Here is a 114,617-nt window from a genome sequence, read left to right as displayed (position 1 = left end):
CTCCAGGTCACCAGGGTCAGGAGATGTATAGCTTCAATCTTGTAAATTCTTCATTTTGTCTCAGTTTCCTCATGGGACCATGATAACGTTATTCAGACAACAATGACTCCTCCTCTTTCCTAGTGACAGTGGTGTTTGTTGTCAATGCTAGACAATTCTTTTTACAAAGAACGATTTTGTCATCAAGTGTGACTCATATAGGATCTTGTTTTTTTTTTTTTTTTAAAGAATATTACATGTTCTTTCAAGCCGCATATGAGCACATGTTGAGATGACCTTTTCAAATCCAGTTGCTCTCTATGATTAGGAACATATTAGAACAAAACAGGTTATTCCATCAAGGCAAATGATGTTCGTTTACTGCCCTCTTACGGCCCGAGTGTGTAGTACACTTCGAATTACCACTCATCCAGACAGCCAATCTGTTCCATCCTGTTAAAAACAAAACAACACACACACACACACACACACACACACACACACACACACACACACACACACACACACACACACACACACACACACACACATTTTTCTGTTTTTCACGATATTGTTATTCAATTTAGGTGGAGTGTTTTTCTTCATTAGTTTCTTTAGCAACAATTAGAGCACACACAAAAATATTGACAGCAGTTTCTGTAGACTGTTAACAGGTGAGACATTAGTGTACGAACTGCAGTGAAGTAATGAAAGTATGACATTCAGGTTTCGAGGTTACGCAGCTGCTTATTCAACACAAACAGCAACAAGTAGGTGATCAACCTCCGGTTATGTTTACCAGCATTGAGACTTACTCACTTTACACTCACAATGTAAGTTTCAAGTCTATTTCGTGTTGTTTCCTCATGGAAATCGTGCCATAACTGCTCCAATACCCCAGAATCTTACTGGAAAACATTATCTATCACAGACCCCCCCCCCTCTCTCTCACTCTCTCTCTCTCCCTTTCTCTCTTCCTCCCTCTCCCCTTCTTCCTCTCCCCTGTCTTTCTCTCTCTGGACTGTCAGGGCGATAGTATTCAGCGGATGTCGCATCTGGTGCCACATTTTTATTCGCGGTGAAAAGGTGAAAACGAAATGGAAAGGAGTTCCTTCCTTTCAGGTAAGAAATTGTGCCTTTTGATAGTCAAACAAGTGCTAGTTTAGAGAAAATGCTGAGCAGTTTTTGCGACTATACAGATCTTGACAATCTATCCGACAACTAAGATGAAGCTTTTTGGCAGATGCTGCTGTGCCAGCCACAAAACCAGGGTGCAGAAATCTGTAACACGAAGTCTCCCCTCCTAGTTAACGGACAAGTGCAACGTTGTTAAGCTTTATGTAACTTGGTTATAGCCTCCAGTTTTCACAGATGTGGAAACGAAACACTCACATCATGGCAACTGAACAGTAATAAACTTTTCCTTTTAAACTGTATATATGTTTGTTGAATGAGATGGGGATCAATTTTATTTATTTATTTATTTATTTATTTATTTATTTATTTATTTATTTATTTATTTATTTATTTATTTATTTATCTATCTATCTATCTATCTATCTATCTCAACAGGGAGAGCATTGACAAATTGCCAAAGTGCTAAGATGATAGAATTTACTCTTCACTTCGGTTTTTATTGAAAAACAGGAAAACATGAATTAAAAGAGGGATCGTGAATCATTACAGTCAAACTCATGCAACTTGGTTTGTTTGAATCTCTGTTTTCACTGCTGTACTGAGTAATTTCTGAGTATACTCCATGTATAGCGTCGAGGCCACGTGGGGTCCTTCTGAATCATTATCGGTTGATTACCCTGTGGGCCAAGAGCAGATAATGATACAAGAAAAAAAATCTAGTGAAGGGGAAGAAATCTCTTTAGGTCTGTCTGAGGCCAGGGTAGGCAGCAATCATTACCTGAAGGGAAAAGGAATTCATTAAAGATGAGAAAATCGAGACTACATTTGCTGCAGTGAATATAAAAGAAGTGTGTGTCTGTCAGGTCGTTGATGAGGTTTAGGAGTTCAAAATGTCATGATGTGCTTGTATCAGCCTGTTAAAACTATTCTGTTTGTCCTTGTATATATTTAGGCTGGAGCTTCGCCAAGTATTAAATATTTTTTTAATATCTTCTTGAGGAATGAACCTGTCCTAAAGTTTAGGGAGTTTTTAGATTAACAAAGGACGGCTACCAATTTATTCTCTGAAGCATCTGATAAAAAAGCACAAGGCAGCTTGATTAGACAGTATTTTCTTTTCAGATGGCAAAGAGCCGGAGGCTAAAGCTGCATTGCCAGTCAATCTCAACACTTCGTATTTGTCTGTATTTTGAGTCGGAGCCTTTATACTCATACACAAGGAAAAACATGCTCACTGCTCCTAATTAAATGGTAATTTTAAAATGAGAGATCTTTGCTTAGATTAATGGTGCTCCTCAAAATGTAATGTTATTTCTTCATACTCATACTTGTCATTTACCACCCCCAGTCTTGTTTGCTTGTGTTTTCTCTTCTTGTCAAGTGCGCTGATTGTTCTGATTGAATAACACCACTGTCGTTGGAGAGGGTGTAAATTGGTTTTCATGGTGTATAAATTAGTGCATCCCTTTGTTAAAACCTGAACCTCCCGAACTCATTCTTATGGAAAACAAAGCACATGTTTGTTTGACCACCTACAGTTAGATGAAGGTTTGCTGTGACTCATCATTTACAGAAAAATCAGTCACATCTTTCACAGTTTCAATTCTGCCAATGTTTTCTAGCAAGGATAATTGACATATTTGTAGATTTTCCAGTTTCTGTGTGTCTGACTCTGTCAGTGTTATTAATGCTGTCTTCATAGGCACTCATTGAAAAATAAAGGTTAATTATACTTTAAAGTAACAAACATACAGATCAATATCTAGCGAGGAATGCCCTTGATCCAATCTGTTTGAGGTTCAAAATCATTTGAATAAATAATTAGTTCTCTAGGTTATAGAAAATATCTTTATGGCTGCATTGTTTCATATCTCAAGTCTTAGAAATGCAATAATAAAATACTAATTGTCACAGTATAAAGACAGTCATCTGAAGTACAAGATTATATTAATAATAGAAATTAGAAACATTTTACTCCACAAATCAGTACTATGGGTTTGTCATATCAGTCGGCTCTATAGGGTTGTTGAATTTGACTTCAAAACAGATATAAGTTTTGACTTGTCTGTAGTGACTATTTCATCAAAGCTTCTCTAACACTTCACTTTGAGCTTCAGAATAAATTTGCCAAATTGATGTGGTTTGTGAGTGACAATTTTGATATGTAATTTCAGCAAAACTCTGACAATATAAATGATCACACACTCAGATATTGATGACTTCTTAAGCTAATGGATTCAATCATTTATTAACTAAGTAGGCTCTTTCTCAGACCAGTTCCTGATGATGCCGTTCACTGCTGGTGAAATAGCCTCCATCCTTAGTCAAACATATCTTGTTGTTTTATATCCATGGTATACCAGGTTTGTGGTCAGGAGTATGAGGTAGCTGTTTTACTTCTACTAAATGACAAGACAATATTCTTCTTACATAGCAAATATTCTGGTAAAAAAGAATCTTTTTTAAATTCTTCGAATGTTTTTGCACTTATCCAATAGGTCATTTCTTTTAAATTTGAGCGAGGACTGCAACCGTTGTTTTCACTTGGAGGTTATTCACTTAGGTTTCTCTTAACATAGTTGCATTTTTGAAATATGGTATTTTTCACTCTGGCCTTGTGGACACTCTTCAGAAAGCTAATTTTAAAATCAAGAGAAAGAACAAGCTTGTCTCATTTTGTTGCCTTAAGCAGAGGAGCTGCAGCTAACTGAACACCAGTCTCCTTCCCTGAGTATAAAATGACCTACAGAAAGTTGTTCCACTCTCATGTTTGAAATGTGGGTTCCTCTGTAGAGAACTGTTAAAGGGTGTTGAAAAAGCATGAGGGGAAGTCATTTTTGTTTTTAGTCGATCCTACACTAATGACAGTATAGATATGAAAATTATATTCTGTCCTTTCCAATAGTTCTGTTATGATTCAGGACAGAGGACCTTTAAATGTCAATGAAAGTATTGCTGTGTGTTCCTGTTGACCAGCGTGCTCTGACCTGGTCATATGAAGCGTGCATGTTTTAGTTGTCTTTGTATACGAAAGATTTAGATGTTGATGTCTTAAATGTATGGGTCATTGTGAATCTCCTGCAGAGTCTGATGGTCATTTTGGATTCAAGTTTCATTGAGCAGAGGGACAATGAAAACATGTAATGTGGAATGGAGAAAACCTGGCTACACAGGGGACAAGGCATACAAATGTCCTCATATGGAGAAAGTTCAAAAAGCTCTAAATCTCTCAGTTTTGAGAAATTTCATGTCTTCATTACATACAGAGCACAATCATTTCATAGGCAAACCAACCTTAGTCTAACACACGCACGCACGCACACAGACAGACAAAACAGTATTGTCCGCAGAGACTATCACTATGACAAGCTACTATGAGTGAACAGGCGTATACACCTCGGACAGGTCACTAATTCATCACACGGTGAACACAGAGGGAAGCAACCACACACTCAAGTTCACACCTGTACTCAATGTAGAGTAGCAGAAAGCTACTGCTTGGATTTATATTGCTACAATTTGTCAAATTGCAGTTTAAGTGTCATCCAATGGTCCATTTTTGAGAAGTTAACAGTCACTTATAGGTTGGGGATTGTATTTCTGTATGATGACTTTAAACAGGAACACGATAATAGTGGTTTTCTAAGCAGCAGATGGAACCTCACTGGAGGCATTGGGGCCAGGATAATGCCTCATTTGGAAATTGTTGACACACAGGGAAGCAGAACGAGTAAGATGGTTGTTTTTAATTGTGCCGTGAGAATTACTTCATGTCCTATACAGTATAATTGGTTGATTTCAACTGCGCTCTCTAAAATGGTAAATTTTCCATATCTAACATTGAAATAGGAGAAATGTGTAACAACAAAGCTCTTACCCACGAGCAATCTTCACCTTCTAATTGCATGTTTGTGCTTTTCCTATTAGTCATATTGATTACAACTGATCTGAGGTGATAGTGCTACATAACGGTACTTTCCAGAAGGCTATCACTGCAACAAGATACCCGTGGGAATGTCTTATTATCAATTCAAAGGTGACATGTCACTTGGTATCTGCTTGCAATTTGAAGATGAAATGTTGTAGAAATAATGGAAAACATCTGGCGCATTGCATAAAATTAGAGTCTTAGTACTGTATTGTGTCTTTGTCAAACATACAGAGCTATTATAGATAATGAAAGTGAAACTAATTCACAAACAAGGTCACTGTATGTGTCACCAATGTCTTTGACTCAGGCTTTCAGCATTTTTATCCATTGAAACTCGGGTCCGTCTGTGTTTATGGAACAATAATTACATAAAGATTGTATGAAACTTTAATGAACCCTGTGGGGACATTACTTTTGCCATTATTGCACAGTCACATATAATAGTTGGGGAATACAGCAATGAATTGTGAAATCAAAATATATTCAAAGTGAATGGACGCGTGAAATGAATGGAAAGTACAGCACCATGCTGTACCCTCGGAGCAAATATTAAATAAAAGAAATCTGAAACTGGAAGTCTGATCAAAGTGTGCGCCCGAGCCACAAAATGTTATCAAGCAAACAAAAGCCCCTAAAAATCATGACAATCATCTAATGGGTGTAATATCTGGGGCGCTTTTGTGAGAAAAGCAGAGAAGGGACATTTTGAAGAAGGAGTGGGCAGCGTCTTTCAATTTAGAAAGGATATCTAATAAAAGAGCAATAGAAAGAGTGCAACTAAAATATACATGTCTTTATATTTATGTTTTTAAAATCCACGAAATGAACATGATCAAATAATGGAAAACAAATGAAATGTTTCACGTGTGTTGGTGGTACATGACTCACTATAGCTTTACAATTAAAAAGTCCTTACGAACACGCTCTACCACTGACAACAATCTTTTAAGTACGAAAGCACAGACCAGGCAGAGGGGTGTCCGCCTCAGTAGATCACACTGCAAAATGAGCAATTAAAGAAGAACTTGACAAAGGGAGTCGATGATCACACTCTAGTATTTGCACTGCTAAGTGTTGCAGTAGGTGTTACATCATGAGAAAATATGTAGGCTTTGTGAGAAACATTCTGCCATTAAACACATTTTTTTAACCTGCAAATGAATGAGCGCTATTAGGACAATAGAAGTCGATGGTTGGTGGGATAATTAATGTTAATTTGGCAAAGTTTTGCTTCCTTACTTCTTATCTTTGCATTACTGATAAACTGTGACTGCCTCAAAAGAAATGTACCGTCTGCATTAGCTGCACATATGAAACCAGTTTGATGGATGACTTCTGCCGATCACATTTGAAACATTTGCATATCTTAATGCCCCTGTGCGCTCACTAAACTGCACCACAGTGTGTTATTGGAAGTTGTAAATTCAATATGTAAATGCTGGCGCTGCCTAATGCACTCTGTGTAATTCAGAACAGTAATATGCAGTGACTGTATTTTAGAGAGAGTTAGAGGTTGAATGAGCCAGAGAAAATTAGACTTCATTGAGGGGATACTTAGACTTTCAAACTGTATGCTCCTGAGTTACACCACTATTTATATGTGTCAGGGCTTGTTACTCTTGACTGAGGTGTTTCATTCAACTGCTCTGTTTTTCTGTTTGCATGAAGCAAACATAGCAGTAAATACAGAAGGCTTTGTTTCTTAAAGTGATTGAAGATATGTTGTGAGCATAGCTTAGTCTTTTGTGTCACAGGTTGTATTTTACATTTACTGTTTTTTCGCTGCATTGTAATGATGGGATTTTTTTTTTGTTCTGAAGGAATTTGTTTGAGTTGTATTGCTTTGTTCTTGTTCTTAACACACTATATGGACTGGACTTTTTTTGTGCAGTGCAATCTTAATCACAACCAACACCTTGACAAAATCAACAAGTTTCTTTATCCTCAAACTGTATGTTTCCACCTTCATTTGTAGTCTGCAACCTGTAACACTGGAGTTCCTGAGTTGAGCTGATCTGTATTTGCTCCCTGAAGCATTGACAAAATCACACGCCATTAAATTGTTAAATTGGCCACACAGTGCTCCATTGGTCGGGACTCTGACCCCACAGTGAGAATATTCCTGGTTCAAATGTCAACTTGGGTGCCTTTCTGTGTGGAGTTTGCATGTTCTCCCTGTGCAGGCATGCATTTTCCGCAGACATTCAAGTTTCTTTCCACTGTCCAAAATCATGCTTTGGAGATTAAATCGTGGCTGAATTGCATTTATGTGTACATGTGACTGTGTGAATGACTTTTAGTCAGCCACGATCTGTTTCAGCTGATGGGTAAAGTGGTATAGAAGATGGATGAACATATTATTATATTTTAAACTTGATAAGTATTCAGCTGGGGATCACTGAAGAGCACTATTTACTGCTCAGCAATATAGAAATGACATTGTAAACTGTAGTATCTTCCTTCTCAAACTTTAATATGTTTTGCTGCCTCCAAGCAATTATTTTTTTGTGAAACGGAAAGGAAGACTTCTTTCTTTCTTGCACATCTTGAAAATGCCTGATCTAATGGTATATTTGAATTTTGAACTTTAGCTGAATTATCTTAACAGCATATGTTCTCACAATCAGATAAAGAATACTTCAGTATCATCTGTCATTTTAGTGTGTTAATGGTACATCTTTAAACAAATGTAGGTAATAAATAAAAATCTCATTGCCTCTAAAACAAATGAGCAACAGAATCAACTTTAAAGCTTGGTCACACCTTTACAGCTGCAGGTGATGAAAATCATTTATTTCACATAGTGGCTGTAGCCCCCATGCTTTTTGACAAAACAAGAGTGACATTTTCAGTTGACTGAAATGCTACACCGGATTAAAAAGAAAAAAGAAAAAAAAGAAGCAGAGCCCATTAGTGTCAGGTGACACATAACACTTCCTGACACACGTTTGGCCTCTTACCAGGTTGACATCCAGGCTGAGGGAGAGGATGTGTAATGTGTTATCAGGCAGTTGTGTAGGATGTTGTGGGCAGCAGGTGTGAGAAGGTTCCTCGGCTGCGGCAGACTCTCCGTCACTCCTCATTATTAACCTCGAAAACATCGGCCTCTCCAGCACAGAGCCGAAAAAACTGTTTGATCCCAGGAATACTGTGATTCAGTTGCATTTGTGTCTCTCACTCCTTTTGTAGGTCATCACTGAATGACTGAGAAGTCGTCACAAACCTAGAAGCAGCATATTAGATGTTTATATGCAGACGGCAGTGAAAGCACAGTTACCACGGCTAATGAACAACAAGACTCCAAAAGCTAATTAGGAGAATTATAACGAACTGCAGACAGCTTTCTAAGGCTATATGGTTGTGATTATTGTGGATAGCCACAGCGGTTGAACGTGGAGGCAAGAAGCTGAGCCTTGATGTCTGAGTCTGTGCAGCACATTGTGGGTGTTTCTTTTACAGCTTTGTAGCTATGGTCTGTTGAGCTTGTGGTCAGTAATAATGGTTCTGGCAATCTTCACATATGTTAGGCAACATGAATGTTTTATGAAATTTCAACCTGAATTTATAATGAATGATACAAGTCTTTTCTTTCTTCTCCCTATCATTCCTATTAATATATGTCGCCTAGAATGTTTATGGCAATTTTAGATAGGAGAATCCACACATTTATATCAACACACTTATCTAGGTAGCGCCAGAGTATCTTGTTTAAAATACATCCAAACAATAATGACACTCCCCAGTTTTCTTGTTTTTGTGGGATGTAGCTGAAGGTCTGTATGTGTAAGGTAAAACTAAAACTATGATACAGTGGTAAGCTACTATACCTTGCCTTTTTTTTGTATTCTCTGTATGTGTATTTTTTTGTTTTGAATGGCAATATATACGTTTTTTTTCCAATGAAAGTATGGAAAATATCTATCCAGTTTGAATTCAACATTGTTTCCACCTAAAAGCTTATTTAACGTCAACAAAATATGATATGTTAGTTAGTCAGGAAATGGTATATTTACTAGTTGGGAAAGTCCCATTTTCAGGTTTATGTTCATGCAAATATAAGAAAATCAGGAAGCGGGGTTTTGAGCTGCTGTCAAAGTCCAGATAAAATGAGGACCAGGAGATAAAACTTATTTTCAGACTACAAATTTGCTGTACAGTTGTTACTTTTTGCTGTTGGCAAACTAATTAATTGTTACAACCATTACTTTAAACCTTTATATTCAGTAAAGTCCATCACACTGAAATGGTGAGTGTCCATACTGATGCCTGTTGGCAATCATTAGGGTGGTGAGCGAGTAACTTTGATCAAAACCACTGCCATGTTGACTGATGTCAGACACACACCTGGGAATTCTCTTTAACCTCCCAATGTCTAAGTGAGAAGTTTGACTGCATACAGATGCATTGTGTTGGGCTGAAGATCCATTGAACTCCTGCAAAAGTAGGACCTTTCCCACCTTCTACTTACTTAGATGCATCACATGCTCACTTTTGTGATGGTTGAATTACCTGAACACCAGGCTAATTGTTTCCATTTTCACTCTTTGTGCAGAGTGAAACTAACTAGCCAGCTGACTGGCAGCATCTACAGATGTAATGCTTTTGTAAGTTGAATTATCGATCTTTTATACGTCACCGTACACCACTGTGCAGCCTTTGTTATGTAAATTTGAATGTGAATATCTGTATTGTTTTGCAAAATGATTATATACGATTCCTTAAAGTGTGACCTCTGAATAATTTATCTCTTCATCAGATGATAAATGTCATGTTGTTGATGTGCTTGAGTACGAAAATGCACTGCAAGCTTCATTTATAGTGTCACAAAGAAACCGTATAGGATGGGGATCCATAGTGCCTTAAGATCACTTTTAAACAGAATGAGGAGCCATGTGCTTTCAGTGTTTACTAGGGATGGGAATTGATAAGATTTTTCCGATTCCGATTCCATTTTCGATTCTGTTTAACGATTCAATTCTTTATTGATTTTTTTTTTTCTAGCATTATTATTATTTTTTTTTTTAAAAAGGAGAATAAACAGGTAGATTACTACGGGTGGGAATTGATAAGAATTTATCAATTCTTCTAACAATTCCTGAGTATTGTTTTGAGGGGGAAAAAAGTAGTTGTACAGTCTTCTGCACCAAAAGGAACAATTTAATTTTTTCCTAAGATGAAACTTGAATTATAATTTTTTCCTTAAAAAAGAATAGTCAAATGTGTATTTGCCTTCATTGGATGCCCCCTGGAATTTACACTTTTTCAAATTTTGCACTGTTGACAAGATAGCCCTCTCTGGGAGGCAGAGACTGGAGAGGAATGAGGAAGTGAAGTAGCAGGAAGAAACGAGTTCTCTCGGTCTGCAGGGAATGCTGTTTTCATATTGAGTTGGTGCTTTTTGTGAAGTGATTTTCAACACTAAATAATCTAATACATAGACATACAGTAGTAGATCCCTACCAGATTGTGTATGTCTACACAGTAGACATATGTCTACACAATAGACATACTCTAGTAGAGCGTTTATTACTGTGACAACTAGGGGCTCACACGTATAGTGAAGATATACTAGCATATGTCTACGCTGTCGGCTCGTTGGAGCAGGCAATCACAACATGGTACAGATTGACGGCAGAGTTCATTTATTAAAAGTCCCTCATTAGTAGGAGAGAACACGGAGAGAACAGGAAAACTCCACACAGAAAGGCTCCTGCCGGGATTTGCACCGAGAGTTTTATTTTATTTTTTAACTGGTACATTGTGGCTGTGAGGCGAGAGGCTGTGGACTCTGTGGATTCAGGACGTGGTGAGTGGAACATGTATTAACGTATCCTATTATTTTGTAGTTTATCGTCTCCCACTTTAGACCTTCTTCCTCTCCATGTTTTCTCCTGGTTGAAGGAGGTCTGCGTCGCAGAGTGTGACGTCATGCAAAGTACCGCAACGCGACTTCCCGTCGTGCTGGGAAATGAATCGTTAAGATGAATCGAACACATATAAGGTGTACGCTTCCGATGGAATTGATCAATTGGAACCGGTTCTCAGACCGAACCGGTTTTCGATTCCCATCCCTAGTGTTTACTGATAAGAACGAGTAACTTAAAGGGTAGCTTTGTGTTCTAAAAATATGAAGTCAGTATTTATTATCATAAACTGTATTTCTAGTCAAAACTGGCATGTATGTACATGTAAACCTCCTCTTTTTTTGGAAGAGCTCCTGTCCCACAGCTCTTTACCATGATTGTGCAAAAATTGAGCTTCGAGCTGGTTTTTTGGTTGTTTTTTTTGTTGTTGTTTTGTTTTTCTTTCCCTGTCAAACATTTGGCCTGCAGGCCAAAACTGGTTCAATAAAAAATTCAATCTGTCCCCCTTGATTGCAATGCAAAGTCTATTCAAATGACAAAAAAAGAAAATAACAGGATTTTCTTTTTGCCATTGTGAAATTGGCCACTGTGAGTCAATGTTGTTTTACTAAGTGTTGCACACTTGTTCAGACACAAGTGAAGTCTGTGCATTTATTCAGTAATGTCCATTTTTATTCAATAACACAAAACACAGTACGGCAAAGCTCCTAATGCACATGCTATTGACATTTGTTCCACAGAAAAATGTGTACAAATATATCTGAATATATCCCATATTAACATATATTAACAATTTAAATTTGCACACGTTCACGGTCATACTCTTAAGCCAAGTTTAAGTTTAAGTTTATTTCGGACATGGGGGTACACAACAAAACAAAGATAAACTAACACAACAAAGCAACAAACATAACAAAGTAACAACTAGATAAATAATAAATAACAACATTGGCTACTTGTGGTTAACGTCCACTGGATTTCAGCATATGAGTCATGCAGTTGCAGGTTGCTTATACACATCTACACAAGTTGGTTATTGTTGGCATTTCACATATTGGCTAATCTCTCACAGAGACACACAAACGATCACCCTTACGTACTGTGACTTACACATTTTTTCCATTCATCTGTAAAACAAAACACAGTAACACTGCTTAACCTCTAATGCACATACTATTCGCCTTATGTCCACAGAATAATGTGAATCCCAAGGGCCCTGCAAGACCCTGGCAGGTGCTTTAGCTGCCCAAAATGCTCGGTTACTAAATCTGCCAAACAAAACCACAGTGCCCGTTCACATGTTCAGTGTTAAAGGTAAGATGCAAATATGAAACATTACATTTGAACTAGAAAGAATTACATTATTAATATCAAAGTATGGGGGTGTCTAGGGATTGACGTTAACATTACTGTGGCTCCCACATAAGGCCAGCAAGCATAACACAAACTAACAGTGAAACCTAGAATTACTAGAACAGCTGATTGAAGCACAATGTCACAGTGAGTGTGATATTGTGGAATTCCATCAACACTTAAATCAATACTGTGAGGGTGAAAACATGTGCAGTGAAGGCTTCAGAAGCACATGGCTTTTGCCAACATTTGTCTGAAGAGAAAGACAACGCAATAGAAATCCAGAGTCTGTTTTAAAAAAGCAATGTCATTTATTGTACCCTAGTCAACAGGTTTGACCTAAATGAGATCAAACAGGGTTGCATATGGCCACGAACCAACATGAGTTTTGACACCCCTGCCTCAGAGACTCATGCTCAGCTCCAGCTGTATGAATGCCATGATTTCTGGCCAATGTATCATCTGATTGTATTGGCATTCCAGTTAGTGAAAATGATTTGCAAAATGAATGCAGTCAGCATCAGATCAGTTGTGTTCTTCTGCCAATTCTCAGACAGACGTCACCCTGCCAGGAACCCCATAATGCATCCGTGTCATATTTATATGCATATTACAATGCTTGTTTTTTTTTTTTAAGAAAAATTTCAAGAATCTCAATATGGATTTTCATCCTCGGAAAGAAAGGGAAATGGTGGTACATGAGAACACCAGGTGTTTTCCGCTTATCAGAATGCCAACTCATTTACTTTAAGAAGCTACCCATTAAAGGCACTTTACCTATAACCCTATTATTTTCTAGGTTGTATGCTGAAGCTTGGTCATTATATATAATCAACCACCCCAGGGAGCAGGAAAATTGAAGTGCCTGATGTAATGGGCAGAGTCAATCAGGAAGAATAGAAACATCACTGATTATAAGGAAAAGCTGTGAAAATACGCTTTAAGAACTGATTTATATTTTATTGATTTCTGATTGTCACTTGTGCCAGTCAATAAAAAGCCAAACTGCACTAATTACTTTTTAGCTTTATTCATGTGCAGTTGCATTTTCCATTACAAAATAATAGTTTCTCCAACTGCTCCGAGTTTGTTTCATTTATTTATATTCAGGCCCACGAGAAGCAGCAAAAAAAAAAAAAAAAAAAAAGAATGAAAAGAAAAGAAAATTACAACTCAAAATTGTGTTTTGAAAATGATGGATTTACAACAAGTATTCAATTTATTTATATATTTTTTCATTTCAAGAGGGATCACCAGGTAAGAAGGCTGTAAACCCAAAATATTGTGTAGAAATTACTGAAAGAGAGTGTGATGTGGATGTTGATTGATGATATTTCTCAGGAGCAACATTTATGGGAGCAATGCCACCAGTTGGCCACCTTATGTTTGTGTATTGAGCGCCAGTCATTCTTGCCTGTAGAAAAGATACATGTTTAAAGATTAAGCTACATTATTTTTGCCACATTCAACCTTTTGCTTATTTCATCTTTCTTTTCGAAGCTTGTGGCTATTTTCAGGCTTTGGACGTCAATACTTTAAAATTGATGTAGAATTATTCGAGTACTTCTTGAACAAAGTCTGAAATTGAGTTTTAACACATCAGGTTTTGTTGTGTTACATCTCACCTTGAAGCCTCAGGTCAATTCAGTTAACATCAAGCTGAGTGCATATTTGAGTTTTGGAAAAAATCTCACACATTTCAGGAAAGCCTGATATTTTGTAGGAAAACACCACCACTATCACAACTATCCTCCACATCATGCCTGGTTAAGTCATCTGGTGGATTTCACTCATTGGTTTGGTTTTTACTTTGTCACCCTGCTAACTTTGTGCCGTATAACATTTTTTACTGCTCAATATCTTCCACTCACAAGTTATTCTGGACATTTTCCTCTCAGGGTGGCTGTAAAATTCGAAAATCTATCATTTGCCCACCTAAAGCATTAAGAGCTCAAGGCTGTTGAAGCCTCGCTGGAAGTAAGACTTATTGTGCACATCTCTTTCTTTGCACATACTCAAAACTAACCTGATGTCCTCCATGTTTCTTGCAAATAAATGAGAAGAGGGGTTGAGTGAATTACACTTCCCTCACAGCCTCTCTCCTAATTGAATCATTAAACATGGCAAGGCTGTGTTGCACTATATTATTATTTGCTTTAAGTGCTTAATTAAATCTTAGTTAATTGGTTGTGATACTCGGAAGATTGGTGATATTTTAAATTGATTGAAGACAGTTAAAGTAATCATTCATTGGCAAATTGTTTCTGTTAGCTCAACAAAATCACAATTTTGTCTGGCCTTTGACTGATGGATCTAATATGTGACACTCCAGTGGTGTTACAGAACCTGTATCAGCAGGAGGCAATGGTGTAGGTACATTAGGTATCTCGGGATGTGACACATGTCTGATTTTATTTGTTTTTTGAAGTTCCGCTTTTATTTGAATTAATAAGAAAATATCTGCATGTAATCTACATATCAGAAAATTACAACTCAGGTCAAAGTTACAGAAATATGTGCCACCAAAAGCGAGCTTTCTTCCCCACCATCCATATTCATATTTTGCCAAGGTATTAAGGACATAGCCTGTTTGGTTTCTCATTCAAGAGTTGCTTCTTAAGGACATCGGATAACAAGGTGTACCAAAACCCCTTTAAAAAATAAAAAAGGACTCCATATTCATCTCCTGCCTCTATTATTGCAATGTAGCAATGAGAAATGAACCTATGAATGAATAATTTGTTTTGCATTCATATTTTGTTTCTCTCCCTTTTCTTGTAGCTGTGTCTTATCTTCTCTTCTTTTCTTCCCACAGCACTATGCTGAGATCTCAGGCAGCCTTACCACCATGCTGGAACTGGGCTCCTCATCGGTCAGCTCTCAGTCTCTTACAGGGGACCACAATGCTTTGGGACTATCTGAAATCCCAGGAGGGTCAGAGAATCCGGTAGGTGGTTTGGGCGTGGGTATGGGGATGATGTGTGGTAGCAGCACCCCTAGGCACCACACCCTCCACCCATCTCCGGTGGACTGTGAGACATGGCAGAAGCACCGTGCAGGACTGGCTGGAGGGTCTAGTTTACATCCCCAGTCCCACTTCCTCTTGGAGCCCCAGAGTCTGTCAGCCAGTTACGACACCCTCTACTTGCCACAGATGTCACGCCATACACCCCCTCCACACCCAAATCGCCTTGGCCTCACTCTTGATGTAGCCTCGACTTTTGACATCGGTGTTGGAACGCTAGGAGTGGAAGGAGATTCAGCAGTAAGTCCTAATGTGATGAACAGACGACGGGGAGGCCTGATTGAACAACGGGACATTGTCAAAGCTCACCAAGCTCACAAGATACAGAGCACACCTCAAGCGCGACGCAAGGAGTGGGAGTAAGTACACAATTATACTGGGTATACTCCATAGTTCTCTCACTCTGTCTATCTTATCCAGTAAATATCCTTGGCTTGGACTCACTTGTTCCATTGGCAAAAGTTTTCTTAAGGATGATTTTCACAAATGATGTGCTTCTGTACTTCAATCCAAGTGCTCCACAGAAATGTGCTACATATAGGACAAAATTACTTGAACTTTTTACCATTTTAAAAAGCAGACCAGGTCACATTTACAAAAGAAGAAAAAAACAACAAAAAAAACAACAACACATAACTAAAACAAAAATGTATGACAGAAATGTTTTTTATTAATTAAATAAATAAATAAATAAATGTATTTTTAAATAATGAGTTTAAAAAAAGTAATTCATATTTTTAAATAATGAGTTTAAAAAAAATAATTTTTATTCTATTTCTATTTATTTGAGTGGCAGCTATATTTTGAAGAGTGTTTCCAGAGGGCTGCATAGTGTACAGGAGATGTCCACACTGGGTGGAGCCCAATACAGGTCTCCTTTTGTAATCAGGGTAGGAAGCTTCTTTTTTTTTTTCTTGTGTGCTCTCTCTCATCCTCACGATCCACTGCAGGTGCTTCCTGTTCTAAGCTAAGATGTATGTTCTACTTTTTATGAGTTCATTGGTAGAAGATCAAGTGCTCAGTATGTTTATAGACAAAACTGAAATGACATAGAAGCTTTAAAAAAATGCCGAAGATGACATTTTTTCTTGTTTAGTATTTGAAGTACATTTATACATTGGTTACCTATCTTCCACCAATCATCATAGAACCTGAGTCATCAGTACACATGGCACCATGTTTTAGTTTGTCAGAAGAGATAAATAAATATGTTCTAATATTAACAGCAAAGTAACAATGACATGGTTTGAACCTATAACTTTATCCGTGTTCTTCTTCAGGATAATGTTCAGGAAGAGGTGGTTAATAATAGATTACAAAAAGGTTGGCACATTGTATAAAATGTAAATAATTAAAGATGGAGGACATTTGTAATTTCCATAAATTCATGTTGTATTTACAAGAGCAAAGAAAGAAAGAAACGTTTTTTTTAAGAACAATAATTAATAAAATGTGGACGCTTTAATTATGAAAAGCCAACTTAAACCCACTTATTTCGTAATACTTTGTTAACTGAACCCCATTTATGTGTGTAAGTGACTGTGTGTACACATACAGTGTCCTTACTCACGTGTTCATACCGTATGCCTCTGTGTGTGCGTGTGTGTGTGTGTGTGTGTGTGTGTGTGTGTGTGTGTGTGTGTGTGTGTGTGTGTGTGTATTAACTGGTTTCCTGCCCTGTGGCGCTGTGGAATTTCTTGCTGATTATAGCCCTGAAACCCCCCTCTGTTACTCTGTTGAAGCTGGAGCTTCACCTGTAGTGGAGTTGGCCCCCTCTGCGCCCCCCATACCTTCTTCACCACAGGTACAGGATGCCACATCTTAACCTGAGCGATGTCTGTTTCTCTTAAAGAGAAAGTGGCTTGTGGAGCGTAATGGCAGAGAGAGAGTGGGGTGGAACCGTGCAGATGGAGAGGAGATGACGCACAATGAAAGCAGAGCACTAAATGTTAAGTAGCAAAAGGGAGCTGTTTTGAAAGAGAGCATTTGCATTTGATATTTAAGCCCATGTGACATGAGTGTGGAAGTGGATGATCATTCGATCATCAGGCCTGTGGAGAATTTCAGTCATGGACTGGGTAGCAATTCTCTGCCCTGCCAAATATAATTATTAGAAAGGTAATTGATAGTTATACTTGTAGTGCCGAGAGGAAGATGACCACAGTGAGTCAGGATGCATTACAACCGTAAACACCCACCTCTCAAGGCCACTTAAGGGTGAACCCTTTGCTAACTGACAGGAGGAAAATAAAATGCTGCACCTGAGCCAGTGCACCTGCTGTGCACCTGTCTTTGTTTTTCTGAGAAAATTTACTTCATTACAGACTAAAACATCGTAAACTGTTGTAAAAGAGTTTGTGCCCAAATGTGAATTTGTCCGCTCGTACTGATTCATTCTCTTTAAAATCTCAACTATAATTAGGTATTCACCATGACTGTCTCTAAAATTGAGGTGACCTTCTGACCAGTACATCATTGTCAATACAAGGTCAAAAGTTCACTTCAATCTATACTCTTTTTTTTCTAATGATGTTGTCTTAAAAGGGAATGGCCTGATTGCTGTGAAATTTGTTGAGGACATTCACGACTCCCAGAAGACAATTCTTAAAGTCATAATGATTGCCTATTTTCTGTTATGTCATCATCAGTTCAGACTTCTAACCACCAAATTGTGCGCGCTATTTGCAAGATACTAATGAGATAATGTTTGTAGTCAGGTTTGTACACCAGGCACACTAGTTGATGAGTCTAGATTTCACCCATGTGTTCAACCAAAATGAATCAAAATAGGACCTATAATTTGCCGCCATGCCTAATGTGTCGCAAATTGATGAGTCTCATTGTATTGACAGATGCTCCCACAGGGTTTTTCACCTGCTTCAAAATTATAATCATCAGCTGTCCAGGGGGTAGATGCTCTGTCTTTTGGTGACATTATGACCTTTACTCTTTCAGCCCTTTCACACTGAAGTTTCTACACTCCACATAGCCTGCAGTCGACGGGCTGCCATTAAGTCATTAAATGTGTTTGTGCACCACAGAACAACTTTAATGAATCAGCTGTTTCCATTAACCCATCTTTCATGACAGAAAAGGTCAAAATTTCATTCTGATGTCAAATTGCAGTTTTTGGAAGTCCAAACATGTGGCGTTTCAACCCAATGTTTGTGCCGTGACAGCTAACAGGCTGATCAACTTCTTAAGCCAGTGTCTTTGTCTTTTAAAATATCTTGGACTGCCAACAAGGGTCTTCTGAAAGGGCTTTGATCACAGTTGTTACAGTGTCAGCTTTTGCTTTTTCATTGGTGTTTTTGTTTGTTTGATTTTTTTCAGGAAGGAGGGCAAGTTTTACTGCAGTAGATCATCTTTCTATGGACAGAGCATAACTAATGATGTACCACCAATGTTCATTTTGCTTTGAAAACCAAAGTAAAAAAAACAAAAAAAAACAGTATAAGGATGGTTCAATTACCGTCTTATAATTTCCCATCATAACAAAAATGAAAATTTTCTTAGTGGAAGCTTTGGGAAGATGATATGCTGCTTAAAATGGAGTACAAGCTTCAGATCTCAATAGATATTATCCTGTGTTTCCCAGGATGTGGGAGTACATGTAGAGTGGGGAGCCCCAGTCTAAGCCCTCTCACTCCACTACCCCTGACATGGCCAGATATTTCCCTTCTGCCAGTCATCTCACAATATCTCTATTATGGTTTGGGGAAAGTAAAAAAGCATTGAGTGGATTTTGAAACATTTAAATGACATATTTTGAGAACTGAGCATAAATCAAATCTAACGAACACAAGTTAAAATAATAATACCCACGTTTGTTAAGCCTCTAACTAGCAATATTTCCTTAATGACTTGTATTGCCCGTGGATCTCTACAACAAAACATTTTAAACTGAAATTCATTAGTAGGTCCAACATCAGCCAAATTGTTGTGTGCGGTGAGTCATGTCGCTATGCAGCAGAGCACACGTGTTGCACCATGATGCAATGACCTAACGACACATATTATTGTGCCTCATTCCACATATTTGATGTTATAGTAGTACAGCAGTGAAATACTTAAAGTGAAAAACAGACATGATGATATTTTCTTAAAAAGGTCAGAAAGTGATGAAAGGATAATAATGAACATTTCTGCCAGTTATCTAAACCAGAATGCATCATCAATCTACAGATCTGTGAAACGCATAAAGCTTCAGTGGAGACTTAAGTTGAAACAGAAAAATCTGCTCTGTACAATCAAAAACAATGAGGTATCAAAATCACTTGTCAGGAAGTCTGCCTTGTTTTGTTTGTAGATCCATGAAAGTGTATAAATTTGTACCATTTGACGGATAACAACATCCTTTCGGAAGTGCTTGTTGAAATTGTAGTTCTCAGAGTCGGCATTAACATGGCTCTAATCGCAGTAATCAGACTGAATGTATTTGGCGAAATGCTGTATGTGGAGAGCTTGTCACAAATAGACAAGAGCACGAAAAATGTTTTAACTTTTATACTTAAGCCAATGCTGTGTTCATTTGATTTTTCAAATCATTATTGGATTTAGTTGGCGGAGTAGCATATAGATGTGAACATATTCCAGGAATATTTGTAATCTTTTATCAAGATCTGTTTCAGATGTAGTCAAATAGTAACTTAGCTTTTTTGGTCAAGACCCAGTCTCTCATGTTTGATGCTTCAGACTGGAGAGTACTTTGTGAAGCAATCTCACTGAAGTGGAGAGAGACAGTAAAAGAAGAGCTGCTGGCTATGTGGGAGTAACGTGGTTAATTTAAATGCGACAAGCCAGCGATCCAAGGCAGTTAATGCTGCTATACTAATTGCAGCATATGTTAAGTCTGTGAGTCAATAAGCTGGAAAATGAGCAGACTATTGAAAGAAGGGTGAGGTTCCAGATTTTCACTATTTTCAATGACACTCTAGATGATTGGTAACATGTTTTACCATCAATTGGACAGACATGTAGGGCTATGAATTTGATAATTTTATTTTTAGAATCTTTACTTTTTTAAACCAGCTTTCATTTTAATTCTGTTTTTTTCCAATGGTGTCCTAATATTTTAAATAGCTGTTTTGTTGTTTTTTTCCCATTCTGCTCTTCTTTAGATTTATCTTGTCTCCTCAGCTCAATGTCACATAGTTACACTAAAGCATTGTGGGATGAATGAGACTGAAGAGGCTTTGAGCAGGATGATACAATAGCAGTCCACTACAGACAGTCGATGACTGAACCATATTTACTGAAGTGCCATCCTAGCCATATTGAGTTTTTCAGCAAAATAGCACAAGTGGAGGTTTGTGCTTTTTTCAATTGTAATACAAAAGGTGAACAAGAAGAGTGAAGAGGAATATTCAAAAACACAATAGCAAAAGAAAATATAGGTTAAATAGGGTGTTATTTACAAAATTGAAGTAATTGGTTAAACTAGAATTATGATCAATATCAAATGGACTAAAATAATTTTTAATTCCAGAACACCAATTACAACATGGTCATTTCATGGCACATTATAGAGAGAGACAGAGAGAGACAGAGAGAGACAGAGAGAGACAGAGACAGAGACAGCGATTCATAATGTTAGACTGAAGAGTGAAGAGAAACTCAGTGCATTAAGTGTCTTTCTGTGCTGAGTTTGTAAGTTCTTTCCCATGTGTGCACAGATTTTCTCCAGATCCTCTGGTTTCTTTCCACAGTCCAAAAATATGCTTTTGAGGTGGATTGTTGACATAAAAATTTCCCAGAGGTGTGAATGTGAGAGTATGTGATTGTTTGTTTGTTTTTTTGTCTTTACCATGATGGACTGGTGACTTGTTCGAGGGGTACTCTGCCTTTGTCCAATGTGAGCTAGGATTGCCCATGATCAGAAGTTAGATCAAGCAATATAACAGTTGGATGTTCTGACACCGGAAGGCTCTCAATCACATAATATTGTTTGCCCAAGCTGCCGAACAGAACAAGGGTAAAAAATAAATAAATAAATAAATAAAATTAATAAAAGATGGATGGATGGATGGATGGATGGAACAGCTGATTTTTTGTATAAAGGATGAATAACATCATGCTGCTTTCACCTCTCACAGGCTGTAGAGGCTGTACAGTGGTGCGGTTATTAGGGCTCTTACGTCACAGTGAGAAGGTCATAGATTCAAATAGTGGCCTTTCTGTGTGGTTATCTATCTCTATGTGTTTGCCCCGTGATGGACTGGTAACCTGTTCACGGTGCTCAGTGCCCTCGCCATAGCTAGTTGAGACTGGCTCCAGCGCCATGATACCTTCAACACGATAAAGCGGTGTAGGAAATGGATGGATGATATGTTCAGAAAATACTAACACCCCATAACAAGTTTCCTTCTTTTTCCACGAGCCAACATATTGTCTGCGTGTTGTTGTGATTTCTTGAGTGCTGACCAGAAAAACACTTACATGCTCAGGAGACATGCAGAGGCGTGTCAAATCAACAATTCATGGAATACTTCACAGAAAATATATTCTAGAAATTCTGCAGTCCTTAGTGTTTACTGTTGAGAAGATGAAGATGCCAGCTCATCAGCAGCCCTGTGGCCACTATGTTTGTGGGATTGGGTGTCAGTAGAAGTATGTGCGTTAATCTCTGTGTGTACAGTGACTTATCAGTGGCTGTCTGTGCAGGGCTGTACATCACATCTTTGTTGGTGCTATTCCTGGCAAGGGTGTTTACAGACTTGAGTAAACTGTGTGATTCTAATTTTATGGATCACAGCCTGATTGGAGCACACTGACTCCAACCCTGGCCATAAAAGGTCCACCCAAATTCACTGCTCACAGCTGTAGTTGGAAAATTGCCTGTTTACAGAGGAGGCAGTGTTTGGTGCTGGCGAACTGACCCTCATTATTCGTCCACCAGCAGAAAAAAAATCAGGGGATTCGTTGGTTTTTGGCAGAGAGGTTTTAGGTTAAGGTCTTTCTGATGCCTTTTAAGGGTAAGAGCAAAATACATCTGATTTTAGCTGAGATTTTGGACAGAAATAATAGTCCTGAAGCTGTCACTCTGATAACATTTTTTTCATCGCAAGCTTTCAGTTAAATGTTTTAGCAATTTTGTATTTATTTTTTTTTATTGTGGTGACTTAATGCCATCACAACTTTCCAGTGCATGTGGTTCAGCCTTATATGGTTTTCCTCAGTATTCAATTGTTGTTTTGTTTATCCTTCATCATTTCCCTCTCCATTGGAATGTATATTGGCTGACATATAAGTGGGTTGCCTGTCAATTGGAAGGTTGCAGTTTCAAGTCCCCATCTTCCCATGCCCATTTGCTGAAGTATCCTTGAGCAAGACACTGAATGGCAAATTGCTTCCAGTGGATGAATTGAGTGCCTTGCATGGCAGCCGACTCCATTGGTGTGCGTGAATGGATGAATGTGATTAACAAGGTAAACCACTTTGGGTGCTTCTAAAGCAGTGGAAAAGCGCTATTTAACAGAAAACAATTAGACTTTAATACTAACTATATGCAGAGTATGATTGCAAATAGAGCAGATAAAAAAAACATTCAGTGCAAAACGAGACATTTTTCTCCATTAAAAAAAAAATGTCTGGACAATGTGGTATGAGAGAGTTGACTTACATTGTAGACTCATATCGTTGAAGTTGCAGGAAGGAGAGTCCAATTGCAGACATATCTCAGAACAAAAAGCATCTTATATCACTAAGATAAAATAATATCACAAAACTCACACCTGTGGCTCAAGTAGTAGAGCGGCTTATCATCTAGCCTGTCATAGTGAACTTCACTGGGAGAGAACCTTGGAGCCATCCGCAGTGTGTAAAAGTTGGTGACTGAAAGTGTAAAGCGTGGAGAAAGCTCAAATAGCTGCGATACAGGTGAACTCGCTTTCCTATTACAGAAAGGGAAAACAAAACACAAAGTCCACAATTATCAAAAGAAAACAACCAAATAAAGAATCTACTAAGGAAAGCAGTAACAAAAATGTCAACAGGTAACCCAGCAAGCAGTAGAAAAGAGTAAACCTGTTCATGTAGCTGGAAATCTGGATATGTACCAGTTGGGAAAACCACATTTCCAAGTTTACGGCATTCAATTGGTGATAAAACATATCAGCCCCCTCCAGCACTGCCGCTTTATTGTTGCAGGAAGAGTACAAAAAGAATCAAGCAAGCATAAATCTCATGAATCAACCATGAATGACATTAAATTCATCTTTTGAGGCACAATTTCTTTTCACTCAGCATATCTGCATGTTTTCTTTTGTTAAGATATCTAACAAGAAATTATAACCTTTGTGATTGAGTTTTGTAGTTGCAAAGGGCAAATACTTTTTTTAAGTGGCCAGAGGGAGTGTTGTAGTTCATGAAAAATAACATGAACAAAATACATTTGTGCATGCAAGTAGCTTACGGTTCATCAAACTACTTAAGCGCTGTCACCCTTGCTTCTGGAAACTTTCCCAAACCTCCAACTTTTTCAGTGGGAACCGTATTTTCAGATGTATTTTTTTCAACTGGAACATCAGACTTTTTCCGCTCATCAGTTCCTTGTGATGTCACCATTAGATAAACAGATAAACAAATTTTCTTTGCCTAACACACCAGGAACAATCAAGGCTGTGACTAATCAATATGAGAGGGGAGCACAGGACCACACACATTCTTCATTCTTATCAAAAACTTACATCGCAATTAGCAGGAATTTGATTCTGTTCATCTAAACACACTTGACCTGTTCAAATCGCATGCTTCATACAAACATTGAATTATATAAAATTTACAATTTATTATGTAAACCAAATTTAGATATAAATCAGTTTTCAGTTTGAAGCTGTGAAAGCATGTCAAAAAGTTTGCATGTTACTCATTAGCAACTTATAAAGTCAAAAGTAGCAAAGCCGACTACATAGTGTAACTTGTATCTAAGTATAAGTAAAATAACATTTCTGGAAGAAAAATGCTATAAAAGAGCAAGTACACCAAAGTAGTACTTAATTATAGTATCAGTAATTCATTACTTTCACCCTTTATTTGTCATAAATGTCCTTGATGTATTTTTTTCTTCAGGTGTAGATGTGGCTTATTTGAAAACCGTCACTGAAAGTAGAGTTTTGCTCTTCAGAGTGGGGAGACAATAATGTAGCCAAGGAAACACTGACACCACCTCTGGTTTCAATCTGTTTGTATCTCTGTGTTTGTCTGCCCACAATACATTCGCTCTGAAAGAGCGACTGCACTTTGCTGCCCTCATAGGCCCTCACGCGTCAGCTTTTTGTAAGGCACAGATTTAGAAATTCATTCAGGCGGCAGCTGTGTCTACAACTCAGTCTCCTGTTCATATGTGTATGTGATAGGTGTTTTAATTAGAGGCATAATAAAATTGCAAGCTTTGAGGTCTAAATATCACATAAGCAACTCATTGTGTTTATTCTCATACCGCTCTCAGATTTTACTTGTTCTTCATCGCTCTTGTAGCTACTGTAAATCACTTAGGCTCAACTCAAGGTCAGTGGTTGGTTTCTGTAAATGTCATCATGGCTCCGTCAATAAATGTTTGACTAGCAAAGGTCTGACACTTTATTAGGCCTGAATCTCTCTAATTGCATCAGCACACAACTGAGAGAGAAATTGTCGCTCCGTGTATCTGTCTCCTTCTCCTTCATTATTGTCTCCCTGTCAGTGTCAGACAGACACCCAGCGCAGTGTAAATGTCAAAGCTGTTTGTCAAAAGTGAATTATTAATGATGACATGCTGAAAAGCAGTTTCTTTGCCACAAAACCATATGTCTATCAAGCAACCAGCGGAACAGAGAATGCCATATTACTGAGATTATATCCTGGGCAGTGTTGTGGAAGATGTTTGCTCACTCGTTCTGCAGTAATGTTGTCATTTCATTCAAACTGGTCTGTTTGTTTCGTGACAAGGACAGACTCAACTGTGTTGCATGTTGAGTGCAGAGGATATTAAGTGATAAAATGATGCAAAAACTGCTGCAATAATTTAACAATTTCTCCCCACTATTCTGTCTATTTTCATGTTTTTGTCTGCTGACCCACCAGATGATTGTTACATCGACAGAGGAAGATCTTAAGTCCTAAAGATGTGTGATCTGTCAGTAGACAAGGAGTCTGACATTGATCGAATGTTGCTCTGGGGTGCAAAGCAAAGGCAGTGCAATGATGAGAAAGACTTTCAGGACTAGCGTGTGTGTCTATGTTTTTGTTACATTCAATGATATTAATTAATACAATTATTTTTCTCTGATTAATGTAGGGGGACTATTCTATATTATCTCCTATGTTATCTTCTTTATGTGATCTTTGTATCATCTGTCTGCCTCTTTCCTCCATGTACCTGCCTGACTCTGTTGACAATATATAAAACAAATACCAAATTTAAATAATCTGAAAGAAAAATTAAAGCCAGACAAATGTACTTTGCTTTGAGGTCATCATGACACAGACTTCGCAGTCCCAACATGTCGTGTTCAGCATGTTTATTAGCTGTGCTGGCATTAGAAAATATACCTGACGGAATGAAAATTATGAATTTTGATGTGACTTTTGATGTGTTGATGACTCCAGGTGAAAATGAAATTCTCAAATGTAGCACAGAAAATTATGCACATCACTTTCAAAACCACTAGTTTTTGACTCATGATACCACAAGCGGAAAAGTCCCACCGAAACCACAAGTTTATTTAGAAAAGGAAGATGTGATCTATATTTGGCATGTTATATGCAGTAAATATGGTAAAAGGTCTATAGAACTAATATTCTGAGAAACACTGAGTAACATAATAAGTTTCTGTAATAACAGGAACAAAAGTGGAGGCAATTCTCATTTTCTGGCTGATTTCAGAAACCAAGAGTGAAGACAACACCAATACAACTTCAAACTCAAAAAAATTGTAAATGTGTTGTCTGTTATTAGCTGTTTACAGACAAAAAGAGTAAATGGCAACAAAAAAGAAACAGCCCTTGTTATTATATTTGAAACAAACAAAGATCATTTTTCATAATTAGCTAAAATGTCATAATGCAACCATTTATATGGTGGACATTAAAAAAAAAAGTTTATGAGTTTATTGCTATTACAGCCTTTCTTCTTCTTCTTCTTCTTCTTCTTCTTCTTCTTCTTCTTCTTCTTCTTCTTCTTCTTCTTCTTCTTCTTCTTCTTCAACATTTTTCACATTATACCAACCTTTTTGGAACAGCAGTTGTGCATGGCCTACATACCCTGTAAGATTCATGTTTCCCCATTCTTTGTTACCTATTCTTCAGGTGCAACAGCCTTGAATGTTGCCCCCATACATCTTGGGGCTTATGCCCTCCTTTACACCACATCTCCTGAGGGAGCTCTCGGTGAAGTACGACTTCTGTTTTTTTTCATGCAGCACCACATGACTCTTCCATATTATCTCATTTACTATTTAACTTTCCGATGTGCTAGGACCATGGTTCACAGAAGCCAGTGTATAGCTACTTTAAATGCCAGGTTTTTTTTGTTATTATCACATTTAAGGAGCATCAATATACTGATTACTGATTTCTTTTATTTCAATCTTCACATTTTAAATGGGTTGTGTATATCTCACCTTCTTAAACTGTAGCTCTGTAAAATGAGTAGCATAGAAATACATCCAACTGATATAGAACTGCTTGAACAATGCTTGGAAAATGTATTATTTATTTTTCTAGGATGATTTCCTCTCCACATCTGTCAAAATACTGTAATTAAACTTATTAATTACTGCTCTGCCTATTTAAACTGATTTGAAAGCCCAAATCATCAGAGAAATGCCATTAATTTTTTCACAGCGTCTGGTCTGTTGCTGTTCTGTTGGGAAAAAAAAAACATCTTTACTGAGCTCCCCCACACTGACCTGTTTATTGAAACCATCAGCACAAGGAGCAGCATGACCTGCCAACCTGGTTCCACCAACTCATGCACACACACGTACAAACCCACACTCTAATGTACTGGTGTTTGTCTGGAGACATGACACCTTTTAACCCATATTTTGGTATCGAAATGGATTAGCACAAGAGAGAAAGTAGTTGTTGATGTTCAGATTATGAAATGTCAAATCACAAAAAGGAAACTCAAATCTATTAATTTATCCATTATCTAACTTTCTTCAGTACCTTCTTTGTCCAATTCAGGGTTGTTGAGAGCTTTTGCTGGGCCCAGCTGACACTGAGTGAAAGGTAGGGTCACCCTGGACAGGTTTGGGCAAGCATACAGAACAGAACAGAACAGAACAGAACAGAACAGAGCAGAGCAGAGCAGAGCAGAGCAGGTTGACATTGAACACCAGACTACAAGCCTCCAGACCTCCTCCATGTACAACATATTTCTTTTTTTCTTTCTGTTAAAATTTTCTTTGTTGAGATTTGCACAGAGCAAAACAGCAGGGTTGATAGATAGTCATAATAGAGAGCAGTTCTGTCGCAAAGCAATTTTTATTTTTTATCTTCACTACCACAGCCAGATGGTGAAGGGTTCAACTGCCAGGGCAAATAACAAAGGGCAAAGGGGGCAACCTTGACGGGTACCCCAATGGAAATGGAAGAAGCGTGACTTTATACGTCAGTAGTTACCGATGTTACTGGGGATGCATATTAAAGCTTGATCCATTTCACAAAACCTGGGCCAAGGCTGAATTTTTGCAGCGCAAAAAATAGATATATCCATTCTAAGCGATCGAATGCTTTTTTAGCATCCAGTGATAAAACAAATTCAGGAGAGTCACTAGGAAGGGAGGAAAGAATGTTGAAATAGCCTCTGGGTGTTAGACGATGAGTGCCTCACAGCGATGAAGCCAGTCTAATCTGAGCGGTACAATGTCTCTTAATGATGTTTGAGTGGTGAGAGGCAACATAGTCGTGTGTGTAAAGAGCATACAGGGGGAACCCATACTGAGTCTTCTGATGGACAAGGTGTTGGAGATCTGCTGAAGTACCCTTGTAGATTTTAAGCTGCTGTAGACTCACACCTGCCTTGTGTTGTTGTCAGCCAGCTGGTTCTCCACCTTCCTTTCATTATGATTATCAAACACCTTGACCTATTTGTCCATTGTGACATTCATCATGCTGTTCATAATACAGGATAATCTGTTTCCAAAACAGTCCTGCAGCTGGTTGGTCAGGCCAGGTTTTCCCAGTTCTCTTGGCTGGTCTGATCCTTTTCATGAGGCCTCTGTAGGTTGAGACACCAAACAACAACACATGGTCAAACTTGCCCACGTAGGGTAGAGATTTATTCGTATATGCCTCATTAAAAATTGTGGAGGGCCGGCCTAATATGTTTTCAGTCTTCAGACAACCTTCAGACAGGCCTGATTGGAATCCCCCGCCAGAATGAAGACACCTACAGGATGAGCTTTCTGCCACCTGCACGTCAACCATTGGACCCCACTATTGGAGCTTAACTAGAGCGGTGCCAATGGTAACTAACTTGCCAGATAAATAAAGTCGACACTTAACAGTCATTGTCATGCAGACAAAGAGGCAACCACACACACCAAGAGTCACTTTTGAAACAGATTCACCAACTGCATGTAAACTCAGAAACAGCATCACCTGGAAAAAGATTTTTTAAATCACAAGGACAACAAACAAATTCTTGACAGGAAGAGCTCAACCCCTCAAATAGAACCAAGGATATTCTCACTTTTAGAGTTCAAGCTGTTCAGATTTAATCCAATTAATTGAAAATGCTTTCTAAGGAATATCTTCATGTATATGTGGAAATGGTTTTCTTGTGCGTTTCATAGATGAGCTGTATTCACTTCTAGTTTAAATATTTATACAAATATGTGAGTATATTGATGAAGGTGGTTTGTTTGTGTTTTGAACATAAATGCTGAACCAGAGCTACCATGTGTATTTACATTAAAGTCCTGACACTCTAATGGGAAATGAATGTGAACGCTGGTGTAGACTTTGAATACACCCCTCATTCTTTCATTCAAAGCTCTGGATTTAAATATCAAAGGTGATTGTGCTTTTGCTCTGAGAGTTCAATGCTGTTAGCTTAGCTAATAATACCTTTGTAGTGCAACAGGATTTCTTTCAGGTATTGATGCTTTCAAGCCAATTGGATTTAGCAATGTTAGAGTTTTTAATCTCACATTTGGAGCACAAGGCTCAGTGTTGGGCCTTCTGCTTTTCTCTTTGTGCCTGCCCCTACTGCGTTCTCCACAAGCATGGGATTTCATTCCACTACTTTGCGGATGATTGCTAGATTTATGTGCCACTCGCAAAGAAGGATCCATGTTTGATCAAACTATTACTATTACTGCGTTGATAACCTATAGGCATGGATGGCACTGAACATTTTGAATTTTAACGAGCAAAATACACAAGTGATGGTTTTTCGGGACACCACTGGGACCCGTCCCATAGGTCTGGGTGGTTGGGCCCAGTTCTCAAAGTGAATAATCACCTATCTTGGGGTCAAAATGGATCCAGACCTAAAACTTGACACCCAGATCAGGGTTGTTGTAAAGTCTAGTTTCTTCCACCTGAGGCAGCTGGGCAAAACAAAAGGCATTGCTGTCAAGGCAACATGTTGAAACAACAGTCCATGCTTTTATTACCAATCAGCTGGACTACTGAAATGCTTTATATGTGGGGGTTAGTGCGGCTTCCATTGCCCGCCTTCAGATGGTGCAGAAAGCCGCTGCTCATCTTTGAACTGGGACACATAAATATGAGCACATCTCTTGCACTGGCTGTGTCAGGTTAGAAGGGAAAACACATCTTAAAACTCACCTGTTCTGTTTGGCGTTTCATTATATACGGTTTTACTCACCTCTTAATGTCTTTACTACCCATGTTTTATCCTTTATTTGTTTTAACTGTTTTGTTTTGTTTTACTTGCATGATCTGTATCTTAAATGTATTTTATAATGTGGGAATTGTGCACGGTGCATTTTTTCCACCGTATTTATTTTTATTGTAAAGCACTTTGGTCCACCGCGGTTAGTTTAAAGTGCTATATACATAAAGTTGCTTGGTCGCTATCAATGAGCCTTCGCTACTTCAAAATTATCTTTTTGGCCCCTAGTTTGAGATTACAATTCAATGATGGCTTGGGGTATATATGGTCAGCATCACTCTCCGCGCATTAGACTTTGTTTGAGACTAATATCCAAGAAAACAAGCCAAGAGACACACCTGAAGTGAATGTGAGAGAAATTCATCACCCCCTTTCCTCCCCAACCCAGAGGGAAGCCAAATGCTGCAGCTGCCTGACTTATGTTGCTTCAGGAGGAAGTGGTTCTGACAAATGTGGTGAAGGATGCTGGGTAAGCAAACTGAGTCATCATCAATACAAACCTAGCAGCAAACAGAGATTTCAGTGTTGTTTTTGTGACACCTGCTGGGTCTGCAGAGAACTGCTTCTTACACAGCCTCATTCATCAAACGAATGAATGGCATTTCTCCTGTGTCTTAAGCTTTTGTTATTAATGAGTAAATGCTAGTTGTTGAAGAACACATCTCATCCAGCTGGAATGAGTCCCGTTGGGGGAGGTCTAATTATTATGGCTATTTCACGGAGTAAAAAAAGGCAACACAAGCCTAATGGATTTTATTTTAATTATTGACACATTTAACTTGAAGTGAAACAAACATGAGAACATGCAAACTGTAGAGAAGGAATGAAAACACAAACATACATTCCTGGTTTGCAACATATGTACACATTTACCCATGGTTTTAGGGATAGATTTATGAAAGTGTCATTTAAAATAAAATAGGTACAAAGAGAAATGGTGGTCTTTACTATGATTGAACAGACCATGGAGAATGAATACACTTCATGTTAAATCAGGTTGTCATAGTTTGTTGTTTTATATGATTAGCACTTAATTCAGTCTTTTGACAAAAACTAATTTCAGTTATGTTTCTCCATGTTTGCTGTTTCATCTCCTCTCGTAGGTTTATTTTTTACTTTTTATTGTTTGCAGTCTCCGTCTGCTTTTTTGTTTTCTCTTTCTTGGGAGCTGTGAGAATATGCAGATATAATGATTTCGCATCCACCCAAGTGATCATGTACAATATATGACAGAGAGCAAAATGTATTCTTCCCTGGAAAGGCCACAATTTTCTGCAGTTGAAAAAGTTTCATGGTTTAGTTTCAATTGGTTACAGAGTCTCCAGCACGTTCGTATACTTTTAATTTACTTGTTCTTAATTTGGGAGGTGATGGGATATTGGCTCCCCCCCCCAATTAAATTCTCTCCATTGACCCATCCATTTTCTCTCCCAATTAGTCCACATGGAGTCACAGTGGCAGTAAGGTGCAAAGAAACCCAGACACCCATGTTAGCTGCAATATCTCCCAGCTCCTCTGGGGGAGCTCTCAGCGCTTTCAAATCAACAGAGAGAAATAATCTCTCCAGGGTTTGGAGGAGGCCCAATCTTGTACACCTTCATTGGGAGGTGATCGAGGGGATCCTACTCAGATGCTTGAACCATCTTGACTGGCTCCTCTCAATGTGTTCGAGTATACCCTCTACGCTGAGTCGCTCCTGGACGATCAAGCTCTTCACTCTACCTGGAAGATTTTTCCTTGATAAAAATTGTACTTGTTTTTTTTTTTTTCCTTTTTTTTTCCTTTCTAAGAGTTGCAGCTGACTGAGCCAACTTTCGTGACATGCAGTGACACCAACTGGAAAATGAGAGCTAATTAGGCATTACTCCACATCTATGATTTTGTGTGTGTGTGTGTGTGTGTGTGTGTGTGTGTGTGTGTGTGTGTGTGTGTGTGTGTGTGTGTGTGTGTGTGTGTGTGTGTGTGTGTGTGTGTGTGTGTGTGTGTGTGTGTGTTAAATTAGCAAAACGTGTCCCATTAGTGGATATTTCAAATTCCCTGTTTGGTGTTTTGATGCGTCTTCACTTGAGCTTGTCTGAACAGTATGTTTCCTGACAGAACATTTGCTGCTCATGAAGCCATTCGATATAATGATGTGGGGATGTACTGTCATATTGAATGATGAATTAAGTGCACTCATTCCGCAGCTTTTGTGAGACTTTCTGTAATCGCTGTGAGCTTGATTGCATGCTCACTCTTAGATACACTGGCATAACTACAAAAAGATTGTGTTGTTTCTGCGAAGAGTTTTGTGGTTTATTTCTAATGGGTGTGCACTCTGATGCAGCTGACTGACTCAAGAAGGAAAATACAGTCATAGTTAGATTGGATGCGAGGTGCCAAGAGGTTCATTCAGGCAATTTATCTTGTTTCCTCACCTCCGTGCAAAGCATGGCTTTCTGAAAGTTGGAGGTTCACCGCCATCTACCACCTTACCTGCCATCTGCTCATAACCAGCCAGTCTTCACACAGCCCCGTGGTAAATTTACAGCTGCCTGTTGACAGTATTGATCCGTGCAGCTGCCAAATTCATTATTAATGTTCCCTTTACTGTAATTTTGAGCCAGAAAGATATATGAAAGGATGGATGGTTTAATTTGATAAAATAAATGACTGCCACACTGAACTGATGAAAAATGTGTTTTTCATAGTTTTTTTTAGGCCACCGGATTAATTTTCATTGTATAGTATGCCAGTCGTCTACATTTTTCTGCAAGAATTGTGTAAAAAACAAAAACAAATCTTCTAAAACCACAACAACGCTCTTATACACTCATATGTCTCCATGCATGTTACTGACAAAGGCGCTCTCTCTCTCTCTCTCTCTCTCTCTCTCTCTCTCTCTCTCTCTCTCTCTCACACACACACACACACACACACACACACACACACACACACACACACACACACACACACACACACACACACACACACACACACACACACACACACACACACACACACACACACAATTTGGTTGAGCGTTTGCTTTATCCGACCCCTTAATATACTGTAGTACCTCTACTTGTCGCTAGATGGTACTAACTGCTCAGCATACGTGCGTCCCCACTCTGAGGGGGAGTTCTTCACTTCAATTGCTTATTGACAGCTTTATAGGACGAGAGTTGGGACCATAAAATAACATTTATTGTTGATGTTGAGGAAGGATAAGTTGCATATGAAACTTTGGTTGACTAAATTTGTACAAGGGATTTAGTGATGTCTGTGTGCCAAACACTGTTATCACTATACAAGTATTTTAGTGAGTTTCCATCCTTAAATGATTAAAAATGTTGCCATTGTTGCTTTTCAGATAATGAATAACTAGATATCTAGATAACGAGATAAATAAATGAATAAATGAATGAAACAGGCTCTGTAAGCAGTATTGAATTAATATAATTTGTTGGGGAGCTATACTTTCATTGTCAAGTTATGTCATAAGTGAACTTAGAATAGCTCACTTTAACAAAACTCTGAACACACACTTCTTCATTTCTCTCGATGAATTTAAACCATCAATGATTTAAACCAGCAGTGTAAATGCAGATCAGATTGTCCAACTGTTGCTTTAATACCTTGTTAGCTACATGATGGTCTACTGAGTTGCTTGTGTGGAAACAATGAACATAACTCACCTCCCTGCAGGCAGTTTTGACTTATTTAGGTTACACCATAAAATCTAGGGTTACAGTGACGACTTTGCAGGGCTGGGAATAGGGCCATGTCAATTCAGTTGCTAGGAAACAAGTAGGGGGAAGACAACAGTGGAAGGCAGAAATCTGGGTTGGGTAAGGAGACAGGGGAGAGAGGGTGAGACAGCTGGAGACATAGTAGAGGATGAGAGTGAGACTGAAAGGCAACAGAAAACATTGTGCTGCAGGGTAAATGTATTTCATCATGTTTCCTCTGGGCAATGATCAAGGCCAGGAGAGAAACTGACAGTGCTGCTATTTCCATACTGTGTTCATGCAGAGAGCCCAAACCCACGAGTAATTATTCCTGTTTCTATGATCAAAAACAGTCTCAGAGTAAAGCCCACAAATTCAAATGGTGGCTCCTGTACAGTGCGTCATTAACACACAGACACACAAGCGTCCTCTCATGTTCCAACCATTACCATCTCAATGAAGCTAAATATAGTCCGATCCCCCAGCCCCTTCATCTTGCAACATCAATACGTCTGGCTTTGTCGTCTGTCGGTCTTTCTGTGATTGACCCAAGCTTTTCTGTGTCAAGCTGAAATCTGGGCTCTGGCTCATGAAACTGGCCCAGCATCACAGTTATTCTGGGAGGAACTTTCATCAATCCAGCTTCTATTCCCTGCTGCAAGGACGACTGGGCAATAGGATAAAGATGCCCAGGACAGATTCTAAGATCAGATAGGACTTTTTTAAACCCACATGGGGAAATTCTGTAATTCTCTTGCCATATTAGGTTTAATATAGAGAATCCATGCACACAATCACACATACAGACAATTTAAAGCCAATTAACCTAAGAAGCATGCTTCTGGATTGTGGGAGATAAATGCAGTATCAGGAGAAAACACATCCACTCAAATAGAAACAAACAGAAAGGGATTGTTGGCTCGAGAGGCTCGAACTATTTTGCTATTTCGTTGCATTTTATTTCCACTTAAGGGGAAGCTTCATTTAGTTTTTGCTTTGTAGTGATTGGAGTGTAATTTCTTGCATAAACTCGTCATGTATCCAGTAGTTGTTATACATACAGTCATCTATGCGAAAATACATTCTTGTGGGTGTATAGGCAGAGTTTCCTAAATTAAATTTGACTATGTTTACTTCTTCTGTACATCCACTGTTCAGACTGACTGCATGGAGAGATTCTTTTTGTGGAAACACATTTACCATGATTATAGTGCTATTAGGAATATCAATGAAATTATATGTAACAGATGTGACTTCACTTCAGACATGAAGCTAATTTACCAAACTAAAAAAACAAAAACAAACAAACCCAACAGCAGACAAACAAACAAACACACAAAATGCACAATAAATGCAGTTTAAACATAAATTGACTGTAATCATCTCTGTGGAAGTGACGGCTGAATAAACAACAGCGCTGACTTATCCAGTATTTTCACACTTTCTGTTTCTGATTTATTTTGAAGGCACAGACAAACAGTCTGCATATAAGTTCAGCCTATAAGGTACTACATCTCCTCTTATTGCACATATATTATTGGAAAGCCCTGTCAGTAAACGCAGAGGAAGTACTCTTAATAGCTTATTTTGTTGGGTTTGCCTCTAAAGAGCAGGTGCAAATATATTCAGGTAAAAAGAGTGAGCCTGTGGTAGGGAAGAAAATATAATCAGGAAGTTTCCCTTCATGGGAGGCACAGAGAGAGAGAGACAGAAAGCAGTACTGAAAAGAAAGGAACACAAGCAGCCAGCAACTGATGGCTTTGTGGTATTTAGTCCTCGACTCGAAGTTGAATTTGATGTTTACCGAGCTGCTCCTTTGCTATTGCACTGACAAATAAACTCTTACAGTATAGAGCAAAAGCAGCTGTGGTGCACTACCTACCAAACCAATGTCAACAGGATGCTTTGCTTCACTCTACAGCAAACAACAAAACTTTATAATCAATACTTTGACAACAAAAAAAAAAGTGAGCTATTGCATCTAATGTATTATTTCACTTTCTCTTCAGAAACATTTTCATGGCTGCCTCTGGACAATTTGTGCACCCACTCTGCTGTCATTGGAGATGCTGTGGAATATATATTTTTTCTTCTCCTACACCCTTTCTCAATTACACACATTGTATATTTGAAACCATCTCTTGAAAAACTTAAAACAATAGGCCTAGTCCCCCATAGTAACACACAGGATGAGAGTGTCACTGAGCTTTTGGGCAAATAGAATCTGTTTTTGTCCAGCTATTGCATTTAATTTAGTCTCTTTGACTTGTGTGAATTTGTTATAGAAAATCCTGACGTGATGCATATATTTAATGATTTACTGAAGGGGAGTTTATCCTTATAAGGACTAATTAATGTTTTTGGCATCAGTATTGATTTTGTTTTCTTGATGCATCGTTTCCCTTGGCGATTGCTTACATTGAGTAGAGCACCTTTTCTGATATGAAGGCAAACCTTTCTCCATACCTGAAATGTTAATTGAGCGGAGAATAAATTTGTAAATAGAAATGAGGTTGATTTTAGGGATAGCCATTGTTTAGTTATGGCTAATGTTAGCTTTAGTGTTTGAGGTAAACTCCACAGTGACTAGAAATCAATGCATTGTCCCGACAAGGACAGCTGTGCAAACACATACACATTTCTAGACACGGTTGCTGCGTCTAGTATGGAGAAAAAAAAACCACAAGTTCTTGCTCACATCCCCGGCAGTGTGTGAAATCTTCACATTATGTCTCAGCAGATCCCTTGTTGCTATAGAGACAGTTCGGGTACCAGTCTGGTAGCAAACAGTTTGATGCAAGGTTTCACTGTCAAGACTCTCAAACATTTCCAAAGAAAGTTTTGCTCCAAAATGGATGGAACAGATCGATATAATTCACAAAATGGTTAATTTTCAAATCCTGTTCCATAAATTTTCTCATATCAAATATTGTTCTCCGGAGGTTACGCCAATTGCAAATCAAAACTGGCGTCTTAAACTGAAGTTAATAGTAAAAATGTGCACAGTTCATTAAATAAATGAATGAAATAATGAAATTTGCACTCTAACGGTGGTTATGAAACTCTTGTGACATGTTGACATGTGAGGATTGTATTGCCTGTGTGTGTTTTGATCACCTCCTTTATAGCTGCACAATGGAAAGCTCCTCCTATGGCTGTCATCCGCTGTGTTCTCCACGCTGATGAGAATGTGTTGACATCTCTCAGACACACTCTCAGATTCATTATCTGGCATCTCTTTTTTGTCTGTCTGTCAGTCTCACTACATGATGCAGATAATTTGTTATTCACTACATTAGCTGCCACCACTACAGCTACACTGACAGGACATGGGATTTAGTACGTGACTAATTGCTCATTTCTTTTTTTCGTCCTGCAGTTCTCCTCTCTGTGGGTATTTCAAACTAAAGGTAGCTTACATGCACAACAATTTGGAACAGTGCAGGAAAAAGACAGAAATACAATTTGATACATGTCATTCAATGTTAGCTACATTCAGAAATGATGGACTTTCAAGTCTTTATAATTTCAATATACAACATTTAAAAATACCTCCCATTTCCTTATATTGTGTATTTTTTTTTGATGATTAAACTGTTTACTATTTTTTAATTTATTTCTTCAATGTAGGATAGTATTTTTATTTTTATGTTCTCATATTAATGCTTTGGTCTTGTTACGTGAACCTCAGTTCTATTCTGTAGAGTATGTTGGTCCTGTTGTCGCTGCAGCGCATCAATAAACAATAGTTGCCGTACTATTTGTGAATTTTATATTAATAGAAAAGCACATATGGCGTCCTTGAGCAGCAAAATTGTCATGCCCTGTAAGTGTTTCATCCTCTCAGTTGTTTACTCCGCAGTGGTTCAGAAATGACACAATCTATCCAGAGTCACTCTGAGATGTTGAGTTGTGGATGAAAAATCTTGACAATCTGTTTGTTGTAGATCTGTCGTCATAATAATTTTGAAACTGACAGCCACTTTAAGGGTACCGAGGAACACAGAGAGCTGCTTGGTCCAAATGTCCTGCGTGATTTAAGTTGCACAGTTTATTTTTAGTGATAATACTGTAACTACCAACTTGGAGTTCAGTGAGATCAAACCACAAATATTGGGATTAGAAGATTACCTGCTCCCCAGCTGAACCACAAATGCTTATTAGCCTAAAACAATTAACCATGGTAGATAAGACACATTGAAACGTGACTTTATTTCTTTTCGACTTGATTTAATCATTAAAAGAAAAAGAAAACACACACAAATCTAATTACTCTGTATGCATCTTTCTTCAGAGATTATTATGGACACATTTGATGAATATTTCGTTCATACCCTCCCCCGTTACATTGAGGGGTACAATAATGACGGCGTCTCACATACTTGTATGCCAGGTATCTCCGTTCACATGCTCTATTTTTTTAACTTGAAAATTTGCTCACAGCTCAGTCCTTTGGCACCAGCTCTCATTACCAGAGCTGGAACAGTCAACCTGCTGTCAAGAGAGAAAGTAACCTTGTTAACCCTACATTCCTCTGCAAGATTTTTGCAAGCTTCACATCTTGTATAGCTCGAAGATACTTTAACATTGACAACATGTCTACAGGGCCATATCTGCCAAAGCTGTCAGATCTGCAGGACATTAATCTTTGATGACTTTGTTATAAAGTTAAGGACTGAACCTTTTTTTTTTTTTTTCTGAAGTGGTTAATAGAAAAAAAAACTACATATTGCCACCAAAACAAAAATCCCTGGTAGGAGTTTTAATAGTTTTGCATGTCTCTGAAAAATGTTTTATTCCCTAAATTCTGTTGAGAATTAACATCAGCAGTATGAATTATTTACCATATTTTGGCAGTGTGGCCTATTGCTCAGTATGAAGGAAGCTGAAGACATGATCCATAAAGCTTTATAGCTTAATAGATATGCATAATATTTAACTACCTGATATTTTGTGCTCTCTGTTTTATTTTTTGGGTTTCTGCAAATAATATATGTGGACATTGATTGGACATTGAGCTGTTTTACCAAAGCAGTGATACAAAAATAGTAAAACAAAATATAATGTTGGTTGAATATATCCGGTCAGTTATGTTCTTCTCTTCAACAGCTATACTTCCTCACTACATTTAGAAAACTAAATCAAGACACTAAAATGCTGCAAAACCAGAACTTTATTTTAACATTTGGATTTATCACATAATGTACCATTTATTTTAAGCTCAAATATGTATAGAAATATCCCTAAAGTGTGATCATGGACAAAAAAAAAAGTCTAGTCACACCCTTCCTGTTAGTATTACCTACATGTTTGAGTTTTGTTCAATTTTTCTCAAACAAAGCTATGTTTGGGGTCTACAAGGGTTATCCAATACGATTAAAGACAAATGGGCTCCCCACTTACACCAGGACATGTTTCCATTGACTGTGACACATCTTTGAAAAAATGATACATGGTGACATTTTATTTCCAAAATGTCAGAGATCAACTTATAAAAGAGTTTTTAAAAAAGTAGGTTTTGGGGTCTCTTTTCAACACCAATTTGGACCAAAATATTTAGATTAAGAGCTGTTTCGTTTTGTTTAGTTTTCAAAGTTCCAAAGCAGTCGGCTCATAGATTCCATGGGGAACAAAAACCTTTCATTTAATATTGTGAATATTCTGTGACATTTATAACTGCATATGAAAAAGTGCATAAGAAAAACTTTTGTTTTAACAGATTCCTAATATTACAAAAGCAAAACTCTTGTTTTGTTTGAATACCAAAAATAATTGGGAGTATTAATAATTCCTCTATTTACAATGACAAAGAGTGATGCCATACGTAACATCTAACAGAGTGTGTGTGGTTTAAGTTTATGTTTGTTCTAGTCTCATTAAACCTGAGGTCGCATATTCATCTCAGCCTGAAACAATTTGAATTCATCAACAAATCTCCAACAAAATAAATAAATAAATTCTTTTTTTTTTTCTCACCCCTGTTGCTAACACCTAATCACCATAACTCACCAGCCAGCTGCAAAGTCTGTCCCGGCAAAAACAACAAAAAACAAAACAATGAAAAAAATACTTACAAAATTACACTCCTTCGAACCGTAGATTAAAACTGAGAAAGAAAGTTAGATGTGTTTTGACTCCGTCGTTTTTCTTTCTAACTTGAGGAGTCTTTTAAAGGGGGATTTGTCGCTGTTTTCTCAGCAGTATTATAGGTGATGGCAGATTTTTGTTCTGTTTTTAGCGTTTTGGTGTACTAATGACTCGAAGGCCACACACCACTGATCACTGCGTTCGTCTTACCACCAAAATAAAACTCCCACCATTGCCTGTGTGGCAGTTATCTCTCCTCCAGTAACTCTTCTTTAGTTTGTTTGCTAATATACTTCCTCAATTCAATCTAATGATGTGATGATAGTTAATTGATATTATTTTACACTTAACTCTCACAAATATGCTATGTTGTTTGTCTTTTGTGGGTATTTGTTAATGTTATTCATCCATACTTCTTGACCCTTATTTTTTTAGGGCAATGGCTTTTCACATTTTATTTTTTCAATACGTAATTCATATAATGTGGTTGAAGTTAGTTGTTATTCTGTCAAAATTTAAGAAATCTTTTTTACGACAATACATTGTGGGAGATATACACCATTATTATGTTTTAATCGTGATTCCTTTTATTGCATGCTCTAATGCCGTACCTCTCATTAGAACACAAACATTTATCCCAGTCAACCTTTCCTAGTTTTCACTCCATAACTGTTAAAAAATAAAAAATAAAATCCCACACAGGAATGTATTTCAGTGCAGGGTTTTCAAGGATGACCCCCCCCCCCCCCCCCCCCTCACAGAGCTTACCCTATATTGCACTTTGCAATGTTTTTAAAATTAAATAAATATTGTTTCATGAGTTGGAAACCATAGGGAATAAAAACAGACTAACTTTCCTTGTATTAAAGAGATAATTATGATTTCTTCTTAAAAGAAAAGCTGGGAAAAGGGACCCCTTTGACCCCCAGCCTGTGCCCTCCAGGAGAGGACCACCCTGTTCTTTGAAATCCACCGGTGTCATCATTATGCGGCGCAATTACAGTGTTTGAACCCGGAGATTACTCAGAGATGCCAGTTCACATTGTCTTGAGTGTCTTGCTGGCGCTAGGTCTTTCACTTCTGTTTTCTCCCTTTCAGTTGTGAAGCGTGACCATCATTCATTTCTCTCTCGGTGCGGCGTGACCACGCAGATTGAAGCGCACAAGTCGATCATTACACCGTGGAACTTGTGGCTGTTCACCAGCCGCGCGTCAATACCTGGTGTGATCCTTCATAAAACCATCATAATTAAAAATAAATAAATAATGTGCACATTTACAGCAAGACTATGAAGCAAGTGCACGCTGTCAAATTAAAATTTTAATGTTGCTGTAAGATTGGGAAACGCATCTGTTTGCTTCATTCCATGGGGTATTCACTGATTAGAAGCGTGACTTTGTTTACCTGTTCTTTCTTATTGTTCCCTGTCAGTGCGCGGTTTGTTAACTCCGTGCACATGGTTGAACTGAGGTCAGGAGAGCCGCGTTGATCCTGTAGCATTTGGGGAAACTGTTGTGCTCTTTTCTCCTGCTCCACCGCAGGTACAGAGGAGACGCTTCCTACTTTATAATCCTGCCTCACAACGCAGACGCTGCTTTCTTTCTCCTTGCGTGACGCGCTGAAGACAGTTTTGCGCGGTTTTTTTTTTGTTCTTGATTTATTTTGCAAGAGGGGGGTGTGATAGTGAGAACAAAGCCCCCTGGACACACGCGCGCGCGCGCACAACTCACACACGTCGTGCTCTCACACGCGCAGTCAGTAGACGGTGTGCTCCTGATTGGTGATCAGCAGAGAAAGGGGAGAGAGCAGACAGGGCTGATGTGCTCTGAATGAGTCTGTGGACTGTTGGTAGATTACTTTAAGCCTCATGGATCGACCCTCCTGCTTTTCGCTCAGGGGACTGAGGATGGCTGAAGGCGGGACCTGTTGCAGCTTTTGTTTGAGATTTTAATGTTTACGTGGGGGTGGGCGGGTGTGGGAACGGAGCAAAATGAATGGGTTTCCACGGTTTCTTTTGAAAGAACGGATGACTGAATGAAGAGAAGTTGCATTACTTTTTGGGGGGATTCCTATGTTTCTTACGCACAGCGCACTTGAATCGCTTTGACGCGGTGCCTCACCGGACCGATTGGTTTTGAACTTTAGGAGCGCTGATCGCGGTGTTTATATCGATACCCTGAGGATGGACTGAAGCTGGATCCTGGCACACTGACGCCGTTACACGGAGCGCGGCGCCGCGCCCTGCTCCGCCCATCGTTCTCATCCCTTTCTCTCTCCCGTGTGGTTTGCTTTTGACAGAATGGCCCGTTTCGGAGACGACGTCCCGGGCTTGTTGAGTTCAGGTGAAGGAGGGTCAGAGCGCAACCGGAACCGCGATGGAGCGGCCGTGTCTACAGGTGGCATCTCCCCAGCCTTCAAGCAAACCAAAGCGCAGCGTGCCCGCACCATGGCATTGTACAACCCTATTCCGGTCAGGGAGAACTGCTTCACAGTCAACAGGTCACTCTTCATCTTTGGCGAGGACAACATGGTCAGGAAGTACGCCAAGAAAATCATTGAGTGGCCATATCCTTTTTTTCTGCTTCACGGTGAAAACACTCAGTCAGTGTGTGCAAAGAAAGTGGTGAGTAAACTGTTATCCAGCTCGCAAACAAACCACCTTCAGACTTCCAAATACTTCCCTCTGAATTCTCTTTGTCAGAACAACACTGCATTTTATTAAAATTATTTTTTTACTTAAATAGGGAATTTCCCACATATATTTAGTTTTAAAGTATTTTCCCCCACAATACATAGTTAATGGTGAATGTCAGCACCATGGACAGCTCACACACTACTTCTTTAAGGTGGGATTATTGCAGAACTACTGAGAACACAGACTCATAAGAAGATACAAACTCCACATAGAAAAGACCTGGCCCTGAACTGAACTTGGGTCTCCCTGTTGGGATAGGATCATATTAGGCCTCCTGGGGCTAGAACCTATCCTAGGCTACACATTGCAAATGGGAGACCTGCAGCAACCTTTTATAAACCAAGGAAGTAACATCAGGGGAAATTGAGAAATACGATGGGCTACTTTATACAAACTTCCTGGATAATTAGAATTTCTAATAAAGTTTGAATTGACCAGTATTTTGTCAACATGCTGTGAGGACAATTCTCAAAGTTCACGTGGGCTGCCAGGTACCTGAGGTCACTGTGTTGGCTATCTGGGTTACCAGTCCACCAGAAGGATAACACACACACACACACACACACACACACACACACACACACACACACACACACACACACACACACACACACACACACACACACACACACACACACACACACACACACACACACTTTTATTACCACATTATCTAATCCTAGCTGACATGGACAAAGAGCAGGGTGCACTCTGGACATATTGCCAGTCCTTCAATGGACTATATATCCTGGAGGAACAGATAGCACATCCACACTCACACCTACAGTACATTTAGAGTCACTAAGTAACTGGAAAAGCTTTTCTTAGGTGACAAACCCTCACAGGTCAGGTTTAAACAAGAGAACTGTTTGCTGTGAGGCAATGCCGCTAACCAGTGCCTATCGTAACTCCTTACTTGTTTTAAGTGGCATGGTTTTACTGTTTTCTTGAACCGTAGTTAAAAGTGGTTAATCTCAGGCGATATATCAGTTTGGCATGAGTTATGATATTAGATGTATACTGCAGAGAGTGGTGGTCAGAGTGGGAAGTGGTTTGGACGAAGACTGGAATCCTTTAATTTACTGTCATAAACCTTTTCAGACAACTTGATCCAACATTTTTGCTTCCAAGAAACTCATTGTTTCTACTGATAAGTTAAAGATAAATTAAATGGAACCAATTCTAATGGCTGGGAGATAACACATTTTTATTAAATTGTGTACTACTTCTCCAAACTTAGAGTTAAGATTAAAGGTTAGATTGGATCAAGTACAAACTTTTAAGTAATCTGTTTGAGTACAAGCCCAAACACTTGGCTTCACTAAACATGTCTTTGCTTTCTAAAAATGTAGTGACATCTTTCATTTTTACTGAAAAGCTAGAGACTGCTATTCTCATCCTGTTGCTGAAGATGATCACATACAAATCTGTGGTGCTTCTGGTGCTGCTGTACAGCTCTCCAGGTGTCCGGGCCAGGTGTGGCCTCTTCACTCACTATTGTTCAGCTCCATTCATCAGCTTCCTGACTGACTGACTGACTGACTGACTGACTGACTGGTCTACTGCTGATTTGAAAAACAAAGCAAAGAGAATAAGATTGGTGTTTTTTTTGTTGTTTTCGCCACATCTTTATCTTTATTTAGCTGATTTAATATACAAATTAAATTAAATTTCATTTCATTAATTGATTTGATAGGGCCAGTGGTCATCTGAAAAATAACAACAAAAACAAGTTTTCCAAACCAGCTAATTTAAATATTTTTGTCCTTGTACTGTTCTTAGAGAAATGGCAACATTCAGTCAGTATTAGAGGGAATCGGGTTAAAGTGAGAGGTGGGTTATCTTCATTACTAATAATCTAAGCAATTTTGTTGTTGAGTCATTACTAGTAACAATTGTATAACTGTAGCTACAGGTACATTTCATACTCTGCAGTAAGAATGCAATTGGCTTCAAACTGATATGTTTTGTTTGTGCTGTGGTGGCCAGAAAGAAAGCAGCCAGACTGAATAACCTCCAGCTTAATGTGCAGTTGTGGAGGGAGTGTCCTGTTACATCTAATGAGCTTGACTGTATCTGATTAACAAACATTAACAAGAATTATATGTAATGATGTCTGATCGCTGTGTCATATGCTATTACAGCTAGTCATTACTCACCAGGTCATTCCTTATTGCATTGTTTTCTAATATGGTTTTGAGAGAGCAATGCTGAGCTGAAGGATCCTGCATTCTTGTCTTTTTCCACCGTTCCATGTTTAACGGTGATAAATGTGCATGAGAAATGCACACATGAGCAATGTAGCCACCTGTACATTTGAAGATCGTCTGTGACGTATTGTTTCCATACTACCTGTCATCAACAGTCATAAGCATCATGACGACTACATCTTTACTCAATCTCCTCTATGTTTTGCTCAATTCCAAACATTTCTCTTTCACATTGTTAAAACTTCTAAAAATGTGAATGTATTTACAGAAATAGCATATTATTCCAGAAAATATTAGTACTATCCCTCTAGTATAAGTTAGATTGGGAATAAGAGTCATTTGCGAGAAGAAGAAAAGAGAAGGCATAACAGCGAGGTCAGTCTGTCTGAAGGGGAGTAATTTGCCTGAGAGCACTTTCAAATGTCGCCAATTAACATGTATGTACACATATGTCTCACTTTTCATATGCTCAGACTGAGGTTTTACATCGAGGATTATGTGCTGGGCAATTTCTTGCCCCGGTGCACTGACATCCTAGAGCCTTGTCACTGTGCTGTTGCCAGGCAACCAGCAGACCTTTTAGTTGTGACTTACACACACTGAATAAACTATTAAAAAGATTCAAATGTAAAGGTAAATTCATGGAGTAAACTAATTTTGTTTTTGAACACAGTTTGGTTGTCTTCTCACCCTGTGTTAAAACTAAAACTTGATCATGGTATCAATTTGGACATTGCGTGCATGTGTATGCATATGTACGCACGCAGAGAGTCTGGTGTTTTTATTTAAACCATTTTTACCTCATTAATCTTAGAAATTGAATAAAACAATGAAGAAATAATTAATAATTAATAATGTGCAGAAAAGAAAGACATGTGGAGGACGTGCAAGATCTTTAAAATAGTGGCATGATTTTGTTGTGTTTTTTGTTAAACTTACAATAATTGCCTTCAGGCCGACGACTCGCCCGAACCTTAGTGCAGCCTTGAAACGTATCCTAACCCAATTTATTTTTGACCCCACAAGAGAACAAACTGTAACACCTGTAAATGGATTTAACTACCCAGTTGTGTCTGGGGCCAGTATCAGGAACACACACACACACACACACACACACACACACACACACACACACACACACACACACACACACACACACACACACACACACACACACCTCAGCAGGACCTCTTGTAAAGGTCAGCCTTTTGTTTAGCGCACAACTTGCTGCTGTCACCTCGCCGTAAGTGGCCTTTTATTTTTTCTTTGAGCGCTCAATGAACAGCAGATGATCACTTCAGGAATAATCCAGCGGCCTCCCCAGCTGAAAGCGCAGTGGTGTGTATGTGAGTTTACAGGAGTGTATTTCACCATGTTTTGATATTTGGGTGAGCAGCCCCTCTTACATCTCTCAATGCTTGTTCACGTTAGTCGGATGTGGTTAAACGTGTGTCTGCATAGATGTGTGAATCTGACGGTGTACATGCCAGTCTGGTCCTGGCAGGGAAGAGGGATTGCTAATGAAGCACACATTCTGACTTTAGTGTGGCAGGGCTGCTGAGGACCAGCAGCTGCTCCTCTTGTCTGATCCCCGCTGGGATCACCTGCTGTGGGAAGTTTCCCATTGAGAAGGTATGCCTCTAAATAATTGATAGCTGGATATAATAGTTTGTTTCATCACTGCTGCAAACAGAAATAATCATGCCAGAGCTGGTTAGCAACTTTTGAGCAGTCATGTTTAATACAGGGTGGCAGGTTTATCTATGATTAGGATTCGCAGATCTCCCTCAATTGAATTGGGATTGGAAGTACACAGATTGGTGATTTAATTCAGGGTGTATCAGGCTGTGAATCCTCTGTATATGCCTCTGCAGTCAGCTAATAGTTGATGAAGGCCATTCATTTCAAATTAACTAAATTGCAGCCTTGCATGAAAAATAAAAATAGAAAATTAGTCTGTAAATGAACTATATGTCCCTGGTGGTAGTGTTATCATTTCTCAAAATGTAATTAAAATTTATTGCTTTGGTTTGTATTTTTATATAATATTTTGATTTGTAAAGTAGATGTAAGGGATCCACCTCTGAGTTTTCCAACAAATGTTATACACACTAGGGCAGTCCTACCAAAACCAAGAGGTAATAGTCATTTTGAAAACGACTCCGGTGTGTAAATAAAATAAAAAGGAGTTCAAATGTTTATTTAGATATAACGTATCGTGAAGGCTTCAGGGAACCACTACAAAAAGGCCACAGAGCCACATGTTGGTCCAGAGCTGCAGGTTGCAGACTCTTGATGTAGACCAATGCACTATAGTTTTGTGCTTCTTAGAACTTGGGATTTCTACAATCCAAAGATTGATTGGTTGACCTTAGCAAGCAAGTGAAGTGTGGAGTTAAAGAACCAGAGGTTTTTAGTCGTTGTTTTTTAAACAAAAATATCACCTGACTGTGCAGGTGGAGAAAGAAGAACAAGGAGCTTATATAAAATCCTCGCCATCGTTAAACAATGATCATAGAACTACAAAAAGGATCATGGAACAACAAGAATAGAAATCTAACATGGGAGTTGATAAAACTGTCACCTAAACCACACATGAACTCAGAATCAGTGGGCTAGTATTTGGGAAGGAAACAATTTAATTATTTAGCCTTAGAAAGGGCCAAATAGGAAAACAATTTAAATGATTTTTCCATAGAGCTCCAAAAACTGCATTTGATAATAATGATTTTTATTTATTTTTTTGTCTAAAATGTATTTTTTTATTATGGGTTTTTTGGTGTGGAATCACTTGTTGGATGAATACTTGTGGCATTTTAACTTCAGAATTATTGCTGCATATACACTTCAGCTGTAATCAACCAATGACTCCTTAAAGGGCCTCTTATGTGTAACTTGTGCTTTTATGCGGCGAACACAATACAACCACTTCGAGTCTGGGCTCAGGGGCTTTCCTGTGTGGATTTTGTATGTTTCCATCTGTGTTCTCTGTGTTGTCCAGTTTCTTTCAGCAGTCCAAAAGCATGTCCCTGACATTAACTTGTACCTTTAATCTGCTATGAGTGTCAATGTGTGTGAATGTCTGTTTCTCAGTGTTTGCCCTGTGATGGGATGGTAACCCTTTCCCCTGTGTCCCCTGCCTTCAAACATAATCAGTGCTCCAGGATTTCAGTATAAAACTGTATAGAATGATGGATGGATGGATGGATTGTTCACAGAATTGTCCACAGATTGAAGACAACACTTCACCTTAACTTTAAAATTCTTAGTTGAAGGCTTGGATGGCTGCTCCTCTAGAAGATATTTGATGGATAGTCAGAGCTGAGTTACACAGCTTGTCTCAGCAGCAGCCATCTTGTTCCAAGCAGCAGCCATCAACCCTTTGCGGTTAAAGGGAATCACTGTTGTTACTATCAGGCTTTGATAGAGCTTATTATATTTCATATACCTGGCAGTCTTTGTGTATTTACTGCTTCTTTCCACTGACACACATTCAAAAATGCACATGCCAGAAATAATTCAGAATTTCAATAAGCCAGGATCAGATGTCCGTGATTCGATTTGATTTTCAACTCCATGTAATAATAATCACAAGGGCTTGGATCCAATCAGGGCGAGAGCAAATTCACAGATGCACAGGGCATCACACTCTGCCTCCATGTCTATTTTTACTCGCATGTTTGAGGAGTCGAGGCAGAGCGCCAGCGTCACTGTGGCTCAGGGGTGCTCATGAGACACCTTGCAGCTAAACCTGGTAGACAAACCATGATTAACGTCACACATCGTCTGACAGCCAGAACAGCACTGAGGTTTGGTTAAACACACTTGTTGAGTTTGTGACTTCAGCGATGCAACACTGATTATGTTTTTCTGTGTAAAGAGGATTTAATAACACCTCCAGGGAAGTTGGAGAGCCAAAGATCTAAATGTCTTCTGTTGTTTGGACAGGCTTTGATGAAAGAATCAGCATTCCTATGATTAGTGAATGTGTAAAAGCTTAAATGGTCAAATGTTCAATAACAAAAGATTGAAATCAAATTCCAGCCTCTCTCGGTTTTAAGGCACTTCCTGTCACCATTGGTCTGATAGTAGCTGGCTTACTCTTCCACTCTCAGCGAGTCTTTTCATCTTTTCAGCCACAGCTGGAAAAAAAAACAACCTTCGATCAGCATTGTATGTTACTTGCCCAGTATAAAAATAAACAGACAATGAGCAGCGAGCTGGTAAATTTTTACTGGATCATTTTGCAATCGCATGAAAGTAATATATATATATAAAGAGAATTAACAATGGATTTTCAAAAATGTTTTTTGTATACATTATGCACATGTACTTCTATGATCAATGTGCGATTGGAGCTGTTTACTTGGTTTGTAGCACATTGTCTGGCCTCCAAATGGCCAAAAATGTAGTTTACTGCAAGTTTCCATTTTTATTTACGTTAAGTCTCAGCAGTCTACGTTTTGCTTAAAGCTTCAGCTGCTTTAACGTCACAGAATTTTCTCAAGCTACTTAAAACAAGCTGCTTTAAACTGGCAGTCAATACTCACATTAATCAAATTCAAATGACATGGTATGTGAAAAACAATTCACTACTTCACTCTACTTGTCTTTAACCTTGCATTGGAGAATCATTTTGTCGGACCGTTTTACTTTTAGTGACCTGATATTATAACATAGGAGAAATTAGCTAAAGACAGTTTCTATTTGTATCTTCAAAACTAGTGGAATCACTTTACTGGTTAGAGAAAGGAAAATGTAATTTGAGAAAGTAGATGTTATTTCAACGGAACACTAAAACAAATATTTAGTTTGGGAGTTCTTTTGAAAACATTTGGCAACTGAATCTAATGTGCAATTGTAACATCTGGACTAGTGCAATTATAAAATGTCACATAATACAAATTTATAGGTATAAAATGTGCAATGGTTTTCAAAATAAATGTAGATGTATTACTTACAAAAAATAAGTATCCACCGCTTACAAAGATAATGTTGTTATTGGCTTTAGATCCCAAAACCTGTTAACAAGATGAGATGAGATGAGATTTTGTTAATCCCACATATTGTTTAATGTGAAACTATAATGACTTTAAATTACTAAATGGGCAGAAGTCAAAACCTGCTAACGATCACAGTGGGACTTCAGAGGTAATTACTGCGTTCACTTTTGATGTGTGATAACTGGCAGTTCTGTTTAACTTAGATTTTCAATTCATTTATTCATTCTATTTTGTTGAGTTTGCTGGTAAAAGGAGCTATAACCCTTTTAATGAGCACTCCATGCATATTGAACATTTCCATCCTGGTGTGTTTTTTTTCTTATGGATATTTCAATACATTCCAGAGCTCAGATTCAAGATATTTCACAAAATCTAGAATTCACATATTCTGGACCTTTCAGGTTCTAGAATTTTCACAAATTTGATGATTTTCACAAATGCCAGTGTTCTGTCGCTGCCGTTCACGCTGGAATAGTTCAGCTCCACAGAAATTCTCTGCAGCGTTGACTTTAGTTGCAAGGGAGGCCTGTTGCTGTGGGTACCTCTCTCTTTTATTAATGTTGTTCTTATTCTCTCTTTTCTCCCCCTTTCTTACGTCTCTCTTTCTCCTTTTGCTTGTTGTCAGTGTTTGTTGGAATGTGGGGTGCAGCTTGAGAGCTGAAAGTGATGCTGCTTATTGACGGAAGCAGATCAAAAGATTTAAAAGAAATGTTAAGCTTGAGATATATAGTATGTCATCAACACATTTCTTTTGAACAACTTAGCGTCTACTGGCTACCGCCAGGACATTGTTTTTTCAAAATCCACTGAGTCAGTCTGTGGTACAGCCTATGTTTAAATCCAAACCCCTGAAGGCTGGTGGGAGTAAGATTGTGTTTGCTCTGTTTATTTAACTTCTCATCACTCACATGTCCCTGAGTCACCCCGCTGGATACAGCTGCTTGTACTAAATTGAGCTGTCCGGTGTCCGTCTGATTTGGTCTCTTTGCCGCCTCCTCCTCCTCACCTATTGTTTCGCAAGCTTCTGGTCCTCAATATAACCATCTTCTTCTCCTTCACCGATTACCTTTCATCCTCCCTTGTCACTTTCTGCTGTTTTCATTCATCCCTGTTTTCTTTCCTCCACCCTCCCTCTGTGTCTCCTCCGCAGATTTTAAGCTCCCTTCCCTCCTCTTGCATATACCAGGATAGAGGTGACTGCCCACGCAGAACATGAGATAAAGTACACATTGCTGGCTTAGTTCAGCCCCAGTGCGACTGGACTTGAACCAACAAACGATAAAGGCTTCACAGTGCAGGCTATAGTAAGGACCCCATTATAGGATCCAATCTCTAGCGCACTCACTCAGCCACCCCTGATACACTTTTATTACTCTGTGTGTGTGTGTGTGTGTGTGTGTGTGTGTGTGTGTGTGTGTGTGTGTGTGTGTGTGTGTGTGTGTGTGTGTGTGTGTGTGTGTGTGTGTGTGTGTGTGTGTGTGTGTGTGTGTGTGTGTGTACACATGCCTGGGTGTCCCCCGTGGTTTGACCTGAGATAAAGTCCTGAGTCTGTGTCTGTTGTGCCTTTGGCCCTCGGGCCTGAAACTGGTCAGGCTGATCTTGTTTCTTAACGAATAGTCTTATCATGACTGTCCTTGCTTATTTATATGTTACAACTAGTGTGCTGAGTGTGATTAATTTTATTTCGGTGTAAAGGACATGTGATTGGTGCTCTTTACATAAGACAATAGCTTGCCTTGCAGACACAGTTAAAGGAGTGTCATGATCTGGCGAATAAACATTATTTTGTGTTTGTGTAACACGAACTCTGAGCTTTCTCCGTTTATATTTTCTGAACTGTGAATAATTTATATGTCACCTAAATACATTTCTGAAAAGATAGGGATATGTTTTACGTTCTATATTTTTGCTACTGTCAACACACCCCATGAAAAGAGCCAACCAACAACAATGGAATTATAAGACTAACGTGTGTTGTTTGAACAGTGAAATCCTTATTTATCTGATTTCTCTTTGCCAAGGACTTTTATTGTTGCTCTAACTGGATTTGAACTAAGCAATGAGCCGCATTGTTGCATGGTTATACAACACACACACACGCACGCACGCACGCACGGACGCACGCACGCACGCACGCACACACACACACACACACACACACACACACCTACTGCTAGAAATATTCACAGCTGCAACAAGACCTAGTTTTAATATAGCCCCTGATGAATGTTGTTTACTCCCCTTGAACAATGAACAAATAAATTTGCTTTTGAGGAAAATAAAGATATATATTTATGAACTGCTTTCTATAATCATTTAAATTGAAGGGCTTTGGAGGATGTAAGCTACAGTGGGCTGAGCTGGTGCTGAGAGGCTGATAAATATATGCTTTTTTATGGTGGTTTACAATAGGAACCTAAAAATATTCATTAGATTCACACACTATGAAAGACTGCCAAAATTCCGTTTTTTTCCAATGCTCCTTAACTTTAATCTTTCACTCCTTTTGAGTACATGATTCTTGCTACCATCATCGCCAACTGTATTGTGTTGGCTCTGGAACAGCACCTTCCCGGAGAAGACAAGACCCCAATGTCCAAGAGACTGGTGAGATACTCACACGTAAAAATATCTACACATGCACTCAAGCACATACATGCAGACCTCTCAATTCAAAGTGAAGTCTTTCAACCTGCAACATATTTCATCACTGCTTTTGATAAATTCTCATGAAAAACAAAATTTGTCTTCTCAGGAAAGGCTATAATGATTCAGATATCCTGGCTTCTGTTGTTTCCTCCAACAGGAGAAGACAGAGCCCTACTTCATTGGGATGTTCTGTTTTGAGGCGGGAATAAAGATCATCGCCCTGGGATTTGTATTTCATAAAGGTTCCTACCTCAGAAATGGATGGAATGTGATGGATTTCATTGTCGTCCTCAGCGGGTGAGTCCAACAAGCAGTGCATGTTTAAAATCCATGGGAGACGCTTCGCATTATTAACTGAGAGAGCTGGTGATCCTCTGAGTTCATCCAGTTTCACTGAGCTTTTCTTCACTCTAAAGAGTTGCACATTTCAATATAGTTTTTGTTTGTATTGGAATTTTGTTTTACCAGTGTTTTTTTCTTTTGTGGGTGTTCATTGATAAGCTTCATTGTTGTTTGATGATTGGAATTTTGACACACATAAGAACTGTTAGTTTATTCAGGAATTGATAAGGTAAATGGTAAATGGACTTATATCACTTATACAGTGCTTTTTAACTGCTTGAACAGTCCCAAAGGGCTTACATCATGAGTCACATTCACCCATTCACACACCAATGGAGGCGGCTGCCATGCAAGGCAGATTGGGTTTCAGTGTCTTGCCCAAGGTATGTGGAGATGCTGGGGATAAGAATCGAACGTGCAAATGTCCAATTGGGAGACGACTGCTCTAGCGCCCCTATCATAATGTAATGAAAGTGCAAAATCCTATAAGACAGTTGTGTAGTTGTATAATTTGCACTCAGAACCAAGAAGTAATGGCAAGTTGCCTTCTGAAAATGAAGATTTACACACATACTTTGTTTCAGAGTTTTCTCTGGTTTGTCTGTTACCCCTCCTGTTGTGCCGATGCATGTGAACAATTGTAGTAGTCCTTCAAACAAGCTGCTTAATAATGATGAGAATCTTCAGCTCATTACAAAAACACAACATTTCAACCATGTCTGAAAACATTAGCCCTGCTTACAAAAGCTCAAAATGTTCAACTTTTAAAAGAGTTTTTTGCGATTAAGTTAATTATTGGGTACAAACCATTTCTCTATTGAAGAAGTTGGAAACACATTAATGTAACAAGATGATGCATGCAAAAATACTAAACAGGCATATAAATGAGTATGGATGTAAAACACTTTTTTTTTTTAAAAAAAGGCTTCTTCGCAAAGGTTCACTGAAGGTCACAACAAAATGAATTATGCAGCAAGTTTGTGAGATCAAATGATTCCACACTAAGTTTTAGCCAAGTGAATGTGAGCATCACTTATAATAAATGATCCCAAGGCACAGAGCAGAGAAGTTGTTTGTGGCTGAGCTACAGCGATACTGCAGAAAGCTGTGAACTTGTGCACCTATACAGCAGTAATCACATGACATGTTAAGGACCAGAGGGGCTATATGTTTGTTATATTTGCTTGGTACTGTGTGCCATTCTCTGTTATTTTGAAGTCTGTCACATCTGTTTACTCTATCGTTCCACTAAGAGGGAGACAAATGTTTTGTTTGTGTTGTATTATAATTTTATAATGAAGTTAATTCTTTCCAAGTGTGAAAAAATGGTCATATAACCCTCTTTTACACCATGAAAATTACTCATACTTACACATCATTAAACATGTCCTCATTATTAACATTTCTCTCTGCAAAACTTGTTGTTGCAGCTCAATTAGTTTCTGTTAAACAGAATCTGCACAGATTAGTAGGTTTGTCAATTTTCATGCAGTGTAACAGACTATGTGCCACTGTGGATACTCCTCCCCGGTAACAACATAATGTCAGGTCCCCTTCTGTGTCACACACACACACACACACACACACACACACACACACACACACACACACACACACACACACACACACACACACACACACACACACACACACACTAAAACATCTATCTGATGCTAATGCAACGTCTGCTTTCAAAAATTGGCTTATTAGATTGTGCCTGTGGAAAATAAAAGTAATTTCAAGTTTGATGTGAAATCATTCTATGACAATCTGTTGGCTTCACTTATTCAGGCTTCTGTTTTCTTCAGACTGTTTTAGATTTTTCTGATTGATATGATATCAATGCTGCCACGCTGATGTTCTTCTGTGAAAACCATTTTGCTTATATATAGTGTGCTCTAATAGTTCATTATTATTGTTAAAATTATTGAGCGCTTTAGATTATTATTCTTGTACTCTTATTATCAAAATTGTCATTTCAGTGTGGAACAAGTTTCACAGCACATTAATGGTTGGTGACCAATGAAGAACTTTACTTTACTGCAAGGCTGCTTTGACCATTTCACTAAAGCTGCATTCTTTGCAGGCTTTTGGAATTTAGATTTTTCTCTGCGGCTTATTGAAGCTTCATTTGGTCTATTATATATGTGGTTTGTTATATTAAAAAGAAAAAACAGAAACAACAAAGCATTTATTTCGGGCTTGTCTGGAATGGTTTGAATTTGAACTACCAGTTGTGACTTAGGCAGAAGAAATATTTAATCTAGATGAAATAGCCTTCCATGTTTCTTTTCATTAATATTCAGGATGATGAAGTGCGCTGCAAATAGATCCTCTCACTAAATTATCATTCTGGCCACAGCAAAGATCAATTAATGAAAATGTTCTCGGTCTGTCTCGCTGGCTCTCTCTTTTTCACCAGCACATAAGCCTTTCAGTTTGCATGCAGAGAGACGTTCACTCAGCTATAGACCATCACCGCAGGTTTGCAACCCTATTAGAAAGGGAATGAAGAAAATGAGATCTACTGATATTATTAAATGAGTCACCAGTGCTGTCTATCAGTTAGTAATTAGAGAGCCCTACACGGGCAACAAGAGTCATCGACTGTGGCACAAATATACAGTAAACACTGACTCTTACATATGAAAAAAACCAAAAACTGAATTCATCTTTTTGTCACGAGTCAGAAAAAGAATTGTTTTCATCCTGTCTCATAAAGCGCCATAGGGCCATGGAATATGTTTTATGATTTATATTTTATGAGTGTGGAAATGTTGGTCTGAGGCAAAGTGATAGCAGCCAAGTCATTACTTTGTCACTTTTAGCACAGCGTATCGTGGGGTGACGTTACAGTCAGAAAGATGGAGAGCACTAATGCATACATGGTTTCTTTCATCCTATTAACTACCTGTTTTCTAAAAATGTTTCCAATTGAGTATCTGAAAAGTTTTCCTTTTTTCTTTTTTTTTTTTAACAGCTTCTTATTGGCTTTTAATGATCTCCCCTTTTAAAATCCAATACAACCAACAGCACAAGACCATGTTTTTTACACTTGCGTCCTAACATGTAAACACATCACTCTCATCTAACATAAGTATGAAATGCTTTGAAATAGTTTAATGTGTTTAATCTTTTTTTTAAGAACGTTATTCATTGTTTTCTATTAATATACAAACATGAAAAAATCAAAACCTACTCACCCCAAGGCCAGAAATAAAGGGGAGTTAAAATATAGATATCTTACACTAATATCAGATTTGTACACCTACATGTTATGGGTCACACTGGATGTACTCTATTACACACTAATAGAGTTAGTATATAATACATAGAGTAAAAAAAACATACGGTTTCAAACATTGAGGAAGGCATAATGCTCTTAATCAGCCAACCAAATCCAGTATGTTACACTTCTTTTTGACGGTTTTCTCTTTAACAGGTACTTTTGGGGTTTAACCAAAGATCTAAACTCCTCAAAAAATGTTTAGAAACCATTATTTCAGTCAATTATTTCTCCGCTTTAATAATACTAATTGTTGTAGTCTTACATATCGTTAGAAAGTCTGATTAGTCACCTTTACAACAAGGTATAACTTGTAATGATCGTGCTTTCGTGAAATGAGCAACACAGCAAAATGTGTGGGTAGTGCCTCCAATAAAAGTCCCCAAATCCCATTGCAATCTTCTTCTGCTGGCGTTCACTCTTGTTTTGAGCTTCAAGTGCCGGCAGATGTGTGACTGGCACCTGATTAGGACCTAATTGACAGCACTTGTGTGCTCCAATCATCAACATGCCCCGTCTGTCCCTTCAGGGTAAGGCCTGTGCTGTAGGGCAACTGGAAGCTGGTGTTTGGTGTCAGCCCTGGTACCGTGTCCAAACTTAGGACCAAGTTCTTGACACGGGTGAAGTCAAAGACAGACATCTTTTTCAAGATGACCAGTTCCAGACCTTAATCAGTTGAACACTTGTGGGATCAGCTTAAGCGAACTGCAGTGCCTGAGTGACCAGGCTAGGTTGGTGACCAGCAGGAGGACGAGTATGGATCTTCCACACGCTACTGAGGTCTCTGACTGTGTAAAATGTATAAAGTGAAAGAATTGCCAACACGTGTTGGGTTTACTTTCCTTATTGTTGTGGGCCTGTACAATCATACAATCCACCAAGAAACTCTTAACAAGAGTGAATACCAACAGGAGAATATTGCAGGGGATTTTGGCTGTGGAGGGTGCTCCCCACACGTTTATCCTTACAAGTGATACCTTGGTGTTAAGGTGACTTATCAGGCTTTCCAATGATATATAATACAAAACCACTTAGTGTTATTAAAAGCGGAGAAATAATTGACTGAAATAATGTTTCCAAACTTTTTTTGAGGAGTTTATTTTACAACCTATTCTTTGTCAAGCACACATTTTTATATGTCTGTGTCTCCTGATGACACAATCCCCATTGATTCCTGGATGAAATGTATTTCACACATTAGCTTATGGACGTTAAAAAAACCTTCTAAAGCTCAACAGCAAGGCAAGGCTAGGTAAGTTTATTTACATAGCACTATTCAGACACAAGGCAATTCATAGTGCTTTGCAAAGAAATACATTAAAACAAAGCGATTAACAATGTTAATCTTAACAGGATTAAGATTACAAGATAAGATCAGAACTGAATTTTCAGTTATCAATCATGAAATTCTGAGAGGGTTAGTGGTTAAAAATTGCAAGCTTGTGGAGCGTTGAACAAGCAAGAAAGCCTGGTCTTTTATTTGATTCAGGTTTTAGTTTAATGTCAGTTCTGTCACCAAGTCTGTTTTCTTCTGTCTGACAGAGAGATACACCTCAATCTAGATTTCTCTCCCAGCGACACTGACATTTTAATACATGCATTTATTTCAAGTTGATTGGACTGTTGGGATGCTCTCCTTTCTCATTTGTGCAAAAAAGTAGTAAAGCAGCTCTAATTAGTCTAAAACCCTGTGGGAAAGAGGGAACTTACATTGAATAAACAATAGAGTAAGAAATAAATGTCTCAGCCTTCATTCCGAAAAAACAAGAGGTGTGTTTTTAGCCCTTAAGTATACTATCACTTTGGGAACAGACCTTTAAACATAAAGTGGTGCCTGATGATCATTTATCTTATGAGGTCACTGTACTTAGGGCTTCTGGTTACATATACAATTGTTATTCATTACTTTCTGCTCTATGTCTAGCAAAAAGTCACTTAAACTGTCCACACTGCTGAACCACGTTGACTTGCTAATGACATTAGAGAAAACTTACACTAAATCTAGTCTTTGAAGCCTTTAATGCACTACTTTTAGTGACACAAGTGGGAAACCTCCAAGTTAACAGACCTGTTGATAAATTTGCCCATGGAGGTCTGACACACGGCTGTTTGCTCAGACTACACAGCATATGAGACTCTCCTCCGTGAATAAGCCTGACTCACTCAACGTTATGTGAGAATATGTGTAATTATGGGAGCATTCACTAACAATGTCAATGCTGGAGGCCATGATTACCTCAGCAAGCTGACATGGTGTTTCAAGATTGCCTGTAATACACACAGAGAAAGGGTGAGTTGGGGGGGGAGTATGAAAAACCAGATGGCACGTTCTGTTTCCTTTAAAGGCTGTTACCATGTATCTGTGGACTGTTGTGACTGAAATTTAAACGGAGGCTATATGAGTCCTCACAGGTCACCACACGTGGCTCAGTGGCAAGTTAGCTGGGCTGATCTGGAGGGCAGTGTGGCGGAGTCAGAAAACAGGAGGTGTTAACAGGAAAAACACAACAGGAGAAAAACAAAGTAAGAACTGGCGTAGACAAAAGAAAAAGGGAAGATAAAAGTGAGGGACAAAGCTATCGGATGTAAGAAGGGTCCTTGATGCGTAATCGTATGCACTAATTGGCACCTTGGCAGTCTCATTTGCTGGCAAGCCCTCCATTAGACCGGCAAGAGTTGGCAGAGGTTCGACGCCCACCACGGGTTTGTGTCACCACTATGTGCCAAATCCTCTGGGGGGTTGGGAGAGATGAAGATAGCTCGGAGGGAGTCGATGGGAGCGGAAACAAGGAGATTAGAGAAACAAGTGGTGTTTCAGTGTTACGACCCTACAGCTGTTTTAATGTGAAGACAGTTGAAGTTGAGGAGATATGGTTTTTCCTTTGATCAACAAGAGTCAAAAGAACAAGATTCAAAAAGAAAGAGCTAATCGGTCTGAAAAGATTGTAATTGGAAACTTGTGAGGAAAATGAAGTGAAGAAATCTTTGATATAGCAAATTAAATGGGTGTTTGTCATTATGCATCCATCCATCCATCCATCCATCCATCCATCCATCCATCCGTCCATCCGTCCATCCATCCATCCATCCATCCATCCATCCATCCATCCATCCATCCATCCATCCATCCATCCATCCATCCTTCCATCCATCCATCCGTCCGTCCGTCCATCCGTCCATCCATCCATCCATCCATCCATCCATCCATCCATCCATCCATCCATCCATCCATCCATCCATCCATAACTTAAAATGTAATTAACTCAATTAATTAAAGTAGTGCTGGGAATTGTGAAGGGTATAGCTCCCCAGAGTCAGGAGACTTTGGTTTCACACTTACCATGGTGTTTATGTTATATGTACTAACCAGTTCTGCTCCTTTGATTCCATACTTAATAATATACTTTATGACAGGCGCTGTGCACATAAAATCAGTGCAATTTCCAATATTTCCATTTTTTCTCCTGTTTCCCACAAATTTTGAACCAGACCGTTTCATTCATATTATCATCTCAGAGCAACAGCGAGGGTGGAAACATGTTTACGTCTTCACCATTCACTGAAAACAAAATCTGTCACAAGTGTATATGAGTAGATGTATCTTACTGTATGGAAGGGACATACATAACCACCATAGGTGAAGACATGGTTTAGTGTGTGTGTGTGTGTGTGTGTGTGTGTGTGTGTGTGTGTGTGTGTGTGTGTGTGTGTGTGTGTGTGTGTGTGTGTGTGTGTGTGTGTGTGTGTGTGTGTGTGTGTGGCGTGTGTCATTCAAGCATACATGAACCAAATGTGTGCCACTACTGCATGTCTCTTTGCCAAAAAACCCTTATGCGTTTTCTGGCATTCGTACACCTGTTCAAACCAACATATCAAATCACACACACACACACACACACACACACAAACACAGGCAGACGCGTCCTCTCCAGTCTTGTTTTCCATCTGTTGTCTGATCGATTGATGAGTTCAGACACAGCAGGGTTGGCTATGTCCCCCAGAGCTGTTACCGTGGTGACTGAGGACCCTGCCCCGGGTCAGGCTGTCACTAGCTCTGGTCCAGCTGCTTTACTGGTCAGTATCTCTACAATTAGTCACAGATAAAGAAACATTTCTCCATTTGTCGAAGTCACGTGGAATAGTGAATGTACTATTATCTCTGTGGTGACATCACAATGTTAGCAGCTATGGCTTAATTTACACTTGGACTGAGTTTTGGATATTGAGACAAGTGAAAGATGAAACGTATTTGATTGTGATGAAAAAAGACTGAGCGAGTCAGTCTCACATTCAGATAACAGCCTCAGTGTAAACGTGGAGGTGCAACTGTGATGTCATATTGGTATTACAAGCTCATTCTTCCCTATATGCCCTCCCTCCCACTCTTTCCTGCTACGTTTACAGCCGTTATGAAGAGGTTGAATGGGCCTTGAATCAAAGGCTGTGTGGAGAGTCTTTATTCAAACAAGTCTGGCATCTGTTGAGAGAAGATGAAGCGCTACAATATGATCAAAGTGGTCTCACTCTTCACTTGAACTTAAGTCAAATTTAATCCCATTTATGAGTAAAACTTGCCCTTGCTTGTGTCAGCCCCTTTTTTTCTAAAATATTTGGTGCTGCAGGTCCGACTGACCAATATCATTACCTGTGGGCTTTTGCCAACTAATTGAAAACCTCTATTGTGATTTTGAGTCATCTTGTTGGATAATTGCTTTTCACATATTTGTTTCACCTACCAATTTGATATAGTTTAATAAAATCACACATTTACTTCCTTGTGAACAACTCTGAGGGAATGGTCCATTTATGACAACCAGAGATTGTTATAAAAGTTGAGTGATGTGTGGGCTGGAAACACTGCAAACACTGTCCAAAAATAGCTCCACTTCAACCTGCAAGTTATCCTGTTTATTTGTTATCCAAGAATTTCCATTTTCTTCTCATATTAATGTCACATATTGTATTGTTTTTTAGCACTAATATCTGGGTGCTGCGGGTTCAAAGTGAGATGTTTCACTTGGTTCTTTTCCAATGTACGAAATCCTATCTAAAGCTGTGAATTGGCAACTAAAGCTGGACCCACAATTTATTTTTAAATACGTGAGCAAATGTGAAGTTGTCCAAACACTTATGGTCTGGACTGCAGCTATTGTTTAACTGTGACTTTTATTGTTTTTTGCCAGAACATCTTCTGAGAGGCATCAGGATCAAACAATCAGTCTTTCTGTGCCGCATTTTACAAAAACAGTTTTCTCCTGATAGGAGTTTATCAAACAAAGCCAATTAGTGGGAATTGTGTTTGGATCTCTATTATATAATGCCCCAGCAAACACCCGTGTCTCCGGTCTTTATCTGGTGGAAGGAAAAAGATGCAGGGAATTAATTATCCTTGAGCCTCTGACAAACACTAGTACTGTATGAATGAGTGCAGATGGATGACGCTGTAAGAGAGATAATCACTGCTCATAGTCATGGTACCAATGAATAACTTCAAATGAATTATTTACTAATGCACGAAACATTTAGATATTTGGTTAAACCACTGACGTCAAATCAAGCTCTGTCCTGATACAGAAGGTCCTGCTGGTGATGACTCACATAAATACAGTACATTTAGAGCTTATGACCTATAGAAAGCTCACTTTGATCTCTGCTGGAATCTGGCTGAGGTAGAAATCACATCATGAAAGGATGTTCCCATTAATCAAGCACAGATTCGCATCAGCAGCATTGCACAGAGCATACTGTGTGAGTGCAACCTTCGCAGCAGATGTTGAGGTTCCGAAAAAGAAACCCACTGCTGGTGACTGACGTTCATGACAGCCCAGGGTTTGTTTTCGTACTGTCACTGTGTCATTGATGCTGAAGCAGCCACTTGAGAAGGTACTGCTCCAGAGCGGTATCATTGCCAACAACCAGCGTGTTGCATTTGACTTTGATCTGAGATAAAGCAGGACTCCAAAGTCCAATTCAATCCTTTTTTTTTTATTATATCCATTTAATGTGAACCCTGGAGAAAGAAGCACATCCACAACACACTCCGCTGTACAGGTATTATTAACTGCTCCAATGATAGTTGAGTAAGAAAGGATGGTCTCTTTTATGACTCAAATACCTGTATTTTTTTTTTTTTCTGAATGTTTCTTTCCACTATTTCCAAATAGATTTAATTTTCAATATATAGAAATTATACAATATTTCCACATGTTTTGATAAACTGAGACGCTCATATTCCAAATATATAAAACATGGTGAATCTTGTTTGTGATTAGACCGTCGTACTGCAGAAGTCAAGGGCGACATCGTGTTGAGCCGGTTATGGGTGCAGATATCCATTTTTCTGCTTTTCTAGAAGTTATGAGATATGCACATGCCAAATCTTATCAACGTGAATGAAAGGGAGTAAAGGGTTGAAGTGTTGCTGGGTAGAAAGGTGTTTGATTGCCTGCGAATACAAGGAGGGCATGAAACTTTCTCTGCTCTGAGGTTGACTAAATTAAACTTACACGCTTTTGTTTTGAAGGCTCCCACCTTTGAAAGCTCTCTGCCCATATTTCACTTCAATATTAACAAATCACAGACTGTGGAAAGGGTCCACAGAGTTTTTATAGAGATAAACTGAAGGGGCCGCTTCATTAACCTTCTCAACTATGGTGGTCCTGTGTCCCACTGACTTTATCAACATTGAACAAGTAATTGCAGGTCTCCATTTGCAGCATGTTGTTGCGTTATTTGCCTCTCCTGTCTCATAATAATTGATGAACCTAGCATTAGTTTGTTCACTGTTTTTCAAAATGTTTTAACACATATTTTGCTTCTAAAAAGACACTAATGATGATCACATGTTGCATTGAGATATAACAAGATGTAAAGCTGAAGTGCCTCGGGCCCCGGGGTGTCGCTACAGGCCCCCCCACAACAGTTCCGGCCACAACTAGTGGACAAACCACACACACACGCACGCACGCACGCACGCACGCACGCACACACACACACACACACATTTCTACTCTTCATAAGATGTCCTGCTGAAGTTGCTTGTTTTCTGTCATCATTTGTTCAACTTTCAAAATCATGTTCCTGTTTTGTTGTTGCTTATTTGTTAATTCATGTTCCTGCTTGAAAATCATGTTACTGTCTAGATAGAGCTGCTCAGGCTGGTTTAATCTAATAACAGTTGGAAAGTATTTGGATCAGTGTGATAACTGTAAATAATATTTGTAGCACTAACAAGGGTATTGTAGGTTGTATGTTTATGTAATTCAGATGGCATAATAAAGCTCAGCCTAGGAGGGTGTTAAAATTGAGAGAGTACACTGTGGGAGGCAGAGAGGCTTACATCAACTACACCAACCAGAGCAGCGCTGTAGTAGTTTCTCCACACCATTTCTTATTCTGTCAAGACAATCCGCTGTACCCACTCTCACACACCACCCACAGCACTGCAGGCCAAGAGAAGTGATTTTAATTGATTGTCCTGAAGATTCAGACATTTTCGTTCTGCAAGACCTTTATTCTGTGGAGAAATCTTCAGCTGTTAATTCACGTCACAGACACGGTCGTGTTGCTCTGTCGCTGTAAAAGCAGATATTGAGCATTCACTGAGTGTCACAATGCCGCCTTTTTTTCTTCAGCAAATAATCGATCCATCCATCTTCTACACCCACTTTAGCCAAAATAAGATTGCAAGGAGTTGGAGCCTATCCTACATGACACTGAGCGAATGACGGGGTGAACTCCGGACAAGTTGCCAGGCCGTCACTGAGCTAACCCAGCTAGAAGAGAAGCAGGCTATCCCCCCCACACACACATCCTAACCTAAATAGAATTTAGACTCAACAAGTCACCAGAGTACCCAGCGCAACTGCATAAAGGACAAGGGAGAATATGCACATTTCACTCAGAAAGGCTTTGCCACCCACAGATTACTAATTTAAGACAACCATCTTAATAAATACACCGCTCTATACAAACAATAAAAAAGAACAAACAAGCCAAAACGTTGGTCAATTTTTAATGGGAGCAGTTTACCTTTTCAGATTGCATTTTTTAATGCTTACTCTCAGCACATTCTTCAGTTTTTCCAGTTTCGTTTCAATGTATTATTGTCTATATTCCTACTAAGTCCCACTGACTTTCTACTTCTGATGCAATCAACTGATAAAATGCTGCCAGCCTCGACACACTGAATCATTAATGGCTGTATACTAGGATGTATGTATGTTCCTGGTGGAAAAGTAACAACCTTGAGGAGCATAATTACTCTTATCTCGCATCTCGAAGAGCTTCAAAAGAAATGTAGTTATGCTGCCAATGTGGCATTACAGTTGTATTTCATTCCAAGTATTTTGAAGTTACAGAAAAAACACAGTTGAATGTAAAGCAGCTCCGATGGAACTACTGTGCATTTCTTGTGAAGTGCAATGCTTTGTGTTAAGGTGATGCAGTCCTGTGTTTCACTGCACTTCATGAAATATGAGACACCGGAGGCTGTGCGTGACCTCCAGGACACCTGCTGGTTGTCCATGACTGACTTTTGATGGGGTCAATGAGAAAATATAAATTCAATCAAGAATATTGTACATGATGCATCTAATACACCTCCTTTGCATTTTTTTTTCTTTAAGTGAGTCACCAAATTTTCTTCAATACCATAGTTTCTGTTTGTGCATCTACCTTGGCCTGTCTTAGATGTGTCAAATCAAAAAAAAAAAAAAGAAATCAGAATGCAAACTTTTAACTTGATGTGGTCTTTGTAGCTGAATTTAAAGGTAAAATTTGGAGTTAGCTTCTTCTCAACCTTGTGTCTCCCACTTTTCCACTAGACTGTTCAACATGAACTCTCCCTCTATATTACTCAACCTTATGCCTGTAGGTTGTACTCTCTGCTACAACCTTGACATCCTAATTCAACCCCCTGTCTTTTAGTCAGTGCCACTGTCTGTAAACTATACAACAAAGCTGATCTCACTAGTGTCCTGTAGACGTCCCCCTCCCAATCTACAGCTGCAATCCTTAAATGAGAGATCGCCACTATTACTCATCACCATCCAGTCCATTTTCAGTGGTAAAACACGCCTGACAAGTTCATCCTTCAGGAAAATCATCTCTCTGGCTATCTTCTGCTTTGGTGAAACATCTTGTACTTAGATGTTTGACCGTACTCACCTTTCACCTGGTCTTCTGTACACATGATACTTTTCATCATTTCAGGCTGCTCTCTTTTAACCATTGAGAGTACCAACATGTAGTGTTACTTCTTTAGATTACAGTAGGAAAGTCTCTTCAAAAGAATATTTTCATAAATATGCCTATAACCACTCCTCACAACGTCAGAAAACTTTGAGATGTCTTAAAACACCATTATGTATCAATAAAGTTGATCAATAATTTCAATTTCAGAACCTGTACCTTTTTTTTTTAAGTAAACAAGTTGAGTATTTCTACTCAAATAAAAAATTAAAGAAAACCCTTTTGCACATGTCACATTCATACTGGGTTAATTGGCAACACTGGACTGTGCATTGGAATTTCTCTGTTCTTCAGTGTCGACTCTGTCCACTTTGCCTTTCACCAGTGTCAGTGTCAGCCTCAACATGGACAAAGCTAGTGTTGAAGATGGATGCATATTTATTGTCATTGTGATCGTTTCTATTTTGCCAGTGTCTAGTCTTCTCCGCCAGATGTTTTTTTTGCATTTTTAGTGTCAAACGTTCGTGTCATTTTGTTATCACGAAACAATCTTGTGACTCCACAGCTGAGAATCATAGGTGTGAACTCTGTTAAATTAATATCACTTCAAAAGGCAAGTGTGCTCATATCATATTAGTTAGAAGCTTGACAGTGAAATGTAGCATAAGTCACAATGTTATCAGTATCACGGCATGATGGCTGTCGTGACAGATTTGTCACGCAGCAGGAAACTGTTGGTTCTTCAGGCTATGTCATTGCTACACACTTATCATGGCTGACAAGTCTAACCAGGGCTTCAGCGCCGTTCTCTCCAGTGTGTATCTTGAGTAATGCCCGCAGATACAGGCAGGCGGAACAAAGATGTTTTTCTGTGTGAAAAGCTCCCGGTGACCAAAAGTGACTTTATCACCTTGTGGAAACACCAGGCACCTGTCAGATCTCTCCATAAAGTGACCACTAAGGAATTAATCATTCTCCCCAAGACTCTCATCTCTGCAGGACACCAGCTCAGACACATACTTCATTGACCATCTATTTCACTGGTGAATAAAGAAGAAGCGAAACTCAGATATGTTAAAAACCTACAGCGTTCATTTTATCTGGACCTACAGGTTTGTGTTCTGAATTAAGTCATTACAGTAAAAAAGGGGAAAAAAATTATAAATATGGGAATTGATCATTTTTGCTCGCTTCCTTTATTGTTATACCAAAGCAAAACAAGGGAAGTTTATATAACACCAGTCAGACAGAAGGCAGTTTACATATTCAAAAGACATAACACAGATAATGAAGAGATAAATTAATATCAATTTGATAGAGAAAAGGGAAATTACAGGGAGGAAGAACTCTGTCTACCAAATGTCTTTTTCTTTCATGCAGAATCAGCCATGTGTTGAGATTCCCTCAGCTGGTTTAAAGTTATCAATTTCTGAGGCCGACTTTCACTTTCCTCGTCCTCATCATCATCCTATAGGGGTATCAATGTTGAGACTGCTGACTTGATCATTGTTGCTGCCACAGTGAGGCCGGTATGAGATTCTGAGCTTTTTGAAATGAATCTTTGTCAGGATTTATGAAGCAACTTCATCAAGTGTTGTTTTGAGTTTTGTTGATGCTGGACTGTCTTAAGTATACCATTTATATCCTTTGACACTGAGTATTCTGTCTCCTCTTCTGACCATTACAACCCATGACAGGCTTTTTGAAACCATAGGGCCATAAAATACATCAAACACTGCAATAGGGCTAAATTTAAGTATTTTTTTTGTTGAACGTGACGAAATACACTGATCATCTACATTATGACATCTACCATTGAAATTGATAACATGGATTATCTTTTTATAATAGCACCTAAAAGTGGGACGGAATCAGTCAAGAGAGGATTTTGTGATTAAAAGTGAAGCAGAAGTGTACAGATTTGTGAGTGGGACATAGGTCAGACAGGCCAGATGACTGGTCAGAGCAGCTCTAAAACTGCAGCTCTTGTAGAATGTGATCAGGCGGCCATTGTCAGTATTTATCTAAAAGGGGTTGGAAGAAGGAAACGACATGTTAAATTTTCATTACATTCATTCTTTTCTTTCTTTTTATATATTTTATTTTTATGTTTGATATAAAGATTCAAAAAAGAAATCCAACAAAAACAGAAACAAGGTCACTGATGACCAAAGGCTCGTTGATGCATGTGGTATCATGGAGGCTTCACCTCCACAACTTAAAGCTGCAGCTGAAAAAGGTACAATACACCACACCACACCTTGAAAGGTCCAATGGAGACTATGCATTAGTGCCTCTTCTGCACTGGAAAGGCGACTGACTCAATATTGCACAGCTGGTGATAATGTTATGGCTCATTGGTGTGCCTCCTTTACTATGCAAACAAATCTTGTTCATTCTTAAGGTGGATGTAACATCTGTCGTGGTGGTAGCCCGTGTCCTACGATTGGTTGAAAGTTCTCCCTTTGTTCTCAGGCTCTGGCGTAGCTTTGGAGTGATGGTAACACAGTACATGCTTCGGCCGGCGAGCCTAGCAGAAGATCAGAAGATACATAACATAAATTGTGTTGATTATTGTAAGTTCTTATATTTCCCTGGATTTCCATTATTTGAGTACTTGGTGAAATTGTACGATGGTGACGAGGAGCTGGTGTGAGTGAGTGCTGACAGAGCTGAGTTTGGCAAGGAGCCTTGGACTTGACCTTGGGTTTGGCCTTAGTTACTGGCAGTTGTTAGGGGCTGTGTAGCCTTATGTCCTTTTTGAGTAGTTTTCATTAGTTATTTTTTCCCTTTTCTCATTGTTGGTCTGTTTTTTTTCATCATGCAATACAGCCTGAGTTCTTTTTGTAACCTCTGAAAGAACATTCCTGCCTTACTGTGCACTTCCTCCATCACTCGGCCAACCATCATAATACAAACCTTGTTTGCTTGGAAAGAAAAGAAACTTCATGAAGTTTTGCACAAATAAAATTAATTACAAAAACCACAACCACAGAACCCCTTGATCTCTGTTTGGACCCTTGATGAAATAAGTGATCAAATTAAATTGCATATGAGAATCATCTTCGGTTCTACAAAGGTTCCTAAAGCTGGAAACATTTCAACAAATTCTTTTAAACAATCTAACGTAACACAACCAGAAATGATACACCAAATTTACTGAATTAGTAATTACCATTCAGACCTTCACCTGGTGATTTTTGTTAATCGGACTATTAAATTATTGTGTTAAATTATTTTTAATGGTTTGTGGTATTTGATCAACATCGGCATCTATTAAGTTAATTTGGAGTACAAATTATTTAAGACGTGACAGACAATTTAAAGAAAACAACTTTCTTGAGAATATTGAGAAAAAAGATTGCAGTGGTAAAATGACAAATTTGGTTGTTATCAATTTATCTTTGGCTAAATTATCCTCTTTCATAATTGTGCAAGTATTTTATTTTAAATAAGATTTTCTTCTTTCGTCATCATAAGATTCACTACTATAAATGTGTCCCCACATCTGACTGGACCACATGTTTGAAGTTGCTTTCTAACACCATAAGCATCAGAGAACAATTGTGGGGTCCTGGTGCCCATTCCAGCCAACACCAGGTACTGGACAGGGGTAAACCTCAAAGGTCTGTCACAAGACTACCTTAGAGGTAGACTAACATAACAGTTGTTTTGTATTTGATTGAGGATGCCAGAACAGTTGAAGAAAACCACAGAAGGAGAACATGCAACATGCCATCCACATCTGTATACACTATTTTTTTAATCTGATATCAATGTATGTTGGAATGCACATTTTGAATTGAATTTGTGAAACTTCTGCTATTCTGTTAGAAAAAAAAAAACGCCTCACAGGCCGGGAATCAGTGGAAATGTTTATTTTTTAGAGTGATATTTTATTTTCAAGGAATGTTAATCCTATTTCATATTAGTAGAAAAAGGTTGATTTTACTTTGGTTGTACTATTAGAAGTACACAATTAAACAAAAAAATACCTATCCCTCCATAAACAGCTATAGCTGAAAGGCGGTGCAGAGCATCGACTGAAGAGCAATGGGCTGAATGAAGAAGCCATTTTTAGACCCCTCACCCTTTAGTCTCCATAACAACTAAAGAGCACCCAGGACTGACTAATGGTCTGAAGAAAGATCAAGAGATGAGAGAAGTGGGGGGTGAAATCACAGACGTGTCAGGAGGTGACGATTGGAATATAAGGAGGGAAGAACTGAACAAACAACACAAAGAAAAGTGTAGACTATCGGTGAGATGATAGGACTGGGAGGAAGAGAACAGGAGGAGGAAAGCCGAAGGGGCAACAGTTAGAGGTGTGAAACTCATGAGGATTTTTCTATTTCTGTAATTGTGTGGATGATGGGGAGCTATTTTAGTCGTTCTCTCATTTCTCCTCACCCCCACCCCATCCTCTCTTTTCTCTTCTTATAATTAAATCAGATGACGTCTGTTAACTCTACAGGACTAATTCTCACTTCTCTGTCACAGAAATGTAATTGGGTCCTCCTTTGTGAAAATGAAGTATGTGATCACCACAGAGCGAATTGCCACATGAAAAGGAATAACCGTTTTTATTATGACTTCATGTGTGTAGTCACTTGTCATAAACAAAAATAACACTTCCTTGGTTTAAATGCAACATTTAGCACTCAGTTTGAGTACGGTATGAGCTGAAGTTTTCCAGCTTTGAGAAATTGGATGTTGTGAATGTGAATCTTCAAAGTCTTAACAGCAGACTCTCTCCTTGGTGAAAGAATTTCTTCAACATGTTTTTTTCGTCTATTGTTCTTTTGTTTGTAACTTTGCTTCTCAGCCATGTCTGTCTCTCACTGTGCAGTGGAATAACAGTGTTTTCAGGTCAGTGTAAAATGGGGAGATCGGAGGAAGAATCAGAGGTGAAGTATAATTGGGAAGGGTCTTGAAAAACAGGTATAGAAGAATGGACAGGGGAGAAGAGAAGTATCAAAATGAAGAGCAAAATATGAAGATAAAGAGAAAATGGGGGCAGGAGGGTAGATTAATGAAGAGCAGTGGGGGGATGATCACCAGATCATCATTCTGAGGGCAGAGGGCCGCAGAGAGCGAGGAGAACGGAAGAAACAAAACAAGACAGAGTGATAATGAAACTTTTGAAAGAGGCCGATCAAGATCAAGGCTTGATGCATGTTTGTGTTCATGTAAAGGTTTGTCCATGAGCTTTGAGTCGCTCTTACTTCAGGTTGTCCTGCCTTTCCCTGATGAAGCGGCTGCCTTTGTTTTATTTCTAAATAACAGTTGTCACAGCCGTCCTCCCACAGTCAAGGATTCAGCCAAAATTCCCTGAAACATCCTTGTGTTTTCTACTCCGTCTTCTTGGCCTGTTGAAGAATCTCACATTGTCACATTTGATATCGAAGCACTGCAGCCATCTACAGACGCGCCAAGCCTTGACGTGCGTGCCTGCGTGCGTGTTCTTCTGCATTTGTTTTTAAACCATGAAAAATCCCCCTCATGTAAATTGGCAAGACTGTGTTGATCCCATTCTCTCTCTCTCTCTGTCCTCTGTTTGTGTGGGCTAACATATGCATATGTGTTCTCTTCAGGATTCTGGCTGCTGCAGGGGCGCATATGAATATCTCAGTGGACCTGAGGACTCTGAGGGCAGTGCGAGTTCTCCGACCCCTCAAACTGGTCTCAGGCATTCCCAGTGAGTATCACATATAGCTTTTAAATTCATGGTTTCATTTTAAATTGTAGCTTTGTACACACGGAACACGTTCAGTAAATAATACAAATGCGAATTATGTAACATTTTTCTTGTTTTTAATTGTTTAGGCTTAAATTATTTTGACTTTAGTTCATCCATAATTTCAAAAAGTATTGATATGGACAAAACGAAATGCAGGTGTTACAGGGAGTGTAGAAAGCCTCCTGGAGGTTTTAATGGGTAAATTCACATGTCCAGGAAATAATGGAGAGCGTTCATGGCTCAAACCACAAACCTGGGAGACGCGTCCATCCCAAGTAAATAGCCACTGGGAATTAAACTGGGAATAATTTTTAATTTCAAACACCATTTATTGCCTTATTGATCATCATAGTTCTCTGACTGATAACAACTATTTTCATTTTGAATCATTTGTTACTGTAATTTAAATCACTTTATTTTTTCTTTTTTTTTCTTCTTTTTTTTACATTAACTGTGCTGGACACTGTGTTTTACTTGCAGGTCTGCAGATAGTTCTGAAGTCTATAATGAAGGCCATGGTTCCTCTGCTGCAGATTGGCTTGCTGCTGTTTTTTGCAATCCTCATGTTTGCCATCATCGGTCTGGAGTTTTACAGTGGAAAACTGCACCGCACCTGCACACCACAGCCAGGAATACTGGGTACGGACTCATTCATGCTTCATCAGTATCTCACACAGGATGGTGTTTATTTCAAATGTACAAACAATAAGAAGTGAAAACATAGCGTGAGGAATCTAAAATCTAAAATGTGTTTTAAATTTTTTCACACTTTTTTGTTTACTACATAATTCCATATGTGTTCATTTATAGTTTTGATGCCTTCAGTGGGAATTTACAACGTAATTAGTCAAGAAAATAAAGGAAAAAAAATGTACATGAGAAGGCATAGCTTGGATGCATGTACATAATGCTGCAATGTGTGTGCAGCATGTGTGTCAGAAGCTGTGTGTTGTACATGTTTGCGCAGCCCTTTATGTAGCAGCCCCATTGTCATTATCGGAAAGTACATTCACACATGCATGCACACATGGCATGCCAGTCTACACCTGGAGACATCAAACCATACTGGCAATGCTGTTCTGTGTAATTAAAACCAACAATGTAGGTCACTACAGGGGCTTATTTGACATTCGTAGCTGTCATTAACCTCCAAGCAGCTCCCATCACTCTTGAGCTGAATGGACCGTTTGATAACACCAACAGACTGAAGTGAGGATGTTCTGTTACTTAGTGGTCACAAGCTGCTGTGATGCGGTGGATTAGCTCTCTGTGTAGACTGAATGTGCTGGAGTTCGTTGAATATAAGAGATAGTTGTCTTTTGTCAGGAACTCAAGCTTTATGCATTTAAAATCTGTGGTTTTGCTCCTTGTCATCCAGAAAACGAGACAGTGGACTCATCTGAGTTTGAGTTCCCATGTGGTGTACGTCAGTGTCCCACCAAATACACATGCATTGATACCTGGATTGGTCCGAATGATGGCATCACCCAGTTTGACAACATCCTGTTTGCTGTTCTCACCGTCTTCCAGTGCATCACCATGGAGGGATGGACCACTGTACTCTACAATGTAGGACTGCACACATGTGCCACACTCACATGTGATACTCACTAAATGTTCGTTTCCAGATTGCTTCAAATTATTGAGGCTTTGTATTGTTTGTTACAATTTAGACTCCATTAACCCGAAGCAGCTTTGGTTCCAGCACATTAGCGGTTGCTGAGTGGATGATTGCAACTCTTGCATGTGGTACATCGTTCTCTGAGACAGCCCGCCTGTGGAAGGACGACATGGGGAGGGAGGAAAATGTGATTGTTGTGCCCAAATTCAGAGTGCTGCATTCGTCTTGTTTCGTTCTTGTTTTGTTCTCAGTATACAATATCATAAAAGTAATAGCTTTGTCTTGATTTGCATAGAATTATTAACCCATTAACAACTGCAACGCATGAGCAATGTGTTTGAAATGTTATCCCCTTGTAAGTGTATAACTGAGGTTAATTTTTTTTGGGGGGGGGGGGGGGGTTGTAATTTACAAATCTTCACCAAAGTTCATTCACTCACCACCTCGCATGACCAATGTGCAGTCTTGTGAAAGTTACTGGGTCTCTCTAACTGATCACACTCACCAATTATTTCTTAAAAATATATTAATATACTAGTTACAGCAGATCAACAATAATAGAGTAACAACATCAGAATAAAATAATTGTGTGTTACTTTTGAAACTCTCTTTTACGTCTGTGTTTTTAATGTAGTTGTATGATCGTTTATTGTTAGTTTTTATAGTGAAGATATCTGAGTTCACACCTCAGTTAGACTCCAGTCAAGAGCTCATATTTTAGACAGCACAAAACTCTGTATCATGATGTACCTCACGGAGAAGTGTGATGAAACAATTTGCATAAAATAGATAATCATTTTCTGCTGTCGAGTAACTGACAAGGATGAGATACTGCACTGCATTTAATGAATGTCTGTGGCAGCGTGAAAGGAGCCTCTATATAGGCAGACATTATGCAGACAGGAGGACATGCAGTCGTGCTGTTTTTTAATTGCATTTGACATTTGCCAGAATTTATGGAAACCTCAAGATTAACTCTTTTTTTTTTTTTTTTACTGTGACTTTCTTCACATAACAATCTTAGAACAAAAATACTTTCTTTGAGTTATATTCGTGTGCTGATTTGCAGCTAACAAAGATTTTCATTTTTAATCAGTATAAAAAATTATACATGTAAATATTGGCCAATAGCCTATTATCTTTCTTTCCAATTGATTTTTTTTTTAATCTCATAATAATCCCAGTAAACCAACAAGCATTCACACAAACTGAGATGCATGAAGGCAAATGATTTGTCAAGTGATTGTATTATTATATCTAAAGTGATGCTGAATGGGGCTCACTGATGAGGAAGGTCAGGTAAGTGACATGGTGGTAATGTTACTGTGCTGCACAAAAATATATATTGTGACTAACTACACAGAATTACAAATACTGAATTGTCCCTAGTCATCGTCAAGGAATACAGAATGTTTAAAACCAAGCAAAGATGCAAATACAGACAAGCAGTTGAATCCAAACCACCTCTCATGCGAAAGAAAACAATGTGCTATAACACAAGAGCGCAAATACAACAATATCTAAACTACTGGTAATACTGATAAAGCCATAAAGTAAAGCACAATAGGACATCCCATCTGACATACAGGTTGGTTCTCTCCTCCACACACTTTGTGTGAGAAGGGATCAGTACACATGACGTGTTCGGCTCCCTGCCTGCACTCAGACTTTCACCGACTGCAGCCACCCAAACGCCTACACCTTTGTCTTTTTGTCTTTTATCCCCGTCGTAGAATGATTCAAGTTTACTGCAGCTTGTCTTGACTTTACTGAGTTTAAAACTTTTGTTGGATTTGTCAGACCGACGATGCCTTGGGCCCCAGCTGGAACTGGCTCTACTTCATCCCTCTAATCATCATCGGCTCCTTCTTTGTTCTCAACCTGGTTCTGGGAGTCCTTTCCGGGTATGTTCAGGAAAACAGCAAACGCTTAAAAATTTCCCGTTTTTATAGAAGTTGTATAGATTTATGAGGACCATTTTTGTTGGCGGATGTTTTCGTTGATTCTTCACCAGAATTCTGTGCTCACAATTCAATATGTAATCCATCAACATCACAAATCACGGTAGTTCCTGTAAGGGTACCAAAATGTCTAACTTCAAGTTTAAGGAAAAACCTGTCGACAAGACGTTATTTAATGGTGCTTTCATACTGTCATAGCCAACTTAAAATTGGCCAGATAAGACAATCATCACTGAAAATATCATTGAAGGTTTCTTAACTTTAAGTCTACTGCCTCACCTCAGATAGGCTACAGCTTTACGATCAGTTTCTTTTATCTTTCAAAACATTAAAGCTAAGTGTTTTTCTTTTTCTGAGTGTTAAAATGATGGAGCTGCTTTTAAGTCAAACTACACAGTTTCACTACATGGTGTCTGGGAAAGTAAATCGTAGAGAGATGAAATATCGTTTGCCTTCCACTGCCATCTGCCCAACAAGTTGGATGAATAAAGAGAAGAGCTTAGTTCAAGACAACAATAGCTTTTTCTCTCATGATCATCTCCAAGAAGAATCTTTGCTCTCTCATGGAGTGCATACATCCTGTGGATTGGTCTGTTTTTACAGGGAATTTGCCAAGGAGAGAGAGAGGGTGGAAAACCGCAGGGCCTTCATGAAGCTGAGGCGCCAACAGCAGATTGAGAGGGAGCTCAACGGCTACCGGGCCTGGATCGACAGAGCAGGTGGCTTTAGTCTCAGTCACAGAATAGCCTTTAACCTCAATTGGACTAAATCAAGTTGCTATTTCTCTGGACCACTTATACCCTCACTTGTGGAGTGCAGTGGTATATGATGCAGCCTGTCAGCTGTTTTCTTTGCAACAACTAAAATCTGAATAGAGTTACAAACGACACCAGATATCTTGGTTCATCACGGCCATCATCTATTGCTCCTGTCTGCTCTTGTTTGCAGAGGAAGTGATGCTGGCCGAGGAGAATAAGAATCCAGGACCTTCTGCTCTTGATGGTAAGACCACAGAAATCTCTTTTTTCACTTGGTTCCATTGTACATGTACAGTATTTGCTTACCAATCATCACAATACATGCTTATTTCATTTTTATGCTGGCAGAAATGATTTTAAGTGCTGAATCGGCATATAATACAATATAGCGCTAATGTAAATATTTCTGGTTTTGAGTTTCACACAGGAATCGATACTCCTTGAGCAATGTTGCTGATTATTTTTGGTTGTGAGTGGCATGACTCAAACAATGGTCAGTGAGCCCGTTCATCACTGTGGTCCACCATGAAACAACTCATCAGCTTTCAAACAGGTTAAATCTTCTAATGAATTGAATCCCTCCAGCAATATTATTTTCTTATCAGGCTCCCATAAAATGTTGTCAAACAATAATTCCAAAAAATATTATAAACATTTTACAGGCATTTGTGTAAAAAGGTAGAATTCTAATAACTTGCTCTGACTTTCTATCTAACATAAATATTACATCCAAGAATTTAAATTAAATTAATGAATACAACAAACTCAAGTGATAAATATAGAAAAATATACAATAATACAACAAAAGCTTTATTCTTGGTGAATTTATGTCATTATCTTTTAAGAACTAAATGTGTTTTCTGCATTTACTGTAACTGCAGTGATATACACAATTGTTATTTTACCTTTAGATAGTGTGTTGTGACAAGGTGAATTTTTTTTTTTTCCACCTGTAGAACTCATCAACCTGTGGTGTGACATTTAACATCGATAATTCTAGTTTTTGTTTCATCTACAAAAAGTGTTTGCTTGACAACATGCAAAATTTGTACATAGTAAATAATGAGCAATTGGCAGGAAAAAGAAAGTTTGCTTTTACCCATAAAATGTTATTATTATTAACAGCAGTGAACATTTTGACAGTATATATAGCGATCATCGAGGGTGAGACTTTAGCAAAGCCTTTCCCTAAATGTTCAGTCTCAAAGGGGCCTTGTATTGTGAGCCAGACTGCATGTTAAGAAATCCCAATATCACTTTATCAAGGTTACCATGTAAGCTTTGAAATAATGCAAGAATTTCTTAATATCCTTTTCTTAATATTGTAGTCTTGCATCAGTTTTGGTTTTGAGCTGTCCACATTGTGTTGCTGCTGTGGTACACTTGCAAAGCTCGCTCACAGGATAACATCTCACCACTCAGAGTTCATCAGCTCACGTTGAGCTCAGCCGGTCCTCAGACACAGTGCTCAGCTCAACAAAGAGCAAAGTGCTGCATTGATCCTCTCACGCCTACTGTGACATTTCCTCTTCACTAAAGCAGCAGGGGTTTTACTAAATGTTGATTGATTGGCAGCTCTCAGGAGGCTCCCCGAGTGGAGTACAGGTGGTGTCTATGGTGAGAACCGTTCTCTCTTCCGCACTTTATCTCACAAGCGCCACAATGCATTTTGTCACTCACACGTTGCCGTGACACACACATTTTGACAAACAGAGATGAAACATACTCCTGTTCAAGTATGCTAGTCATACAAGGACATTCTGGCATTAAAATAAATTGTCCAGTGCAAATCTGTTGACAAAACAAACAGTGGCTCCAGCTGTTGTAATGGAAATATATGCGGAAGCTGTGATAGCTTTGATTAAAAAAAAAAAAAGAAAAAGGTGGCGCACTGCTGTTGCCTTAGTAACCAGTGGACTGGAAAGGTGGCAGCATGTGTGTGTGTGTGTGTGTGTGTGTGTGTGTGTGTGTGTGTGTGTGTGTGTGTGTGTGTGTGTGTGTGTGTGTGTGTGTGTGTGTGTGTGTGTGTGTGTGTGTGTGTGTGTGTGTGTGTGTGTGTTTGATCAGTGGCTTATTAAAAAGTCCCCAAGCAAATATTGACCGCAAGTAGAATCTCAAGGTAGTGGAAATGTGTCAGTGGTGGAAGGATAAGATGAAAACGTATCACTCACTGAAAAGTTAGACACACACATCACACTCACTTCGGCATGTGTGCACTGCACGATGTGTCTCAATACGCTGTGGCAGCACTTGAACACAACTCTAATAAGTGAAATGCATGGAACGCAAAGTCGCCTCGGAGCATGGTCTACCATGGATCATAAAATAGCTTCTGAAGATTTGCATTTAGTTTTTGGGATCATTACACAAACATTATGTCATAATTCTTTTCCTCTCGTTTGGTTGCAGCTCCATTGAACTTGGTCTTCCCTTTCCGCTCAAACTTCATCAACATAAGTTTACTATGCAGATGACGTTTGCTTTGATTTCTTCTTATTGTTTGCTGCATCTGCTCCATCTGCTTTATCAGATGCCACACTTGCACATGGCCTTGGTCCAACTTTGGATGTCTTTGAAAAGAGTTTGAAATGTGAGGTTGGTTATGCACAAAGCAGTTTGGGGCTGTTTTGCCGTGCCATCAACAAGGATTTGGAATATTTAACATGAATAAATAAATACATAAATAAATAAAATAATTCAGCTAGATGTCATTAATCAAAATTGTTTTTTGGTCACAGCCCAAAACTTGGCCTTGTCTCACTACCCTCAGTGTGTTGTCACTTATCTAATCACACAATATGTTTTAAGCAGTTTTTGCAGCTTGCTCTGCTATGGCTTTTGTTTAATTTGCTCTGTCTGCAGTGCTGAAGCGAGCGACCACCATCAAGAGGAGAGGCATGGAGGTGGTGGGTCAAGGGCAGTCAGGGGAGGAGCAATATGGTGACATCCCCTCTGTGGGTGAGTGGATATGTGGAGAGGCTCATAAATATGGTCACGTATATTGTCAGAAAGGTACACCATACTGTTTAAAATATCACACTGGCTTCAATTCAAGATTCAGAGAAGAAACATACAAGTGGTGCTCATCTACAGTTTTTCTCCAACTCCTCTTACCACCGAAAGGCATCCCCATGGCAACAGCTAGTATCAGGAGTGCAAAGCGAGGTCCAACAGCATATTTTCGCCGTAAGGAGCGTCTCCTGCGAATCTCTATCCGGCGGGTGGTGAAGACACACACTTTTTACTGGACAGTTCTTGGCCTTGTTGCGCTCAACACACTGTGTGTCGCCATCGTTCACCACAATCAGCCCCTCTGGCTGTCCAACTTCCTCTGTGAGTCACCACACGCCATTAGCAGCTTGAAAGTATTAATATGCCAGTGAGCTGGTTGCTGTTTTTGTTGCTGTTGTTATTGCTCATTAAGTTGTCCTTTTAGCAATGTTTGCTTATTCCAATTCCAGAATGTAGGTTTTAACATTAACTTATGGGAATTTATTCTGTTTTAGACTACGCAGAGTTTCTGTTTCTTGCTCTCTTCCTGACCGAGATGTTCCTAAAGATGTACAGCTTGGGGCCGCGCCTCTACTTCCACTCTTCCTTTAACTGCTTCGACTGCAGTGTAAGTACTCCTCTAGTCATATTTGTTTGTTGCAAAATTCAGGTGTTTGAATCATTGAGTTATGTTGCATCCACCTTCTCGCTGTCTGTACATCATCTTTGCCTTCTTTTATCCCATTACCTTTCAAATGTTCTTTGTTTGATATTGGATTGTATTATTTGTGTGGATATCTCTTTAGGTGATTGTTGGCAGCATCTTTGAGGTGCTGTGGGGTTTCTTCAGGCCTGGCACCTCTTTTGGCATCAGTGTCCTGCGTGCACTCCGTCTGCTGAGGATCTTCAAGATCACCAAGTTAGTACTGAAGCTTTCCTCACTTTTTGCCATCTGTTAAGATGTCACTTTATTTGCAAGGAGCATTTTACTAGTGCACGCTAGCAGTTATATCATTGACATATTGGTGCAATATGCAATTTTGCATGTGTAACAGTCATATTAGGGCAATTTGTTTCTGGCTCACAAAATATGGTTTAATACCAAGGACCTGGTGTCCACATATGTGGACATAATTGTGCTTTGTCTAGATCTACATTGCTACTCAACAAGGGGTTAATGAGATGAAGGTGGACAGTTGGAAGTTGAAGAACACTTGGAATGAGAGAAGAAGTAGTAAACATTAACTAACAACAGGTCCATCAATCAATGTAAATCTGATTCCGTCAAGGATAAAAAAAAATCATGGCATCCTACTGACATCCCTGACATATACAGCATATACAGATAAAGGGTAAAATCCAAAACACTAGAATATTTCACATATCAGACAAGGAGCACAGATGAAGATTAACAGAATGGTCAAGGAGGAACAGGTAACAAACAGCAAACTGACAACTGATAAGACGAAGGACTTTTACATGGACCCCGCAAAGATGGGCAGAGGCAGGTCTTCCTCAACCCCCTTGGAAAGTGGCAGAGTTGGTCCTCCTGGACCTCCATTGACATGATGGAAATAGGTCCTTCTCGACCCTCTCGGAGAAGGGCAGAGACAGATCCTCTCAGAGGCAGATCCCCTTTGGAATGGGCTTAGAGACTGATAGAGGTGTGTCCTCCTAGACCCCAATTGACGTGGGCACAAGCACAGTTGGGAATGGGTCTTTCTAGAACATTTCGGAGATGAGCTGAAGTGGATCCGAAATGATCACAGAGAATGAAAGAGGTGTGGGCTCCTGGACCCCCTCAGAGATAGGCGGATTTTCCTGAGCTACTACACAAAAGGGCAGAGGTGGGTCCTCCTTGACCCCTCCATTGGTGGGCAGAGGCAGGTCTCGACGAGTGTGAGAAAACTGGAAGTTGGGTTTTACTGGACTTTGTTGGATACGAGCTGAGGTGGGTTCTCCTGAATCCCCTCAGAGAAGGGCAGAGGCAGGTTCTCCTGGACTCCCTTGGAGATAGATATACCGGAGCATGAGAAGGCAAGTCCTCCTGGAGCCCCTCAGAGACAGGCAGAAGAGGCCTCGTCTCGAGCATTACTTTGAACCTTGGGTTAGAAATGCAGGGATAACAGACAATAACACTGACATGGATCAACAGAGTGGGTGGGAAGACCAATTTAAAAATCTAGGGAAGATCACAGACAAATTTAGTAAAGCACATACACACTGTGAACAGGGAAACAAGAGAGAATGGCTGATAACAATCAGGGAAAGTCAAGGAGCCTGAAGAAAGACAAGAACATTGAGCACACCGAACAGAAAAACCATCAGTGAACATGATATCTGACATTAACTATAACTAAACTCGAAATTTCGAACAGAAGCACAACAGCGTGAAGCTCAAAAACACAACAATTCATGTGCGAACACAGGGGGAACTAAGTGAGGGATAGAACAAAACTCAGGGCCATCACAGCACACAATGAATTGGTTAAACATTTCTGGAATGCTCATTCACTTGTGATGGACATTGAAAAACTTTGCAAAAAAAAGTGTCTTTTACTTTAAAACTTGTGTCTTCTACATTATCCACAAAGCTACTCTTAATGCTGACCTGTTCATAGCTTGATAAAAACACCATCCTCTTTCAGCTGCTATTGACTGGTGTGAGAATCAAGAGTTATTAGTTTCTGAGGTAACCAAGATGAATAGTGCTGCTCCTTCAGTCTGCAAGCCTCACTTCTTTCTAAGTCCACAGCCAGTTGGGGTTTTTTTTTTTGTTGTTTTTTTATATTCAAAACTTGTGAGCACAACATGTGGATGATGTCAGAAGTTAACAGACTGTACTGTTTGCATGTTTCTTCTGTGCCTGCATGTGTTTACCATGAGTTCAGCTGCTTCTCACAGCCTAAAGTGTTTGTGCTATTAATAACTGTAAACTGTCTGTTATTGTGTGTTCTTCTGTTTCTCTGTGTAATGAGCTGGTGACCTGTCAAATGTTTTGCCTGCTGTTCTGCCAATCTCAGCTGAGACCCTATGAAACACGAACTTGGATAAAGTAACTAGTTCTGAACCAAGTTCCCGAAGACTTACATTGTTTCCCTTTTTTTGTCTTTCTTGCATTAATATTGCATCTTCTGATTGTCTAGATATTGGGCGTCTCTGAGGAATCTAGTCGTCTCTCTGATGAACTCCATGAAGTCCATCATCTCCCTGATCTTCCTTCTCTTCTTATTCATTGTCGTCTTTGCACTCCTCGGCATGCAGCTTTTTGGTGGAAGGTAAATAATAATCGAATGTCTACTTTAAGTAAAATACTAATGCTTCTAGATTAGTGGAGGGACTCCTAATAGGAGAGTGTGCGAATGTGTTTGGAGTCAATCTAATGTTTTCATAAATCTAACATTGCAGGCGGAACCACTGGTTCATTCAATTATGTGTATTGAATGCATAAGAGATAGGAAGCGAATCAAATCTATCCATCCGTTTTCTCCCGCTTATCCGGGTCATGGGGGTGGTTGTTTGAGCACTGTCACCCCGATCACATTGCACTGATTAAGAACCTTCCTGCAGGTTATGAGCCCACGGGAAGGTGGCGCCTGGCGCGGGACACAAACCCACCACCTTGAGACTGCGAGTCTCATGCTCTACCAACTGTGCTAGCTGGGGGCTGAGTCAAATCTAACTGGAAAAAATATTGGATTATAGTAGACTGTTTAATTTATTGCGGCTCAAATAAATATACATTTATCAGGACAAAGTAAAGGTAGAGTGGCCTTTATGGTTCAGTAGATTCATTTTTATTCAAAAACAGGTTTAATGAGAATTGATCTTCCAGCATCCCAGTCGTAGTTGCTTTTAAGATTAAATTTTCTACTTTTGTGACACACACACACACACACACACACACACACACACACACACACACACACACACACACACACACACACACACACACACACACACACACATACACACACACACACACACACACACAGAAACATCAGCCAGACGGTCTACTCTAGGCTATCAGCTGTCAGGGAGGCTGATGAAGCTATAAACCACAGCGAGCTCTACAATGTGTTTCTAATCTTTTTTACAGGTTCATCTTTGAAGACTACACTCCAACAAACTTTGACACCTTTCCTGCCGCTATCATGACCGTCTTTCAGGTCTGAACATAAACCTGATGCATTGCTCCTCTGCACTCCACAAATACACATTTCACATATGTTTGATATGTTTGACCACCGTTTGCACAAAATGTTATTTTGTAATTGCCTGCCTGTTGGAAAGTTACCATGTCATAGCTGCGTTCCTGACTGATGGTCTGGGCAGTTTGTAGATTATTTTCTATCTTTTGGTTTGCCATTGTGTGTGTTTTGACAGATACTGACTGGAGAGGACTGGAACGAAGTGATGTACAATGGCATTCGCTCTCAAGGAGGAGTGAAGTCTGGCATGTGGTCATCGGTCTACTTTATAGTTCTCACTCTTTTTGGAAACTGTATCCTTATTAATTATTTATTCTACAGGATGTAGAAGATTAAATGTGGAAAAAGCCTCATTTCTTTATACGCAGTATTAGCTTCCTTATTTTCACCTTGTGGCCTAATGTAAATAATAAGAGAATAATAGCGTGAAAGCAATATCTCTTTTTTTAATCAAAGTGATACTAAATTAGTCTTGGGGTTGTAGTAATTAAACTCTAAAACATGCTTTTTTGGATCAGAGACATGAATTCGTCAATGAAAATCCAGGAAATAGTTTAAATGGCGTGAAGCACAATTACGTTTAAAGAGTGGTGGGCAGCTGATTCTCTTATTTCAATAAACAATTTGATGTTGCTGCTCACATCTAGCATAGCCCAATTAAAGTTTGATCTTTTTCTTTTTCTTTTTTTAACATCATATAGACTGGTTTATCAGAAGAGGGTTTTTCTCTGAGGAGTCAAGTACAACTACAGGTCTCAGAAAGACAAGTCATTGTTGTATTGGTCTTTAACACAACTGCAACCAGACACTCTACTAAATGTTTTCTTGGCCATTGCTGTGGATAACTTAGCCAACGCACAAGAACTTACAAAGGTAATGACATAGTTAGCTGAAAATATGAGCTTGGTCTTTTGTGTTATTGACTTACTTGAATGAAGAACATTTCCTCAACTTTGTGATGCACAATTATTTTTCTTATCACTTTGATTCGGTGGAATGATTTAGCATAACTGCTATCACAGTTGTTCAGCTGACGTTTGCTCTTTTATTCATTTGATCAGGATGAAGAGGAAGCCGAGGCTGCATTCAACCAGAAGCATGCTCTACAGAAGGCGAAGGAGGTTGGCCCGTTGTCCTCCTTCATGTCCTCAGAGTAAGTGTTGCATGCTCTCTCCTTCTGCGTGACCTCCTCTTCTTCTTCCTCTGTCCTCTTCTTCTTTTCTCTCTCTTCTTTCCTCCACTATGGAGTGGGTACATAGAAGCTGCCCACAGTGTAACACTTCTCATGCGCTGCTGTATAGCCTCCAGCAGAACCACTTCGTGCAATAGATTTGGATTATGTAGTATGTAGAAAACATATAAATAGATGTTAGTGGTCATCATTTGGAGCTTCATGTTGCTGTGGTGTGTAGGTGCTGGCTTGTAGCACTTAAGTGTTACTGAGGCAATGTGGAAAGAACCCATATTTGGTGCTGTCCCACTACAGACTAATTTTTTATGTCTTCAATGAAAGGCCATCAAGCCTCCACAGGCTCCCTGCACTGTAATTTGTTCCAAATTGATGTCTTTGTCTTTGTGGTTACTCCACTCTGGGAGGTGCTTTGTTGTCATGGAGACAGGGGTACTGTCCAAATGAAGGTGGTGTGTCCATTTCAGTAATATACGTCTTTACTTAGTGAGGTAGATGTCCTAGGTAGAGGAGTTAAATGAAGTTAAATGAAACTGTTCTGTCAGTAACATGACCTTGTTTTTTCAATGCCCAGGTTTCCAGTCTGCAGAATAGATGTATTTTTTTCCCACTCAGGAGCTGATTTTGTATTTCCTTGTTATAAGTGGTAGAAGTGCATGTGCATGAACAGGAGTGGGCACCTCTTCTTCTGTATGCACGCTGTGTATTGAGATATAGTTTGTTGCATGGGCATGTAGAAGAATCTACCAGAAAGAGTTTTATCAATATGAGGTTATATAAACACAGCACCTAAGAAAAGATTGTGTTACTGAATAGTAACAATGGTTCTTGGTATTACGTTTGAGAATTGTATTTGTGAGATGAGCAGCAGATCTGGATATGTGTCTTGTCCTCATGAAATAAATCACCTGCCAATGTAAAACAGTTTTACTACTTTTGCTGCTGATCCTTGGAACAGTTTTGACAAGTTTTAATGGGTACAACTGATATACTCCATCTCTGCTGGTCATCCAAAATGCATATTTTGTTAGAAGTGTGCCATGATTTAAATAAGACATAAACAAGCTTTGCAACAATATAAGATAATTTTTTGAAAAGCATCATTACGATGCAGTTTTCTCCCAAACACAAATGTCTTTACTTTTTGGGGTGCTTCCTTTCCATGTTCTCTGTTTCTCTGGCATGAGAACTTTCCAAATTATACTTAATAAATGACAGATTAAAACTGAGATAGTAAAACAGATGTAGGATAGTTTGCAGAGGAGGAAACTGAGGGCTGGGCTTTGTAAAGAAGACTAGAATGCCACAGGATCCAATGGGCTGTAACATGAATTCACAGAGGACCTCTTCAACAAGGCTTCTCTGTCTTCTCACTGGTGTCAACAATGAACCCCTGGCAGTAAATGATCTGTTGACCTTGGATAAACTTGCATGACAGCATTTGCTAAATGAAAAAAACATCTGCAAGATGCTGCATGTCTGAGGCTGATTATCATTTTAACTTGGGACCGCTGCATGCGTCTGGTCTGCATGAGCAATGAAAGAATTACAGTAATTATGCACACATACTGAGAATGCTCCTCACATAATGCAAGTAATGACTGGACTAGAATATTTGGATAGTGTTATAGTGTGCGTAGTTTGTTTTTTTTCCTTCATTGTGAAGTATTTTTCCTGGTTGTAAACACTGAAGTATTCTGAATATTTCGAAGCTCAGCACTTGAATTTTCTGGTTTGGCATCGACTAGCATGTCCTGAGAGAATGCTGATATGTGAGTGCGCTGAGGTGGCAGTTGTGTTCAGAGCTGCATCCCAATGTGATGGTTTTGTTCCAAGGGTATTTAAACATGTGTTCTTCACCCGTGTTTGCTGACCGAGCCAATCTCTATGTCTTCTACCTGTCCACACACTGTAGGTCAGACTGTCTTATAACATCTCAGTGTACTTATCAATGTCGTGCTTACAGTTGATGTTTTATGAATGTTTCTATAACTGCTACCATCTCGTTTGTTATGTGTTGCTTGGCTCCAATGGAGACACACATCAAAGAGTCTCAGTAATCTTGTCAGTGTGGCCTCCAATTCATACTCTCTTCACAGTTAACAATTCATTATTGGGTCAATGAACTACGTATATCGTTTTGTAAAATATGATGATGAAAAGGGCCAAGTTTTGTGTAACCTTCTGAAAGTACTCAAACCAATCCAAAACAAGTTTCATAAAACCTTCATAAACAATTGGACTTGAAGGGTCAGCCTGCTGTGTGTCTCCTAGCCTGTTTTGTCTCTGCTCACAAAAGCACTAATGTCTTGTTTTCAACCAATCGCTCATTGATAACATGGACCACACAAGAGTCCACACTCCAGTAAGTAATTCTGTCTGTTCAGCTCTATAACTCTCTCAGTCACTCCTACTTGATTTTCTCCAATGGGTGAATGTCCCAGTCTCATCTTGTATAGCACTCTGTTCATGCTCTGTCCTGTACCTCACAACTCTTCAGCTTCATTGAATCCACAGTAATTGAATCTATTCCACAGATTTCATTCTGCATCTTACTCTTTTTGGTATGAAAGTCACATAAACAGTTCTAGGTTGGTTAATTTCTCACCAGACATTGTCATCGATCCAGTTAGTTGCTTCATGTTGAAATTAAATTCCTTTTTGTTGTTCATGAAGTGTTTGAACATCCAACTAAAGCATTTACGGTACTGGTGTTCATCTTTTCGGTACATTTTTTGAACGTTAATGTAGAGTTATTGTTGTTTTTAAGTATTCTGACAGCATTATTTTCTGGTCCATCAAAGCTTTGTATTCTGGTCCCCAATGTGGTCAATGAAAAGCATGCAAGCGAAATTAATCTAGACCTGGATCAATAAATAAATACAGACGTAATTACAATGTGATATAACTAAGGCAAATTTAACACAATAAATGTGAAAAAATCAGTTTTTTATATGCTGACATACTTCTTGTCTTGCTTTTCTCAGGGGAAGTCGGAGAAGGCGGCCCTACCTGTACAGGAAAAGAGCCATTCACCGCAGCCGGCCTACATACTCATGCTCCTTGGAGGAGGCCCAGAGCAGTATCAGGGAGGGCCGCCCACCCCCACCACTCAACCCTTCTAACTCTTTCATGTCCAGGAGAGAAAGGAGAAAGAGGATGACCATGTCAGTGTGGGAGCAGAGGACAAGCCAGCTGCGGAGACACCGCCAGATGTCCAGCCGCGAGATCCTGTTCACCAACCCCAGTGAGGAGAAGGACGTCCCCCCTGCCTCGGCCCAAGGCCAGCACGGACGTCCGCTCTCACTACAACGAAAGGTCATGCAGCACACACCATCTGGAAGTTTGAGACGTCTCAATGACCCATTGGCTTCCCCAACCAAGAACCAGGCCTCGGGTTCCTCAATGTCTGTGGATATGCCTCTGGATGCTGCTCTCTCACATGAAATACCTGAACCCCCAATGTCAGCGCTGGTGCCAGAGTCACTGAGCTCTACAAATGTACCTCTCACCGACTCTGTGTCCATGACTATACCAGAGCCTCCTGAGGTAGAGCCCACGACCCAGGGTGGAAAACTCAGTGTTAATCAGAGTAACAGGACAAGCGATGAGCGTCGCAGTCCCAGGCTGAATGGTGAACGTCAGCATAGGCCCGTAAAGAAGTTCAGACCTCCAGATAACATTGACACACTGATGCCAGAAAATGGAGGTCATAGTGGCTTTAGAAACAGAAGGGCGCTGCATCACCATGACCATCAGAGGGAAACCAGAAGTCAGGGGTCTTTTCCTGCTAATGGGAGTCATTCAGCCATTGGGGAGAGGAAGAGAAACCCTGGAACAGAAGAAGAGAAGAAAGCAGAGCATGTAAACAAAGAAGGAGAGGTTGTGACGCACAAAGAGAGCAGGTGAGACTGATCAAGAACTGCGTTTTTAATAGATATTTGTTTCTGATAAAAGGAAAAAGAAAATGAGAAAACTTTATTGTCATTGTCATAAAAACAACAAATCTTAGTTGGTTACAATCAGTCAGTCTTCTTGGAGCAGCAGATGAATAGTAAACAGATAAAATAGGGGAGGAAAGGAATCTAAGATAAATATAAAAATGCATAAAAACAATTGCACTGTCTCCGGTAGAGTGAAGTTCAAGGTGCAACAATATGTGGCACAGTCTGGAGCTTTGGCTGGTGTGTGTGTGTGAGTGGGGGTGGGGAGAGAGGAGGCAGGGAATAGGAGGGGTGATGGAGGCCACAGCTCTAAGAAAAAAGCTGGTCCTTGGACTTCCTCCATGTAGTGAGCCTCCTCGTTGTCACTGATGAGCCCGACGATAGTGGTGTCATCAGCAAAACTCACTATAGTGTTAGAGGGGTGGATGGGGGTGCAGTCCTTAGTGAAGAGGGTGAACAGGGTTGTGCTGAGCACACAGCCCTGTGGCACACCAGTGTTCAGAATGATGGATGTGGATGTGTGTCTTCCTATCCTGATAGTCTGCAGCCTGCTGGAAAGAAAGTCCATCATCCACGTGCAGAGTGAGGTGCTGAGTCCAAGATCCTGGACTTTGTCAACCAGTTTGTGGGGGATTATTGTGCGAAAGTGTAGCTGAAGTCTATGAAGAGCATCCGGGCATATGTGTTTGGTTGTTCCAGGTGGGTCAGGGCTGAGTGGAGAGCAATGGAGACAGCATCCTCTGTACATCTGTTCTTCTGATAAACAAACTGGCACCTATCCAGATGTGCAGGGATGCTGTCCCTGATGTGGGACATGCTGAGCCTCTCAAAGCATTTCATGACTAACAGAGTCAAGGTGACGGGGTGGTAGTCATTGAGGTGGAGGTGGATGATGGTGGAGATTTGAGGCAGGTGGGGACAGCAGCGTGTTTCAACAGAAGGTTCACGATGTCGGTGAACACCCCCGTTAGCTTTTCAGCACATGACTGCAGTGTGCGGACCGACACTCCGACAGGTCCTGCACCTTTGGAAGTATTGATGTGCTTCAGAGCAGATCGCACCTGGTGTTGCTGCAGGATGAGTGCTGGTTCTACTCTGGCAGGGCTAGTTTGAGGATCTGCTCTGGTGTTCTGTGTGTTGAGGCATGCAAAGAAATTGTTCAGGCTGTCAGGCAGTGTGCTGGAAGTGCTGATCTGTGAGCTGCTGGCTGTGTAGTCAGTAATGGCTTTGATGCCGCTCCACATGCTGCATGGGTTGTTGTGGGCAAAGTGACCCTCTATGTGCTGCTTGTACCTCTTTGGCTTCTCTGATGCCCCTCTTCAGATCTCTCGGGGGTTGGCTGTAGACCTCCATGTCACCTGGCCAGAAGGCCGCTTCTCGAGCTTTGAGCAGTATCCAAACATGGCTGTTCATCCACGACTTGTGATTCGGGAACACCATGATGGTTTTGGTGGTCAGCATTGGCAGAAGTTGACAGAGTTTAGTTAGGTAGTTGGACTGATTCTTGTAAAAGAAGAAAACTGTTAAAGTTTGCAACAATCATCAAATTTTCTAACTAAAAAAAAAGTGAGGCACAGAATCTGTAATCTACTCACTTTGTCTTTTGAGCAAACAACTTCAAGAGGATCATGGATGGTGAATATCCAGTCATTCTGAAGTTGCTCAAACATCACTTTTATGTGGGTTTTTCCAGCCATGCTGTGACAGACATCACATTCAATAGGCATTCACATCACTTTAACCTAAAGTGGTAATAAGCCTGTTCTCCATGGTGCCTCTCTCTTATCTGTTTCATGTTTTATTGACAGAAACCAGTGTTGAGAGGCACATGCTTCAGAGGCATGCTGCAGCCAGAACTTGTCTCAGGATGCCCCTTGAAGGGACATTAGCTTGAAGATCAAACATGGTCTTGTATGCATATTAAAAGAATTCTGCACTAAAGTGATTTAAATGGAGTTTGAGGAATTATTCACAGCGGACGAGTAAATCTGGGTGGTTTAGAAATAAATTTGTTGCGCTCTATTAGCAGCATGGAAATGCTAAATAACTTTACCTCAGTTTGGCATGGCCACCTGCAGAGGCCCTCATTTCTCTCTGAGTCTGACCAATTCATGTAACAACAAACATGCTACACAGGAAGGAGCTGGAATTTTTGGCCATAAATCCAATTTTTAGTTTATATATTTGTGCAAGTATTTAATCTTTTGCCTTATTGAAACTCACTGGGACTTCATTTTGTAGACAAAACTGCGCTCATATTTTAGGATCTTGATCTCCCGTCATTCGTATTGGTATTCGTATCATTCATATCGTATTATTTGTTGTTTTTGCAGCTCTGGAGCCTGTAGAATTTCCACTCATAAAATGCAAACAACAGTGCTGTGACTTTATCTCTCTCCACATATCTGGCTGCTTTCAATACATCTACAGACAGGCTGATCAGGACACAGGAGAAGAGAGTAAACCAACAGATGACCAGAGCCACACTGCTGACCCATGTACTCAGAAGCACGAAGACCCTCCTCATCAGTCTGAGCCGTCGGTCCCTGTCATCATAGAGGACGACAAAGAAGAGAAGGATTCACAACAGGACCAGGATAAATCTCAGCTCACGTCCAGCGTGAATATTGAGATGTCCAACGTGCAGCCCTCACTCGAACTCTCTACAATCACAGGTGGTGGTACAAATATGTTTTATAATTAAAAGGCAGCATCATTTTCATAGTTTATCATACAAGTTTGTTTTGAAGAATATTGTTATTTATACAATAAATACACTAGGATTATGACACAAAAATGTGAAATATAAACACAGTGAGAGAAAATATATATTTGAGATGAATGTTTTAAGTCCTGTTAATTGTGCTAAGTCACAGAGTAATGCTGTTAAGTGTGCCAGGTAATTTAATGTGCGCCGCTCGCTGAGCTGTTGGTGGCTTTAAGTTTTCAATCAGAAAAAAGCAGAGGTCATTTTTCAAACATATCCATTCTGTGGCAGAGTCATGCCTTATTACAAATCTTTCACACCTCATTTATTGTAGCCGCCAGAGGAAATTTGAGAAATGATGAGTTCGGTCATTCAACTCTGTCTCCCCAGTTCACTGTTCCCTCTTGCAGCAACACGGCATATTTCTCAGTGAATGAGTTGAGCTTGCAAATTTTTGGTAAGGTTTAAAAGGTTAAGGAAAAAAAGTATGATCAAACGTTTTCTGACGACATTTTCCAGTCAACAGTAAGGACACAGAAACCTGTAAGTCAGAGAAAGACGAGGCGGAGGAGAGTAAACCTGTCAGCACTGTGACCCCAGACAGCATGTTCATCTTCAAACCTGATAACCCGTAAGTTTCCACCACTCACATTTTTATGGTAAACCTACTGCTTGTCTGAGCTTAATAGTTTATGTACTGTTTTATAAGCTGAGTCTTGAGAAGTCGATGCAAGTTGCATCAATTTGGTGGCCCTCCTGTAAGAATGCATCTCTTCACTTTGAAGAAGATGGTGCAAACCAGCCCTATAGACAGACTAATGAAACTTAGACTCCAAACCAAACTTTCTCTGACACTGCACATTTCCCCAAGGAAGCCCTCAGATAGAGAGGAATCCCACCTGTTCGGAGGAGTGCTGGGGCAGGTCATCTACCCTCAGGCCTTGAAACAGCTCAGAGCGATAGCTTTCTCCTTGCACCTCCACTAGACTGTTTCTACTTCCTCATAACTATCACTTCACCCTGAATACCTGTGGTGGGATTACTGCACTTGTCTTTTGTGATACCAGCCGAGACTAGGAAGAACGAATCAATGGACCTCCTGCAGTGTCCTGCTACTGAGAGCCCTCATCTGATCAGGCTTATCAACAAATCAGACCCCTCAGGAGTGGCAGTATTCATAGTTTTGTAGCTGAGCTTCAGATATCTCCCCCTTGTCTAAGATCCTCTACACCTTTTTGTATCCTACCCTGTGCTGTTTTTGCCTCCCCTACATAGATTCTTGATAGCACCGGGGCATTTCTGATGTGAAGAGCTGGACGAGTATTTTATTATGTTATCGTTTATGTTTTACCATTTATTGTTAAGGGTATGGAGGAAGTATAGTGTTCCAAATACTATTATATTTTCTTACAATAAATAAAGTTGGAGCATAATGAACATGCGAAACACGAGTATTATGAGAATCTGTTAATCCATTGATCTGAAAGATGCAGATAAGAAACTTAGTAGCTCTCTTGTGACTCCTGGAGTCTAAACTGATGGCTGACAGCCTGTTGGTGATAGCAACAATCCACCCAAAAGGTTTTGTGAGCACATGGCCCAAAGTACTACCACAATTTATTTTTTCCACTTGAGTATATGCACATTTTGAACAGATGAGAAACATAAGGATAATTTTCTTGCTATTCAGTTAATCCAGTGTTTGTAGTGTTTACGCTGAACTGATTTGTACCTCATTTTACCCTTGAATTTACTGCATCAATATGAGAGAAGTGCTCTGTAGCAGTGAAATGATAAAGTACACCAATTTATCTTCATTTAGTGCTGATAGCGTGGGCTCCGATGTTGCATTACGTTACCTGTTCTCTGCTCTTCCTCAGGCTGCGTCGAGCTTGTCACTATGTGGTGAACCTCAGATACTTTGAAATGTCCATCCTGCTGGTCATAGCTGCGAGCAGTATCGCCCTGGCTGCTGAGGACCCAGTGGCCACCTCCTCTGACTGGAATAAGGTTTGTAATTGCATTGATGTCCTTGTCGTCTTTGTCAGACATTTGTGACAAGGGCTTTGTAGTCGCCTGAATCTTCCTGCTGTTTCATTCACTCTGCTAACATAAGTTTTTATCTGTGCTCTGAGTCTCTTAAAACCTATCAGCTGCAGAAAGCAGCTGTCGCAAAGAAAGAAAAGATAAGAAAGTAAATTGTTATAAAAAAAAATCCTTAAATGTTTTGAAAGAGGTCGCTAATGCATCTTGATAGGGGGCAGTTAAATCTCTGACGAGTTTGGCAAATGAAGTCTGAGACACAGTGAGCCTGAGAGGAATGTGGCTAATTATCCTGAGTTTTATTGTCATCATTCAAGGGCACCGTTTCCTCTCTAAGTGGCAGGCTGAGAAATGAAACTCGTGTACACCATCAAATCGATGCCAGAAGCAAAAAGATTTTTATTTCGCATAGGGAATATTCATGTTTTTGTTGATTTTCTTGTGTTTATTTGACTTCTTCTGTTGTGTCTAATTGACTCTGATGTTCTTTACAGGTTCTGCGCTATTTTGATTACGTTTTTACTGGAGTCTTCACATTTGAAATGATTATAAAGGTGAGTTACTCTGTGAAACTGGCACAGCATGATATTTCATGTTGAAAGGAAACGATTGTGAAATGTGAAAATATAAATGGATCTATTTTGACCAGATCCTTTTTTTCTACTTTTTGCAAAAGAAAACACAAGAGTTAGGCACATCACTGTTTTACAGCTTCATCCAACTCCTGTTCAAAGACGCGTCAGTCGATTCCAGCAAACTATGGGTGAAAGCAGGTCACACCCTGTGCAGGTCACAGTCTATCACAGTGCAACCTCAGAGAGATTATAAAAACTCAAAGGCATGTGTTTTGGGCTTGTGGAAGTGAACCAGAGTAAAACCAAAGTAGGAGCAGGGAGAAAATACAACACAGAAACACAACCAAGCCCAGACTCTAACACGGGACATTCTTGCCATGTGGTAAGAGCGCTAACCATTACACTACTGTGCAGCCCCAGAATAATCTCAAGAAGAAAAACGTTTCTCCATCTGAAATGTGTTTTTATATATATATCGTTCAAACTCATCAAAGCCAATATTCCTTAATTGCAGCAGATTGAGGAGCTGGTTCATGTCTGTAGTTCCCACAGTGAGACTGTAATTCAGTTGCCTCATACACTCTGTTGTCTTCAGATGATTGATCAGGGTCTGATCCTCCATGATGGCTCCTACTTCAGAGACTTGTGGAACATCCTGGATTTCATCGTTGTAGTGGGAGCCCTGGTTGCCTTCGCCCTCACGTCAGTCATGTTTTATTTTCATTACTTGAGCTCGTCAAACTTTTGCATCACAATATCTTCACCATCCCATTTTATTTATGGCTGTTGACATATTTGTTCATGTCTTCTGTTTTTATCTGTCTGTGGACGATGCGTCTGTGGGATTAACCAGCAGCAATGTGATGGGGTAAAATACATAAATGGCTTCATCTCTTACAACAATTACCAACTTTGAAGTGCAAATTAAAATTTGTGTGATATCATTACATTATAGGAGATCACATATTATGTGACTGTAAATCAAAAAAGGGGGAAAAAACTGTTTGCAAATGAACCATCGTTTTAAAAATGTATTTGAATTTCACACTGGTGTCATTCTGCACAGAAACAACAAAGGACGTGACATTAAGACCATCAAATCTCTGAGGGTGCTGCGGGTCCTCAGACCATTAAAAACAATAAAAAGACTTCCTAAACTCAAGGTGAGATATGCACTGTCTTTGAGATTTCTGATTGGTTATCAATGTTTTTTACACACATTTTCTGATATGGTGCTCTTTAGAAACAAAGACATATTAATTCGCCCTCACGCCCAGGTATTTCAAACATATACTGTTTGATCTTCCTTCATTTTTCTTGACATTTGTCTCTTTCTTCCAGGCGGTATTTGACTGCGTGGTGACATCGCTGAAGAACGTCTTCAACATTTTAATTGTCTACAAGCTTTTTATGTTCATCTTTGCCGTCATTGCTGTGCAGCTCTTCAAGGGGAAGTTTTTCTACTGTACCGACAGTTCAAAGGACACAGAGAAGGACTGCCAGTAATCCTCAGATTTTCTCTCATATAGTGTTTATGATCTTCACCAAATTATTCATTTGGCTTAGTGTCTTTATATCTATCTTTCCCTCAAGCTTTTTAATGTGTCTCTCCCTCCTAATTACTAATGTATATCCTCCAGTCTTTTATTTTCACTATAATGTGTACATGTTTTCTTCACCTTTATTCAACAGTTATATTTAACTTCATTTAAAACTTTTTTCTTAAATTATTTTTAAAAATAGCTTAATTTCCCCTTAACATCATAGAAATTAATAAAGCGATCAGAGCATTTTTTTTGTGTTTCTTTTTTTAATTTGAGCTTTATTTTACAAGGTAGTTGATAATAGAGGTCTCCATTCCTTCTATGCAACCCTTTTTTTTTTTTATGTTGCTTTGTCCTTTCTTTACCCAGGGGTTACTACATTGACTATGGGAAGGATAAGAAAGAGGTGAAAAAACGAGAGTGGAGGAGACATGACTTTCATTACGATAACGTCATCTGGGCTCTGCTGACTCTCTTCACCGTTTCCACTGGAGAGGGATGGCCTCAGTGAGTGTGCCACTTGCCTCGAGCGAACTCTCATGCTGGATGAGAAAATTCATCAGGAGCTCTCATCCCATATCATTTTTCTTTCTAAGAGGGATCATTAGTTTTTATGAGCATTATAACCTTTTAACATCTGCCTAGTGCCTTTGTTAATGGTCAAATCTGACCTTTGATTAAGGAAATATAATAGAGGAGAATAATTTAACAATGATTTTGCCATTCATTATCTAACAATGAGGTTATACCATTATTTAATTGGTCTTGTGATTGTTGGTTGAGGCCTGTCCAACCCTCGTTAATTAAGTGCTGTTGCGGAAAAAAACTTACAATTATTTCAATTTTCTCATAGTAAATTTGAATTTGATCTGCACCCCAGTGAACAAATACTTAAAATGTGTGCAGGAACTAAAACATTGCCACACTTAATGCCAACACATAATAACATAATTCTTTGTCATAATGTAAGTTTGGAAGAGCACGAGACTATGTACGCAAATCTGTAAGTAAAGTCTCTGTCAACTGATATAAAGTGGTTTCAGATATTTTTCTGTAGGTAAAATCTTCCTGTTTGTGTTTGTACATTTATTTCTTCCTTTGTTTTGCTTGTTTTACTGCTCATGTGAGTGGTTGTGAGAATCGTACTTCTCTTCTTTCAGGGTTTTGCAGCATTCTGTAGACGTGACAGAAGAGGACAGGGGTCCGAGCCCCAGCAACAGAATGGAAATGTCGATCTTCTACGTCATCTACTTTGTCGTCTTTCCTTTCTTCTTTGTCAACATATTTGTTGCTCTTATTATCATCACATTCCAGGAACAGGGAGATAAAATGATGGAGGAGTGCAGTCTGGAGAAAAATGAGGTGGGGTCAGGTTATTACAACAACACAAGAAGCATAACTGGTTTTTTTTTGTCTTTCTTTTACTATTAATTTCCGATATATGGCTCTTGGGAGAAACTAAACAGCAACATGTCTTGTCCGGACAATAATGCAACGTGCAGTTGTCAGTATTGGAGCAATTTAGTCATGTGAACAGCTGCATGGCAGTTAATGTGCTCATTAGGATGATGTTGCTTGGTTCTTGTTAATACAGTTCCTCCTCTGATCAATACTCTGACGTCACATCAAAATCACCAATCAATTGAGAAACATGAGTGACATCACATGGTGTGATTGCTGTGATTGTAGATCCCTCCTCAGGTGAAATTATAGTGTTTTCATTCCTAATGTGTTCACTCCTCCTTATCCATACAGCTGGATGTAAATACACTGTATGCAGTGTATTTGCATTATGATCTTTAAATCAAAAGAAGGTTTAGTATACTGAGGTTATGTTTGCAAATGTTTAATTGTTCTTGAATTGTTTTGACTTGATGAGTTAAAACCCAAAGAAGTGCATCAGATTCACCTGAAAAACTGTGTATTTGTGGCAAAAGTCCTGACTTGTGAGTATAATATTATAATATGAGCACAGATATATTGGCAGGGTGCAATTTACTAGTGGCTGAATCGGGTGGGGAGAATATACATTTATTTAAAAGTAAATGTTTTTCATCTCTCCAGGATCAAATGCTGGCGTTTTGCTGGCTTTTCACTGAATAAGGTCCTTTACCCCCAAACACTCACGTTGCGTCGGATAGAACATAGCTTTAAAAATTTGTGCAAACTCAAGCAATGTCAATCCTTGAAGGAGGCAGCCAGAACACAACATTAAGATCTAAAACTCCACAAACTCCATCCCGACCCATACCCACCCTCCGGGAGCAGCACAGTAGTTTTTAATAGAATTGCACCCTGTATATTATTGACAGTATCGGGTCAATATTTTTAGCCAAACTTTGTTATTTCTGAATGAAACATAGCCAAAAGCATGTTTTGATATAAATGTATCTGGTTAATTCTGACAAAACAAGTCTATCCTCCAGTGGATGCAATACAACTCTATATAATTCAAAGATAGAGTTATCAACTGTTTTGTCATTTTCTCTTCCCACTGTTGTCTTTGTATTTCAGAGGGCTTGCATAGATTTTGCCATCAGTGCCAAGCCGCTGACCCGATACATGCCGCAGAACCGGCACACGTTCCAGTACCGATTGTGGCATTTTGTTGTCTCGCCCTCTTTTGAGTACACAGTCCTGGCCATGATTGCTCTCAACACTATTGTCCTGATGATGAAGGTGAGGACGATTACATATTGTATTAAAAAATACATATATATATATATATTATGGGTGAGGATCAAAATATTAGTCGTGTAAATATATAGTGTCCTCCTAAACCTCCACTGTCTCCCTGTCCCACAACGTATCCAGTTCAGAGTCCTCCTCCTGACCCATAAAGCCCTCCATAGCTAAGTTCCCCATACCTCAGAGACCTGCTCCACTTCCCACCCACAGCCTACGATCCTCTCATGCAAACCTTCTTTCCGCTCAGAACCAAACACTGAATCTGGGGCGACAGAGCCTTCTCCATATCTGCCCCACACTCTGGAAATCCCTAACCCATCAAATCTGTGACTGCAATGAACTTAACACCTTCAAATCTCACCTGTTCCAAACTGCTTTTAATGCTGAACACATGTCTATTTCTTTTATTATGGTTTTTATGATGTTTCTGAATTTTATGCTTGTTGATTTTATAATGTGATGGCGTAAATTGTGTTTGAGTGTCTTGAAAAGCACTATTGCTGCATTGATTGTAATGATTCAGAAGAAGACAAAAAATCTGTTAGGAGCTTTGTATTGACACTTCTAACTAAAAACAGAGATGTGTCGGTGCCACCGCAGCTGCTCAACACACTGTGACGTTTACATTACTCTTTATGTATTTGTTTTCCCTTCACTTGTTCACTCGTCACTGTTCCTAGACTGGCCTTTATTTTTCAAGTTGTACTGGTTGTTCAGATAGACAGGCAGGCAGACAGACAGGCGCTGAGTGACTCAGCCTGTATTAAATATTGATCTATAATGTCCAGGCGCTGCTATTTAGCGTGACCTCATTAACTGTGGCTGAAGGCCCTGGAGGAATGACTCCTTTTATAGTGCGACAGATGAGTGGTGCACAGACAGAGGCACTATTTATGGGTCTGAAGGAATCTTCCATCAACCTGTAGCTCTGCAGGGAGCACGGCTGAAGTTCACTCTGGTATCAGAGAGGATTGCTCAGCCTCAGTCGCTTCAGGAATAAACCATGTTTTCATGTCTGACTTTAAAAGAGATCACATCATTATTTAACCCCTGCCACCTTCGTATTTTCAGTATTACTCTGCACCGCCAGCGTACGAGGCCGTGCTGAAGCACATGAACACAGCTTTCACTGTTCTCTTCTCTGTTGAGTGTGTCCTCAAGATAATGGCCTTTGGATTTCTGGTGAGCAAAAAGAGACACACTGAGCCTCCATCTGATGTTAGCATCCTTTTATAAATGCCTTCAAACATCCCTCCTGTTTCAACAGAACTATTTTCGAGACACATGGAACATCTTTGACTTCATCACTGTCTTGGGCAGCATCACTGAGATTGTGGTGGACTTGCAGGTAATAAAAACATGTTTATCTATTAACTTTTCAATTCTTTGTTCCCCTAAAAATAAATGCAGCAGTTCCCCCGTCATCTCTGTCTTTCTCAGTCTGTTGACACGTTCAACATGAGTTTCTTGAAGCTGTTTCGAGCTGCTCGTCTGATCAAGCTGCTGAGACAAGGTTACACCATCCGGATCCTTCTGTGGACCTTTGTTCAGTCCTTCAAGGCATTGCCCTACGTCTGCTTGCTTATTGCCATGCTCTTCTTCATCTACGCCATCATCGGCATGCAGGTTAGAAGTGGCATACACTGATAAGAGACACTGATGAATGGTTTGGCATTCTTTATTTTATGGTGTTGTTAGAAACCCACAGCATCCTGTTTGTTTAATGGGGAAATGAAATGCAACACAGTGAGAGTGTATTTTTATATTCATCTGTCTTTTTTATAATTACATTTATCTGTGTAAACCAGGTGTTTGGAAACATCAAGCTGAATGAGGAGAATATAAACCAGCACAACAACTTCAAAACCTTCTCGGGTGCTCTGATGCTGCTGTTCAGGTAGGACCTTTTGGTACCTGCCCCTTTTTTAATATGGACATGATGTTGGGAGCGCTTCAAATAATTTATTGCAATCCTAGAGACTTAAATCACTCACCACTCTGACTAATGTGGTTGTTTAAGATAATCACTCAGAGTGGTTTGTTTCTGTTAAATTAACCCTGCAGTGATTCAAGCTACTCTTAATTTGCTGCCTCTGGTTCACTAAATAACACGTGTTTTTAATGCAGTCTGAACGATGTTGCTAGGTTACAGTAGTAGGATCTTCACTATTCGAGTACCCAGGGGGCCACTCAGTGTCACAGTGTGATGGATACTGTTGTGTACCACTTGCCTCCTTAGCAAGTCGCTTTGCAGACACTTTAGGAGTTTTACATCTTTGGAAAAACTGCCATTTGGGTCCAACAATGAAATTAAAGTACTGATAATTCATTCTGTGTTTATTCAATCTTGTTGATGCTCAAGTATGCTCAAATGTGCTATAAAACAAAACTACCAACAAGGGTTTTGGGGGTATTTTGGTTAGTTTGAAACTACAGAATATGTTATAAATGTAAGGGCAGTGTGCCATGTTGGAGGCATGGTGGGGTGGATCCCATCAACTTCCTCCCTTCTGGTGTACACGTCTCCACTCATGCTCATATCCTTTGTCTTTTAAAATCTAATTAAAATAAGGGTACCCACCATAACATATCAAGAGTAACACTCACACCAATAATTCTCAAGTCTCACAATGCTCATAAACTGCCTTATGTTCTGAGTAGTTGCTGATTTTTAGTTAAGTGCTGGACTTTCCTGTATTTTAGCTATGAAAATATTTTTAACAAATGTTTAGTGACACTATGTTTCTTCCTACTCCTTTTCGAATATATTGGGTCTTTATTTATTTATTTATTTATTTATTTTGCTCTGTTTTTTTTTTGTTTGGTTGTTGTGTTTTATTTTTTTCATGTTTTGAATAATTTAATTTGTTCCAAATAATCTTTTTCAATTCAATTCAAAAAAATCCTTAGAGAATACATTGAGAAATAATACAAGCAATTCTGCCTCCATATACAATGTGTTGGACATAAAATATAGAATTGTAATTTGTCTTGATTAGATTTACATCACATTCAGAAGTAAAATGTGTGCTTTTAATAAAATCAGTAACACTAGTGTGCTGCATAACAAAAGAAAAAAAAGACTATAAAACTGACTCAAGCACTCAAACCAGATGCGGGCAACTTTGGCGTAAGCCCCTTCCCCTTCCCCATTCTGGGTAGCCCATGAGCAAATTCCAAAAATCAACAAATTAATTGTTTCACAGGTGATGGGAAGGAAAACCATTTTGAAGTATTTTATTTATTTACAACTGTCTTTCTAAATGCATTTCGAGATAGAGATATTGAATGTATGCATGCTGATTTAATAAACCTATTCAAAACACAAAATACATTTTCAATGAATTTGTTGCCTTCAATTCTCACATATCCTTGTGAGTGTTCAGTCAAACTTTATTCCTCATTTAGTGACACTGAAGATTAAAGTTAACCACCCCTGGTTTACTTGAATAAAAGAATTTGCATCATTGCACTCAGAATTTATTTGAAATGTACAGCTTGATTCACATTTGGAACCTCTGAAAGCTGTTTCTGAAGGTGGTGGTGCCAAGTCTTCTTGATGCTTTGATTGCAGCTTCCAGATGGCAGACGTAACTGTGAATAAACTGTGAGCTCCGGTCTTAACCCACTCCTTCTCCTCTTGGTGTTGTGTAATGTGTCTATACAGAAGTGCCACGGGGGAGTCGTGGCAGGAGATCATGTTGTCATGTCTGGGGGGACAGAAGTGTGAGACGGACCCTTCTCTTCCCCCCGCAGTGCTGACGTCTGAAAATGAGAATCGCTGCGGCTCCGACTTTGCCTATTTCTACTTTGTCTCCTTCATCTTTTTTAGCTCCTTCCTGGTAAGACAAGGACACTGCAGTCTTTATACTTTAGCAAGAGTTGCCAGAGGGCCTCAGTCCTGCATATTTTCACATCTCCCTGCTCCAGCACACCTGTGTGTAATGAGCTGCTTCAGATACGAGTTTCTGCAGGTATGTTGAAGCAGGGAAATATCTCACGCATGCTGGATTGTTGTTCTCCAAGACCAGGATTTCACGACTCTGCCATATTTGCTTGCTTTACTGTCATACATGGGTTTTTACTTCCTCCCATACAGATGCTGAACCTGTTTGTGGCTGTGATCATGGATAACTTTGAATATCTCACAAGAGACTCGTCCATCCTTGGTCCACACCATCTGGATGAGTTCGTCCGTATCTGGGGGGAGTATGATCGTGCTGCCTGGTCAGTTTCTCAGAAGTTTCACACTCATGCTTATTAGTACTTCATGTTATGAACCACTGTGATTAAATGATTACATAGGTTGTGGCAGTCAAAAAATATACAATTCAGAGCTAAATGATGTTACGTTCAGTGATGTCTTTCCACACTAACATCACTTCTCGAGTTGAGTCTTTACTCTGATTGTGGGACTCCGGGTTTGAATCCTGGTTGCTGCAGGAAAGCTTTCCAGCATACAAACCTGCCATGTCTACAGTGCAGATTTCCACAACTGTGGCAACATCTGTAAAAGGGAGCAGTTGAAAAGGTTGACTCTGGTTGAAATAATCACAGATACAAACAACTACCAGAAATTTGAATTAAAAGAAATTATTAGATTAGATTATTTGGATGTGGCAGCACGGTGGTGTAGTGGTTAGTACTCTTGTCTCATAGTGACAACGAGGGGTTAAGTCTGGGCCCTTCTGTGTGGAGCATGCATGTTTTTCTCTGGCGTGCTCCAGAGTGCAAAATATGACATTCATTGGAGATCCTGAATTGTCCAGAGGTGTGTATGTGATTGTGTGTCTTTTGTAAATTAAAGTCTTCGAGGTAAATCAAGTCAATATTCAAGCAAGGGATCCCCTAAATGGCAGGCTCACTGACCACTAAGCCACCATGTAGTGACACAGCGTCAACAAATTTCTGCTTAACCTTTTATGATGATCTGAAGATGGTTTGAGAGACGATCGTTATCCAACAAGAGTTTTACATTAGTGAGCTACAAATCTGAAATCTGCATTGCACTTGCATCAAGTCTTTTATTGATTTAGGAGAAATTTAACAATCAAGCAGATTATCTTTTAAAGACTGAATCTATTATAGTAGTTCTTTATCAAATGAGTGGAAAAGTCCACATGTCGATTTGCTCTGTATTTCAATGCAGGCATAAGTTTTCTTTTCAAATGTCTGGTACAAAACAAATTAACTACATAAATAAGCTGCAACAACAATCAGACAAACCAAATGACACCAAGCTCAGGTGCCACAGAATTTAATTGAACAAAAAGTATTTATAAGCTGTATTGTAATCTGAAATATCCCTTTTGTGGCTGTGGCTTAAAAACACCTTTGCTCTTAAAATAGTTTTTTACAAATCTGAATAGTGCTTTGTTTAGAATTAGTTAAGAAAGTGTTACATGTACAAACTTGTTTCTGTGGGCCGATTGTGCAGCAGAGTGAAAAACATTAGGGCCAGCTAGAACACAGATTAAAACATCTACAAATTCCTAATGCAGTGCATTTCATAAACTTGTAGAAACATTGTGTTGTTTTGCTTCTATTGATTTGTTTCTCAATCATATAATCAAGGATGTATTCTTACAGGTTTCTACCAGTGGTTTATTGCTGCAGCGTCCTAACGCGGCCAAACAAGAGGATAGATTCTCTACTGACCCTTTTGTTTACTGAAAATCTCTAGTGATAACGTACACCACTAAAGACATGTATGCTTTTTCCAGTGGAAGGATCCATTATAAGGAGATGTACAAAGTTGTACGCACTATCTCACCTCCCCTGGGCTTTGGAAAGAACTGCCCCCACAGGGTGGCGTGCAAGGTTTGGTTCCCCCATGTCAACAAACCTCCCCTCTGCCTCTTTCATGTGGGATCCTTCCTGATTTTCTTCCTTTCTCCCTTTTTCCTTCCCTTCACTGAGTGTCACCACCCTTGCTTGTCCTTCAGGGGTGTGTTAGTCGGGTTAGAGAATGACAATACTTCAGTCTCAGGGTACTAAGGCACAGGACTACCCTTGTTCACCAAGATTCATAAACAAACATTCATTAGTGTTGAATGTTTAAAGTTTGCTCTTGATGCAGTTGTGGAGGAATTTGAGGGAATCCTGTCTCTTTCTACCTTATGGATCTGGTATGTAATCCTCTATGACATGTAAACTGTGCCACACAATGTGTTTGTACCAGATCCGCGGAGGCTGTCATTCCTTTTCTCATCTTGTCAAAAGTTTTCTCTTTTCCCAGATTTCTATGCCCGCCGGCAGCATAGAAAGAAAACAGCCCGTTTTGTTTCTCCTACCTTTGCTCTCTCCTTTTGTGTGAAGCCTTGAAAATAACCCTTTCTCTTGTATCTTCTCCATTATTTTTTTTCCTTCCTCTGACCTCCACCCCTTCCCGTGCTCTCCTTCTTCCCTCATCCCATCATCCCTTGAGAGCTCACTTTCCCCTAATGCCTCCATCCTTTCCTCCACCTCCAACACATCACTCTCCCTCTTTTCCTACTCTCTCGTTTTCTTTGCTCTTCCTCATTCTCATCTTCACGGCTACCTGGCGCCCCCAGTGGTCGTATCCATTACACTGACATGTATGAGATGTTGACCAACATGTCGCCACCCCTAGGCCTGGGCAAGAAATGCCCCTCCAAGGTGGCATATAAGGTAGAATAATCTCCAGAGACTAACAGGCACTGGCTTCACATTTCAATCAACAAAGATAAGCGCTGTAAAATTGTGTTCTGTGTGGCATACATTGGAAATATAAGCCATTTTTTGTGTTGATGATATGCTGCAGTATTGCTGTGCTGAAGCAGTTTTAAGTTGGAGTATCTGTACATTGGGCTCTGATTGGCGATACGCTAATGATTTGCCTGTTTGCTTTGCATCTTGGCATTAATCTACGGCATTATTATCTGTGTTTTGCTGATATCAGATTAAAGTCTTATATTGTATTTCTGTTGGTTATTCAACGCCTTATTAAAGTGACAATAATGAGAAAGTTGTTAAACATCTACATGTTGTCATTTGAAAATATATGCAACTGAATGTTGTCACATGCTTTTTTTGTTCTTGCATTTATCTGTCTGCATGTGCCTGCTGCCACAGCCCAGTGTCACGTCAGTGTTGTAACCATTGGCATGATGTCTTTAGGAGTTTCATGTTCTTCCAAAGTTCACAATGGCGGTGCAGAAAACACCCCCAAAATATTTTGGGCGTTTTGTGGTTTGTTGTTTTGGGTGTTTTTTAATTACACATTGGGGCCATTGGGTGATGTACATCAGATTAAAATATTTATCTTTACAATTATGTCAGCCTGAATTTGGAGTACATTTAAATGCTTTGTTTTGATTCTCAGCTTCGATGATGCCAATGGTTGTAATATGTGTTGTGATATTTGTGAATTTTGTTGTTTTTTGTGGTGAACCTGCATGCATGCTCCTCCTCAGTTATTTGTCACTTGTTCTAATATGTTAGATAAAAAAAAAGAGGAGTGCATGAACAACAACAGGACAACAGGCGATAGAGCAATAACAACTTAAATATTTCTTATTTTTTCCATATGCATTTTTCAATAACAGTGATTGGTTGACATTTATTGTGGGATCACATTAAAACACCTCTAATGATGAGCTGATGTCTACATAAAGTAATCAGTTGTGAAAACAGTTTTCTTTATTCCAGGGAGTAATTACAAAGCTCACGCTGCTTGTCCTCTTGTTTCCATCAGCATGGTCTAATTTCAAAGCAAATGTAATTTAAACAAGTCATAGAGCACATTAGCCATCTGCAAGCTGAGCTATAGGAAATGATGTTTGGATGGAAGCACTCTCATTATACTTGTGGTTTGTCATAATTTTTTCAAGTTAGATGCTTTGAAATTCTAATTTAGTTATCTCATTGTGGTCATAATAGATTTATAGATGAGTGAGTGAGAAATTAAAAATTGCTATGAAGTTATTACTTCTACTTTATTTTGAATATTGATGATGGCATTGCTGTCATGAACCATGTAAAATCTCACTCGACGATCATAGTCTTTCAAATTAACATGAAAAATGTTGTTTACTAAATGTATTCATTTGTAAAAATCAAAAAACAGGCTTGAATAACTTTACTTCTTATCTGCTTTGTTGTGTCAAAGCTTGTTATTATTGACTGTGATGTTTTCTATGCTGCCATCAGAGGCTCGTCCTGATGAACATGCCAGTGGACGATGACATGTCGGTCCACTTCACCTCCACCCTCATGGCCCTCATCCGCACTGCCCTCGAGGTCAAGATAGCAAGAGGTCAGAAATAACATTAGTAACAATCTGTTTACTACAGTGTGAAACAACTGTGTGCGTGCATGCCTACATATGTGGATGGATGGAGGGCTGGATGGATGGATAGATGGATGGAGGGCTGGATGGATGGATGGATGGATGGATGGATGGATGGATTCAGTGTGTGTGTTTACCTTTGTGTTTTTCTGAATTAATATGCAGGAGATGAAGACAGAAATCAAATGGATTTGGATTTGCAGAAGGAAATTGGAGTCATCTGGCCTCACCTCGCCCAGAAGAACCTGGAACTGCTGGTCCCAATTCACAAAGGTGACAACTACTACCATTGCAGGTTCACCTTCAAAAGTAGTTTATTAGTTTTTGTTAATAGAATAAAAATTGTTTCACATATGTTAACAGTTTCCCATGAAGAAGAAGAGCTCGACACAGAGCGACAGCTCCAACTGTTTGGATGATTTACAAATCAATTAAAACTTCAGCATAACATATTATGTAAACATGAGATTCCCTTTCTACGAGCTGTCACCATGTTGGTTGTGTAATTCTGGTGTTTTGTTGCTGTTTCTTTTCGTTGGTTAATAAGTTCATAACTTTTAAGAACACTAAACATCCTGATTAAAGAGCCACTTACTCCATCTATGGTAGTTGTAACTTAATGAAGTGATTCAGTGACTAATCCACAAATAAGATGGGAGCTCAGCTAATAAGCCACAGCAACACAGCTGGGCAGGCGTCAATAAGACAGATGTAATTTAAGGAGACTTTTGATTTAGGAAATTGTTAAATGTGTATATCTTCTAGTAACGAATTTGTTTTTAAGCATTATCTTACAATCACAAAGTTTGATCAAATTAATCAGTCAGTAACATATGACCTCCAAAAACAGATAATTTCAGACATTTTGGTGGTTTCTGGTTTTCTCTTTCACAGCGAGTGACATGACCATCGGGAAGATCTACGCTGCCATGATGATCATGGACTACTACAAGCAAAGCAAGGCCAAGAAGCTTCGGCAGCAACTGGAAGAACAGGTTTGTTTCTTCCAGTTTGGTTGCTTGTATTCCATCTGTTTAGGAGTATGTCTTCACGCTAGAGTGTACAATCATCCCCAAAACTAATAACAAAATAACTCAAACTTAGCCCTAATCTGATTAATTTTCATTTCAATGAAAAAACAGCAAGTACTGGCAAATAAAAGTGTTAAAGGCAAGAAGAAAAAGGGCACATAGAAACACATTAATATCAGTCATACATATGAAGGTGACACTTATAAATCCATGTAGATGAAACGAAGAGTAGATCCAATGATCGCACTGGCAGAGCAGAGCAGGTGTGCATGGTGTGACGGCATTAAAGTTGGAATTGGTGAATGAGAAACAAAGAAAGCAAAACAATAAAAACAATGCCTAATAGTGTGTAGCGGAGCATGCGATTTAATTTCTCATATTTTTCTTGGTCTTTCTTTTCCCACAGAAACACGCACCTATGTTCCAGCGTATGGACGCTTCATCTCTTCCTCAAGAAATCCTATGCAATGCCAAGTCCCTGTCATTCCTCAGACATAGTGCTGGCTCAGCTCTGTAAATATTTAGCTTTGAACCTTCTTGCAGTTATTTACCTTGGCATGTTGTCGCAGCCCCGCATGAATCCTTTTGTGTCCCTGCAGCACCAGAGGAGGTTTTGTGGCACTCAGCCCCATCTCTCCCCAAGAGATGTTCCTGCAGCCTCTGTCTCACTCCAGGGAGGAAAAGGAAGATGATGAGGAAGAGGATGATGACTACCGTTCACCCTACCACCCCTACCGTCACCCGCATCACCACCACCACCACCATCATCATTTACACACGCTGGTAAGCGTTGTCCCTCAGACATATCCTTAAAAGGCAGTCAAAGCAGCACATTTTAGCAACAGGTCATTTTAAGATGCTTTACTTCAAACATGTAAAAGAAAATAGACAAGAAAAGTAATGAAAAGAAGGAAACATAAAAGCACAAAAGCATTATTTAGATTATTTACAAACTGAAACTAAATTCAAACAAGAATTCAAAAGTAAATGATTGAAAGTATATACAAGAACTTGACATGCAATGCAGTGTATAAAATCAGGGACTGCTTCACACAAAGGTCTACGGCCTCATGTTAAAAGATTTAAAGTATTCGATGTAGAAAAACATGAAGCAACTTCTGCATGTTTGATTGTGACTCTGGCAACAGAACGCAGGTTTGATCAGGACGACCCGAGAGGGCTGGAAGATTGATAACATAACGGAAGATCACAGATGGCACATTGGGTCTAAACCATTCAGAATTTTGTAGACTTGAATTTTGAAGTAAATTGTCCAACTGACAAGAAGCAAAGTAGAGAAACCTAAAGACTATACTCATGTGGTTGAATCTATTAATGTTTCAAAAAGTTCCTTGGTTTTGTCAGATGAATTATGATTATGATCAAATCTTAGTGTATTACTGAAAAACATTTTCATTCATAGTATGTTATTTCTTTATTGTAATAACAGTAGTAGTAACTCTTCCTGACCATCTGGATCCGATGAAGAAAAGCATTATAAGTCAAACCTTGATTCTCCCATCTGTGATATTTATATAGGTGCCGGATGTAGTGGAGTATAACCAAATAATGCAGCAGGCCAGGCAGGACCCAACTCTTCTGAAATCACCTCAGCGGACATCATCTATCAGAGCATCCTCCATGCCCAGGCTGGCTGTTGACACTCAGGTTTAAAAAAAAAAAAAATCAATAAATGTTTAAGATTTATTATCAGTAATCATTGATCAAGAGTGTGTTTGCTGACCAGTCACTGACATGTTCTCTGTTTGTAAAAATGTAGTCTGGGATGTCGGCAGACAATAAGCTGATGAAGCGCTCCTTCTCCACAATTGGTGATCAGTGTGTCAACGGCCTCTGGCAGGAGCAGCACTCTCTGGAGAGAGTCAGTCCCGACGGCACCTACAAACCCCGGCAGAGAAGCTACAGAGGTTAATTATCTATTTAAAGAACACAGAGTCATATTTGCTATAGTGTTTGATCCATACACTCTAAAACGTTTCTTTTAGGTCCAAGAATCAACCACAGGGAAACAAGTAGCCATGAGAGAGGGAGATCAAAAGAAAGACGGCATCTTCTGTCCCCTGATGTGTCCCGCTGCAACTCTGAGGAACGAAGCCGGGACCCCTCATACGAGAGGAGACGGTCCCGTTCACCCAGTGAAGGACGAACACATAACCAACAGAAAGAGGTGAGTGAAGTATACATCATTGTAACTGATTTCCGAGTGAGTTTATGCCAGTTTATGATACTGAAACCTCTTTTTAGAAATGAACGTGAGAAACCATCAAAGTCAAACCTGCAGTTTGTAATATCTTCCTCACTTTTGTGTTTGAATTCTTTGCAGATGAACACATCAGGAAGTCCAGCACACTCTACTTCCGAGTCCGGTACTCCGCGCAATCGGCGCCAGCTGCCTCAGACGCCCTCTCGTCCGCGGCCTTACATCTCTTACTCTCCTCTCATTTGCCGAGCCCAAACTTCTCCACCAGCGGAGGCCACCTCCGAGGAGCAGACGCCACCTCAGGATATTACTGCTGGCTCCACAGAGCCCTCATGGAAGGTTGGAAAGGAAAGTGGACCCCTGTCTGCAAGTCAGGGGTCATCAGGTGTTCAAAGTTCAGGACCGAGCCGCCCATCCCCCCATCGTTACATATCCGAGCCCTACCTCCCATTCCACGATGACGTCAGCGGTCGCGAAGCTGGCGATAAGCAGCAGACCCTTACCTTTGAGTCTGCCATAGCCACTAGCCTGGGACGGGCTAATGCCATAAGCTCCGCTCCTCAGCTCAGACACTCCTGGCAGGTTCCCAACGGGCATTTTCGGAAGCACATGGGCCAGTCGAGCCCCGCTGACGCCAGCGAGCTGCTGAGTGACACAGATGAAGACGACCGTTGCTAAAATGTCAAGGAGGATGAAAAGGATGAACAGAGCAGTGGAGCATCTCAGAGTGGCTCACGTGTCCCCACATAGCTTCTCTATGGCTTCGAGAACGCCAGGTTCTCAGCACCAGTAGCATTACAGGCAGTACTGAGTTTGATTGTTATTTATCTGGAGACTGGCGTCTGTCTGCATGTGCGTGTCCTCGTATGTGTTTATTTTAGCCGGACAAAGACTGCGCGTACGGATGTGAATGCGTGTTTTCGTGTCTGTGCTCTTCACAGAGAAAATGTGCCAAATCAACAGAACAGCAGAGACTGATTTCACCATAAGTAGCTCACTGCGGGCAACCCCACGTGTTGCCAAGCCTTCCCACACAAGTTCTTGTTTTGATTGTTATTTGAACAAATTGTGGTGAGATGTCAATTTGAGATGTCCAGACCTCCTGAAAGAATCCTGAAAACATATTTAAGTGCATTTGTGCAAGTGAACATAGAGGTAGCATGTAAACATGTAATAAGATGAATGTATTTTAGTTTTCCGGTCAGGTGATTTGAGATGGTTGCTGTTAGTCTTTTCTGTGCATTGTTGTAAGAGTAGAATTGAAGAAGAGATGGATTAAACCCATATATGCCAGTTTATGGCAAGCAGCCATTACAACAGTTCATGTTTACGACAAGACTATCCACAAGATTCATGGGCATTAAACACTCACTAATCGACAAGTAATCCATACAGGAAACCCAGTTTCAGACCTTTAAGTGATCTAAATGTATAGTGATGGTTGTTCTTTTTCTGCCATAATGTGAAAACAGTGATAGTGTAAAATCACCTGGAGCACCGAACAGAGTTACGTTGGCTCTGCATGTGAAAAGGATGTTGTGGACCATGAGCAGATTACACAATAAGATATGTTTTATCTCAGGACCATTGAGTTTGTAAAATATTTTTCTTCTGACGCCTTCTGAATTTTTTTTTCCATTTGGATGTTCATGGGTATGAGATGGTCTTTAAGTTTCTGGTAACTCTACAATTCAGACAACATAGTAAGAACATGAGCGCACCAACACCTTGGTCTCAACCAGTGGAGACTTCAGACAGGCCCTGTGGTCTGCGTCTGCTCTGTTCATGGACTATAGCAGCTGTGGCCTGATGACCTGGCCATTCGTAGGACCTGGATGATGTTGGTATTTGAAGCCAAATCAATGTTCATTTTCCACATTTCTTTGCTGAATAACTGCAGTTGACGTGTCAGAAAGGTGAGGAAAGCAATTTTCGTCCTGTATATAGAGCTGGGGATGTGTCCTCTTCTTGCCTCCTTTCACATGTTAACAAAACTGTTGAAAATTTAATGTCCTCCATTCATGTGATGCAACATGATGCTTTAACAAAAGTGGAATCACAGGCACAGTTTGGTTTATCCATTGTCTGCCACATTGTTCCAGGTCACATTTGTTTTGTCGTCTGTGAAAACAAGCCTTGGGTAATTTCTTTGCATCAGTTATAGTAATTTATCAAATGCATGCTCATGGTGACTGTGATAATGAGAGACAGGTAAGAGAGTTGTGTTTATTATTGTCCATGATGTTTATTGGGGTTCATTTAGCCCCCCCCCCCCTCCCAAAAAAAAGGAATATGAAACAAAAGTTTGTTTCTTATTTATACACCATTCACAGTCCATATCTTTAACATTCAAGAGAGAGTTTGTTGTTTCTTCTAAATATGACTTATATTTATATTATGTGCTGTTGTATCGTTGAAAAAAATGTTGAATTTGGAATGTGAAGCTAGGACATATCTAGACAGGTAAGAAGAGGTCACACTGGAGTCCCATACAGAAAGTTTTACACAAGAAAAGTATATATTCCAGCAGAGGGCCCATCTTTGAAGTATGTTGACGACCAGACCTCATACAGGTTAGGTTAAGGTTTCAGCGTGTCGTATATAGGACTTAACATGCTTAACATGTACTTTGCAGCCTGGGTCTTAAATTTGAAGTCTGTCTATACAGAACAGCCTAATCTGTGCCTGGGGAAACTCAAGCAAAGAGTTCCTTATCAAGCCGGGATTTCATAGAGAAGTTTTGCGGTAAATATGTAGTATAAACTGTAAAAATAAATTCATGTTTACTTTACTGCACTGTTTATATTTTGTTTGTTGGCTGTGGGCTTTCTGCATTTCTTCAGCATGCATGCTTTGATAGATTTATTCTTAGTAGTGTTGATTCTATTTTAATTTATTACTGATAGCAAGTTTTCACAGAAGCATTTTGCTGCATTTGCAGTTGCTCTCGAATAGATATCAACTTTAACTGTATGTTTTACCTACAATTCCTTCACAATCAATTACACAGTTTTCTCCATTACTAAAAGAATGTACCTGTCAGTGGACATTTTTAGAAAAGGAGTTAAGTATTTTACTAAAATTCAATTCATATCTTCTTCATAATATTCACTCAATGTAAGATCATCTGTTCGGTTTCGGTCCAAAGGTCATGTGTTTGACACTCCTGGTATAAATTCATGCATTGGACCTATGTTCCAAGTCGTTTTATTTGCAGTATCATTACTTATCTATTCACAAGTAGCTGCAGGATGTAGATCAAGTAGAAAGCTGTATTGTTCACCTATATGGATTCAACACCAATACACAGCATATAAAATAGCAACTATTCAACAAACAATAAACCATAGCATAGCTGTTATGGTCCATCTCTAGAAGACCCGAGATGGACCATAAAGAAAAATGTCAGTGGGGAGAAATTTGTTGAACAGCAGTGATTTGTTTTCACGTGTGTGACTTTATCAATAAATGCCTGTTGAAAACCAACATAACACAGAACCTAATAATACTAAACTAATCTTATTTCCAACTCCTATTAATAAAACTTACATGAAAGCAGTCATGAAAACTTGCATAACCTTTTATATATATATAGTATACATACAACTGGTTATATAATAAAAACCAGTTGGGAACCAGAGGAAACGGAGGTTATGATTCAAAGGCTGTTGAACAAATTCAAACTTGTGGTGGTTTGGTGTGTTTCTGAGCATCTGTGCCCCAAATAAGCAGGTGTGAATGATTCAGCGCAGTGTAAATGGAGGGCAGACGTAAGTGACATATTTAGTTTGTTGTTGAGAGATTGGATTGTCCGGCACAGTGAGTGTTTGTGAAGTCACCTGTCTGCCGGTTAGGCCCGTCCCTCTCTAGCCGGTGTGTTACAGCAGCTGACATGTTCTTCCAGCATCAGTCTGCTGCCGTCTCCTGAGGGCATTATGTGGAGCTCCTCTTGGCTGCTGTGCAGCCTCATTTTCACTCTCTTTATAGGGCTCAGCAATCAAACTGGTTTGCCTCAGGTGAGAGCAAACAATCAATCTCAGAGGCCGGGCACACGATCAGGTGAAGCAAGGGATCATGGGAGAACCCGGGGAAACACAGTCTCATCAGGCCTTAAAGGTAAGAAGTCTGTAGGTGATGTCTGCGTGTAGAAATGAAATCAGAGATCTGACGGCCACCTGACGACAGTCATGCTGTAAACAAAGGAACAATTGTCTTTGCACATTGTGTTTTCTTTTTTCATACATAAGCAGAAATCAACTTTAATCACAATCAGTGTAATTTGCCAACATGAAGTATGCACTAAGTCTGTGCATTTGTCCCACATCAACAGGCTCTGTAAGTTATTCTCCAACAGTTAGATTTCAGAAAGAGAGAGTATTCAATTATGTGGTGAAATGTCAAGGTTTTCTTCTTGCAAAATGGCAGACAACAGGATTTGCTTTGCAGTGTTGTGACTTCTGTTTGACAGGTTATAAAGGAAGAGCAACATAAAAAAAAGGGGGTTAAAAATGCTTTCAGTGAGAAATTTGTGCATAAGATGGCAGTAGTGAGTTAGTATGGTGTGAATTTTGTAGTCAGTCTACCTCTTTTGAATAATTCTGACTGAGGACAGACTTGATGCAGGTGATAGATTGGTGATGTACAAGGCAAGGCAAATATATTTATAAAGCACCATTCAAACACAGGGCAATTTGCAGTGCTTTATAAAGAAAGTTAAAAAAAATACAGAAAAGCTTTACAAAGAAATAAAAGAAATATATGAATTAAAGAAACACATTAAAGCTTTAAACGAAATGAAAGAAATACATTAAAACAAGTACTGAAGAATCTTAATCTTAATCTCCAGATCTTTGTGTTTCCAACAACCACTGACCATATGGTCTACATATGGTACAGAGATATATACAGCACAGCATAAAGACTTTCAATGGAATGACCTCACTACTGTTTTCTATAATTATCTTATCTATTTGAATGGGGGGGGGGGGGGGGGGGGGGAACTATAGCTGAAGGGATGGATATGATATGCTAACTTTCCAGGTCCATGTCTGGCTGAGAATTGTGGCATTCAACCTATTCTCTTACTTTAGATGATAATAAATTTGGCCAGTCTCAGACAAAAGATAAGCATTTGTGAGCGATGGTATCTCTTGTTATGACATATAATCTGGGGTCATATGTCGTACAGTAAGAGGGGCAAACAAGTGTTTGCACAATCCTAAGACCACAGACAGGATGATGTTGCAACTACTAACAGTAGAAAAAGGCACAGCAATCAAAGTGAGTCCAGCAATGCACCAAAATAATAGTGTGTAGAGTCCCAATAAAGTGAGAACCTGGATCTCCTTCACATTCTCCGTCTCAGTCATTGGAGAGTTTCTCCCTGGTAAAACAATGCTCCTAAAACACGGCTGGTTTTTGGTTCCTTTAATTCAGTATACATAGATGGCCTTCAGGAAAACTGATTTTATTAACTATTTATATGTGTTGTATTTGTCATCATGCTGAATCCTTGGAGAATGGTATCTTGCAGTCAAACTTACTGTCATACCCACTTTTATGAATTTCACGTTCCACAGCGCAACAGTCAAAACTCATACAGGGGCGATAAACTCACAGCCTTAACATCTACTTCAATGTATAACTGCTTTGTATAATTTCATTGCAACTCTGAATCAAGAACAGTCAGATAACTCTACAATTTATCTGATTGATCCACTGATTTGCTGTAACAAATTTCCTGTTTACTGTTTCATCTCCATTCTTGAGTT

The 114,617-nt window shown here is 39.4% G+C and overlaps 1 protein-coding gene across 1 annotated transcript; it reads left to right on the top strand.

Moving 5' to 3' along the window:
- Nucleotides 1–15,112: 15,112 nt before the first annotated feature.
- Nucleotides 15,113–111,630, top strand: cacna1ea (calcium channel, voltage-dependent, R type, alpha 1E subunit a; the record flags this gene model as incomplete). The annotated part of the gene is made up of 47 exons (XM_080473453.1): nucleotides 15,113–15,648; nucleotides 42,233–42,539; nucleotides 52,354–52,449; nucleotides 52,649–52,788; nucleotides 70,906–71,009; nucleotides 71,532–71,690; nucleotides 72,430–72,620; nucleotides 74,473–74,576; nucleotides 75,237–75,352; nucleotides 75,582–75,635; nucleotides 76,967–77,008; nucleotides 78,254–78,349; nucleotides 78,515–78,724; nucleotides 78,898–79,010; nucleotides 79,189–79,301; nucleotides 81,529–81,660; nucleotides 82,482–82,551; nucleotides 82,769–82,886; nucleotides 83,399–83,466; nucleotides 83,655–83,746; nucleotides 86,770–87,687; nucleotides 90,157–90,401; nucleotides 90,953–91,064; nucleotides 92,314–92,443; nucleotides 92,971–93,030; nucleotides 93,647–93,762; nucleotides 94,118–94,214; nucleotides 94,393–94,553; nucleotides 94,965–95,102; nucleotides 95,756–95,957; nucleotides 97,110–97,274; nucleotides 98,355–98,465; nucleotides 98,551–98,631; nucleotides 98,724–98,909; nucleotides 99,092–99,180; nucleotides 100,951–101,125; nucleotides 101,383–101,510; nucleotides 103,838–103,934; nucleotides 105,456–105,561; nucleotides 105,760–105,867; nucleotides 106,489–106,589; nucleotides 107,032–107,138; nucleotides 107,225–107,408; nucleotides 108,165–108,293; nucleotides 108,406–108,553; nucleotides 108,632–108,813; nucleotides 108,970–111,630. 47 exons carry the CDS (start codon nucleotides 15,113–15,115, stop codon nucleotides 109,522–109,524), a joined length of 7,692 nt encoding a protein of 2,563 aa, XP_080329579.1. The 3' UTR covers nucleotides 109,525–111,630.
- Nucleotides 111,631–114,617: the final 2,987 nt, after the last annotated feature.

This window comes from Lipophrys pholis (assembly GCF_963383615.2).
Source record: "Lipophrys pholis genome assembly, chromosome: 10".
Classification (NCBI taxonomy): domain Eukaryota; kingdom Metazoa; phylum Chordata; class Actinopteri; order Blenniiformes; family Blenniidae; genus Lipophrys; species Lipophrys pholis.
This window is presented reverse-complemented; position numbering and strand designations above follow the sequence as displayed.